Source organism: Vipera ursinii (genome assembly GCF_947247035.1).
Source record: "Vipera ursinii genome assembly, chromosome: 5".
Lineage (NCBI taxonomy): Eukaryota > Metazoa > Chordata > Lepidosauria > Squamata > Viperidae > Vipera > Vipera ursinii.
In genome coordinates, this window is record NC_139518.1 from 5717305 (window position 1) to 5838950 (window position 121646).

Sequence of the window (121646 nt, forward strand, 5' to 3'; positions counted from 1 at the left end):
TGGCAATAATCTAATTCTAACTCTTAAAATAAAGCACAAGTTTAACATATAAAATAGCTGCTTCTTCATCTCTTGTCAAGCAAGAACATTTGATGTTAGCAGCGTTAACATAGGAGATATAAGAAACATACCAAAGACCCAAAAAGGACTTAAATGCCTATACACTAATGCTCAAGGTTTAGGGAACAAATAGGGTGAACTTGAAGTATTAGTATATGAAAGCAGATATAATATAGTTGTCATTACTGAAATTTGGTGGGATGAAACTCATGAATGGAAGGATACAAACTATTCAAAAGAAATAGACCTAACAAAAGAGGAGGTAGAGTTGCATTATATATAAAAGAACACTACATCTCTACAGAAATCCACAAAACCAAGGATGAAAACCTCCTAGAATCCATATGGGTCAATATAAAAGGAAAAAAGAATGACATTGTTAAAGGAGTATACTACAGGCCACCCAGCCAAGGCCATCTGAAATAAAAGAAGATAAGAACTTCTCTAATGGAAGAGAAACTGTTTCTTCAAATTAATTAGAGAATGTGATTCATGACAAAAACAGAAAGGTGGAGAATTGTGTTTAATATATTGTGCAAAGGGGAAGGGATTCAGATTCCAGCTTCCCTCGAGCAAGCATTTGCATTGGGCTAATAAAGGACTTTTAAGGTAAATAAAAGGGACGCGGTGGCTCAGTGGGTTAGAACACTGAGCTTGTCGATCAGAAGGTTGGCAGTTTGGCGGGTCGAATCCCAAGTGCTGCGTAACAGAGTGAGTGCCTGTTACTCGTCCCAGCTTCTGCCAACCTAGCAGTTCAAAAGCACATAAAAATGCAAGTAGAAAAATAAGGACCACTACAGTGGGAAGGTAACAGCGTTCCGTGCGCCTTTGGCGTCTAGTCATGCTGGCCACATGACCACGGAGACGTCCTCGGACAAGCGCTGGCTCTTCGGCTTTGAAACGCAGATGAGCACCGGCCCCTAGAGTCGGAAACGACTAGCACGCATGTGCGGGGGAACCTTTACCTTTACCTAAGGTAAATAATGCCTCAGAGTCACTTGAAAAGCTCATACATTGGAAACTTGACACTTAGATGAGAAACAAAACATCTTCAAGGAAAAACAAAGACCAGTTGTCTTATCTCCTACCATCAGTGCTTTTTTGGTAAAAGAAAAAGGTGCCGGAACTCACACATGTCATACAACCCGCCTTGCCTATCCTACAAGGTTCCATCCAAAAAAGGTGCCGAAACTCCGTTCTGAGCGTTCTATGAGAAAAAAAGCCCTGCCTACCGTGATATTAGAAATAACAAAAAAATATTGTGTATTTAGTTACAGTAAAACTATCTATGAATCATAGAATCATTTGGCTGGAAGGGCCCTTGGAAGTTTTCTATTCCAACTGCCTGCTCATGGCAGTAACTTTATATATCCCTTTATATGGTTGTCCAGGCTGTTCTTGAAAATCGCCAATGATGGAGCACCCATAACCCAGGAGGCAAGTTTAATTAATTGCTCTCACTGTCAGAATTTTTTTCCTGACTTCTAGATTAAATCTCTGTTTGACAAGGTTCCTCTTCTTGTCCTGGCCTCTGCTGTCTTAGAGAATAAATCAACTATCTCTTCTTTGTGACAACCCCCCGAGTATTAGAAAATGGTTACCATGTCTTCCCCCCAATCCTTCTGTTTCTTTGATAAACTACATATACATATCATCACACAATTTAGCCTACAGTCCCTTTATCATCTTTGTTGCTCTTCTCTGCACAGTTATAACATCTTTATTGTATTGTGATGGCCAAAACTGGATGCAGTGGTCAGTATTCTAAATGTGTCACTAGCACAGAGTAATACAGTACTATCACTTTTGTCTTGATGCTATCTTTCTATTGATGGAGGACTGGATTGGCTCTTTTGGCAGCTGCAGTGCACTGTTGGCCTTCATCAAATTTCAGAAAAAAACCTAGTAGGAGCTCCTCCATAACAGACAAAGAAAACAATAAATGAAGCAATGTAGTCATTCCATACATTGCAGGAATATCAGAACAGCTCAGGAGGATCTTCAACCAACACAACATACATGTACACTTCAAACCTAAGAATGCACTAAGGCAGAAGCTTGTCCACCCCAAGGTTAAGACACTCAGACACAAACTGAGCAATGTGGTATATGCAGTACAAAGCAGTGAGTCACGTGCAGATCTGTACATTGGGAAAACAAAACAACTTCATAAACATATGGCACAACATAGGAGAACAAACCCATCAGGACAAGAGTCAGCAGTCAATCTGCATTTATAAGACAAAGGCCACTCTTTTGCAGAAAAGTCCACATTTTGGACAGAGAGGACCGCTGGTTTGAAAGAGGGGTCAAAGAGGCCATCTATGCCAAACTGAACAGCCCTCTCTCAACAGGGAGGGGAGATATCTGACATCATCTATCTCCAGTCTACAACCCAGTCCTTTCAACCATTCCAAGAAGGCTCCACACCCATTTGCACTACTCAGGTGATCCTGGAGACACAGATAAGCCTCCAGGTAGCCTTAACAACTTTCTAAAAGAATGCAAATGCACAGCTGTTTGCAGAAATATAAATCTTTCCATTCCCCACCATCCAGTCAGAGCTGAAGAAGCTTATTGGGTGAAAAGTGAAACATCTTCAAAGAAAAACAATAAAGTCCAATTGCCTCATAAAAAAGCATCTCTGGGATAACTCTGTGAATTGAAGTGAAAAGAGGGTTAAGAATACATCCTTCCATTCTCTATAATAAGATTTCTTAAAGTGCTTTTTAAACTCCTACCAGGGCAACCAAAAATGGGGGTAGGGGAACTGACCCTACAAGAAGTATTTTGGAAGCAATATAGACAATGGAAGCAAAGACTAAATCAATGACAAATTATCAAAGGAACTTCATGTAAAGATCCACCATACTGCATGGGATGTTAAGCAAATAAATAACAAAGTACATTTTTACAGCTTAGAATGGATTCTAAAGGCATTCAGTGTGTGAGTGATTTAGGCAATATTTGAATTATTGGAGTTATGAATTACAGTTGAAAATGCATCTTTGAGCTGGCTCTGAATTAGCTGCAGAGGTCAAAATTAAAATGCTTCATTTTTTGGTTCAATTGATAGTCTTGGGGGGGGGGAGAGAGAAAGGATTGAATTAGAAATAGACATGGTATATAGAATAAATTCCCACAAAGCTAAAATCCAGAAAGTCTGAGGGATGGACGCTCATTTTGTGAGTATGAGAAGAAGAGAATAAATTTTAGAGTTCCAGTTTAACACCAAACTGAAGATTGACCCTGTTAGTATAATTATTTTGAAAGAAATTCCAGTCAGAATTTTGAGGAAAAGAAAAACCTAAGTCTTTCTTACAGATATTTTGAAGAAGAGAAAGATTCAATTTTACTGGGATAAATCCAAAGGAATAATTTTATCAATCTTTTAACAAGGATTCAGACTGAACTCTATAGGAAAAGCTAAAGACTTTTTGGCCAAATATAAATTAATTGTAGAACTTGTGAGAGCTTTGAACTTTTACTAGCTGTTTATGTGTTTAGACTTCAGGAGCCATCCTAAGACTACACGGCTACATCATTTGGTACAGCACAGCACTCCTTTGGACTGCTCCTCTAACTTTCCTTTGAAATCTTTTGATTCATTTACAATCTGTTCTTGGGAGGGGGTTGAGAAAATCATAGGATTTGTGCAGAAAATTAGGTGAGAGTCAGATGAGTGTGATTGTCGCTCTCCCCTGAGTGAAAGCTGGGGGAGAAAAGTGACTCCCTGCTTCATCTGTGAAAGTGATTCGGCAGGGTGCACTTTGTGAGTTGAGCAAATGTAGAGTGAGTATGTTGGGAAATAAGGGGGAGGGTTGGATATTACCTCTTTGTTTTAGTTCATGGCTCAGGTTTCACTTGGTTCCTAGGGTCACTTCACAATTATCCCTTCATAGGCTGCATTAACAGAGGAATAAAATTAAGATCACGTGAAGTGTTAACACCACTTTACAATGCCTTGGTAAGGCCACAATTGGAATACTGCATCCAGGTTTGGTCACCACGATGTAAAAAAGATGTTGAAACTCTAGAACAGGGGTGTCAAACTCAATTTCATTGAGGGCCACATTAGCATTGTGGTTGCCCTCGGGGGGGGGCGGGGGGTATGGCCAGGGTGGGCATGGCCTACTGGGTGGGCGCAGCTGGAGTGCATATGGCCTACTGGGTGGGCATGGCCAGCTCTACATCATTGGCATCAAGGGTGCCTATGGGGGCCTGGGCAGGAGTGGGACAGATCTGGGGGTCTCTGGCAGAAGGAGGGTCTCTGGGCCAGGGCCAAGGCAGCAGAGACTATTCCCTCACTGTTTCCAGGATGGCTTCTGGGGCCACATGAAACCACTTCGCGGGCCGGATCTGGCCCCTGGGCCTTGTGTTTGACATGTCTGCTCTAGAAAGAGTACAGAGAAGAGCAACAAAGATGATCAGGGGACTGGAGGCTAAAACATATAAAGATTGGCTGCATGTCTAGTTTAATGAAGAAAGGACTAGGGGTGACATGATAGCTATCTTCCAATATTTGAGGGGTTGCCACAAAGAAGAGGGAGTCAAGCTATTCTCCAAAGCACCTGAAGGCAGAACAAGAAGCAATGGATGGAAACTAATCAAAGTGAGAAGCAACCTAGAACTAAAGAGAAATTTCCTGACAGTGAGAACAATTAATCAGTGGAACAACCTGCCTCCAGAAGTTGAGAATGTGCCATAGCGCACGGCCCCTGGATAGTGGAGCTCCGCTCCACATGGCCAGTTTTGACCTGCCAGGGAGACCCTAAATGCATCTGAAGTTGCCCCGAAGAGGTGACCGTGAAGAAGAGGTGCCCTCCAAGAAATGACAGTGGTCATTTTGTTTGATCTGGGTGAAGCCCTCTGACCTAACAGGAGAAAGGCTAGCTATACATCAGCATCTAGCCCAAGCTAACTTTCCTGGGGATTTTTATTTATTAATTTTGTTTTATTTGAAAACATTTTGCTTCTCATTCAAGAAGCTTCTTCAGTTCTAACTGACTGGTGGGGAATGGAAGGATTTATATTCTTTGCAGCCATCCAAACATTAGCACTCTGAGGGTTGCTTTTTAGGTAATCAAGAGAGTCCAATTGCTTTTTGGAAAAAAAAGCATCTTTGGGACATAACAAGCTTAGTTAGCATATTTTTCACCCACATCCTCCTAGTCCTTGGTTGACCTTGTTAGGTATGTTGTGTGAACCCAATAATAGGTTAAAGAAGTAAATAGAAGCAAAATGCAATATTAAGCGAATAGGTATATAGGAAACATTTATGATATTGAAGAGCTGTAACCAATGTTAATGGTGCTTAAGCTTAATAGTGTAAAGGAATAGCACACAATTTGTAAGGGTGTGGATGTGCCATCACTTTTACAACAGGGGCTTCATTGAATTCTTTCACTCCTTCAGGCAACCGGAAACTGAAGGCCCTCAACAGGCTGGTCAGAAAGATGAAGATCTCAATTCTTGCCAGCAGCTCTCCCACACATGCACGTTGACCTGTAGATGAGAGAAAGCATGTATAAAGGAAGTCATAATCAGTTCTCTAGAGTATTTCCCATCAGCAAGGAAATCTGAAAGGATTTGTAACAGATGAAATAGATTTTCATGTTAACCCTGGTATCTTCTAGCAGATTCAATTCCTAGAGCTTTTTTCTCCTTTTACTTTATGGGAGAGATGCCTTTGATTCAGGTTGTACTAGATGGAACACCATTTCAAAGGCAAAGTTATACATGCATAAAAACACTGATCTGGCTTTTTTTTCCAGAGATGGGCCCATAATATGGAAGTCACTTTCTCACCTCTCTTCCCACCAACTTATTCCACAGTAATATAGGTGGAGTAAAGGGAGGGGGTATGGGCATAGTCTATGGGAATTCCCTTTCACTAACACCTATTCTTGTTATTCTTTGCTTGCTACGTCTGCCTGTCTGGACAAAAGTTGGGCTAACAGTCTGCAAAACAGCCCTTCTTCTTGTCCTCCTCAGAGTAATTGCTACTGTGGCCTTGGGCTGCATTTGATTTTTTTTTCCTCAGGGATTTAAATATTCATGCTGCTCAGATTGTCAGTTCAGGAGTGGCGCAGGATGTCAGCTTTGCCATGACTGCCATTGGGTTTGTCCAAACTACAGCTGAGTCTCAGATGCTGACTTTGATATTTTATTTCTCTCCAAATAAGAACCATAGCTCATATTGCGTATCTTAAAAGGTATAGGATCTCCTGCTTGAGCAGAAGTTTGGACTAGAAGACCTCCAGGTTTCCTTCCAGCTGTATTCTGATTGAAATGACCCAGAATGTCAGCTTTGCTGTGATTGCCGTGGATCTTCCCAACTACTATTGGATCCCAGGTGAGAAAATAAATTGCCAGAAAACTGATGCTGGGGAGAGAGAATTCTCCTGCCTCCATCAGTTACTTTCAGTTCATTGACCATGCATCTCTCTGATCCATTGGTTGGAGTTGGGCTTTGGGGGCACAGTAGTTCCAGTCTTTCCTATTGGATTATGCCTGGAATGGAATGGAGTGGAGTGGAGTGGAGTGGATTGGAGTGGAGTGGAGTGGAGTGGAGTAGAGTAGAGTAGAGTAGAGTAGAGTAGAGTAGAGTAGAGTAGAGTAGAGTAGACTAGACTAGACTAGACTAGACTAGACTAGACTAGACTAGACTAGATTAGACTAGATTAGACTAGACTAGACTAGACTAGACTAGACTAGACTAGACTAATGCTGGAAGGGACCTTGGAGGTCTTCCAGCCCAGCCCCATGCTTCAGCAGGAGAACGCATACCATCTCAGGCAGGTGATTGTCTAGTCTCTTCTTAAAAATTTCCAGTGATGGAGCATCCACGATTTCTTAGGATAAGCTGTTCCACTGATTGATTGTCCTCACTGTCAGGAATTTTCTCCTTAATTCCAGGTTGCTTCTCTCTTTGATCAGTTTTCAACCGTTATTTCTCATCCTTCTCTCTGGTGCTTTGATGAACAACCTGGTCCCCTTTGCCTTGTGGCAGCCCCTCAGATACTGGAACACTGCTAAGCTGTTTCCCCTGTTTCTTCATTTCTTTAGATTAGCCAAACCCAAGTCCTGCAGCCGTTCTTCATATGTTTTAGCCTCCAGGCCTTTGATCATCTTAATTGCTCTTCTCTGAATTTTTTCCAAACTCTCAACATCTTTTTTATGATATGGTGACCAACATTGGCTGCAGTATTCCAGGTGTGGTCTTGCTAGGAGTTTGTAAAGTGGTACTAGAACTCTGCGTGATCTTGATTCTATGCCTCTGTTTATACAACCCAGGATTGTATTAGCTTTTTTGGTTGCTACTGCACACTGCTGGCTCATAGTCAAGTGATCGTCCACTAGGACTCCAAGGTCCCTCTCACAGTTACTGTTTTTAAGCCAGGTCTCACCCAATCTGTATGTGTGCCTTTGGTTTTTTTTTCTGCCTATGTGTAAGACTTTGCTTTTCTCCACATTGAAAATCATTTTGTTGGATAGGGCCCATTGTTCGAGTTTGTCAAGATGTTTTTGGATCCTGAGTTTGTCTTCTGTGGTGTTGGCTACTCCTGACAGTTTGGTGTCATCTGCAAAGTTCCCCTTCAATTCCCTTGTCTAAGTCATTTATGAAGATATTGAAGAGAACTGGGCCTAAGATGGAACCTTGTGGTACCCCACTGCTAACTTCTCTCCATGTGGATGTAGTGCCATTGAGGACTACTCATCAAGTATGGTTTGTCAGCCAGCTACAGATCCATCTGGTGGTGATGTTGTCTATTCCTCTTTTTTCCAGCTGATTCCACAGGATTATGTACAAAAGGTGATTTTCAGGGATTACTGCTTTGATCATTGATGCTGGTTGAGCAGATCATGGAAGTGGAGCAACATCAGTATGGCAGAACTCCCATGTTTAATATTTCCGACCACAAAAGATAGGGAGAGAAACTCAGTTTCATTTCTAGCTCTCCTTGTTTAAAACCTGTAGTGTATGCTGTTAAGCACACACAGGAAATACCAGCACAGCAGGGGGCTGGACAGCTCCAGGCTATAACCGCTTCGGCGGGAAAGCCTGAATAGAGCGAGTCATTGACAGCCCCAGGCATGGTCAGCTCTGGCGGGAAGCCAGGGATTAAATCCATTGGCCACCTGCACTGGCGGGAAGCCCAGGTTCAAATCTATTGGTCACCATTCACCTGGGCAGGTATAAGAGACGCCAGGTAAACCCCTTTGCCCCAGCTTCATTCTCAATCCAAAGCTCAAGTGTCCGTCTCTCTGTGCAACCACGCGACTTTGCAAAACCCCTTCAGATGCCTTTTAGCTGCCTGGGGAATTTCTGTGGAGTTTTTTAGTCATCCAGGTTATGGTTATCTGAAAGGTGCTTTTTCAAAAATCAACTGGACTTTGTTTTTTTATTTTTTTAAAGATGTTTTGCTTCCATCCAAGAAGATTCTTCAGTTCTGACTAAATGATGGAAGATGGAAGGATTTGCTGCAAGGAATATAATAACTCTGTGGTCCAGATCTATCAGCAAGAAGCTACAGTTAAGCGAGTATTCTTTGGATTTAGCTAATATTTCTCCCCAAACACTAGAGATAACTGTACAATCTTGACCATATATTGCAAACCTTGAATAGTAAAATTACAGTCTAACTATTTCTTCATTGTTCAAAGTTTACTGTCTAAGGAAAGTTCAGACTCTCTTAGTTTTGAAACTAGAAGGAATAAGGATCCCTTGGTTTACTGGTTCAGACCCTGATGACCTCAGAACAACTCAGGGATGGGAAGGGTGAGAATCTATAAGTTATAAGCTGTTTGGTCTCATGGACGTACCTATTCCGAAGGGCAGAAACTCTTCCCGTTCAATGAACTTCCCATCCTTATCTAAAAAGTGATTTGGGTTGAATTTTTCAGGTGTCTCCCATTGTTCTGGATCAAGAAGAACAGAGCGCAGATCTGGCAAAATCATGGTCCCCTGAGAACAAAGAGGTGATTGAACAGAGCACTTTCATTATTAAAACAGGTTTTAAAAAAGTACAAACCATATTGATGAAGCATTTGGTTTTAGCTTGCTCTTATGAACCCATATTTGTTCATTTCCAAAACAGTTTTAGAGACCAGTAGCTGCTCTACTGTTTAGCATCCTTTCTTCCATCCATTCCATTAAAACAAAGAGCTGGGTGTATATTTATCACTTCAGATTGCCCCAAGAAATGGACAAAGGAACATGCCCAGATATGACTACAATTCTGAACTTAAGTTCAGCTCTTAATCACTTCCCACCTTCCTAGAATAAATAGGAAAAAATATGTTACTAGCTTCAATATCAGAAAGGTGTTTGGATTAAAAATCATAATCCATCCTTCAAAAAAGATTGCTTTTCTTGGTTATTCAATTTTGCATGATTACATTGGCAGTTTCTGAACAGAGAGCTTCTGTTGTATTCTGCTTTACCCTCCATGCTGGACCATTGCAATATAGTCTGAACATGTTTCTCACCTTTGGAATGTGGTAACCCTTCATCTTCACATCCTTTGTACTTTGCCTGGGAGCCCCAGCTAGAAAGACATATTTTACACGCTGCATTTCATGAATCACTGCATTGGTGTAGGGCAGCATCTTCCGATCCTGATAGGAAATTGACCGTGAGAAGCCAAACACATCTTCAATTTCTTTCTGGACTTTCTCTAGAAAAAAAATGATGGAAATAGAAGCTTTATTTTAATCATTCATCCCTGTTGCCCCCAATGTTCTTCAGAGGCTCCGGCCTTCTCCTTTAAGTTATTGCCAGCTTCTGGGCTCCAATTCCAGATTTGCAGCCCCATTTGGACCTTCAATGTCAGTTGCCCTCTGGCCTCTGATCTCTGATCTGGGCCATGTATTCACTGCGAAGGCCCCTGTTGACTCTCTCGGCCAGTTCTTCCTTTCAGTTCCTGCCAACCTATCATCCATCTGGGCTGCAGCTCCAACTCTCAAATTGGCTCTTCACTACGCCTCCACCAGCCTTTCACCCTCAGCACACACTCTCCACCTTGGCCTCCAGGCCTGCAACCCTTTCAGACTGACACTGGGTTAGACTCAGACTCAGCTCTCCACCCCCTACTAGTCCCTCATTATGCTGCCCCCCACACAGATACACATGCTTAGGATGGAAAGTTCATGGACACATTGTTCCAGCAACACCCATTACTTTGCATGGGATTAAATAGGAAATGTCAGTAGAGTCTGTCCCAATGAGGAGATGGCCTCATCGTGAATAACCTGGTCGACCAGTGTTCCACCTGTCTACTCTCCACCATTTGCATCCTTAGATTTGGAGGAGGTATGGACTCCATCTCCTCATCCTGACTGACTGCCAGCATTTGCTCGTGTTCCGCACCTAAATCCTCCAGGCTCACCTGGGGCAACTGCGGCTCCCTTGGCTCTTTCTCAGCCTGCCACCCATCTGATAGTGCTGGCAGTGGATGCCCTGTCAGTCTAGGGCCCTCCACTCCCTGATCCACTTCTCTCTGCACCACATCCCCCTTTTCCCCAAAGTGTCAGGACCCGACTCCTCCTCCTGCCCCTCCTCCTCTGAACTCATGTCTGGAGAGGGGTCTGAAGGAGGGTGTATTACTCTCATCCTGGTTGTGTCCCTCTATGCTACAGCCAATGGTCCTAGAATGGCTCTGCCACTTCCACCCCAAATCTGCTTCCAGGGTCTGCACAGATTGGCAAGGTGAGCATACAAGCTTTGGCTGCTTCCTGACTTTGGACCCATCCCCTGTCTTTGCCATGCCATCCTAGTTCAGTCCCTTTAGCCTCCAATCTCCAGTCAAGTAGAAGGCCAGGAAGTAGCAGAGCAGGAAGAAGGTAGAGTTTAGGAGAAGATTGATGGGTTCATTTGATGCTCTGAGTGACATAAAAACTGCCCACTATTCTCCCATCTCTTCTCTTCAGGGCAGGAAGCCTGCGCGGTGTATCTGCTCATCCCGCCATTTTGATTTGTATTGTATTGTATTTACATTGATACTGAAGTTTGGTCTTCTATATGTAATTTACACCAAAAACCAGTAACAAATATGAAAACCATGGTAGACTTCTGCATTGAAAGAGTTAAATGTTTCACATGTGTACTGATTTCCAGTTTTCATTTCCTCAAGGAACATTTTACTGAAGATTCAAAGAAGGCTCCCGGTATGTGTACATTCTTTGCTTTCCTTGAATCCTGCTAACTTCATACTCCTGCTTATAGAATCAAGAGTCTACAAAGGAAAATGATTGTGAAGAATAGATTTCAAATAAATTGTGTGTATTTTAAAACCTGAGAGTGACTCTTGATCCGCTAGCCAGGTCTGTCTCACCTTGGATGTCGGGATGATTGGTCAAGAGGAGCAGTGCCCACTTCAGGGTAATCAAACTTGTCTCTGTTCCAGCACCGAAAAAATCAAAGATACACTGAGCCAAGTTCTCTTCATTGTAGGTAGAGTTGGGGTCATTCCTACTCTGATGTTTAAAATGGAAAATAAATATTATGATGAATTCTACCCACCTTCTCGGTAGTTATTTTTGCTTCTTTATCTCAAGTCTAGAGAATAAATACATCCCTAGGGGTTATAGTGGAAAACCAATGAAGGAGAGTAATAATTAAAGTGGTAGATTCATACTGAGTAAGACACTATCTTACAGTAGCCAAGACCAAAGAAAGGCTCAGCTTTTCAAGAACTTTAATGCATTTTGTTTTAATTTATAATTGATTTGCCTCAGTAAATGTTTGCATATGGAGCTGTGATTAATCGGTACTTACTAGAGTGAATCACAAAAATTCAGAAGCAGCACTACTAGAATTACTGTAGGCATTCTTGCATTTAAAGTTATTTATTTATTTATTTATTTATTTATTTAGATTTATATACCGCCCTTTCCCGAAGGACTCAGGGTGGTTTACAGGGTATTTAAAAGAAAACCAAAAAGATTAAATGAAACCCTGAGAAAAATAAAACCCAGTTAAAATTAAAAATTAAAAAAATTCTCAGCCTGGGCCAGAGAGCTCGAAGAGCCAGGTTTTCAGGTCCCGGCGGAATGAACAGAGGTCGGGGGCAGTCCTAAGCTCCGCAGGCAGCTGGTTCCAGAGGGCAGGCGCACCCACTGAGAAGGCCCTATGCCTGGGTGTTACCCGCTGGCAATCATTAACCGGCGGCACCCTGAGAAGACCCTCCCTGTGGGAGCGCACTGGACGAAGGGAGCTTGGTGCTGGCAGCAGGTGTTCCCTCAAATATCCTGGACCCAAGCCATTTAGGGCTTTATAGGTCATCACCAGCACCTTGAATCTCACCCGGAGGGCAACCGGGAGCCAATGCAGCTCGCGGAGTAGAGGTGTTACATGGGAGTATCGGGAGACCCCCATCATGACTCGCGCGGCCACATTCTGCACCAGCTGAAGCCTCCAGGTGGTCCTCAAGGGCAGCCCCATGTAGAGAGTGTTGCAGTAGTCTAAATGGGAGGTCACGAGTGCATGAGTGACTGTGCGTAGGGCATCTCGGTCCAGGTAGGGTCGCAACTGGCGCACCAGGCGAACCTGGGCAAAAGCCCCCCTGGTCATGGCTCCTATATGATCTTCAAAATTGAGCCGCGAATCCAGGAGGACGCCCAAGTTGCGAGCCCTATCAATGGGGGGGTAACACCTCACCCCCCATCGTTAGAGATGGAATAGTCTGGTTGACCCGAGATGCCCAAAGTGATGTATATGACTGCTCTAACTACCAGATTTTGTGGCTATTATGCCACACCATGACAGTTTAAGCAATTTTTAGAATACGGGTAATCCTAGGCTTATAATCATTCTTTTGGTGATCATTCAAGGTTTCAATGGCACTGAAAAAAGTGCCTTATAATAGGTTTTCATACCATTGAAGTATTTGTATGGTGTCAAACTTGATTCGAGTCTTGGTTAATCTAAAGAGCCTGGAGATTCTTTTGTTGAATGTGCCAAATGAGACAGCTGACCCATGGTCACATGATCAAAATACAGGTGCTTGGCAGCTGGCATGTTCTAATTGCACTGTCCTGGGGTCCTGTGATCATCATTTGCTACAGAAACATTTCTAACTTCGCCCACAAAGAATGTTCCACGTCTAACTAGAGTCTAATATTGCAGAGTTGCATTATAGCTCTTATTCAGAAGCAAACAGAATTTAGCATGGGCTAAATTCAGAGTGGGAGCTGATTTTTTTTTAAAAAAAAACTCTCCAAAGAAGACAGTTCCAGTAGCTCCCCTTGTTTAATTATAGCAAGGAATGTTAGAATTCCTTGCTCATGTGTTGAACTACATAGAACTCATTTTAGAAGAGCAACTAAAATGATCAAAGGCCCGGAAACTAAAACATATGAAGAACAGCTGCAGGACTTGGGTTAGTCTAGTTAAGTCTAAAGAAAAGAAGAAATAGGGAAGACATGATAGCAATATTCCAATATTTGAGTGGCTGCCACAAAGAAGAGAGAGTCAAACTATTCTCCAAAGCATCAGAGGGAAGGACAAGAAACAATGGTTGGAAACTGATCAAAGAGAGAAGCAACCTGGAATTAAGGAGAAACTTGCTGATAGTGAGGACAATCAACCAGTGGAACAGCTTCCCTCCAGAAATTGTAGGCGCTCCATCACTGGAGATTTTAAGGAAGAGACTAGACCGTCACTTGTCTGAAATAGTATAGGTTCTCCTGCTTGAGCAGGGGGCTGGACTAGAAGACCTCCAAGGTGTCTTCCAGAGTCTAGTCTAGTCTAAATGTCAGTCACTGAGCTAGAAAAAGCATTTGAACAGGTACCACCTGACCTATTTCTTTCCCATCCACAAATGGTCCAAACCCTCATCATTTTACTCAGTATGGATACTGTAACCAGGGACCTTCCAACATAACATACATGGAAGCTATTATATGCTAATGATACCATAATAGAAAGTCAAACATGAAGAACCCTCAGAGCAGTAATAAAAAGGTGGTAATCTGCTTTAATGTTATAGCAATGAGGGGCAGCATTAAGAAGACTGTATATCTTGAATGTGGTGACAAAACCAATGGTACACTCGTGACTGATGATGTCAGATTGTAAATAAGGGGACCCAGTGGAAATTAATTTCAAATCAATAAAAGATGCCTCTAAAATAATCAAATTTATGAAAATATTAGAGAGGAGGACCTTTTTTCCTTGTTTCAAACTGTTCCACTTTTTTACTGATGGTCAAAGGCTGTAAAGGTATCTGCCCTTTACCGAACATTTCAGGGAAAGTATTCTTTTAAGTATGAATTAATCAAGAGTCCCTGTTAATTCTTTTTCTTCTTAATGGAATTACTTTAGAAAAAGGGGAAAGAAGTGATGGGCAATCATGTGACGATGACAAATGATAATAAATCTAACTTATCCATGAAGAAACTCCCTGGTCTAAAAAGAGTTTAAGACTCCAGTGGTACAATATAGCTCTTATTTAAAAGCAACCTCATTTAACATGAGCAAAATTCAGAACAGGAGCTAAATGAAAAAGAAATAACTCCACTACCTGTAGTGCCTCGTCTTTACTTCTAGTGAGAAATGTAATAATTCCTTGCCCATGTGTTGAACTACAATAAACCCATACCTTCTCCATCTGAAGTAGATAGTGATCAATGAAATCTTGTGGTTCATGCAGAGAACTGGATTCCTTGTGTTTCTCTATTTCCTGCTTTGCAAAGGAAGTGATCACCTCCATAGAAGCCAACGCATCCTTGTGAGGGCCCGGTACATACTTCATTAATTGTGGGAACACAATGTACATCTAATAGAAATGGAAAAGTAAAAGTTTATTTATTCCCCACTACAACAAAAGAGTAAGGGATGCGGTGGCTCAGTGGGTTAGGACGCTGAACTTGTCGATCGGAAGGTCGGCAGTTTGACGGGTCGAATCCCGAGTGCCGCATAACAGAGTGAGCGCCTGTTACTCGTCCCAGCTTCTGCCCACCTAGCAGTTCGAAAGCACGTAAAAAATGCAAGTAGAAAAATAGGGACCACTACGGTGGGAAGGTAACAGCGTTCCGTGCGCCTTTGGCGTCTAGTCATACCGGCCACATGACCACGGAGACGTCCTCGGACAAGCGCTGGCTCTTCGGCTATGAAACGGAGATGAGCACCGGCCCCTAGAGTCGGAAACGACTAGCACGCAAGTGCGGGGGAACCTTTACCTTTACCTTACAACAAAAGAAGCCTCTTAGCAGCTCACCTAATAGACAGCACTGAATAACCAAAGAAAAACATTGCAAGGACATTGAAGCATGGCAAACAATGCATTGGTGTCAAACCTCAAAAGTCCTCCGGAAAAGCTGTTTCCAAATTCTTGTAGAAAAGAATGATAGAGACAGATCATCCTAGTTGCTCATCTCTGCACTCTTTCCAGAGTTTCAAGAGCTTTTTTTTTTAATCATGGTCACCAAGACTGGATGCAATATTGCAAGTATGCTCTTACCAAGGCATTATTAAGCCATACTAACCCTTCACATGATCTTGATTCTATCCCTCTGTTAATGCAGCCTAGGACTGTGTTGGCTTTTTTGGTGGCTGCAGTAAAAGGTCTAGAAGTCATGATTGACTCAAGGACAGACACACCTACTGGGGATAATACTACAATAGATAATTTCCAAGGCTTCCTCCGTGGATTCCATTCATGGTTATATGAAAATACTGATAGAAACATAGGTTTGGGGGAGCTTTAATATAAAACATGACTCACCGCTTGAAAAAAGCCACCAGTGAATTTCATAACAGTTTCAAGTGCTTGAATTAACTTCTGGAAGTTTTCATCTTCAGGAGCAAACTGATGTCCAAAACTCAAAGCACATATGACATTAGAAACTGCATTTATTACTGGAAACGAAGGATCAAATGGCTGTTCTGCAAATGAAGGAATTTTATCATGAATTTTTAAGGAACAGAGTTTGTAAGGGGATGAAGGGACAGAATTGGGACCTGTGCCAATTGTTTCAAAAGGTAAAAAATAATCAAATCAAATACATCTGTTCTTGTTTGAATTACGCAGAGTGGGGAAAAAAAATCTGGAGACTGAGACTTGTGTCATTACCCCAAATTACATACCTTTTGTTTGTCTAAAGACCTCTACCAACATCTGAGCAACTTCTTCTATTCTATGCTCAACGCTTTTCTTCCCCAGGCCCAGCTTCCGCAGAGAAGTGAATCCAATGTGTCGCTGCTGTTTCCAGGTGTGACCATTGGAAATAACAATTCCTGTGGGCATCAGCAGACAAGGACATTCATGTTAAAAAAAACAGTTAGGTCTGGTTCTTGTGGAATATGTCTCTGGATTTCAGGTAGGAATACCAAACCTTTGTGATGTGTCGCCATTTTGTAATAATCCAGCTATGTTATCTTTTATTTAAAAAATACTCATTCATTTTGGAAGTCACATAGACACTGGGAGACACATGTGATATGGTGACCACAGATGTAATGTTTGTCAGCCTCTATCTTTTTTTTATTGAAAAGTTTTACAGTACATTTTATCTTTAACAGTCCCCCCTCCCCCCATCCCTACCTAGCCCTCCCTGTCCCTCCCCCCCATTTCCCCCTCCCCCCCGACTTCCCAGAGCTAAGTACAAGGTATAAAAACAAAGAACAATCATAAACATCCATATGCTAACAACAATAAACTATTAAATCTATCGCTCTCTAGCTCATATAAGATAACTACAAGCAATATTAATATTACATATAAAAAGAAAAAGAAAAGAAAAAAGAAAGGAAGACTTATTCAAATGCTAAATGAAACTTTTTAGTCCCATATTTGTTCTGGATATAATCAATCCATTTTTTCCACTCCATAATATAACGTTCTTGCGAGTGAACTTTCAAGTAAGCCGAAATCTTTGCCATTTCAGCCAGGTCAGAAACCTTTAGAGTCCATTCTTCTATAGTCGGCAGTTCCTCCTTCTTCCAATATTGGCCTATTAAGAGTCTTGCTGCTGTAATTAAATTCAACATCAACTTAGTGTCCACAACAGTGGCATCTGTAATTATACCCAACAAAAACAATTGCGGACAAAACTTTATCCTTTGCTTAAAAATCTTCTGCATATTCCACCAAATTTTTATCCAAAAAGCCTTAACCTTTTTGCAAGTCCACCATATATGAAAATATGTTGCATCTTCGCCACCACACCTCCAACATTTTGGCTGGTAGTTCGGATACATACTTGCAAGCTTTTTAGGATCTAAATGCCATCTATAAAACATTTTATAAAAGTTCTCTCTTAAGTTTTGAGCTTGTGTGAATTTTACGTTCCTCACCCAGATCTTTTCCCACGTGTCCATTGTAATAACTTCTTGGATATTCTGGGCCCATTTTATCATACAATCTTTAACAAGTTCTGTTTCTGAGTCAATTTCTATCAATGCAAGATATATCCGTTTGATATGTGCTGGACCCTGGTTTCTAATTTGCTTTATCAAATTTTCATCAGTCATTGCAAAACCAATTTTCTGATCTTCTTTCCACCTGGCCTGTAACTGAGTATATTGAAACCAAGTTTGAACAATCTTCTCATCTCGCAAGAGATTGTACGGCTTTAAACACCAGACATTTCTTTCCAAGCTTAAAATCTCCTTATACGTAGTCACATCATGTTTGAAGCCAACATTTATGTTTTCTATTGCGTGTTTTGGAATTGCCCACAACGGCATCTTGTAGTCTAACTTATGTCTATACTTCTTCCAAACTCTCAACAATGCCTGTCTTAAAATATGCACTTTAAACACATTATCTACCTTCTTATCATACAACAAATATGCATGCCAGCCAAATAACAAGTCATGGCCCTCAAGATTTAATAATCTCTCTTGTGTCAAATTAATCCAATCACTTATTCCTGATAACGCAGCAGCTTCATAATATAATTTAAGATTAGGCATTTTAAGACCACCCCTTTCACGAGTATCCTGCATAATCTTAAGTTTAACTCGTGGCCTTTTCCCTGCCCAAACAAATTTATTGATACCCTGTTGCCATTCTTCCAAATTAGAATCTTTTTTAAGGACCGGTATCATTTGAAATAAAAATAAAAATTTAGGCAGGACATTCATTTTCACTGCTGCAATTCTTCCCAGCAAAGACAATTGCAATTTTTCCCAACTCTCCAATTCTTTTTGAATTTTCCCCCATAACTTTTCATAGTTATTTTTATATAACTTTGTATTAGAGGGTGACAAAAACACCCCCAAATATTTGACCCTTTTAACAATCTCAAATCCAGTTAATCCTTCTAAAAGGGCCTTTTGCGATACTGTCATATTTTTGGCCAAAATTTTAGTTTTTTGTGCATTAACTTTAAATCCAGAAACCTTCCCATATTGCATTATTATCTCCATCAGGTCCACAACAGAGTTTTCTGGCTGGGTCACCGTAACAACCAGATCATCTGCGAACGCTCTCAGTCTATAATCCTGATCTCTAATTTGTATACCCTTAATTTTTTCCGAATTCCGTATTTTTACCAATAATATCTCCAATGTTAAAACAAATAATAAAGGTGATAACGGACACCCTTGTCTTGTGCCCTTCTCAATATTACATACTTCAGTCAAACTATTGTTGACTATTATTCGGGCAGTTTGTTTTTGATATAATGCCCTAATTGGTTGCAAAAATTTATCCCCAAAATTCATTTTATCTAAAACTTTCATGAAAAATTGCCAATTCAATTGATCAAAAGCTTTTTCAGCATATAGAAAAATTAGCGCCGCAGGGATCTGGTTGTTCCTTTCCAATTGTCAGCCTCTATCTTATATGATGGGCATCAAAAGCTTCTAAGATGATGTAAACATTAACGTACGAGAACGTTCCTCCGCTGGCTGAGGAATTCTGGGAGTTGAAGTCCACAAGTCATAAAAGGGCCAAGTGTGAAGACCCCTGATCTACAACTTCCTCCTACAAGATTGAAACTAACCAGCAAAATAGCTGAATGGCTTTTTTGTTCTCCAAGTTTAATCAAGTTACCAATAAAGAAGAATATTTGTAGCTCAGGGTTGAAATGAGAGGTCCTTGTGCTCTCTGAGCTTGAGTATTTTCTTGCAGGCTTTTCATTACCCAAACTAGGTAACATCATCAGTGCTGATGATCAAGTTACTATTGTGTTTGTCTGCCAAGGATTAAGTACAATGTTTTAAATTATTTTATGTAAGCCATCAATAAATGAACAATTATAAGTGAAACTTACTTAAAACTTACAATATTGTGAGCCAGCAAATGATAGTATTATTTAAGCATACGTGATAACAAATGACAAATAGTTTATTAAAAAAAGTTTCAAATTAAGGAGTTAGAGAATAATATATTTCAAAGATAAGTGCAAGACGTTAGGGTACAAAATAACTGAATAAATGAAATAATAGGTTTAATACATATAAACAAATTAAGAAAATGTCTAAACAAGTATATGACATTGTTGAGTCTTTGTGAAATTAAGAAATGTCCAGAATCCTTATATTGGAAAAAAAAAAACTCAGAACAATCTTTGGAGCATTAGACCATGTATGGCTGATCTTCAGGATGAAATATTTGAATGCAGGGTATCAGAGAAAAAATTGCAAATGTTGAGATCGATCAATAAGAATAGAGCTGGAAGGGACCTTAGACATCTTCTGGTCTCCAACCCCCTGCTCAAGCAGGAGACCCTATACCAGACATGTCAAACACAAGGCCCGGGGGCCAGATCCGGCCTGCGAAGTGGTTTCATGTGGTTCGCAAAGCCATCCTGGAAACAGTGAGGGAATGGCCCCCGCTGCCTTGGCCCTGGCCCAGAGACCCTCCTTCTGCCAGAGACCCTCAGATCTGTCCCACTCCTGCCCAGGCCCCCATAGGCACCCTTGATGCAAACAATGTAGAGCTGGCCACACCCACCCAGTAGGCCATACACACTCTAGCCACGCCCACCCTGTAGGCCACTCCCACCCTGGCCATACCCACCCGGCCCCCTGAGGGCAACCGCAATGCTGATGTGGCCCTCAAAGAAATTGAGTTTGACCCCCCTGCCCTATACCATTTCAGACAGTCTTAAAAAATTCCAGCAATGAAGTACCTACAAGTTCTGAAGGCAAGCTATTCCATTGGTTAATTGTTCTCATTCTTAGAAAGTTTCTCTTTAATTCAAGGTATATTCCAGTCTTTGATTACTTTCTATCCATTGTTTCTTGTCCTGCCTTCAGGCGCTTTGGAAAATAAGTTGACCCCCCTCTTCTTTGTGGTAGCTTCTCAACTACTAGAATATTCCTATCATGTCACCCCCTAGCCCTTCTTTTCTCTAGATTGGCCATACCCAATTCCTGCAACCATTCTTCCTATATTTTTGTCTCCAGACCTTTAATCGTGTTAGTTCCTCTTTGCACTTTTTCCAAAATCTCAACATCTTTCTTATAATGTGGTGACCAAAACTGGATGTATATTCCAGTTGTGGTCTTACTTTACAAAGCAGTACTAATACCGTACTTTATGCAATTTTGATTCTATGTCTTTGTTTATACAACCAGCTTTTTGGGCTGCTGCCACTCACTGCTGGCATGTTTAAGTCTACTACTGTAGGACTCCAAGGTCCCTCTCACAGTTATTGTTTTAGAGCCAGGTTTCACCTAATGTGTACTTATACCTTTGGTTTTTCCTGCCTAGATGTAAAACCTTGCTTTTCTCCACATTAACAGAGCAATGGAGGTGATTGATTGAGTAATAATAGATCCCACCTCCCCCTCATTCTGCCCCCACCCTTCTCATGTGTCTTTGGTTTTAAAGTTTGTTTTTAACTTTTCACCTTTTAGTTTAAATGTAACTGTAAGCCATCCAGAGTTACCCTATGGTAAGATGGACGGCCAATAAATTTTATATGGATAGGGCCCATTGTTCAAGTCTGTCAAAATCTTTCTGGATCCTGGGCTTGTCTCCTGGGGTGTTGGCTACTCCTGTCAGCTTAGTGTCATCTGCAAATTTGATGAGTTCCCCTTCTATTCCCTCATCTAAGTCATTTATGAAGATATTGAAGAGTACTGGGCCTAAGATGGAACGTTGTGGTACCCCATTGCTTACTTCCCTCTGTGTGGATGTAGTGCCATTGAGGACTATTTATTGAATATGGCTTGCCAGCCAGATACAGATCCATCTGGTGGTGATGTTGTCTATTATTTCACCTTTTTCTAGCTTACCAAGGAGTAGGTTGTGGTCTACCTTATCAAATGCCTTGCTGAAGTCTAATTATACTATGTCCATAGCATTTTGCTGGTCTGCTAATTTAGTTACTTTGCCAAAGAATGAAATAAGATTGATTTGGCATTGCTAGCTTCATTGCCACATGGCAGAATGATTATTTGTTGGGTCTCATTAATGACTCAAGGAAATCACCGGTAGTATTTATGAACTCTGGAAGCAAGGTAGAAAAACTCAGCATATATTAAGTTTGTTAATGCCCACTTGAGAGAAAATATTAGAAAAGTTCATGAACTGGAAGAGATAAATCAGGAAGATATAGAATTGCAGTTTTATCAAGATATTAGTAAGTTACATTATGAAAAAATGACCACTTTCTAATCTGTAAGGAACCAATTGCTTAAATGTAGAATTCACTATAGTTTTGGTTTCTTCAGTCAGAATACTTAGAAGAAATTTCAACAAATGCAGATTGTCTCCCTGCATTTAAAAAGACATGAATCTTCCTAGAACAGACTATAGCTGCAGGTTTGTAAAAGGAACAACCCAACTACCATGAATACAAATAAAAATAGACTGAGGGATTACCGGGTTGTACAAAGAAAAAAAAACAATATGAGAAAGACTAATTATACAATTGTTTATTTAGTTACAGAAAATCAAGCTATAAATCATAGAATCATAACTGGAAGAGACCATGGAGCTCTTCAAGTCCAACTCCTGGCTTATAATGTACCACCCCAGGCAAATGGTTCTACAGTCTATTCTTGAAAATCTCCAGTAATGGAGCACCCACAATCCCAGGAAGCAAGCTATTCTATTAATTAATTGCTCTCACTGTCAGAATGTTTGTCCTTATTTCTAGGTTGTATCTCTTTGACGAGTTTCACCCAACTTCTGGCCCTGCCCTCGCATGCCCTAGAGCAGACATGTCAAACACAAGGCCCAGGGGCCGGATCCGGCCCACGAAGTGGTTTCATGTGGCCTGCGAAGCCATCCTGGAAACAGTGAGGGAACGGCCCCCACTGCCTTGGCCCTGGCCCAGAGACCCTCCTTCTGTCAGAGACCCTCAGATCTGTCCCATTCCTGCCCAGGCCCCCATAGGCACCCTTGATGTGAATGATGTAGAGCTGGCCACGCCCACCCAGTAGGCCATATGCACTCTAGCCACGCCCACCCAGTAGGCCATGCCCACCCAGGCCATACCCACCCGGCCCCCTAAGGGCAACCGCAATGCTGATGCGGCCCTCAATGAAATTGAGTTTGACACCCCTGACCTAGAGAATAAGTTAATCCCCTCTTCTTTGTGACAGATGCTCAAGAATTAGAAGACAGCTATCATGCCCCCCCAATCTTTCTCTTCAAATAGGGTAGACATACCTATATTGTACAATTTAGCCTCCATGCCCTTTATCATCTTTATTGCCTCTCTCTGCACACTTTCCAGGATCTCAATATCTTTGTTGTATTGTGGTGACTATAATTGGATGTAGTTATCCAAGTGTGGTCTCCCCAGCATGATGTAAAGTGATACTGTCAGTTCTGATTGCCTTCGTGCTATCCTTGTGTTGATGTAACCTAGAACTACACTGGCTTTTTTTGACAGCTGCAGCAAATGGTGGTCCATTAGAACACCTAGATCCCTCTCACAAGTACTACTGTTGAGCCATGTACCATCTTTTCTATACTATAAATGCATTTGATCTTTCCTGGCTAGGTGCAGGACCTTTGAACTGCATTTTACTGGATAAGGCCCAATGCCCAAGTCTGTCAAGATCCTTCTGGATCTTGAGCCTCATCTTCTAATGTATTGGCTACTTCCCCCAACATGGTGTCTTCTTCAAATTCGATGAGTTTACCTGCTATCCCATCTATAAATTGGAATAAAAGTAAAGTTAGAAATACAATAGTGGCAAATATCTGTAGCTCAGGTGTAGGATGAGGGTGAAGGTTTTCTGAATATTTCCTTATCAGGCTAGGTAACATCTTCTGTGGAGTTTAGGGCATGTCAATGTACAATGACATCCCATAAACTCTGCTGAAGATGTTACCTAGCCCGGTAGCAAAATATTTGGAAACCAGCCCACAAGCTTGGAGAAAGAACCTTCACCCTCAGAGTTAGGAATGCAGTCTTCCATTCTCTTTAATAAGACAAAAAATAGCAGTATAAGAATTCTAGCAAATAAACTAATTTTCACTTTAGAAACCCACCCACCCCCCCCCAATATACAATACTGCAATGATAATGTGGAGGATGGAAGGATTTAACAACTAGATGACTGCAAGGAACATAAATCCTTCCATCCTTCACCATTCAGTCAGAACTGAAGAAGCTTCTTGGATGCAAAGCAAAACGTCTTCAAGGAAACCCAAAGTCCAGTTGCCTTTTGAAAAAGCATCTTTGGGATAATCAAATTTATAATCCAATTTGTCATGAAAAAAAATTACATTGGATGTATTCATGAAAAAAACTATTCCATGGGGGAGAAGAGCTTAAAATGCAGAAGGATAGTACACAGACACACAGACACACACGAGAGAGAGAAAGAGAGAGAGAAAGAAAGAGAGAAAGAAAGAGAGAGAGAGATTTCAACCTTTTATGTTGAAAACAAAAATATAATGTTGATTACAAAAATTCAAACTTATTACTTGCCAGATTTTAAAAATATTTGAGGGAACACCTGCTGCCGGCATCAAGCTCCCTTCATCCTGTGCGCTCCCACAGGGAGGGCCTTCTCAGGGTGCCGCTGGCAAAAGATTGCCGGCGGGTAACACCCAGGGGGAGGGCCTTCTCTGTGGGTGCACCTGCCCTTTGGAACCAGCTGCCTGTAGAGCTCAGTACTGCCCCTGACCTTCGTTCATTCCACCGGGACCTGAAGACCTGGCTCTTTGAGCTTTCCGGCCAGGACTGAGAATTTTAATTGTAATTTTATTTTAATTGGGTTTTAATTGGAGCTTAACAAGGGTTTTATTTTATTCAAGGACTAAATTTAATTATTTTAATTGTTCTTAACTTTTTTAATTTGTATTGTTATTTTAAAAAACCTTGTGAACTGCCCTGAGTCCTACGGGAGAAGGGCGGTATATAAGTCCAATAAACATAAACATGAACATAAATTACTGCACTAATAAAAGACCCCAAAAACCAAAGTACTGCTAACTTGTAATTAAGATGATCAATTCATACAGTTGCACAAATGTTGCTTTCTGTCCAATTTCTTTGGAACGGCCATGCACTAATTTGCTTGCGAGTTACGATCTATCAAGGACCAACTTCTGTTGGCTTAATTTTTTTCCCCTTTTTAATTGTTTTTTTCTCTTTTTCATTTGTTATTTATACTGGTATTTTATGTGGATATTTAAATTGTTACCTTGAGTTTTAGGTAAGATCATTAAAGCTGCTGATTTTATTCCAATTTTAGAAATGTTATTAGCTTAGAATAGATCCCAATTATATCTAATTCTTGTATATGGAAAATACCGAGAGCTTATGATTATTTATGTGGGTAGTCAGTATGAAATTAGGGCTTTTAGGTAGGTTGGTCACGTACAGAAAATTGGTTAAAATCAAATGTGCAAAATTTGAAGAAAGTGGCAAAATTTCTCAAAAAGAAAGGACTAAAGAGATAAAGGAAGACCGAGACAGTTTTAGTTGAATGGGGATCTTGTTGTTGTTAGCTGCGAAGTCGTGTCCGACTCATCGCGACCCTATGGACAACATTCCTCCAGGCCTTCCTGTCTTCTACCATCTTCTGGAGTCCATTTAAGCTCACGCCTACTGCTTCAGTGACTCCATCCAGCCACCTCATTCTCTGTCGTCCCCTTCTTCTATTGCCCTCGATCTTTCCCAGCATTAGGCTCTTCTCCAGTGAGTCCTTCCTTCTCATTAGGTGGCCAAAGTATTTGAGTTTTAGCTTCAGGATCTGGCCTTCTAAAGAGCACTCAGGATTGATCTCCTCTAGGACTGACCGGTTTGATCGCCTTGCAGTCCAAGGGACTCGCAGGAGTCTTCTCCAGCACCATAGTTCAAAGGCCTCAATTCTTTGGTGCTCAGCCTTTCTTATGGTCCAACTTTCACTGCCATACATTGCAACTGGGAAGACCATAGCCTTGACTATACACACTTTTGTTGACAGGGTGATGTCTCTGCTTTTTAGTGTGCTGTCTAGATTTGCCATGGCTTTCCTTCCCAGGAGCAAGCGTCTTTTAATTTCTTGGCTACAGTCCCCATCTGCAGTGATCTTGGAGCCCAGGAAAACAAAATCTGTCACTACCTCCATTTCTTCCCCATCTATTTGCCAGGAATTGAGAGGGCCAGATGCCATGATGTTGGTTTTCTTAATGTTAAGTTTCAACCCAAGTTTTGCACTCTCCTTCTTCACCCGCAACAAGAGGCTCTTTAGTTCTTCTTCACTTTCTGCCATTAGAGTGGTATCATCTGCGTATCTTAGGTTGTTGATATTTCTTCCAGCAATCTTAATTCCAACTTTTGATTCATCTAGCCCTGCCTTTCTCATGATGTGCTCTGCATATAAGTTAAATAGGCAGGGCGACAGTATACAGCCTTGCCGGACTCCTTTCCCAATTTTGAACCAATCAGTGGTTCCGTGTCCAGTTCTCACTGTTGCTTCTTGACCCGCATATAGGTTTCTCAAGAGACAAATAAGATGGTCTGGTACGCCCATTTCTTTGAGAACTTGCCACAGTTTGTTATGATCCACACATTCAAAGGCTTTAGCATAGTCAATGAAGCAGAAGTAGATGTTTTTCTGGAACTCTCTAGCTTTCTCCATGATCCAGCGTATGTTAGCAATTTGATCTCTAGTTCATCTGCCTCTTCGAAATCCTGCCTGTACTTCTGGTAGTTCTCAGTCCACATACTGCTGGAGTCTAGCTTGTAGAATTTTAAGCATGACTTTACTAGCATGAGAAATGAGTGCAATGGTGCGATAGTTTGAACATTCTTTGGCACTGCCTTTCTTTGGAATTGGAATGTAAACTGATCTTTTCCAATCCTGTGGCCACTGTTGAGTTTTCCAAATTTGCTGGCAAATTGAGTGTAGCACTTTTACTGCACTGTCTTTTAAGATTTTGAATAGCTCAGCTGGAAGGCCCACTTCACTTCACATTCTAGGATGTCTGGCTCGAGGTCAGTGACCACCTCATTGTGATTATCTGGGATGTTAAGCTCATTCTTGTATAGTTCTTCTGTGTAATTTTGCCACCTCTTCTTAATCTCTTCTGCCTCTGTTAGGTCCCTGCCATTTTGGTCCTTTATCATGCCCATTTTTGCATGGAATGTTCCCTTCATCTCTCCAATTTTCTTGAAATGATCTCTGGTCCTCCCTATTCTATTGTTTTCTTCTATTTCTTTGCACTGTTCATTTAAGAAGGCATTCTTATCTATTCTAGCTATTCTCTGGAATTCTGCATTCAATTGGGCATATCTATGTTTTTCTCCCTTGCCTTTCGCTTTCCTCCTTTCCTCAGCTATTTGCAAAGCTTCCTCAGACAGCCATTTTGCTTTCTTGCATTTCTTTTTCTTTGGGATGGTTTTGGTTGCTACCTCTTGTACAATGTCGCGAACCTCTGTCCATAGTTCTTCAGGCACTCTGTCTATCAGATCTGATTCCTTAAATCTATTTGTCACCTCTACTGTATATTCAACAGGGATATGATTTAATTCATACCTGAGTGGCCTAGTGCTTTTCCCTACTTTCTTCAGTTTAAGCCTAAACTTTGCAAGGAGAAGCTCATGGTCTGAGCCACAGTCAGCTCCTGGTCTTGTTTTTACCGACTGTATAGAGCTTCTCCATCTTTGGCTGCAGAGCATATAGTCAATCTGATTTCTGTGTTGACCGTCTGGTGATGTCCATGTGTAGAGCCGTCTCTTGGGTTGTTGGAAAAGAGTGTTTGCTATGACCATCGTATTCTCTTGACAAAATTCTATCAGCCTGTGCCCTGCTTCATTTTGTACTCCAAGGGCAAACTTGCCTGTTATTCCAGTTATCTTTTGGCTTCCTACTTTAGCATTCCAATCCCCCATGATGATAAGGACATCATTTTTTGGTGTTACTTCTATAAGGTGCTGTAGGGCTTCATAGAACCGGCCAATTTCATCCTCTTCAGCACTGGTGGTTGGGGCATAGACTTGGACTACTGTGATATTGAATGGTTTCCCTTGGATTCGAACTGAGATCATTCTGTCATTTTGAGGATTGTATCCCAGTATTGATTTTCCTACTCTTTTATTGACTATGAAAGCTACTCCATTTCTTCTGAGGGATTCTTGCCCGCAGTAGTATACCTGATGGTCATCTGAATTAAATTCACCCATTCCTGTCCATTTTAGTTCGCTGATACCTAAGATGTCGATGTTCAGTCTTGTCATCTCTTGTTTGACCACGTCCAGCTTTCCTTGATTCATGGATCTTACATTCCAGGTTCCTATGGAGAAAAAATATTTACAGCATCGGACTTTCCTTTCACCACCAGACACATCCACAGCTGAGCATCCTTTCGGCTTTGGCCCAGTCGCTTCATTCTTTCTGGCACTACTAGTACTAGCCCTCTGCTCTTCCCCAGTAGCATATTGGACACCTTCCGACCTGAGGGGCTCATCTTCCAGCGTCATATTGTTTTGCCTTTTGGTACTGTCCATAGGGTTTTCATGGCAAAGATACTGGAGTGGGTTGCCATTTCCTTCTCCAGTGGATCACGTTTTGTCAGAATTCTCAGCTATGACCTGTCCGTCTTGGGTGGCCCTGCACGGCATAGCTCATAGCTTCATTGAATTACGCAAGCCCCTTCGCCACGACAAGGCAGTAATCCATGAAGGGGGGGATCTTGAGAGCCTCATGAAACAGAGTTGGCTGTTTAGTGAAAAAGAAGTGATGTCTAAGAATGTATGAATGTAATGAATCAGATAGAATGCAACTGTGATGTATAATAATTTGGTATAAAGTAGATTATAGCAATATTTTTTTTGCTTATCTCATGCCATTAAGTTATTTTGTTAACTATCCCTTACATTCCCCACCCCCCACCCCCACGCAATGCATAGTATCAACCCAAATTGTAATAGTGTGGTACTTATTTAGTAATAAGTGCAATTTCTTACTACTGGCACTTACCCCTTCCTTTCCGTACAGCAGTCAAGAATGCATTCTGTGGTCGATAAGAGAATTCCTCTGGGAAGCTGTTCATTACTTCTTTCACAGTTTTGAATCCAGACAACACTACTAGAAGTTGATGTCCAATCCATATGGTGTATATATTTCCATATCGTTTTGCAGGCTGCCAAGTGAATCAAAATTGAGAAACGATACAATCAAATAAAATAGATTATTTATAATTAATATTTATTTATTTATTTTTGGGACTTATATGCCGCCCTATCTCCCAAAGGACTCAGGGTGGCTTACAACAATAAAAAACAACAATACAAAAATTAAAAACGAATTAAATAACAGCCCCAAAATAAATTAACTACAGTTAAAAATTAAAACATATTTAAAAACCCATCATCAATCCAGGTCAGCCTGATGGAAGAGAAAAGTTTTGAGGTCGCGGCGAAAGGACCGGAGGTCCGGGGCCATCCGAAGCTCAAGGGGAAGTTGGTTCCAAAGGGCTGGTGCTCCCACAGAGAAGGCCCTCCTCCTGGGGGTCGCCAGCCAACCTTGTCTGGCCGACGGCACCCTGAGGAGGCCCTCTCTGTGTGAGCGCACTGGGCAATGGGAAGTCGTCCCCGGTAGCAGACGGTCCTGCAAGTATCCCGGGCTTAAGCCATGTAGGGCTTTAAAGGTAAGTACCAGCACCTTAATATGCTACTTACACTCTTTCCTAAACCCTTAACTCTAAGATCTTTCACCATATGAAATTATCTGTTCTTTAGAAACTTATTTTTTCTCTAAGATTCCTGCCAAGAACTTTTGTTCTTGTGCTTCATCTATGAAATAGTCTAACAGAATCATTAAAGAAAGGATGCCCAAGAAGGGACAAAATAAAATATGAATGACAAAAAAAATAGAATATTTTTAAAATTATGTTAAATAATTAAATTTAATTGTTGAATTGTCCTGTGGTGAATTGTCCCATAGAAAATTAGCCATGGTAAGTTGGCCATGATGAGTTTGCCATGGAAGTTGGCTGAGACGAATTGTCCCATTCCCCTTCTCACTGCCCAATCCTCCTGTGACTGACAGATATGTGACCCGCGGCTTGTCTATGAGTCACATCTTTAGAACACTACAGTTTGGATGGTTTTCAGAGACTTTCTCAACCTATTTACCTTCTGCTTTTTTCAGCCATCAACTCCTCAAATTTCCAACTTCAGTTACATTGAGAGAAACTTCTAGAGATTATGAATTGCCCTGTAGTAGAGAAGAGCAACTAAAATGATCAAATACCTGGAGATTAAAACGTATGAAGAACAGCTGCAGGACTTGGGTTTGGCTAGTCTAAAGTAAACAAGAAACAGGGGCAACATGATGGCAGTATTCCAGTATTTGAGGGGCTGCCACAAAGAAGAGGGGGTCAAATTATTCTCCAAAGCACCACAGGACAAGACAAGAAACAATGGTTGGAAACTGACCAAAGAGAGAAGCAACCTGGAATTAAGGAGAAACTTCCTAACAGTGAGGACTATTAACCAGTGGAACAGCTTGCCACCAGAAATCGTCAGCGCTCCAACATTGGAGGTTTTTAAGAAGAGACTGGACAGCCATTTGTCTGAAATGGTATAGGTTCTCCTGCTTGAGCAGGGGGCTGGACTAGAAGACCTCCAAGGTCCCTTCCAGGTTCTATTCTATTCTATTCTATTCTATTCTATTCTATTCTATTCTATTCTATTCTATTCTATTCTATTCTATTCTATTCTATTCTATTCTATTCTATTCTGTTCTGTTCTGTTCTATTGATCTGACTGGTTACAGCCTGAACTAAGATTGGCCACAGGAGAAATACAATCTTCTTACAAACAATTGAATAAGTTACTAAAACAATTGATCAACTTCATTTTTTCAGTTCTATTTTTATTTTATTCAAAAGAACAATTAAAGTACAAAACTAAAAAAAAAATACAGAGCAAAAATTTTAAAAAGTGCATTAAAAAAGAAAATAAAACTAACACACATGCACATATTATCTGTCCTAGCTGAATACTGATTAATTCATTACTATAACATTAGTTTCTCACCCATTGCAAAACAGGTTCCCAAGATTTTTAAACTACTAAAGCTATTTAAAAATTATTTATTTATTTATTTATTTATTTATTTATTTATTTATTTATTTATTTAATTTATATACCGCCCTTCTCCCGAAGGACTCAGGGCGGTTAACAGGGCAATACATAAAAACAAGTTACAAAAATTAAAAATTATTAAAAAGTAATTAAACAGTGCCCATAATAAATTAATACAGATTGAAAATTAAAATCCATTTATAAAAAAAAAATATTGGCTTGCCTTCTTCATACTTTATTAATGACAAAACAGTTAACAAGAAGAACAACAATAATAAACAGGGCAAGATTAAAGTTTCAAAACCCTCTGTTAGCAAACTGTTATTGTAATCAACTCATAAACAATTTACCATGGCATCTTATCTATCCCAAATCATCCCAAGAGCTAACAGTGATTCATCCTAGATTAAATATCCACGTTTGTTTCTTAATACCATCTCTTATCAATTGTTGTCTGATTAAATATAATAAATTCAATCTCCAAAGTTAGTTTATCTTCCCAAAGAGGTCCAGATGAAATTGTTTTCCAGTTAAGGATGATAAACCCAATCCCCAATCTCCTTCAATCCTCCTAGGGAAAACATTTTTTTTTACTTCTCCATTCATTTAGGTTTCTCCTGTTGTAAAGAATTCAGACTTGAACTTCATGGAGGTGTGTGCAATCGACTCAGTTATTTCTAAATCTTTAGAGTCCATATTTCTGTCCAACGAATCTGCTGCTTTCAAATGACATTCCTTGTGTGTATCTCATTTATCCACAGCTATATGCATCTGAATATTTTCCACAGCCATTATCATTTTATCAAAGTTTTTAAAAAGGCTTTCAACTAGGGATTCCATGTTACCAATTTTTTTTTTTTAGATATCAGCCAGATTTGCTTGTCTGTAATCTGATAAATTGCTGTAACTTAGCAATGGTAGACAAGAAAACACAGGAAACCAAAAAATGCTGAAGCAAAGTGAGGAAACAGATAATTTATTTATTTATCTTTATTTTAATTCCATTTATATCCCGCCCTTCTCCGAAGACTCAGGGCGGCTTTACAAACTTAGCAGTAGCCTTCATTCTATGTATATGCCTGCTTATTAGGGCTTTCACACACACCCCAAGCGGCATTATTACAAAGTCAGCTTAATTGCCCCCAACAATCTGGGTCCTCATTTTACCTACCTGGGAAGGATGGAAGGCTGAGTCAACCTTGAGCCTGGTGGGACTCGAACCTGCACTAATTGCAGGCAGCTGGTGTTACTTAAGGAGGCATTAGCCCACTGCTCCACCAAATGAAATGAAACAGGGAAAATATTTTCTGGATATTTTGATCCAAAATTAAAAGGAAAATTAAAAAAAAAACAAGCTCCAAATATTTTGCAAATTAATAAAATGCAAAATTCCTGTGGTAAAAGTCCAATGTGCTTGTAATTCAAATGTAAGCACTTTCCCTATCCATGAACACACTGTGCTTTCTTACCAGAAAGCAAACCTTATTCAAAACAACCACATAAATCAAATGGAAAAAAGAAAAAAAAGAACAAATACAGTCCAGCAGGAGGTTAAAATAAATCAATATTCAACCAACTTCTGAAGATAAAAGGCAAAGTGAAACAAAAGATTCAAAAAGTGAAATTAAAACCCAGGCATGCTTAAGAAAACTAAACTAATGATAGGATGATGTTCCAATATCTCGGGGGTTGCCCCAAAGAAGAGGGAGTCAAGCTATTCTCCAAAGCACCTGAAGGCAGGACAAGAAGCAATGGATGGAAACTAACCAAAGAGAGAAGCAACCTAGAACTAAGGAGAAACTTCCTGACAGTTAGAACCATTAACCAGTGGAACAACCTGCCTCCAGAAGCTGTGAATGCTCCAACACTGGAGGTTTTTAAGAAGAGACTGGACAGCCATTTGTCTGAAATGGTATAAGGTTTCCTGCCTGAGCAGGGGGTTGGACTAGATGACCTCCAAGGTCCCTTCCAACTTTATGATGATGATGATGATGATGATGATGAATGACCAGTGACCTTTCTAACCACACCCACAGGAAATTGGAATCTTCAAGAGTTCCCTTCCCAGGTGGGTCCATGGCTGCCCAAAAGCTGTCTTGGGTCATTCCTAAGTGCTCTCATTGAAATCCAGGGAGCAGCACTGCCAAGACCAAGCTTTGGCAGCAAAATCAGCAGATCGTCAGCAGGAAAAAGAAAAATTAATGCCATTCAGCAGCTTTATCCATAATTTTGATATAAAGAAAACAATTGAGCATTATCTTCTGTATTACTGGTTAGAATCAAATACCTTAAGGAAGTAATCTTCATGAAGCGAAATCCCGTTTGCCAAGGCAGTCCCAATGAGAGGAAGAGCCAAAGGACCAGGAGGCAAATGTCTTTGGGACCAGAGTTGTTTCAGGAAGCGGAGAATCAGCAGAGCAAGCAACAAAACACACAAAAATGTCACTATCACCATCGTTGCCCTACTGGGGTTTTTTTCTTTGATGCTCACTGGTGGATCTAAAGGAGGTTGTATGCTTTTGGCTGATGTTTTTTTCCTTCCTGTTTTATATGCTCCATTGATGGAAAACAAATAGCAACATATATTTTTAATGCTCTCACATTAGTGGTAGAACTTTGTCAAGAAGATATTATCACATTAATTCAGGTTAATGAGGCTACCTCTTACCATGTGCCACACAAATAACAGGAAGAGATTTTTTTTAAAAAAAAATCAAGGGCTGCGTAAATCCATTTTATCCCAAACATTGCAGTATGCCAGAATTATTTTAAAATCATACTGTATCACATGTCCATGAAATTTATCTGAATACAAAGGAGAATCTTGTTGGACCACAGAAGTATTATCTACTCCAGGACTATATCTCTTACATACCCTTGCAAGCCCAGCATCAGGACATTATCATGAAAGACCTCACTCAACTTTGCTTACAAACAAGGGAATGTCTTCATGAAGGCTTCACATTGTTGAGAACGATCTCTGGTGCTGTGCAGCATTTTGCAACTAAAACAAGTATAACCACTATACTAATAAAGAAGGGCTGTTGTAATAGATTCTGCAGCAGCTGTTATTGTTTGAAAGATGTCCTACATCCAAGCAGCAAATTATAGGTAGAGAGCTACAGGTGTTTAGAAATTCCTACCTTCAAATGATGACACCAATCAGCTACCTAACTCTTGACCACATCGTAAAGTGATTCATACTAAAGTTTTAGTAGCAACAATTGCCCAACTCTGAAGTATCATTAAACCTAATAGAGGTCATATGGCTTGAGTAGGACTTAGTTATCATTTGTGATATTGTGTTTTGCTTTATGGTCCAATATTGTTATTATTCCTTTTTATTCCTTACAACTAAATTATTGATTGCCATGATGTATTATCCCGTGTATCTCATTCTGAAGACAGCCTGAAAGGTGAATCTTTTGAAGATCTTTTTTGAAGCTCACATCTATCCTTGTTCCTGAGCTCCAGATGCTATCTTTTTCTCCTTGGGTACAGAGCAGAACTCTTAAGAATGACTCAAGTTTCACTTGGTTCCTAGGGTCATAGAACCTTTAATTGGGTAATTGGGTGCTGGACCCATGTCACAAGGATAAGTGTCCCAGTTCTGTCCTTGAATTACCTTCTTGGTTGTTATTAATTTGTTTTTTCACTAAAAGTATAAATTGTCCCATTTACCAAAGTGACTCTAGGTAATATGCAATATATGACGTTCTTTCCCTAACTGCTTTTGCCCCTACCCCAGTCCTTGCCATGGATTTTTTTTTAAAAAAAAACATCCCTTGCCCTCCTATTTGCAGTAAGTGAAAGAGTAAGAAGTATGTGAATTAATGGAGTATCTTATTAAGAAAATACCAGCACTGATTTGACAGAGCATCAAAAGATGAATTAGTTTCCAATCAGCAGAGTACAGCTATCAGGAAGAAAAAGATCAGATAAAAGGAAACAACAGCTATAAGAGAGAGCATTCCCAATAAGGGTCTAGGACAGGGGTAGGCAACCTCGGTTCTTTTATGACTCATGGACTTCAACTCCCAGAATTCCTGAGTCAGCTGACTCAGGAATTCTGGGAGTTGAAGTCCATGAGTCATAAAAGAGCCGAGGTTGCCTACCCCTGGTCTAGGACAACTCACCACCAGAACAACTCGCCATGGCCAAGTCGCCGTGGAACAACTCGCCAGAGGACAAGAATTATACTAATGTAAAAGAAATTGTGGAATATTATCCTTAAAGAAACGATGTAAAAGCAGGGGTAAAATGAAATGTGAATGACAAAAATTAAAATAATTATTTAACTATTTTAAATAATTAAATTAAATTGTTGAATTTTCTGCGGAGAATTGTCCCACGGTGAGATGGCCACAGGGAGTTGTCCCATTCCACCTCAGTCACTATGTGATGAGAAAAGGGAGAGGAAAATTTGGAATACCTGAATCCTTCAAACTAGGTTGCCCTACACATATCTTTTAATAGAGTTACCATGGGTCATTGGAGTACCAAAAAGAAAGATTGTGTTATCCTTAAGTCCACGTCTCTGCTGTCAACATTTTCTAAGAGGCTGAAAGGGAGCAGAGCGGCTACCCACTAAAATGGAAAGTAAAAAAGGTGTGTGTCAAAAACACGTCCTCAATGAAAGCAAACACGAATCTTCAACAGGAACATGTGACAAAACAGAGGTTGCTCCAATGCACATAAAGTGAGAACAAAGTCAGCGTTGGTAGCACATCGCTCCCAATGCTTACATATTCGCCAGGTACAGGGCTCTGCCCTCAGTCCATAGACCAACATATGCCCACATTTCCATATAATCCCTCCCCCCCTACAGCTTTGTTTGCTGCTGTCTCCAGACGCTAACCCCATGCGCGTTCATCAGCCTGTCTGCCCCCTATCCAGCAGCCCACCCCCAACCAGGTAAGTAGACCATGTAACCCCACCCTTATTCTTAAACGTCCATCCCCACCATGCCCAGCTGCACAAGAAACGCCGCAACCCAAACTGCCCTCTGTAAACCTGAAGAAGTCTGTTCCTGGGCTCTTCTGGTTGGCAGCCATCCCGGCAGGGAGCTACAAATGCTCCGCTGCCCCCCCGAGGTCCCCATGCATAACTGGTCAGCAGCGGAGCCACTGGGATGCTCCAGTCACCACGTAGCCCTCTCTAATGCCTCCTGAATCAGCTGTTCGGTGGCAGCCCCCTAAAACACCTCAGTTGAGGACCCGGTCGACAATGATAATGAAATTGAGGACCTGGTTGACAAGAACATGGAGCAAACCCTGAAACGGTCACCCAGAGCTCATAGGCCACCAGCTTACCTAAAGGTTTTTGTAAGGTTTTGAGGGAGGGGTCACGACATGTTCAAATAACAGGATTCACACACATTGGATATTCTCATTATTGTTTATTTTGTTTCGTGATTTGTTTCAGTATGGGGGAAGGGGTGTTATGTATATAGGGGATGTTTCCACAGACATGAGCCACCGACACCACCAGGTGGCAGGGTACCCTGTCCAGATTGGCAGGGTGATCTTTGGAGGGATATCCGGATAAGGGGATTGGTCCCAAGTATACCTGGCTAGGTATATAAGTGGGGTTGATAGCCCTTTGTTCTGTGCTAACTGCAATAAAGATCTATTATGCTGAACCCTGTTGTCCGGATCATCCATGCAGACCAGAACCCACTACACAATACCCAGGAAGGCTGGCGGCGTCTGTGGGGAAGGGAAAAGGATGCAGCTGCCTGGCGGTAGGCCCCACGGGGAGATTATCAGAAGCAGGGGTGCTGACTGGAACTGGGGGAGAGGGGCCGGTATGAGAGACCGCCTCCCCCACTGAATGTCGGGCCCACAGGGCTCGACAGTGTGCTGATATTTAAGTGCTCTACAATACTGATTATACTGCTTAAAAAAAATCTTTTCTGGGTAGAGAAATATTCCCAGTAGATGTGTTTCATGATAATAAAATAGGGTCACTTTTTCATCCTTCTAAATCAGCTGAAGATCTCCCTCTAGGCTCTGGGATTGATAAGCTGTCTACCACAGACAGCCTTGAGAGTTTGGCCTTGACTAAAGTCATGTGGTGAAAAAAAGGTTTCTCATAAATTTCTAGAAACATCTCATTCATTCATTTGGAGCCCTACCAAATAGTGAGCTAGATGAAATTAATGTATTTGCAATGGACACTGTTAACAACTCATACAGCAGCAGAACCTCTGACTGAATTAGTGGCAACATCCTCCCCAAAAGGGTTGCAAGAAAGATAGCAATCTATAAACACCTCTGATATACTTTGACTTAACTGAAGATTTTTAACAGAAGAGCAACCAGAAGGAAGACAATCTGGCAATTTTAAAAGGTGAAGAAAGACTTATCTGGCACCACCCAATCCGCAACTGTATTTCCCCTGGTACTATGGTTTTATCAAAGGGACTGCAGGGTGAATGGACAAACACACCTTGAAGAAAATTCACAAAAAATTGGATTAACTCATTGCCATGAACAGTCTAATAACACCTCTAGCTCAGCAAACTCAATAAAATATTGCAGTTCTTCAGACCTCTTCTAGCATTGAGCCTAACACCAGTGCATTGGAGTGCCAGGTGAAAACTCATAAGGAAATTAGAGGAAACATTGCAACAAAAGGAAGACAATATGGTACAGAATTTCATAGATCAGGTAAGCTGCTTTGGCAAGTAGAATAAAGGAAAATCGAAGTCACCAATCGATTTGAATATATCAGGTTCCCTTGATATCATATCTGTTGATGATTGACAGAATGGGATATATTACAACCCACCCCTGAAAAGCTCCTTTTAGACAAGAGTAAAGGTAAACTAGCAAGTGCATAGAGTTTCACCTTTTGATTTTCTATTTGGTCACAGGAATACTGAAGGAATGTTGGTTCCCTTAGAATATCCCTAAAGCTGTCTCCATGTGGGAGGAATATTACAGTATTTCCAATTATTCACTGCCCCAAGCTGTAGTGGATCAGAAGATCCAAAAAAAAAAGTTCTACAGGAGGCCTGTGGTTCTATGCAACCTTAACTAAATGGGAGACTAGAGGACTCATTCAAATTCTGAAGTCCAGCAAATCTACGGGGGGAGGGGACTTTATACTCCTATATTATTGAAATGTCACTTTGGTGGGCTCCCATATTTGCAGGTTTATTTATCTGTCAAATTCCATCTGGTTTAAATCTCTCTATTGTGGTCCCCATTTACCAAAAGGGTGATAAGAGTGTTGTGGTCCCCATTTACCAAAAGGGTGATAAGAGTGTTTCTTCAAATTATAGACTGATTAGTCTCATTGACAACGTATCAAAATTGTAGGCCAAATGTCTTCGACACAAGATTGAGGATAGGGTAACTGAAAGGGCTTGCTACCCAAAGAACAAACTAGTTTTAGGTGTGGTCCCTTCCCCACTGATAACTATTTCATTTTATGTTATCTATTAGAAATATATACCATTAAGGGTAGACAGATGTTTACAACTTTAATAGACCTCAGTGCAACATTTGATTCAATAAACTGAAACTTTCTTTGCAAGAAACCTATGGGCCTGAGCGTGGATTCTAGACTCCTCTCTTTATTGAAGACATTATACACAAATTCATGCCTAAGGTACACACAGGAATGCATAGTACCCTAACAGGGAAAATTAATACCAATAAAGGAGTCAGTCAACGATGTATACTGACTCCCATTTTCTCTAATCTGGAGACAGGTAATCCTTGACTTACAACCATTCATTTAGTGACCATTCAAAGTTACGGTGACACTGAAAAAGAGACTTAATGACTGTTTTCACATTTACAACCATTACAGCAACCTCTTGATCATGTGATCTAAATTGGGACACTTGGCAACTGGCATCTATTTATGGATCATGTGATCATCTTTTGCAACCTTCTGACAAGCAATGTCAACAGGGAAGCCAGATTACTTAACAACTGTGTAACTAATTTAACAACTGCAGTGATTCACTCAGCAACGCTGACAAGAAAGATCATAAAATGGGGCAAAACGTACTTAACAACTATCTTGCTTAGCTCTGGACTACCTGTAGTAATGATATCCCAAGGTCCCTCCATTTAAGCAATATGTGTATCCCCAGGGTTAAACATGTACATGTTCTGCTCTGCGCAGATGAGGTACTATTAATGTCATGTATCCAGGTAGGGATGATTAAATTGCAGCACAGGTTTAGGTCATATTGTGCACTCAATGACCTGAAGATTAATACGTTCAAACCTAAAGTAATTGTTTTGAAGAAGATGTGGATTATGTATAATTGGAGCTTAGATAAGGAATGTACACATCAAGTTAAGTCCTACCCTCACAGAGGACTGGGTTTCACAAAAAATAGCAAAACAGTCCCAATGATCATTAATCACGCAGAGCTGTGGGAACATATAAATGGCGCTTTACTAGAGATGATGCAGTCTATTTTTCTGAAGCATATCATGGGGGTGGATAATTCTACACCACTTCCAGCAATAAGTATACACCCACAAACACAAATCTCTAGCAATTAAAGTATTCACCTAGAAAACATGCAAAACATACTGTGGCCGAAGATCCTATTTATGGACCAGATAGATTACCTGAGCATGCTACCTTGCCATTGGGTTAACCATTTTTCAAATCTCTCCACAATGTGGATTCTCCATCCAAATCCCAGTTCAATCTGATCTAAAGGGCAAAGAGGCTGTCAAAGAGTCACTGATGTGGCTACCCAGCATGATATTGTAGCACATAAATATGTTATACCAGCAATAATTTGAAGGAGAAGGTCATATCCTCTGAAGAACATTGGTGGCAACAGGCTTGAATGAATAAAATAAAGTTTCTATGGTTAAACAGAACAGTTCCATAAGGGAAACATGCAAAAAAAATTCAAACAATACTGATAAAGCATTTGGTTTTAGCTTGCCTTTATGGACCCATATTTGTTCATTTCCAGAGCAGTTTCAGAGAGCAATAGCTACTCAACTGTAGAATAGAATAGAATAGAACAGAATAGAATAGAACAGAACAGAACAGAACAGAACAGAACAGAACAGAATAGAATAGAATAGAATAGAATAGAATAGAATAGAATAGAATAGAATAGAATAGAATAGAATAGAATAGAATAGAATAGAAGCTTGGAGGTATTCTTGTTCAGCCCCCCTGCTCAAGCAGGAGAATGTAGAACCATCTCAGACAAGTGACTGCCGATGATTTCTGAAGGCAAGCAGTTCCACTGGTTAATTGTCCTCACTGTTAGGAAGTTTCTCCTTAATTCCAGGTTGCTTCTCTCTTTGATCAGTTTCCATCTATTGTTTGTTATCTTGTCCTCCGGTGCTTTGGAAAATAGTTTGACCCCCTCTTCTTTGTGGCAGCCCCTCAAATACTGGACTACTGCCATCATGTCTGTACTCACCAAATCTGTACTTATACCTTTTTTCAGCTTTCACCTTATACCTTTCTTTAGCTTCCTTTCTTCCATCCCTTCCATTAAAACAGGAAACTGGGTGCATGTTTATGACATCAGATTGCCCCAGGAAATCAACAAAGAAACATGCGCGGACTACAATTCTGAACTTAACTACAGCCCTTAATCACTTATCATCTTCCTAGAATAAATAGAAAACATTTATGGTTCCAGCGTTAAAAGAAGTGTTTAGATTTAAACCTATAATGAAGCTATAATCAAGTCAAGCTATTCTCCAAAGCACCTGAAAGCAGGACAAGAAGCAACGGATGGAAACTAGTCAAGGAGAGAAGCAACCTAGAACTAAGGAGAAACTTCCTGACAATTAGAACAACTAACCAGTGGAACAACCTGCCTCCAGAAGTGGTGAATGCTCCAACACTGGAAGTTTTTAAGAAGAGACTGGCCAGCCATTTGTCTGAAATGGTATAGGGTTTCCTGCCTGACAGGGTCTTGGATTAGATGACCTCCAAGGCCCTTCCAACTTCTTCTTCTTCTTCTTCTTCTTCTTCTTCTTCTTCTTCTTCTTCTTCTTCTTCTTCTTCTTCTTCTTCTTCTTCTTCTTCTTCTTCTTCTTCTTCTTATTATTATTATTATTATTATTATTATTTATTTATTTATTTATTTATTTATTTAATTCCATTTATATCCCGCCCTTCTCCGAAGACTCAGGGCGGCTTACAAGCTTATTATTATTATTATTATTATTATTATTATTATTATTATTATTATTATTATTATTATTATTATTATTATTATTATTATCCCCCACAAAAGTTTATTATTCTTGGTTATTCAGCTTTGCATGACTACATTGTAAGATCCTGAATAGAGGAAAATGGAGCAAAATTCACTTAATAACTGTTTTACTCAGCAACAGAAATTTTGGATTCAACTGTATTTGTAAGACGATTACTTGTGCTAGATTCTTGTGAGACAACATTAACCTTGCACCAAATCAGTGTAACTTTGTGAAGAATTGTGGGATAACTGACACAATACTGGCTATTTGCCTAATGATAGAGAAGCATCTTGAGAAGTAAACCACCACAAATATGTGAGTTACTGAACTAGAAAAAGCATTTGAACAGGTACCACATGACCTATTTCTTTCCCATCCACAAATGATCCAACTCTCAGCATTGCTCTTTGTACTCAGTATGGACATTGTAACCAGGATCCTTCAATTACAACACCCACAGGTGGTATTATATGTTGATGATACCTTTGTAGATAGTAAAACATGAAGCACCTTTGAACCATTAATACCATGGTGGAAAACCTGCCTTAGTGGTTTAGGAATGATTGCCTGTATTAAGAAGATTGTATATCTTGAATGTGGTAACCAGACCAATGCTACACTCAAGACTGATGATGTATCTTACTCAGTATGAATCTATTACTTTAATTATTATTCTCCTGCATTGATATTCCTATATGATCCCCAGGGATGTATTTATTCTCTAGACCTGAGACAGAGAAACAAAAATAACTACAGAGAAGGTGGATAGAATTCATCGTAATTTTTATTTTCCATTTTAAACATCAGAGCAGGAATGACTCTAACTCTAGCTACAATGAAGAGAACCTGGCCCAGTGTGTTTTTGACTTTTTTTCTGTTGGAACATACACAGCCTTGGCTATTCTGATGTGGGCACTGCTCCTCTTGGCCAATCTTCCCAACATCCAAGGTGAGATAGACTTGGCAAGTAGCATAAGGAATCAAGCTTCTCATATTAAAAAACATCAATCTCTATGCATCAGAGAAGGTCTGAGTGACTCAGAAATTCAGCACCACCAAGACAAAACCAAGAAATTATCATGACACTCACTAACACTGAGACCGACAAATGCTTCATCTGGTGTTTTTTTCTTAGCTAACATGTGATCTGAAGATCTCGGATATTCATGTCACTCGTGGTGAGATCATTTTCCATATGCCAGGAAGCTTGCTGCTAGGACCCAGCTCTCTCTTAAGATTGCATCATCTAACTGGTTTCCCAGAGGCACTGGGGAAAATGTCCCACAAGTCTAGCAGGCCCTTCTATTGGGACTCTACTCAGTCTTCGGAATACGTGGATAACAAAGGGACCAGGCAGGATTAAGCTCAAGGGTCCTCTTTCTTTGCATTGATTCAGAGGAAGATTTTTGAATAATCAAAGAATTCGGGGGACAGGAAATGCCAGAAAAAGACAAGTGGAGCATTATTGGCAAAAAAAGGTCTCCTTTTGGGAAGCTTGTATGGAAAGGGATTAGACTGTGACCAGAGAGGGCTCTAGATGATCCAGTCTACGTTCAGGCCTAAGTATGGAATGAAAAATGCATTGGTTGCTCTTGTGGATGTTCTGCCCTGAGATGTGGATGGGTGGCACACCCTTTCTTCTTCTGTTAATACTCTCAGCACCATTTCAACCCTTCAAGCAGGGTATCATTTTGGACTATCTGTAAAGTTTGCTCTGGCGGGAGAAAATGAAGTCCATAGGAGAAATTAAAAATAAAAATGGGTACTAAGACTCAGTGGAAAGTAATATGTTTTATTGGCATTCAGAATAAACAAAGGTTAATAACAAGCTTAACGTCTATGGAGAATCTCAATTATCCAGATCATGGTTATCCCAGAGGTGCTTTATTCCAAAAGGCAGCTGGACTTTGTGGAGTTTTTTTTATTTGAAAACATTTCACTTCTCATTCAAGAAGCTTCCTCAGTTCTAATTGACTCGGGGAGGAGAATGGAAGGATTTATATTCTTTGCAGCCATCCAAACATTAGCACTCTGAGGGTTGCTTTTTAGCTAATCAAGAAAGTCCGGTTGCTTTTTGGAAAAAAAAACACCTTTGGGACATAACAAGCTTAGTTAGCACATTTTTCACCCATATCCTCCTAGTCTTTGGTTGACCTTGTTAGGTATGTTGTATGAACCCAGCAATAGGTTGCAGAAGTTTCAGTACTGAGTAAATAGAAGCAAATACAATATTAAGTGAATAGGAAATGTTTATCATACTGAATAACTATTCTATAATAATTGTATTCTTTTTATGATGTTTAAGTTTAATCCTTTGTGGGAATAGCACACAGTTTGTAAGGGTGTGGTTGCAATGCCACTTTTATAATAGGGGCTTCATTGAGTTCTTTCACTCCTTCAGGCAACCGGAAGCTGAAGGCCCTCAACAGGTTGGTCAGAATGATGAAGATCTCAGTTCTTGCCAACAGCTCTCCCACACATACACGCTGACCTGTAGATGAGACAAAGCATGCATCAATTCTTTTTTTATATAAATATTTTATTAATTTTCTGGTTTTACAATCAAATATTGTATAAGCAATGTGTTGCCTGGGTCCATTAATAATTCAGCGATATTCGTTAACTTCTTTAGTCTAGATCCAATATTACCCCATCAAACGTTTCCTCTCTTCTTCCAGTAATACCTATTTTCCCATGCTGGGCAAATACAATTCTTGTTGTTATCAGCTAAATATAAACATCTTTGTTACATTTATCAATAGTGTCAGTTTTAAGAATTTTTTCTAACCAGTACACATCTTAATTGCATTTGCACTTAACATCCATATATTAAATTAATGTCCTACTTTTGCTTTTTAAATTTTTTTTAATTTCCCATCACTATTCCCACATGTCTCTATTATTTATCATTTCAGAGTAAGTTATATTTAGGTGGCCAAAAGTTTCCCTTATTCAAACCTCATGGTGTTTTCCTGTTTCCCTTCTCATACCAAAATCTAATATTCTAAAAACAAATCTTATCTTTCTAGTTATAGTAATACTTCTATTTCTAACAATTATCTATTCTCCATCATTAATAATGTAGTATCCCATCTAGTGGATCAGAAGCTCCATTTTCTTCAGTCTTACTCTAGCTTTTTTCTTTTGCCAGCTAACTTTCCAAGTCAGTGCCTTTGAATCATCAAGTAATTGTTCCTCTGTTTTTGTGTGTATTGTTTGGAATAAGAAAGATCATTTGGTTACAATATTTTTGGAAGAACAAAGCCATTGATATTCATTTAACAGCCTCTCTCCTTCTCCACAGTTGTCCTAACAGCTCTATCTTCCATTCAATCAATTCTTCTTCCTTTTCCTTGAATTTATGAAGAATCCTTGATTTGTAAGATGCCTTTTCCATTTGCAATATTATCACTCCATCTTCTAATTCTTCAGTTGTCTGGATCTGTCGGTCAATTCCTTCCTTTAAGTCCTCCATCTTGGGATCTGGTTGCTCTAGTTTTCCTTCTATTTTCTGTGTTGTTAATTCCTCCTTTGTAGTCATGTTCTGAGTTTGTAGATTTAGATTAGAAAATTGTTCTTTTATCTCCTTTGTGTTATTTCTAGTTTCATCACAAGCCAAAACAATAATCTCTTGTATTGATTTCAACATGGAGAGGATTTCTTTCTGATCTTCATCCATTAAGTTGAAGACTTTGTGGACAGGTGTTAGAGATGGCTTTTTACCATTTAAAGCTGAGTATGGGACATCCATGTCACTTTTTGTAGGTGACTTTTATAGTAGTAATTGTTCAATTAAAGATTTGTAATCCAAAGTATTCCATCATTCAGGTAATGATGTATGTTTCTCCTGTAGGGTAATAATTCCACAACACAGCTCTGAAAGTCAGTAAATATTTATATTCATGGTTCAGGCAGGCCTGTTTCAAAATAGTTCATCATCTCTGCCACACCGATAAGCAACCCAGAATTTTTTCCCCTTTCTTTGCAGCTGAAACCATCAAAGATAAAAACTTTCAAGGCCTGGAAGAGTCTTATCTAAATCTGACTTCCAGCCAAGTTTCCTTTGAGCATAACAAATTGTAGTGCCATAGTTTGCCACTAGATGTCACCAGCGCCATTTTCCAGCTTTTTAAATCCAATCTTATATTACAAGTTTTTCAAATCTCTCTCTTTTTTAAGAAGTCTCAAAAAGGAGAGAAGCAACCTAGAACTAAGGAGAAACTTCCTAACAGTGAGCACAATTAACCAATGGAACAGCTTGCCTTTAGAAATTTTGGGTCCCTCACCACTGGAGGATTTTCAGAAAAAACTGGACAGCCACCTATCCAAAAGGAAGGTACAGGATCTCCTGCTTAAACAGGGTCTTGGAGAAGAAGACCTCCAAGGTCCCTTCCAGCTCTATTCTCAATATTGTTATTGAGGTACTAGATAAGTCTGGATTGAATGCACCAAGAACAACTTATGCCTCGTCCTTTGTGCAGTCTTGGCTGATTTGTAAAATGTGGAGATGGCCCAAGCAGTTACAACATCACTTATAAGTAGCTCTTTTTACTAGCAGAGTTAAATCACATTTTGGTTTATGATTATAAATCATTCTCAAATCTTACAGGCAATTAAGAAAGCAATGTCTCACAAGTCCAGATGCATTTGGATGAAATTGTCCATTTCAACTGATGATTTATTTGCTTATGCTACTAAATCTGTTTTGGTTATCTTGAGAGAGAGAAAAAAAAACTTGCCAGGAAATTGATGTGGGGAGAGAGAATTCTCCTGCCTCAGTTACTTTCAGTTCGTTGACCATGCATCTCTCTGGGCCATTGGTTGGAATTGGGCTTTGGGGGCACAGTAGCTCCTGTCCTTCCTGTTGAGATGCCCTACGTACGGTCACCCATGCACTCGTCTGGACTACTGCAATGCTCTTTACATGGGGCCACCCTTGAAAACCACTCGGAGGCTCCAAATGGTACAGAATGCAGCTGCGAGAGTTGTGTTGGGAGTCTCCCGATACTCCCATGTTACACCTCTACTCCGTGAGCTGCATTGGCTCCCAGTTATCCTCCGGGTAAGATTCAAGGTACTGGTAATGGTGTTCAAGGCCCTACATGGCATGGGGCCGGAGTACCTTAGGAATCACCTGCTGTCAGCGTCAACGTCCCTCCGTCCAGTGCGCTCCCACAGAGAGGGCCTCCTCAGGGTGCCGCCGTTCGGAGAATGCCGTCTGGTGGCTCCCAGGGGGAGGACGTTCTCTGTGGGCGTGCCTGACCTATGGAACCGTTTACCGGTTGAGCTCCGGATGGCTCCCGACCTTCGCTCCTTCCGACACGACCTAAAAACACATCTGTTTAAGCAATCCAGTCTGGTCTGATGGGTTCTTTTGTAATTATTATCTTAAGGTAACTATCTTCTACATTTGGGCTAAATTAGGGTTTAATTTATTTTCAATATCTATATTTGTACATTCTATTATTTATGTCACTGTTCACCGCCCTGAGTCCTTAGGGAGAAGGGCGGTATACAAATCAAATAAATAAATAAATTCCACAGGATTATGTACAGAACGTGATTTTCAGGGATTGCTATGTGCTTTGATCATTGATGCTGTGTGAGCAGAGCATGGAAGTGGAGCAACATCAGTATGGCATGACTCTCGTGTTTAATACTTCCTACCACCCAAGATAGGGAAATAGAAACTCTGTTTGATTTCTATTTCTTTGAAGATGTTTTACTTCTCATCCAAGAAAATTATTCAGTTCTGACTCAATGGTGGAAGATGGAAGGATTTACTGCAGGGAATATAACAATTCTGTGGTCCAGATCCATCAGCAAGAAGCTACAGTTAAGTGAGTGTTCTTTAGAATTAGCTAACGTTTCTCCCAAACACTAGAGATAACTGTACAATCTTGTTACAAAGCTCCAATAGTAAAATTACAGTCTAACTATTCCTTCATAGTTCGAAGTTTATCGTCTTAGGGAAGTTCAGACTCTCTTAGTTTTGACTAGAAGGAATAAGGATTCCTTGGCTTCCTGTTCAGACCCTGATGACCTCAGAACAACTCAGGGATGGGAGTTGTGAGAATCCCTAAGTTATAAGCTGCTTTGGGCTCATGAACATACCTATTCCGAATGGCAGAAACTCTTCTCGTTCAATGAACTTCCCATCCTTATCTAAAAAGTGATTTGGATTGAATTCTTCAGGTGTCTCCCATTGTTCTGGATCAATAAGAACAGAGTGTAGGTCTGGAAAAATCATGGTCCCCTGAAATCAAAGAGATGATTAAACAGAACAGTTTCATAACTGAAATGGGTTAAAAAAGTTCAAACAATATTGATGAAGCATTTGGTTTCATCTTTATGAATCTGTATTTGTTCATTTCTGAAGCAGATTCAGAGAGCAGTATCCGCTCAACAGTTCAGCTTCCTTTCTTCCATCCATTCCATTAAAACAGAGAGCTGAGTGCACATTTATCATATCAGATTGCCCCAAGAAATGGGCAAAGAAACATATCCAGCTATGACTACAATTCTGAACTTAAGTCCAGCTCTTAATCACTTACCACCTTCCTAGAATAAATAGAAAACCTTTATGGTTCTAGCTTCAATATGTGAGAGATGCTTGGATTTAAACCCATAATCCATCCATGAAGCCACCACAAAAGTTTGCTATTCTTGGTCATTCGACTTTGCATGATTACATTGACAGTTCCTGAACAGAAATCTTCTGTCATATTCTGCTTTTCCCTCCATGTTGGACTACCGCAATACAGCCTGAACATGTTTCTCACCTTTGGAATGTGGTAACCCCTCAGCTTCACATCCTTCGTACTTTGCCTGGGAACCCCAAATAGCAAGATATATTTTATACGCTGTATTTCATGAATCACAGCATTGGTGTAGGGTAGCTTCTTCCGATCCTGATAGAGAATTGACCGTGAGAAGCCAAACACATCTGTAATCTCTTTCTGGACTTTTTCTAGAAAATAGTGATGGAAATAAAAGCTTTATTTTATTCATTCAAGCCTGTTGCCCCCAATGTTCTTCAGAGGATCTAGCCTTCTCCTTTAAGTTATTGCCAGCTTCTGGGCTCCATTGTCTATTGGAATTCCAAATTTGCAGCCCCAGTTGAACCTCCGATGCCATTTGCCAGCTCATTGCCCTTTATGCCACTACTTACACCAGACCACCTTACAGGGGCCCCAAATCCATCTCTGATCTCTGGGCATTGCACTGGCCTCTGATTTCTGATCTGGGCCTTGCATTTCATTGCTAAGGCCCCTGTTGAATTTCTGAGCCAGTTCTTGCTTCCAGTCTCCACCAGCTTGTCATTCCTCTGGGCTGCAGCTCCCATTCCAAGCTGGCTCTTCACTACGCCTCCACCAGACTTCTACCATGTCTTCCAGGACTGCAACCCCTTCAGACTGGCATTGGGTTGGACTCGGGCTCAGCTCTTCATCTCATACCAGTTCAAAGTTCAAAGGTTATTATTCAAAAACCCCAACAGTTTCAGTGGTAAACCAAACAATGTGCGGACCCAGTTACCAAGCTCGGCATGAGACGAATTCTTGACAAGATTCAGATCAAGAAATGCCAAACAAAGTCTAAAGCCAGTCCTAAATGTCCTAAAGGTTGCAAGTCAAGTTGCAAAGAACAGAAACATGAGACAAGAAATTGGACACATTGTTCCCACAACACCCATTACTTAAGGGTGGGATTAAAAAGGAAATGCTGGTATGGTCCATCACAACGTGTATATTGCCTCATTGTGAATAACTTGTGTTGCACCTGTCTCCTCTCCGCCATGTGCATCCTTAGATAGGGAGGAAGTACAGACTCCGTTTCCACATCCTCACTGACTGCCCGCATTCCCTGCCTGGATCCTCCAGCCTCACCTGCCCCAACTGTAGCTACCTTGGCTCTGTCTCAGCCTGCTACCCATCTGATAGTCCTGGCCATGGCTGCTCTGTCAGACTGGGCCCTCCACTCCCCAATCCACCTGTCTCTGCACCTCTGTTGTCTCTTTCCCCAAACTGTCAGGACCTGGATTATCCTCCTCCTCCCCTTCTCTCAATTTACATCTGGAAAGGAGTCTGAAGGAGGGTCCATTAAGTTTATTTAATTTTATTATACTCATCCTAGTTGTGTCCCTCTATGCTACAGACAATGGTCCTAGAATGGGTCTGCCACCTCCATCCCACAACTGTTTCCAGGGGTCTGCACTGGTTGGCAAGGTGAAAATACAAGCTTTGGCTTCCTCCTGACTCATCCCCTGTCTTTGCCATGTCATCATAGTTTAGTCTGTTTACCTTCAGTCAGGTAGAAGGCCAGGAAGTAGCAGAGCAGGAATAAGGTAGAGTATAGGAGAAGATTGAGGGTTCATTTGGTTCTCTGAGTAGCAAAGAAACCCCGCCCCCCACACACACACGCGCACACAAACACTCAATTCTCCAATCTCTTCTCTTCAGGGAAGGGAGCCTGGCTCTGTACATCTGCTCTTCCCACCATTTTTATTTTTTTCTGTTAATTATCATACTGAAATTGGATTTTTATAAGTAATTTGGGCCCCAAACCAGTAACAAATCTGAAAACCATAGTAAATTTCTGCATTCAAAGTGTTCAATGTTTCAGATTTGTACAGACTTCCAGTTTTTAGTTCCTCACAGAACATTTTATTGAGGATTCAAAGAAGGCGCTCTGTTTATTTATTTAGCATATGGCAGGCTCTCAGTATGTACATTCTTTGCTCTCCTTTAATCCCGCTAACTTCATACTCCTCCTTATAGAATCAAGAATCTACAAACGAAAATTATTGTGGAGAATAGATTTCAAATAACTTCTGTGTAATTTAAAACCTGAGACTGATTCTTGTTCTACTACCCAAGTCTGTCTCACCTTGGATGTCGGGATGATTGGTCAAGAGGAGCAGTGCCCACTTCAGAGTATCCAAGCTTGTCTCTGTTCCGGCAATAAAAAAATCAAAAATACACTTCGCCAGGTTCTCTTCATTGTAGGTAGAGTTGGAGTCATTCCTACTCTGATGTTTAAAATGGAAAATAAATATTATGATGAATTCTACCCACCTTCTCTGTAGTTATTTTTGCTTCAGTATCTCAAGTCTAGAGAATAAACACGTACTAATTGCACTGTCCTGGGGTCATATGATCACCACTCGTAACCTTCCCAGCTGGCCTCTGATAAGCAAAGTCAATGGGGGAAGCCAGATTTACTTAATGATCACATGATTCATTTAACAATTGAAGTGATTTGCTTAACATCTGTGGCAAGAAAGGTCATAAAATGGGGCAAAATTCACTTTATTACTGCTTTGCTTAGGAAGAGAAATTTTGGGCTCAATTGTGGTTGCAAGATTCTTGTGAGATAAATTTAATCTTGCAACAATCAATGCAATTTTGGGAAGAATTGTGGGACAACTAACAGAATGCAGGCCATCTACCTATTGATGGAGAAGTAATTTGAGAAACAAACCACCACAAATATGTCAGTCACAGAGTTAGAAAAAGCATTTGAGCAAGTATCACATGACCTATTTCTTTCCCATCCACAAATGGTCCAAACTCTCATCACTCACTCCTCTTTGTACTCAGTATGGACACTGTAACCAGAAACTTTCAAATATGACACTCATGGATGCTATTATATGCTAATGATACCATGATAGAAAGTCAAATGTGAATAACCTTCAGACCATTAATAAAAATGTGGAAATCTGCTTTAATAGGACCAGTATTGAGAAGACTTGAATGTGGCACTCAAGACTGATGATATCAGATTGTAAATAAAGGGACCCAGTGCAAAATAACTTCAAATCAATAAAAGATGCTTCTAAAAATAATCAAATATATGAAAATATTAGAGAAGAGGACCTATTTTCCTTGTTTCAAACTGTTTTACTTTTTTACTGATGGTCAAAGGCTGTAAAGGTATCTGTCCTTTACCGAACATTTCAGGGAAAGTATTCTTTAAAGTATGAATGTAAGAGTGCCTGTTAATTCTTTTTCTTTTTCTTCTTAATGGAATTACTTTAGAAAAAGGGGAAAGAAGTGATGGGCAAACATGTGATGATGACATGTCCCTTGTCTAATAAGAGTTTAAGATTGCAGAGGTACAATATAGCTCTTATTTAGAAGCAACCTCAGAATAGGAGCTAGATGAAAAAGAAACAACTCCACTACCTATAGTGCCTTGTCTTTACTTATAGTGAGAAATGTAATAATTCCTTTCCCAGGAATTGAACTACAATAAACCTGATGTCAACACTGGTAACATCAGATGTTCTTGCTTTGACAAAAGATGAAGAAGCAGCTATTTCATATTTCTACTTGTGTATCACTTTTAGAGTTAAAGTTGGATGAAGAAGGGAGGATGCACGGGGAATTAGTTAGACATAATAACAGTAGCAGAGTAGTTTCAAGGTTGAATGTAATAAGGTGGGATAAGAAAGAACTGGGGGGTTAAGCTAAGGAGGGAGAACTTACCCTTCAAACTAATTGGAGAATCCTAACCCTAACCCTGAGGGACGCGGTGGCTCAGTGGGTTAGGATGCTGAGCTTGTCGATCAGAAGGTCGGCAGTTTGGCAGTTTGAATCTCGAGTGCTGTGTAACAGAGTGAGCGCCTTTTACTCGTCCCAGCTTCTGCCAACCTAGCAGTTCGAAAGCACGTAAAAATGCAAGTAGAAAAATAGGGACCACTACAGTGGGAAGGTAACAGCGTTCCGTGTGCCTTTGGTGTCTAGTCATGCCGGCCACATGACCACGGAGACGTCCTCGGACAAGCGCTGGCTCTTCGGCTTTGAAACGGAGATGAGCACCGGCCCCTAGAGTCGGAAACGACTAGCATGCACGTGCAGGGGAACCTTTACCTTTACCTTAACCCTAACCTTAATGACAGCAACAAAAGGAGGGAATTGTGTTTCAATATTATTGTGCTTAGGGGAGGGGAATCCAGATTCCAGCTTCTCCCAAGCATTGCCAATGTTATATTGCTCTCTAATAAAAGACTTTTAAGGTAAACAATGCCTCAGAGTTCTTCTGTCGGAAACTTGACACCCATACCTTCTCCATCTGAAGTAGATAGTGATCAGTGAAATCTTGTGGTTCATGCAGAGAGCTGGATTCCTTGTGTTTCTGTATTTCCTGCTTTGCAAAGGAAATGATCACCTCTATAGAAGCCAATGCATCCTTGTGAGGGCCCGGCACATACTTCATTAATTGTGGGAACACAATATACATCTAATAGAAGTGGAAAAAGAAACGTTTGTTCATTTATTTCCCACTACAACAAAAGAAGGTTCTCAGCAGCTCACAATAATAGACAGCACTTTATAACCAAAGAAAAACATTGCAAGCACATTGAAACATGGCAAACTATACATGGTGTCGGGCCTCAAAAGTCCTCCAGAAAAGCTGTTTCCAATTTCTCCTAGAAAAGAATAATGATAGAGGCAGATTGATTATTGTAAACCTATTATAACATTCTCTCATTGTCTCCAGGAGCCTTTTAAATATGGTTACCCATGACTAACTAAGCTGTGATTAGACCAGCTGGATTCACAAGTCAACCATGACATCACCCCTACTCCTTCTTTTTACTAGACTAGACTAGACTTTTTAATAGACTAGACTAGACTCAATTCCTGCAATCATTCTTCATATGTTTTAGCCTACCTCCCCCATCATCTTAGTTGCTCATCTTTGCACTGTATCCAGAGTCCCAAGATCTTTCTTTTACCATGGTCACCAAAAATGGATACGTATAATATACCCAAGCCATTATTAAGTGATACTAACCCTTCACTTGATCTCGATTCTACCCCTCTGTTAATGCAGCTTAACACTGTGTTGGCTTCTTTGCAGTAAAAGAAGTTCTAGAAGTGATGAGTGACTCAAGACAGACACACCTACTGGAGATGATAATACAGTAGATGATTTCCAAGGCTTTCTCCATGGATTCCATTCATGATTACATGAAATTACAGATAGAAACATAGGCTTGGGGGAGCTTTAATATAAAACATGACTCACTGCGTAGAAAAAGCCACCAGTGAATTTCACAAGAGCTTCAAGGGCTTGAATTAGCTTCTGGAAGTTTTCATCTTCAGGAGCAAACTGATGTCCAAAACTCAAAGCACATATGACATTAGAAACTGCATTTATTACCGGTAATGAAGGGTCAAATGGCTGTCCTGCAAATGAAGGAATTTTATATTGAATTTTTAACAGAGCTTGTAAGGGATAAAGAGAAAGAACTGGGACCTCTGCCAATTATTTCAAAAGGTAAAAAAAATCAAATCAAATACATCTGTTCTTGTTTGAATTACACAGAGTGGAAAAGTTTTCTGCAGACAGAGACTTGAGCCATTACCCCAAATTACATACCTTTTGTTTGTCTAAAGACCTCTACCAACGTCTGAGCTGTGTCTTCTATCTGATGCTCAATGCTCTTCTTCCCCAGGCCCAGCTTCCGCAGAGAAGTGATGCCAATGTGCCGCTGCTGTTTCCAGGTGTGACCATTGGAAATAATAATTCCTGTGGGCATCAGCAGACAATGATAAATGATTTCTGATGACATTTATGTTAAAAAAACCCCAGTTAGGTCTACTTCATACGAAATATATATCTGGATTTCAGGTGGGAAAACCAAATTATTCTGACATAGTGCCATTTTGTAAGATTCTTACATATCTTATATGGTGGACATCAAAAGCTTCTAAGCTGATGTAAACATTCACGTATGAGAACGTATGTTATAGGCATGAGAGACAGGATCTTCTCAGGCGTGGCAGAATCCATCTACATCTTCCTCCTACAAGATTGAAACTAACCAGCAAAAGAGGCAAATGGGGTTTTTTTTAATTCACCAAGCTTAATCATGTTAAATGATAAATGATTCCTGATGACATTTAAGTTAAAAAACAAACAAACAGGTCTAGGTCATAAGAAATATCTCTCTGGATTTCAGATGGAAATACCAAATCCTTCTGAAATATTGCCATTTTGTAAGATTCCAGCTATGTTATCTTTTATTACAAATATATTTATTCATTTTGGGAGTCACATGGTCACTGGGAGACACACGTGGTATAGTGACCACAGATGTAATGGTTGTCAGCCTCTATCTCATCTGATGGACATCAAAAGGTTCTAAGATGATGCAAACATTCACGTACGAGAATCTATGTCAGACATGTCAAACACAAGGCCCGGGGGGCGGATCCGGCCCACAAAGTGGTTTCATGCAGCCCGCAAAGCCATCCTGGAAACAGTGAGGGAACGGCCCCCACTGCCTTGGCCCTGGCCCAGAGACCCTCCTTCTGCCAGAGACCCTCAGATCTGTCCCACTCCTGCCCAGGCCCCCAGAGGCACCCTTGATGCGAACGATGTAGAGCTGGCCATGCCCACCCAGGAGGCCACAGGTCTGCAACCTGCGCCTCCGGAGCCGCATGAGGCTCTTTCAGCCGTCTCCTGCGGCTCCCGGTCCTCTGCCATGTGCAGTCCCCCCAAAAAAAAGTGGGACTAAAAAAGTTCAACCAATCAATTCAAATATGCAGGGTAGGTGCATATCTCACCTTGGCTCCACTCTTCAGTCAAACCCTGTTCTGCGCATGTGCGCATGTACGTGCATGTGCACATATTTTTTGCGGCTCCCAGGTTTTCCTTTAGTGAGGGAACCGGTTCCGAGTGGCTCTTTCACTGTTTCAGGTTGCTGACCGCTGCAGTAGGCCATTCGCAGTCTGGCCACGCCTACCCAGTAGGCCATGCCCACCCTGGCCATATCCACCCGGCCCCCTGAGGGCAACTGCAATGCTGATGCGGCCCTCAATGAAATTGAGTTTGACACCCCTGATCTATGTCATAGGCACAAGAGACAGGATCTTCTCGTGGGTGGCAGAATCCATCTACATCTTCTTCCTGCAAGATTGAAACTCAGCAAAAGAGAGGCAAATGTTTTTTTTTAATTCATCAAGCTTAATCATGTTACTTACCAATAAAAAAAAAATATAGCTCAGGGTTGAAATGAGAGATCCTTGGTGCTCTCTGAGCTTGAGTGTTTTCTTGCAGGCTAGGCAACATCATCAGTGCTGATGATCAAGTTACTATTATGTTTTTCTGCCAATGATTAAGTACAACATAGAAAATGCAGAAAAAAATTCAATTCATCAACAAATGCAAATTGTCTCCCTGAACTTAAGAAGACATGAATTTTTTCCTAAAACAGGCTAGAGCTGCAGGTTGGTAAAAGGAACAACCCAGCTACCATGAATGCAAATAAAAATAGCTTGAGAGATTACAGGGTGGTAAACAGAAAAGAAAAAACCAATATGAGAAATACTAATTATACAATTGTGGTTTTAGTTACGGAAAAACAAGCTATGACTCTGTCAGGAATTGGGCAGAGGTCTCCTTGAGCTAACAAGAAGTTGCACAGACAAAAAAGGGTACTGAGAGCAGCAAAGTTGCCCTCCGGGTGAGATTCAAGGTGCTGGTGATGACCTATAAAGCCCTAAATGGCATGGGTCCGGACTACCTACGGGAGCACCTGCTGCCGGCGTCAACTTCCCTTCGTCCTGTGCGCTCCCACAGAGAGGGCCTCCTCAGGGTGCTGTCGGTCAGGAATTGCCGGCTGGCGGCCCCCAGGGGGAGGGCATTCTCTGTGGGCGCGCCAGCCCTTTGGAACCAACTGCTTGTTCAGCTCCAGATGGCTCCCGACCTTCGCTCTTTCTGCCGTGACCTGAAGACTTGGTTGTTTGAACAGGCCGGCCTGGACTAAGGGTTTGTGTTTATTTTAATTATTTATTGTTAGGGCTAATTAACTTTAATTCTCTTTTAACTTTTGTATGTTACATTTTATTGCCCTGTACACCGCCCTGAGTCCTTTGGGAGAAGGGCGGTATAGAAATTTAATAAAATAAATAAATAAATAAAGTTCACACAGTAACCACACAGATACACTGAGGTGTGAAAAACAAAATACTTTACTTTGTGGTGTAATACAAAGCACAGTCAAAAATAAACAGTCCAGGTCATACACGTGTAAAGAACAGATAAACAATAGTAACAGTCCAAGGAGTATTCCAAATACAAAGTCTTCTTACCGGTCCAAAGGTCAAAACACAGCTGTTCAGGTTTAACACAGTAGCAAACCAACAATAGCAGTAACAGAGTAACTAACAGTGAAAAAACAGAGAGAGCAGAGAGAGAGAAACTACATCCCTAGCTCCCTCTTATGGCCATTGGGAGGCAAACACAACCTTGGCCAATCATCACATTTAAAGTGATATCATACATCATGGCTTATATATTTCCAACCCAACCAGGTAGGCTTAATCATATGCCTAACATTCTCCCCTTTGGGTAGGACAATATATTGCTTCTTACAATCTGAGGCCATAAGTTTCACAACTGGCTTTGTGCTTAACAGCACCCTGAGCTTTGGTGAAATAGTCTGCGATATTAATATCAGTTGTACAGTATTCCAACTGTATCAGTTTGTCATTAATACATTGTCTAACATTTAGGTAACATAAATTGGTATGTTTAGACCTTGTCCTGATGGCAGCATTGGTTGCCATCTTAATCGCAGCCTGGTTATCCTCATACACAAGAAATGGACTATTAACAGTTAGTCCCATGTCCAGTAATATCTGTTTATAAACCAGTAATTCAGGACATAAAAATGATAAACAAGAAAACTTGGCTTCCATCGTAGACAGGCTAATGTGCTTCTTTTTTTATTTAAAAGTTTTACAATACATTTTATTTTAAACAAAACAAAACAAAACCCCTCCCAACCCCCTCCCCTCTTCCCAACCCTCCCCAACACCTCCCTCCCTCCCCCTCCCCCCCAGCCCTCTCCCACACCTCCCTCCCTTCCCCCTCCCCCCTCCCCGACTTCCCAGAGTTAAATACAGGGTATAAAAATGCAAACAATCATAATCTACCTTATGCAAACAACCATAAACTATTAAATCTATCGCGCTTTAACTCTTAGAAAATAACTGCAAGCAGTATAAATATCACATCAATAATTATTCATATGTCTGTTGCAAGTAGTCTTTCAAGTACGCTGAGATCTTTGCCCTTTCCGCCAGGTTGGAAACTTTTACAGTCCATTCTTCTATAGTCGGCAGTTCTTCCTTCTTCCCATATTGCCCTACTAAAAGTCTTACTGCCGTAATTAAATTCAACAACAGCTTAATATCCACAACAGTAATATCAATAATAATGCCCAATAAAAACAATTACAGACAAAACGATCTCTAATTTACTTTACCAAATTTACATCAATCGTTAAAAAACCAATTTTCTGATCTTCTTACCACCTGGCCTGTAGTTTTCCATACTAGCACCAGGTTTATACAATCTTTCCTCCTCTGAAAATATTATACAACTTCAAATGCCATACATTCCTTTCCAAACTTAAAATTTCCTTATATGTAATCACATCATAATTATATTTTCTATTGCATGTTTCATTATTGCCCATATAAGTATCTTACAAATTAACTTATGTCTATACTATTTGCAAACTCGCAACAGAGCATGTCTTAAAATATATACCTTAAACACATTATCCACCTTCTTATCACACAATAAATATACATATCAACCAGATAACAAAGCATGACCTTCAAAATTTCAACAAAACATTCATTTTCACTACTACAATTCTACCCAGTTAACTTTTCATAATTATTTTTGAATTAAAGCAACATAAAGTATTACAAAACATAATTATTTTTATATAACTTTATATTTAAGGGTGACAAATATATCCCCAAATATTTAACCCTTTTAACAACTTCAAATCCCGTTAGCTCTTATAGAACAACCTCTTATTATGCTATCATATTCTTAAACAACATTTTAATTTTTTGTATGTTAACCTTAAATCCAGAAACTTTCCCTTATTGCATTATTATCTCCTTCAGTTCTACAACTAAATCTTCAGGCTCGTCTCATTCATCTAAAAGCAGCGCGCGTCATCCTCTGGTTTCTAACCTCCTCCGATGATACTGAAATTTGATCCACTCCTGTAACTTTCTCATCTGTCTGCATTGTTCCTGCAGCACCTTGTAAATTCTCTCTGCGTCGTTGAGACTCTCCCTCACCATTCTTCTTTGTAGATTCCAAAAGTGGTATGGGGGCTGCTTTTAAAACATTACTATAAAAATCACATGCCTGCAACACTGTAGTAAGACAATGTCTCATTCCTTTATACATCACCACCATACCCACTGGTATCTCCCATCTAAACTTAATATCACGTCGTCTTAATTCTTGCGCCAAAAAAGCAAATTCCTTCCTTCTCCTTAAGATTCTTGGAGGGATCTCTTTTAAAATCAAAACTTCTTGCTCAGCAATTACAAATTTAGTATTGTAAGAGGCTTGAATAACCTCATTTCTAATCGCTCTCTTTGTAAAGTAAGCCACCACATCTCTGGGTAATTTCCTTTGTCTTGCAATCCACAAATTAACATGAAAAATTTTGTCTATATCTTCCATAATTTCATCTGCTGGTCACCGCAGCACCCCTTCCAGAGCCTCAGAAACTATTTTCTTCAAATTTTCTTTAGGATCCTCTTTTAAGCCTCTAATTCTCACAGCAAACTCCATCTCATGATACTGTACCAAGGTCAAATCACTATCAATTTTCTCCACCACATTTTCAGTTTCTGTCATTTTTACATCTAATCTGATATTATTTTGGCTGAGATCTTCCACTCTTTCATCCAAACGCTCAATACATATAGCCATGCCTTGAAATGCAAATAAGATGTCTGCCCTTATTTCTGTTAGCTTCTCATCCAACTTTTCATCCATAATCTCAGCTAGTTTTTCTGTTAACTTCTCATCCAGCTTTTCATCCATAATCTCAGCTAATTGTTGCGATTGCTTTTCCATAATATCTTGCATCACATTCTGCAAATCTTTAACTGTAAGAGTTGGTACAGGTGCAGGTGCAGGTGCAGGGGGCAATAAAGCTTGTAACGAAACCTGCTGCACCGGAAAAAACCCCGCGCTTCTAAGAGCTTTAGAGTATTTGGCAGCCATTTTCACCCACTATTGCCTGCTACGCACTTTCACTTTCAAACTCCGCAAAATCCATTGAGTTAAAGATCATAAATTCCCTTTCACCTAAATCTCCTGTATCGCTCTGCCTGCATCCCGGTTCTTGAAGGTTCTCTCTTGCTGGCAGGGATGGTTGCAGATGCCCTGCTCTGCTCCAAAAAGCCCGGAGCAGAGGCGCCCCGCAGTCTGGAGCATACCCAGGCTTCAGGGGGGCTCAATCCTTCAGCCGCCAAAACTATTAGCTCTGGCGGCCACGGAGAGCTCTACCCCTACCTGGGCGCTCACCCCCTCCTCTTCTCCCGAGGAGGGGGCTTCCAAGCCGCCGAAACAGCTGATCGGCACTGTTTTCGGCGGCTCTACAGAGCCACGGTGCTGGCAGCCTAAGAATGGCTGCCTCCGGCGACGCCTTGCCACCCGGAAGAGGCTAATGTGCTTCTGTCTAATGGATTTCCACCCTATGATAGAATCACCTAGCATTATAATGAAACCTGAGGTTGATTTTCGAGTGCTTGCATCAGAAGCAAAACTTGCATCTGCATAAGATGTGAGAACCAAATCACAATTGGGTTCCAGATACGAGTAGTGTATGGTCTGTTTTAAGTATCTCAATACTCGTTTTACCGCTTGCCAGTGTCTACCAGTCGGTGCAACATTGTATCTTGCTAATTGGTTTACACTATACAAAATGTCTGGTCTTGACCAGTTGCTCAGATATGGTAGACTACCAATTAATGATTGATACACTTTTTTGTCAAAGACAGGACTTTCAAATCAGTGTTTTTAAAGTCCTGAGACATTGGAGTTTTTGCTGGCTTACAGAGCTCCATGTTGTATCTCTTCAATAATTGACTTATCTTGCTAGCCTGTGAAATCTTATAACCTTTATCGGACTTCACAATATCCAGACCCAAATAGTTATTGATCTCTCCTAGGTTCCTGATTCTGAATTTCTTTTGTAAGCTAGCAACAATGTTCAGTGCTTCTTGCTCAGTCTTCGTAATTATTGCTATGTCATAAGTAAAAAGCAATAATAAAGACATTACACCGTCTCTTTCCTTCCAAAACAAACATGGATCAGCGATACTGGCTACAAAGCCGATCACAACCAATTCATTAACAATACACTTATTCCACTCAAAACCAGATTGTTTTAAGCCTTAAAGACTTTTCTTTAATCTCCAACAATCAGTTTTCTGATCCTTGTTTACTCCTGGTGGTTTTGTTAGGTAGATAGTGTGCTGTAAGGGAGCAGGCAAAACAAGCTATGAATCATAGAATCACAGCTGGAAGAGACCATGGAACTCTTCTAGTATAGGCAAATAGTTTTACAGTTTGTTCTTGAAAATCTCCAGTAATGGAGCACTCACAATCCCAGGAGGCAAGCTATTCTATTAATTATTTGCTGTCATTGTCAGAATATGTATCCTTATTTCTAGGTTGTATCTGTTGGATGAGTCTCACCCATTACTTCTGGTCCTGCCCTCTGGTGACCTAGAGAATAAATTAATCCCCTCTTCTTTGTGACAGCCACTCAAGTACTGGAAGTCAGCTATCATGCCCACCAATCTTTCTCCTCAAACAGGCTAGACATACCTATTGTTGTACAATTTTAACCTCCAGACCCTTTATCATCTTTGTTGCTCTTCTCTGCACACTTTCCAGGATCTCAACGTCTTTTTTTTTTGTACTGTGGTTTCTAAAACTGGATGCAGTGATCCAAGTGTGGTCTCTCCAACATGATGTAAAGTGATAGTCAGTTCCCATTGTCTTGATGCCATCCTTCTATTGATGTAGCCTACAGCTGCACATTCGGAAACCAACCCACAAGCTCGAAGAACGAACCTTCACCCTCAGTATTAGAAATACATTCTTCTACTTTCTTTAAAAAGACACAGGATAACAGATTAAGAATTCTAGGAAGTGAACTAATTTTCATTTTAGAAATACCCCCCTTCCCTCCAACTACACAATACCACAGTGATAATTTCAGGATAGAAGGATTTAGCAACCAGATAACAGAAAGGAATAAAAATATAAATTCTCCCATCCTCTACCATTCAGTCAGAACTGAAGAAGCTTCTTGGATGAAAATGAAATGTCAGCAAGGAAACTCAAAGGTGAAAAAGCACCTTTGGGATAATCAAATTTATAATTCAATTTGTCATGAAAATTTTTATGTTGGATGTATTCATAAAAACTTGCACTGACATGCTCGCTTCCTGCTCGAGTAAGGTGCATCAAGAACTTCTGTTGGCTTATTTTTTTTAATTGTTTTCTTCTCTTTTTTCTTTGTCATATATATATATATTGGTATTTTATGTGGATATTTAAATTGTAATCTTGATTTCAGGTAAGATCCTTAAACCTGCTGATTTTATTCCAATTTTAGAAATTTTATTAGCTTAGAATAGATCCCAATTAAATCTAATTCTTGTACATGGAAAGTACCGAAAGCTTATAATTATATATATATATATATATATATATATATATATATATATATATATATATATATATATATATATATATATATATATATATATATATATATATATATATATATGGTGGCTTGGTCACATACGGAGAATTGGTTAAAATCAAATTGGCAAAATTTGAAGAAAGTGGCAAAATTTAAAGATGACTCCGAGAGAAAGGACTAAAGAGATAAAGGAAGACTGAGACAGTTTTAGTTGAAGGGGGATGTTCAGAGCCTCATAAAACAGAGTTGGCTGTTTAGTAAAAAAGAAGTAATGTCTAAGAATGTATGAATGTAACGAACCAGATAGAACGCAACGACGATCAGGGCTTTTTTTCCTCATAGAACGCTCAGAACGGAGTTCCGGCACCTTTTTTGGATGGAACCTTGTAGGGTAGGCAAGGTGGGTTGTATGACATGTGTGAGTTCCGGCACTTTTACAAAAAAAGCACTGACGACGATAAATAATAATTTGGTATAAAGTGGATTATAGCAATATTTCTTTTGCTTATCTCATGCCATTAAGTCATTTTTTTAACCATCTCTTACTTCCCCCCTCCCATGCTATGCATAGTATCAACCCAAATTGTAATAGTGTGGTACTTATTTAGTTATAAGTGCAATTTCTTACTACTTGCACTTACCCCTTCCTTTCCCAAAAGCACTCAAGAATGCATTCTGTGGTCGATCAGAGAATTCTTCTGGGAAGCTGTTCATTCCTTCTTTCACAGCTTTGAATCCAGACAGCACTACTACAAGGTGATGTCCAAGCCACAAGGAGTATATATTTCCATATCGTTTTGCAGGCTGCCAAGTGAATCAAAGTTGAGAAATGTTACAATCAAATAAAACAGAGTATTTATAGTTAATGAGCCATTTACACTCTTTCCTAAATTCTTAATTCTAAGATCTTTCACCATATGAAATTATCTACTCCTTAGAAACTTATTTTGTCTAAGATTCCTGCCAAGAACTTTTATTCTTGAGCTTTATTTTCCTGGGATGGTCCTTTCTCTATGTTTCTACCTGAAATCGACCATCTCCTAATTGCTTGCTCATTCCCCCTTGTATCAGATGAGAGATGGTCTTCTTACTGTAGATAATGGAAGTAAATGTTAGTCTAGAACTCAGATCCAGAAAACATTTGAAATTATTATGGAATTGCAGAATTAGAAAGGGCTATTTTTAGGCTGTAAATGTCCACCTATTGTCCACCTCAAGAATACAGAATAAAGCATCTTAAACAAAATGAAGGGGAACCCACCCTCTCTCTCTAGAATTGGTTCCATTATCAAACATTTCTTCGTAAGACTGAACTAGAATCTGCCTTCTAAAACTTCAGTCCCATTATTTCACCTTGTGCTCTGTAAGTCTTACCTGAGTATTTTGGCATGATGAGGAAAATAACTAATCAAATGTCCTCACTAGCACTTGAAGAAATGTATTCCTTATTGTACAGGACTGTTTTACTAGATTTGTCTATAATTTTGATATAAAGATAGCAATTGAGCATTATCTTGTGTATTACTGGTTAGAATCAAGTACCTTAAGGAAGTAATCTTTACGAAGCAAAATCCCGCTTGCCAAGGCAGTCCCAATGAGAGGAAGAACCAAAGGACCAGGAGGCAAATGTCTTTGGGACCAGAGTTGTTTCAGGAAGAGGAGAATCAGCAGAGCAAGCAACAAAACACACAAAAATGTCACTATCGCCATCGTTCTGCTGGGTTTTTTTCTTTGATGCTCACTGGTGGATCTGAAGAAGGTTGTATGCTTTTGTCTCATGTTTTTCTTCTTCCTATTTTATATGCTCCATTGATGGGAAACAAATAGCAACATGTCTTTTGATGCTCAGTGTCATTAGTGATGAAACTTTGTCAAGAAGATATTATCACATTAATTCAGGTTAATGAGGTTACCTCTGACCATGTGCCACACAAATAACAGAGGAAGAGATTTTTTTATAAAAAAAATCAAGGGCTGTGTAATCCATTTTATCCCAAACATTGCAGTATGACAGAATTATTTTAAAATCATAGTGTATCACATGTCCATGAAATTTATCTGAATACAAAGGAGAATCTTGTTGGACTACAGAAGTATTATCTACTCCAGGATTATATCTCATACATACCCTTGCAAGCCCAACATCAGGACATTATCTCACTCAACTTTGCTTACAAATAAGGGAAGGTCTTCATGAAGACTTCATACTCTTGAGAACCATCTCTGGTGCCGAACAGCCTTTTGCAACTAAAACAAGTGTAACCACTATGCTAATAAGGAGGGCTGTTGTAATAGATTCTGCAGCTGGTATTTAGAAATACCTATGTAAAAATGATCTCACCAATCAGCTGCCTAACCCATGACCACATCTGAAAATAATTCATGCTAAAGTTTTAGCAGTGACAATTGTCCAAGTCTGAAGTATCAAAAATCAAAGATAATTTTAAAAGGTTCTTTCAACATGTAAATTACAAGAAAAAAATCAAGGAAACAGTTGGTCCACTAAAGAGAGAAGACGGCAAGAAAGTAACAGGCAGCAGAGAGAAAGCAGAGCTATTTAACTCATTATTTGCATCGGTCTTCATGTAAAAAGAAATTATAGCCAAACCACCAAATATATAAAAGAAACAAGCAGACTAGAAATAAAAGTTAAAATAAACAAAAGAGAACACCTGTATGATCTTCATGAACATAAATCACTATGACCTGATGGACTACACCCCAGGATCCTGAAGGGACTCATCTCAGAACCATTCTACCATATCTTTAAAAATCCTGGAGCACTGGGAAACTACCAGAGGATTGGAAAAGAGATGATGTGGTTCCCATCTTCAGAAAGGTGAAAAAAAATCAGACCTAGGAAACTATAGAACAATCAGCCTAACATCAATATTTATTTTTATTTTTATTTTTTATTTTAATTCCATTTATATCCCGCCCTTCTCCGAAGACTCAGGGCGGCTTACAAGCTTAGCAGTAGCCTTCATTCTATGTATATGCCTGCTTGTTAGGGCTTTCACACACACCCCCAAGCGGCATTATTACAAAGTCAGCTTCAGTATCTGGGAAGATACTGAAAAAGATAATCAAAAAACATCTGCGAACATCTAGAAACAAACAAAGTTACAAGTAGAAGCCAACATGGGTTTGTTAAAACCATATCATGCCAAACCAATCTTATTTCATTCTTTGATCAGGTGTTTAAATTTTTGGACCAGTGGAATGTTGTGATGTGGTATACTTGGATGAAGTAGATGAAGTAGACCACAACATAATTTGTGGAAAGCTTAAAAAAAAGTGGGATAGACCATTAGATGGATTTTTAACTGGCTGACAAATTGCACTCAAAGAATATTCCTTAATGGTACTACATCTACAGAGAGGGAAGTAAGCAGTGTGGTACCACAAGGCTCCATCTTAGGCCCAGTACTTTTCAATATCTTCATAAATGACTTAGATGAGAGAATAGAAGTGGAACTTATCAAATTTGCAAATGAGGCTAAGTTGGCAGGAATAGCCAATGCTCTAGATCAGACATGTCAAACTCGCAACGTCACGTGATGTCGCACGACGTATCAGAGCTTTTTCCCCATTGCCGGCAATGGGGTGGGCGCAGTTTCATCACAATGCATCCGGCCCACAGGCCGGCAGTTTGACACGCCTGCTCTAGATGATAGGATCAAGATCCAGAAGGATCTTGACAGACTTGAACACTGGGCCCTATCTAACAAAATGAAATTCAATGTAGAGAAAAGTAAAGTCTTACACTTAGGCAAGAAAAACCAAAAATAACCATGTAGATTGGGTGAAACCAGGCTTAATAGCAGTAACTGTGAGATGGGTCATGGAGCCTTACTGGACAATCAGTTAAATATGAGTCAACAGTGTGCCGAGGCAGCCAAAAAAGCCAATGCAATCCTAAGTTGCATTCACAGAGAGATTCAATAAAGATCACGTGAGGTACTAATACCACTTTATAAAGCCTTAATAAGACAGTATATAGAATACTGCAACCAGTTTTGGTCTCCACACTATAAAAAAAGATGTTGAGACTCTAGAAAAAGTTCAAAGAGCAACAGAGGTGATTAGAGGACTGGAGGCTAAAACATATGAAGAACAGTTACAGGAACTGGGCATGGCTTGTCTAGTGAAGAGAAGGACCAGGGTAGACATGACAGCATGGTTCTGATATTTGAGGGTCTGTCACAGAGGGGAGGGGATCGACCTATTTTCCAAAGCACTTGAAGGCCAGAGAAGGAATAACGAATGGAAACTGATCAAGGTGAGATTCAATCTGGAAATAAAGTCTCTAGTCTCTTCTTAAAAACCTCCAGCGGTGGAGTGCCAATGATTTCTGAAGGCAAACTGTTCCACTGGTTAATTGTCCTCACTGTTAGGAAATTTATCCTTAATTCCAGGTTGCTTTTCTCTTTGATCACTTTCCAACCATTGTTTGTTGTCTTGTCCTCTGGTGCTTTGGAGAATAGTTTGATCCCCTCTTCTTTGTGGCAGCAATGCGTGACTTTCTTTCCCTAACTGCTTTAGCCCCTATGCCAGTCCTTGCCATGGATTTTTTTAAAAAGTCCCTTCCGCTCCTATTTAGAGTAAGTGAAGCATGATCAGAGGTACGTGGGTTAATGGGCCAATATCTTCTGAAGAAAATTACAGCACTGATTTGACAGAACATCAAAGGATGGGTTGCTATTAGTTTCTGATCAAGGCGAGATTCAATTTGTAAATAAGGAGAATGACAATGACAATGAGAACAATCAATTGAACAGACTGTCTTCTGCTGTTGGTGCTAGAGGCTTTCAAGAAAAGACTGGACTGCCACCTGTCAGAAATGGTGTAGGGACTCCTGCTTGGGCAGGGGGGTTGCACTAGATGACCTACAAATTCCCTTCTAACTCTGTTATTCTATTCTATTCTATTCTATTCTATTCTATTCTATTCTATTCTATTCTATTTTATTCTATTCTACTCTACTCTACTCTACTCTACTCTACTCTACTCTACTCTACTCTACTCTACTCTACTCTACTCTATTCTATTCTATTCTATTCTATTCTATTCTATTCTATTCTATTCTATTCTATTCTATTCTATTCATTTGAGTTATTAAACCTACTCAAGGATGGCTTGAGTAGGACCTAGCCATCCTTTGTGATATTGTGTTTTGTCTTATGGTCCAATATTTTTATTATTCTTTTTACTCCTTACAACTAAATTATTGGTTGCCATGATGTACATCATGTATCTCATTCTGAGCACAGCCTGAAAGGTGAACTTTTGGAGAAATTTTTTTTTTTTGAAGCTCACATCTGCCCTTGTTTTTAAGCTCCAGATGTTTTCTTTTTCTCCTTGGGTACAAAGCAGAATTCTAAGACTGATTGAGGTTTCACTTGGTTCCTACAGTCATTCCACAATTATCCCTTCATAAGACCTTTAATTGGGCAATTGGTAATTGTGTGCTAGACCCATGTCACAAGGATAAAAATCCCCAGTTATTTTCCTTAATTACCTTCTTGGTTGTTATTAATTTGCTTGTTCACTAAAAGTATAAATTGTCCCATTTACCAAAGTGATACTTGGTGATATGCAATACGTGACTTTCTTTCCCTAACTACTTTTGCCCCTATGCCAGTTCTTGCCATGGATTAAAAAACAAAAAAGTCCCTTACGCTCCTATTTAGAGTAAGTGAAACATGATCAGAGGTATGTGGATTAATGGGCCAATATCTTCTGAAGAAAATTCCAGCACTGATTTGAAAGAGCATCAAAAGGTGGGTTGCTATTAGTTTCCTATCAGCAGAGAGTAGTGACCAGGAAGAAAATCTAAAGCATCAGCTAAAAGCAAACAACAGGAATGGTTACAGCAATAAGAGAGAGGATTCCCAACTTACCATGGCCAACTTGCCACAGGATAACTTGCATGGTCAACTTGCTGTGGGACAACTCACCACAGGACAGTACATTATTTATTGTTGTTGTTAGTTGCGAAGTTGTGTCCGATCCATCATGACCCTATGGACAACGTTCCTCCAGGCCTTCCTGTCCTCTACCATCTTCTGGAGTCCATTTAAGCTCACGCCTACTGCTTCAGTGACTCCATCCAGCCACCTCATTCTCTGTTATCCCGTTCTTCTCTTGCCCTCAATCTTTCCCAGCATTAGGCTCTTCTCCAGTGAGTCCTTCCTTCTCATTAGGTGGCCAAAGTATTTGAGTTTTAGCTTCAGGATCTGGCCTTCTAAAGAGCAGTCAGGGTTGATCTCCTCTAGGACTGACCGGTTTGATCGCCTTGCAGTCCAAGGGACTCGCAGGAGTCTTCTCCAGCACCATAGTTCAAAGGCTTCAATTCTTTGGCGCTCAGACTTTCTTATGGTCCAACTTTCACTGCCATACATTGCAACTGGGAAGACCATAGCCTTGACTATATGCACTTTTGTTGACAGGGTGATGTCTCTGCTTTTTAGTGTGCTGTCTAGATTTGCCATGGCTTTCCTCCCAAGGAGCAAGCGTCTTTTAATTTCTTGGCTACAGTCCCCATCTGCAGTGATCTTGGAGCCCAGGAAAATAAAATCTGTCACTACCTCCATTTCTTCCCCATCTATTTGCCAGGAATTGAGAGGGCCGGATGCCATGATCTTGGTTTTCTTAATGTTAAGTTTCAAACCAACTTTTGCACTTTCCTTCTTCACTCGCAACAAGAGGCTCTTTAGTTCCTCTTCACTTTCTGCCATTAGAGTGGTAGCATCTGCATATCTTAGGTTGTTGATGTTTCTTCCAGCAATCTTAATTCTAACTTTTGATTCATCTAGCCTTGCCTTTCTCATGATGTGCTCTGCATATAAGTTAAATAGGCAAGGCGACAGTATACAGCCTTGCCGGACTCCTTTCCCAATTTTGAACCAATTAGTGGTTCCCTGTCCAGTTCTCACTGTTGCTTCTTGACCTGCATATAGGTTTCTCAAGAGACAAATAAGATGGTCTGGTACACCCATCTCTTTAAGGACTTGCCACAGTTTGTTATGATCCACACAATCAAAGGCTTTAGCATAGTCAATGAAGCAGAAGTAGATGTTTTTCTGGAACTCTCTAGCTTTCTCCATGATCCAGCGTATGTTAGCATTTTGATCTCTAGTTCCTCTGCCTCTTCGAAATCCTGCCTGTACTTCTGGTAGTTCTCGATCCACATACTGCTGGATCAGGAGTATGTGGATATTATTTATAGTAATATAAAATAAAGGGTGAAATATTATTATTAAAGAAAAGATGTAAGAGGAGGGACAAAATGAAACGTGAATGACATAAATTAATATTATTATTTCATTATTGTAAGTGATTAAATTGAACTGTTGAATTGTCCTGCAGACAGTTGTCTTGTGGTGAGCCTGGCCACGGCAAGTTGTCCCATTCTGCCCTAATCACTATATGATGGAGAAAAGTGGAACAACCTGCCTCCAGAAGCTGTGAATGCTCCAACACTGGAAGTTTTTAAGAAGAGACTGGACAGCCATTTGTCTGAAATGGTATAGGGTTTCCTGCCTTAGCAGGGGGTTGGAGTAGATGACCTCCAGGGTCCCTTCCAACATTATTATTATTATTATTATTATTATTATTATTATTATTATTATTATTATTATTATTATTATTATTATTATTATTATTATTTATTGTTGTTGTTGTTGTTATTCATTGCACAGTCAGCCAGATGTTCAGACTGGATTTGGCATTTTTGTCTACCTGAAACTATATCATTTCGGACAAATGGCTGTCCACTCTCTTCTTAAGTCTTCTTAAAGACTTCCAGTGTTGGAGCATTCACAGTCAGGAAGTTTTTCCTTAGTTCTAGGTTGCTTCTCTCTTTGGTTAGTTTCCACCCATTGCTTCCTGTCTTTAGAGTATATCATTAATACAGGTAGTCCACAGCTAAGCAAGAAAGTTGTTAAGTAGGTTTTGCCCCACTTTATGATCTTTCTTGCCACTATTGTTAAGTGAATCACTGCAGTTGTTAAATTACACAGTTGTTAAGTAAATCTGGCTTTCCTATTGACTTTGCTTATCAGAAGATTTGCAAAAGCTGATCACATGATCCATAAATAGATGACAGTTGCCAAGTGTCCAGATTTTTATAACATGACCATGAGATTGCTTGTAAGTGTGCAAGTGTGAAAACAGTCATTAAGTGTCTTTTTCAGTGTCATTCTAACTTCAAATGATCACTAAATGAATGGTTGTAATTTAAAGATTACCTGTGATGACTCAGGGCATGGCACAGAGGCTATTATGTAGTGGGTCCGACGCAAGGAAGAGATGCCAGCCAGAGTGTGAGTTCAGCTCTTTATTGGAGGGGATGGCCCACTGGGGAATGGGGGTTACCTGGCCTCCTTAAATACCTAGCCAGGTAAGCAGACAGCCAATGGGGTTGGCCCTAGGTTTCCCGCCGAAACTGGGTTTCCCGCCAAAAACCATTCAGGCCAACGCCCCCTGGTGGCTGTTGCTATGCAGGTGCCTGCATACATAACAGAGGCAAAACAATCAAACTGCCCTTTATTTTCCCCAAATGCTCCCACGTTTCTGGCAAGCTGCAGAACAAAGTAACACACACACACCTTCAGCAGCCTCTGGCTGCAAGTAGTTTCATAAGTTTTTAACTCTTCAGGCAGGGAAAGTGTGTGTATGGAACAAGCCATCCTCCTTCAGCTTTCGACTCACAGACAGTTAGATTTATTGTTGTTGGCTGCGAAGTCGTGTCCGACCCATCGCGACCCTATGGACAACGTTCCTGTCCTCTACAATCTTCTGGAGTCCATTTAAGCTCATGCCTACTGCTTCAGTGACTCCAACAGTTAGATTAGAAGAGTAATTTACTCAAGGTCACTTAGATAACAAGGAAAGAAACATACATCCAAAATATAATGAGGCTGTGGAAATACAAGCTTGCCTGAGCAGTTTCAGAAGAGAAGCCAAAATCCAATCTGAGGTCTTTGAACACCAAATCAAGTTTATCAGCCAGTCCAATGGTCAGAGTTTATTATTATTTATTATTATTATTTATTAAATTTTTATACCGCCCTTCTCCCGAAGGACTCAGGGCGGTGTACAGGGCAATAAATAGCAGAATATAAATACAAAAGTTTAAAAAAGTTAAAAGAATTAAATAATCATGCCCAATATAATACAATGATTAAAACTATGTTAAAATTAGATCCAACCCTAAACTATGTTAAAATTAGATCCAACCCTAAATCCAAGCAGAATTCACAACACAGAACAAGAAATCAGAGAGTTGTTTCCAAGATGAGCAAGGGCACACAAAACTCCAAGTATTCAGCATTTGTTCCCGACAAATGCCTCTCTCCACAGTGTCTCCTCAAGTCTCAGTCTCCAGGTGTGCCTTGTGGAGAGGGGCAGAAGACGGAGCTCGCCTTCCAGCATCCACAGCAGCCATGACGGCAAACTGGAAGTCCTATTTCTATGGCCGGTCTTTTGTCCACCGGTTTGGAGGGCTGCCCCAGATCGAGCAGAAGGGCTACTGCCCTCCTGCAGTCAAGCAACGATACCCTTATTGCTTGTCGCCCCTACGGGGCAACTCTCGACCCTTTCCTGGGTCCCCCAGCAGAGCGAAACCAAACGCGGAAGGCGAAGCTCACCTTCCAGCAGCCACAGCGGCCGTGATGGCAAACTGGAAGTCCTAAAACGGAGCATTTTAGTGGTGGGTTGTTATGTATCCCATTCTGTCAATCATCAGCTGAAGTGAGATCTAGGGAACGTGACATTTTTAAGTGTACACACCGATTGGTGATTTTGCTTTTCCTTGAAGACTATTTGCCAAAGCAGCATCCCTGGTCGATGCAATTCTCTACCATACTGTCTTCCCTTAGAGGAAACATTGCAACAAATTTCCTTGTGAAATTACCAAACTTTTGTGAATTTTCTTCTGGAGTGGGGTTTAGTTACCCAGCAGTCCCTTTGGTAAAACCATGGCATCAGGGGAAATGCAGTTGTTGTTTTTAATGTTGCAAGATCAACGTTTCTTCATCTTTTAAAATTGCCAGATTGTCTTCCTTCTGGTTGCTCTTCTGTTGAAAATCCTCATTTAAGTCAAAGTGTATCAGAGATTTTTGTAAATTGCTATCATTGTTCATGCAGCCCTTTGGGGGGGGGGTGAGATGTTGCCACTAATTCAGTCAGAGGTTGTATGAGTTGTTAACAATTTCCATTGTAAATACATTAATTTCATCTAGCTCACTATTTGGTGGGGCTTCAAATGAATGAATGAGCTGCTTTTAGAAATGTATTGGAAACCTTTTTGTCACCACATGACTTGAGTCAAGGCCAAACTCTCAAGGCTCTTTGTGGTAAACAACTTATCAATCTCAGAGCCTAGAGGGAGATCTTCAGCTTATTTAGAAGGATGAAAAAGTGACCATATTTAATTATCCTGAAACACATCTAGTGGGAATATTTCTGTACCCAGAAATGATTTTATTTTAAGCAGCAAAGTAGGTATTGTAGAGCATTTAAACGTCAGCACAACTCTCCTACTTCCCCTTTTAGAGGGTAGCCATTTTGTTCCCTTTGGGCCTATTAGAAGAAGCTGACAGCAGAGATGTGGAGCTAAGGATAACACCATCTCTCTTTTTGGTATTCCAATGAGCCATGTTAACACTATTAAGAGATTTATGTAGGGCAACCTAGTTTGAAGGATTCAGATATTCCAAATTTTCCTCTTTCTTTTCTCATCACATAGTGATTCCTGTCCCAGTTTTCTTTTATCTGATGCTTCAGCTTTTCTTCCTGATGGCTGTACTCTGCTGATTGCACATTAATACCAGCCCATCTTTTGATGGTCTGTCAAATTAGTGTTGGTATTTTATTAACAAGACGTTAGCCCATTAATTCACATACCTCTGATCATTTTTCATTTACTGTAAATAGGAGGGAAATTTTTAAATGAATGGCAAGGTCTGGGGTAGGGGCAAAAGCAGTTAGGGTAAGAAAGAAACATATCGCATATCACCTAGAGTCACTTTGGTGAATTAGCAATAGCATTATCACTGAGACCTATGTACCACTTCACAATACTCTATAGCCCTGTCTAAGCAGTACACCGAGTCAGGATATTGGCCCCAATAATCTGGGTTCTCATTTTATCAACCTCAGAAGGATGGACGGCTGTGTCAACCTTGAGCCACTCAGGATTGAACTGCTGGCAGTGGGCAGACTCAGCCTACAATACTGTAGTACTCAATACATTGTAACACCATGGCTCTGAATGAGATAATTTCTACATTGAGTAAATAAGTAAATTAACAACAAGCAAGGAGGTGATTCAAGGAGAGAACTGGGGGATCCCTATCCTTATGGCCTGGCACCCAATTACCATAAAGATGGTCCTATGAAAGGATAATTATGGAATAACTCTAGGAACCAAGTGAAACATGAGTCATTCTGAGTTCTGCTGTGTTCCCAAAGAGAAAAAGAAAACACCTGGAGCTGAGGAACAAGGACAGATGTGAGCTTCAAAAAAACTTCCAAAGATTCAGACTGTGCTCAGAATGAGATACATCATGGCAATCAGTAATATAGTTATAATGAATAAAAAGAGCAATAACAATATTGGACCATAAAGCAAAACAAAATATCACAAAGGATGGCTAGGTCCTACTCAAGACATGCGGTCTCTATTGGGTTTAATGGTAGTTCAGAGATAGGTAAATTGTCCCTGATAAAACTTTAGCATGTATCATATCCGATGTGCTGATGGGTTAGGCAGCTGATTGATGACATCGGTTTCACATACGTATTTATAAACACTTGTAGCTTTCTACCTATAATTAGATGCTTGGATTAAGGGCATCTTTCAATCAATAAAAGATGTTGCAGAATCTATTACAACAGCCTTCCTTATCAGCACAATAATTACACTTAGCTTAGTTGCAAAAGGCTGCACAGCACCAGAAATGGTCCTGAACTTTATGAAGCCTTCACGAAGATATTCCCTTATTTCTAAGCAAAATTGAGGTATTTTTATGATAATGTCCTAAAGCTGGAAATGCAAGGATATATACGAGATATAATCCTGGAGTAGATATTATCTCTTTGGCCCATGAGGTATACTATGATTTTAAAATTATTCTGGCATACTATAATGTTTGCAACAAAATGGATTACACCACCCTTCACTTTAAAAAAAATAATCTCTACCTCTGTAATATTTGTGGGACATGGTCAGAGGCAACCTCATTAACCTGAGTTAGTGTGATAATATCTTCTTGACAAAGTTCCATCACAAATGAGGCAGAGCATCAGCATCATGTTGCTATTTGTTTCCCATCAATGGAGTATATAAAACAGGGGGGGAAAGCATCAGACAAAAGGATACAACCATCTTCAGATCCACAAGTGAGGATCAAAGAAAAAAGAGGCTGTAAAAATGATAACTGTAGGGACAATTTTGTTTCTTTTGCTGCTTGCTCTGCTGATTCACAACTTCCTGAGACAACTTTGGACCCGAAGACATTTGCCTCCCGGTTCTTTGGCTCTACCCCTCATTGGGAACTTGTGGGATTATGGATTTTGGCTTCGCGAAGATTATTTTCGGAAGGTATTTCATTCTAAACAATTAACCAAAAATATATAAAATCATTCTCAATTATTTTCTCTGTAGCATAACTGTAGAAAAATGTATTAACCTAGTAAATATTCTTGTGTGATGAGGAATATAATTAATTAAATGATAGTGATGACACTTGATTATTTTCCTCTTCATGTCAGACTATCCAAGCCAAGACCTGCTCATCACCGTTTCACAGAGCAGGATGTGAAATCAATGGGGCTGAGATTTTAGGCAGCAGATTCTACTTCAGTCTTACCAAGAAATGTTTGATAATGGAACCAGTTCTTCAGAGAAGGATGGTTTCTCCTTCATTCTGCCTAAATGAAGCTAGACATTTTATAATGATTTCAAAAGCTCTATGGATCTTTGTTCTAGACTAAAATCTATTTCCACTATCTGCATGAGTCATGATATTACAAGGAAGTATTTCCTCTTAAAGTTGACTATTGAATGGTAGGATTTTTTCATTTTCCTGCCGACTATCTGCTGATTTTGCTTCCAAAGCTGGTTCTCTAGCAGTGCTGCTCCCTGGATTTGAATGAGAGCACTTAGGAATGAGCCAAGAGAGCTCATGAAGGGGAGTTGTGAAGATTCCAGGTCCCCATTGAATGATCAGAAAGTTACCAATCATCCATCGTCCTCTCAGCAGTTCGTTTTCTTAAGCATCCCTGGGTTTTACCTTCACTTTTTGAATCTTTTGTTTTACTCTGTCTTTTATCTTTAAAAGTAGACTGGCTGGCAGAATGCTGATTTGTTTTAACCCCTTGTTGGACTTTAAAAATTCTTTTTTTTTTCATTTTCCTTTTGATTTATTTGATTGTTAAGAATAAAGTTTGCTTTTCTGTAATGAAATATAGCATGTTCTTGGATAGTGAAAATACTTTCATTTGATTTACACCTATATTGGACTCTCACCACAGAGTTTTTGCATTTTATTCATTTTGCAAAATATTTGGAGTTTATTTTCTTCTTTTTCTTTTAACTTTCCATCAAAATATCCAGAAAATACTGTATTTTCCCTGCTTCATTATCTACTTCTTACTTTGCTTCAGGATTTGGTGTTACCTGTTTTTTTCCATGTATCATTGCTAAATTACACAAAGCAACAATTTATCAGATTAGAGACCAGCAAATATATCTGATATCTGACAAAAATTTTGATAACATGCAATCCTTAGTTTTGAAAGCCTTTTTAAAAAGTTTGATGAAATGTTAATGGGTTTGGAAAATATTCAGATGCATGTAGCTGTGGATAAATTAAATTCAGAAAAAGAATGTGGTTTTAAAGCAGCAGATTCATTTCTAAGAAATATGGACTGTACAGATTGAGAACTGAATTGAGTTGATTGCATACACCTCCATGAAGTTCAAGTCTGAATTCTTTTACAACAGCAGAAACCTAACTGAGTGGAGAAGTGATAAATTCATTTTCCCTAGGATGATTGAAGGCAATTTGGGGAATGGATTTATCACACTTAACTAGAAAACAATTTCATCAGGACCTTTTTGGGTAAATAGACCAACTTTGGAGATAAAATTGATTATATTTAACCAGACAAATATTGAAAAGATCTAGTATTGAGAAATAAATATTGATATTTAATCTAGGATGAATTACTGTTAAGTCTTGGGATGATTTGGGATAGATAAGATGCCATGGTCCCCTTCATGGTTTACTGCCTTGTTGTGGCAAAGGGGCTTGCGTAATTCAATGAAGCTATGAGCTATGCCGTGCATGGCCACCCAAGACGGAAAGGTCATAGCAGAGAGTTCTGACAAAACGTGATCCACTGGAGAAGGAAATGGCAAACCACTCCAGTATCTTTGCCATGAAAACCCTATGGACAGTACCAAAAGGCAAAACGATATGACGCTGGAAGATGAGCCCCTCAGGTCGGAAGGCATCCAATATGCTACTAGGGAAGAGCAGAGGGCTAGTACTAGTAGCACCAGAAAGAATGAAGCGACTGGGCCAAAGCCGAAAGGACGCTCAGCTGTGGATATGTCTGGTGGTGAAAGGAAAGTCCAATGCTGTAAAGATTTTTTCTCCATAGGAACCTGGAATGTAAGATCCATGAATCAAGGAAACCTGGACGTGGTCAAACAAGAGATGACAAGACTAAACATCGACATCTTAGGTATCAGCGAACTAAAATGGACAGGAATGGGTGAATTTAATTCAGATGACCATCAGGTATACTACTGTGGGCAAGAATCCCTCAGAAGAAATGGAGTAGCCTTCATACTCAATAAAAAAGTAGGAAAAGCAATACTGGGATACAATCCTCAAAATGACAGAATGATCTCAGTTTGAATCCAAGGCAAACCATTCAATATCACAGTAGTCCAAGTCTATGCCCCAACCACCGGTGCTGAAGAGGATGAAATTGACCGGTTCTATGAAGCCCTATACAAGGGACGCGGTGGCTCAGTGGGTTAGGACGCTGAGCTTGTCGATCAGAAGGTCGGCAGTTTGGCGGGTCGAATCCCAAGTGCCGCGTAACAGAGTGAGCGCCTGTTACTCGTCCCAGCTTCTGCCCACCGAGCAGTTCGAAAGCATGTAAAAATGCAAGTAGAAAAATAGGGACCACTACGGTGGGAAGGTAACAGCGTTCCGTGCGCCTTTGGCGTCTAGTCATGCCGGCCACATGACCACAGAGACGTCCTCGGACAAACGCTGGCTCTTCGGCTTTGAAACAGAGATGAGCACCGGCCCCTAGAGTCGGAAACGACTAGCACGCATGTGCGGGGGAACCTTTACCTTTACTTTACCTATGAAGCCCTATAGCACCTTATAGAACTAACACCAAAAAATGATGTCCTTATCATCATGGGGGATTGGAATGCTAAAGTAGAAAGCCAAAAGATAACCGGAATAACAGGCAAGTTTGGCCTTGGAGTACAAAATGAAGCAGGGCACAGGCTGATGGAATTTTATCAAGAGAATACGATGGTCATAGCAAACACTCTTTTCCAACAACCCAAGAGACGGCTCTACACATGGACATCACCAGACGGTCAACACAGAAATAAGATTGACTATATACTCTGCAGCCAAAGATGGAGAAGCTCTATACAGTCAGTAAAAACAAGACCAGGAGCTGACTGTGGCTCAGACCATGAGCTTCTTGTTGCAAAGTTTAGGCTTAAATTAAAGAAAGTAGGGAAAAGCGCTAGGCCAATCAGGTATGAATTAAATCATATCCCTGTTCAATATACAGTAGAGGTGACAAATACATTTAAGGAATTAGATGTGATAGACAGAGTGCCTGAAGAACTATGGACAGAGGTTCGCAACATTGTACAACAGGTAGCAACCAAAACCATCCCAAAGAAAAGGAAATGCAAGAAAGCAAAATGGCTGTCTGAAGAAGCTTTGCAAATAGCTGAGGAAAGGAAGGAAGCGAAAGGCAAGGGAGAAAAAGAAAGATATGCCCAATTAAATGCAGAATTCCAAAGAATAGCTAGAAGAGATAAGAATGCCTTCTTAAATGAACAATGCAAAGAAATAGAAGAAAACAATAGAATAGGGAGGACCAGAGATCTTTTCAAGAAAATTGGAGAGATGAAGGGAATGTTTCATGCAAAAATGGGCATGATAAAGGACCAAACTGGCAGGGACCTAACAGAGGCAGAAGAGATTAAGAGGAGGTGGCAAAATTACACAGAAGAACTATACAAGAATGAGCTTAACGTCCCTGATAATCACAATGAAGTGGTCATGAACCTCGAGCCAGACATCCTAGAATGTGAAGTGAAGTGGGCCTTAGAAAAGCTGAGCAACAACAAAGCTAGTGGAGGTGACAGTATTCCTGCTGAGCTATTCAAAATCTTAAAAGACGATGCAGTAAAAGTGCTACACTCAATTTGCCAGCAAATTTGGAAAACTCAACAGTGGCCACAGGATTGGAAAAGATCAGTTTACATTCCAATTCCAAAGAAAGGCAGTGCCAAAGAATGTTCAAACTATCGCACCATTGCACTCATTTCTCATGCTAGTAAAGTTATGCTTAAAATCCTACAAGCTAGACTCCAGCAGTATGTGGATCGAGAACTACCAGAAGTACAGGCAGGATTTCAAAGAAGCAGAGGAACTAGAGATCAAATTGCTAACATACGCTGGATCATGGAGAAAGCTAGAGAGTTCCAGAAAAACATCTACTTCTGCTTCATTCACTATGCTAAAGCCTTTGATTGTGTGGATCATAACAAACTGTGGCAAGTTCTTAAGGAGATGGGCGTACCAGACCATCTTATTTGTCTTTAGAGAAACCAATATGCGGGCCAAGAAGCAACAGTGAGAACTGGACATGGAACCACTGATTGTTTCAAAATTGGGAAAGGAGTCCGGCAAGGCTGTATACTGCTGCCTTGTCTATTTAACTTATATGCAGAGCACATCATGAGAAAGGCAGGGCTAGATGAATCAAAAGTTGGAATTAAGATTGCCGGAAGAAACATCAACAACCTAAGATATGCAGATGCTACCACTCTAATGGCAGAAAGTGAAGAGGAACTAAAGAGCCTCTTGTTGCGAGTGAAGAAGGAGAGTGCAAAAGTTGGGTTGAAACTTAACATTAAGAAAACCAAGATCATGGCATCTGGCCCTCTCAATTCCTGGCAAATAGATGGGGGGAAAATGGAGGTAGTGACAGATTTTATTTTCCTGGGCTCCAAGATCACTGCAGATGGGGACTGTAGCCAAGAAATTAAAAGACGCTTGCTCCTTGGGAGGAAAGCCATGGCAAATCTAGACAGCACACTAAAAAGCAGAGACATCACCCTGTCATCAAAAGTGCGTATAGTCAAGGTCTTCCCAGTTGCAATGTATGGCAGTGAAAGTTGGACCATAAGAAAGGCTGAGCGCCAAAGAATTGAAGCCTTTGAACTATGGTGCTGGAGAAGACTCCTGCGAGTCCCTTGGACTGCAAGGCGATCAAACCAGTCAGTCCTAGAGGAGATCAACCCTGACTGCTCTTTAGAAGGCCAGATCCTGAAGCTAAAACTCAAATACTTTGGCCACCTAATGAGAAGGAAGGACTCACTGGAGAAGAGCCTAATGCTGGGAAAGATTGAGGGCAATAGAAAAAGGGGATGACAGAGAATGAGGTGGCTGGATGGAGTCACTGAAGCAGTAGACGTGAGCTTAAATGGACTCCAGAAGATGGTAGAGGACAGGAAGGCCTGGAGGAACATTGTCCATAGGGTCGCGATGGGTCGGACACGAGTTCTCAACTGACAACAACAACAAAGATCCCATGGTAGATTTTCTATGAGTTGATTAAAATAACAATTTCTTAACAGAGGATTTTGGAACTTTAATTTTGCTATTATTATTATTATCATCATCATCATCATTATTATTATTATTATTATTATTATTATTATTATTATTATTATTATTATTATCTACTTTCTCAATATAATATATAGATGACTGGTTAACAATTTTTAGAAATTTAAAAATTGGGGGGTAGTTTCTCAAGTGGTGGAAAACTAATATTGTAGCAATGAATTAATCTATACAACTGGGGGGGTAATATGTGTACGTGTGTTAGTTTTTCTTTTTAAATGCACTTTTAAAAATGTTTGTTTTCTATTTTTTCTTTGTTTTTTAAATATTTTTGGAGTTTTGTATTTTAACTTTTTCTGTGAATAAAATAAAAATAGAACAAAAAGAAAGAAAGAAAGACAGCCAATCAATTATTTTAACAACTTACCTAATAATTCATATGGATAGTACTACTCTTGTAGCCAATTTTAATTCATGTTTAGTTCAGCAGCCCAAGTCTCTAGAATGTTCTCTCAATATAGCTGGAGTTGGAAAGTTGAGGAGTGGATGGCTGAAAAAAGCAGAAGGCAGAGAGGCTAAGAAAGCCGCTGAAGACCATCCAAATGGTGGTGTTCAAAGGATGTGACTCATAGACAAACTGTGGCTCACATATCTGTCAATCACAGGAGGATTGGGAAGTGAGAAGGCCATCTCTCATCCAAGGCAAGGGGGAATGCAGGAAATAGATGTTTCAAGCAGAAACAAAGAGAAAGGCACAGCCCAGGAAAATAAAGGAAATACAAGCACAGAAGTTTTTGGCAGAAATCTGGGGGTGGAGGGAATAAATTTTCAAAGAGCAGATAATCGCATATGGTGAAAAATCTTAGAAGTGAGGATTTAGGAAAGACTGTAAGTGGCATATTAACTATAAATAATCAATGCTCAATAGACACGTAGATACATAATCAATAGATCACATAGAGATTAACAACATTTATTAATCTCAGCCCAGAAGAGAAAGAGACTGGAGCACTTCTCCACCAGTAATTAGCACTCAGATCAGCATAGATTAACTCCAAGGTCACCTTCAGACCAACAATCAAGTAAGCAATACCCCAATCAAGAAACTGCCACAGAGCCATTAGTAAACAGCCCCACCGAAGAATCCCTAAGACCGCCCCCACCCACCCAGATATGAAAGACATCAGGACATAAAGTGACAGCAAACAGCACTCCTTACTTGCACGGATGGTGTTACCTAATTAGCATAATTAAACGAAAGAAATGAAAACACGCAAGCTCAGAAAGCAGCAAGGACCGCTTAGGAATAATCTGTTTTATTTGATTATAACATTTCTCAACTTTGATTCACTTGGCAGCCTGTAAAACGATATGGAAATATATACTCCATGTGGATTGGACATCGCCTTGTAGTAGTGCTGTCTGGATTCAAAACTGTGAAAGAAGTAATGGACAGCTTCCCAGAGGAATTTTCTGATAGACCAGAGGATGATTTCATGACCGCTTTGGGGAAAAAAAGGGGTAAGTGCAAATAGTAAGGAATTGTATCTAAATAACCACTGTTACCATTTGTAATAATAATAATAATAATAATAATAATAATAATAATAATAATAATAATAATAATAATAATAATAATAATAATAATAATAATAGAGTTGGAAGGGACTTTGTAGGTCATCTAGTCCAACCCCCTGCTCAGGCAGGAAACCCTATACCATTTCAGACAAATGGCTGTCTAGTCTCTTCTTAAAAACTTCCAGTGTTGGAGCATTCGCAGCTTCTGGAGGCAGGTTGTTCCACTGGTTAATTGTTCTCACCGTCAGGAAATTTCTCCTTAGTTCTGGGTTGCTTCTCTCCTTAATTAGTTTCCATCCGTTGCTTCTTGTCCTGCCTTCAGGTGCTTTGGAGAATAGCTTGACTCCCTCTTCTTTGGGGCAGCCCCTGAGATACTGGAACACTGCTATTATGTCACCCCTCGTCCTTCTCTTCATTGTACCTCAGAGTAGGACGGTAGTTATCTGACTTAGATTTTTGCATATTGTTTTGTGGTTTACTGAGTTGGATGAGTGCAGGATACTTTGTCACTTTAATATATTATGCAAACTGCATAACTTGGGAGGGAAGGTAAGTAAAGGATAAAGAAAATGATTTAAAGTCAGGAGATAAGGAACAAAAATATTGCTCTAATCCAATTGACGTCAAATTATTACATGTCTCAACTGCTTTTTATCTTGTCCATTACATTCATATATTGACTTAAAGGCATTACTTCTTTTTCACTAAACGTCTACCTCTTTTTTCAGGCTCTCATCATCCCCATTCAACGAAAACCTCCCCAATCTTCCCTTACCTCTTCAGCCCTTTCCTTTGTTTCATATCTTGCCTCTTCCTTCAAATTTTGCCTCTTCCTTCAGATTTGATTTTCACCAATTCTCTCTATATGGCCAACCCACCCAAGGGCACCAATTTCATACTGACTACCCACATACATAACCATGAGCTTTCTATGTCTTGTGTATTAGGTTTTGGGAAACAGCTATTCACATGTTTGAACTCTAACAGTTCTGGCAGGAGTTTTAGTGGCGGGATTGTTAGGTTCAATCTGATTGGCTGTACGAAAGTATATACAGTAAGCTTGCTTGTATGCCCTAACCCCTTAGTACAGATAATGACTGCTAATAAAACATTAGTTTGTTTGTACTCATCTGCCTGGCATCTTCTCTACGCGTCAGAACCCAATACTTAACAGTGGCAACAAAGGTGGGATCCTGCTTCGCCTGAGAGCTGAAGTCACGAGGGGACAGCTTCACGTGCTGGAGGAAAGAGGCATCTTTCCCCCCCCTCTATTGGCTGGCTAATTCAGCACACTAGCGGCCTCATGCTCAGAACAATCCATCTGAGTTGGCGAAGCAGGATCCAGTTGAGAAGGAAGGAAGATGCCGAAAGTCGGCCAGCCTCGCGAATTCAACATCCACCACCCCGAACAGTGGCCATCGCACCTTGGACAAATAGAAAATTACTTGCGGGCAAATCAGATCACAGAGGATGGCTTGAAAGAGGCGACACTACTCTGCATAAGTGGGCCTGCAACATTCAACGTGGCCGAAAGCTTATTCGCCCCAACACCCATTGAAACCGTCTCATTCGCTGATCTTAAACAAAAGCTGAACACTCACTTCAAGTCCAGAATGTCGGAGATGGCCTGGCAGTTCCGATTTGATCAACGAGTGCAACGCCCTGGGGAAACTGCATCAGAATTCATCACGGCCCTATGCCAGGCCGCTAGACTCTATAGGTTTTCCAACTTAGATGAGCGTCTGCAAGACCAGCTCATGTGTGGCCTGAGAGACAAGGCGTTGGAACAAAGACTGTTCGCTAGGCCCAACCTAACCCTCCAGAACGCGCAAGACGAAATCATGGCTGACGAAGCAGCCGGCGGTGCCGTCCAGGTGGTTCAGACGTCCAAACACAGTAAGCCGGAAGAAACAATACCACATGAGGCCATTTCTTACAATGAAAACGCAGTTGAAGAGGAAACAGAAGTGGACAAGTTTCAGAAAAAGACAGAGCCGCGAGAATGAGGACGTGAGCACAGAGGGAGCAAGTAGAAGGCCGTTTTCTTCTCGAGGTGTGGGGGTTGCAGTGGCAACCATGCAAGAATGAACTGCAAGTTCCAGTCGGCCATGTGTCGGGCCTGCGGTCGATCGGGGCACATTGCGACAGTTTGCCGAAGTCGTTTCCGAGACAGCCAACACAAACTACAACTACAAATATTCAAGAAAAGGATAAAGTTTTCTCCGCAATTGTTTTTATTGGGTATTATCACAGATACCACCGTTGTAGATATTAAATTGATGTTGAATTTAATTACAGCAGCGAGACTTTTAGCAGCGCAATATTAAGAACCCTATCAAAGGCTGAAAGGAATTATGCTCAGATAGACAAGGAAGCTTTGGCTATTGTTGCTGGGGTCAAAAAATTCCACGATTACCTGTATGGTAGGAATTTCACTGTGTTTACTGACCATAAGCCTCTCTTAGGTTTATTCACAACTGACAAGCAAACCCCTCATATAGTCTCACCAAGGATGCTTAGATGGTCCATATTCTTATCTGCCTATAGCTTTAAAATAATTCACAAACCTGGGAAAGAAATGGGCCATGCTGATGGCCTAAGTAGGCTTCCCTTACAATCTATTGATCCAGATCCAGCCCCTGCTGCCCAAATACTGTCCATTCAAGATTTACCAGAATTTCCCCTTCACGCAGGGGACATAGCAGCTGAAACTGCTTCAGACAAGATTCTGAGCAAAGTTCTATCATGGGTTTTCACAGGGTGGCAAGACAAAAGTCTGGGTCCTGAATTCCAAGCTTATTTTTTAAGAAGGCATGAGTTATCAGCCCACAAAGGGTGTTTACTATGGGGAAACAGGGTTATCATTCCATCTGTCTTAAGCGATAGGGTACTACACTCTCTACATGAGGGACACCCTGGTATAGTGCGAATGAAAGTGTTAGCCAGGAGCTACTTGTGGTAGCCTGGATTAGACAAGGCTGTTGAAGAGCAGGTACATGGGTGTTATATTTGTCAAAGGTCTAGACCCAAGATGCCTCAGGCACCTGTTCACAGATGGGAGCCAACACACACACCCTGGTCCAGGGTCCACATCAATTACGCTGGCCCATTTCAGGGGCAGCTCTTTCTAATTATTGTTGATAGTCATTCAAAATGGCTGGAAGTTGTTCCAGTCTCTAGCATGACCTCAGCCAAAACAATCCAGGTACTCAGGAAACTTTTTGCCACTCATGGGCTTCCTGATGTCATAGTTTCTGATAATGGTAGTCAATTTACCACTGCTGAATTTCAGGCCTTCCTGAGAGCAAACATGATTAGACACGCCACATCTGTGTCCTTCCACCTGTCGTCCAATTGTCAAGCAGAACGGATGGTAAGAACAACCAAAGACTCACTAAAGCACATCATCACAGGTGACTGGCCTCACAGGCTCGCAGACTTTTTACTTTGCCAGCACTCCACACCTTGTACTTCCACGGGGAAAAGCCCTGCGGAGTTGCGCTGGGGCAAACGCCTCATTACCAAACTGGACAGACTGCAACCTGACAGAGTGGCATCCGATGCTGCTCATCCCAAGCCCCCAAGGGGACTACAACCAGGTGACATGGTCTGGGCCAGGAACTATGGACCAGGACACTTGTGGGTTCCGGGGAAGTTGGTTGACAAAACGGGGCCTGTATCTTACACAGTAGGGGTGGAGGGAGGGCATCTAGTGAGATGGCACATAGATCAATTAAGGAAACGATTTCCAGAACAGTCACTAAGCGTAGGTGACAATCCCTCCCATAGCTCTCAAGCTGACACACAAGTTAGCTCCTATTCACCCTACCAGCAATTTCAGCATTCAGTTGAGTTCCAGTCTGAGGAGGATCCAGTGGAGACAGAGGTGCAACAAGAACCCCTGCAACGAGTGGATCAACCCATCATCACGGACCACTGTGCTGATCCTGTTTCAGGATCTGACTCTGGGGTGGGCCTACCAGACACGGCCAGCCAGAGAAATTCTTCGGAGTATCCAACTGAGAGGGACACTGGTTCACAGGGCATGCCAAATGAGTTGGTACACTACAAGGTGAGGGAACCACAGAGACGTTCCTCATGCCCTCATAGGCCACCTGCCTATCTCAAAGATTATGTGGTCAATTAGAGAAAGAAGTATGTAAAGAATTCTAGTTGGAAAGACATGCCTCTTATTTTTTTGGATTTTGTTAATTTATCTGTATATTTCATTTTGTAATGGAACTTACAAGAGAAGTCTACTCATAGACTCATACTGGGTCATTGTGTACCACTTGTCAGTACAGAGATACTGGCAGAGCAGCAGAATGGTCTGTTTGTGATCTTACGGGCAGCAACCATAAGTACACGTCCAAGAAGCTCGCATTGACAAACTTCTACCTTGAGTGGGGTCAATCACTCAGAATTAATGTTGGTGGTTGGGAGTGAGTTTTATAATCTTGAGAAAGGATTATAGAAGAATATACATATAATCTTGAATGGGGTCAATCATTCACTGTATAAAAGTTAAGTGTAAGATGCCAAGTTGCGGTGTTCTAAGTATACTGTCTGATCCTTGATAGGGGAAAGGGGTGTTGTGTATTAGGTTTTGGGAAACAGCTATTCACATGTTTGAACTCTAACAGTTCTGGCGGGAGTTTTAGTGGTGGAATTGTTAGGTTCAATCTGATTGGCTGTATGGAAGTATATAAGTTTGCTTGTATGCCCTAACCCCTTAGTACAGATAATGACTGCTAATAAAACATTAGTTTGTTTGTACTCATCTGTCTGGCATCTTCTCTATGCATCGGAACCCAATACTTAACACTATGTATAAGAAATAGGTTTAGTTGAGGATCTGTTCTAAGCTAATAAAATTTCCAAAATTGGAATTAAATCAGCAGCTTTAATTATCGTACCTGAAATCAAGATAACAATTTAAACACTTACATACATTGAATCGGAGCTCCTAAACCTCAGATAGAATGAGAAAGTGGCAACACCGTCCATCATCCATGATCACCCAGACCCATCAACTATTTTTGTTTTCTGATAAATGCAAGGAGGAAACCTGGCCTGGGAAAAGCATTCTAAGCTCTAAGCATATACTCCATGTACATAGAAACATTCCCAGGTGGGAGGGAAAGTGGTTGGAAAGAGAGAGTTTTAGGAGGAGAGGACTACATGTACTTCTTGATTTACAACCATTTGAAGTTTCAATCGACTAAAAACAATGAGTTTGCTTAAGAACCATCTCAAAAGAGATCATAAAATTGGGCATGAGTCACTTAACAACCACGTTGCTTAACAATGGAAATTCTGGTCCTAATTGTGATCATAAGTTGAGGCTATCTGTAATGAAACATGATAGAAGAATGGTCAGGAGAAAACCACCGAAGGCAGACATCAAACTCTAGATCTATTCAGATGGACAAAAGTCCAGGATTGCAATACTCTGCTTTTTAAGGATAATTAGCCCCCCTGTTTAACTCTGGGAGGTGGGAGGGGAAGAAGGTGGTTAGAACTAAACACACATGAAATATATAGAAATCTCCCCTAACTTCTAGACCTGTTTTATTTTTTAACATGAATGTTCTCAGGAATCACTTATCATTCTCTGCTGATGCCCTCAGGTATTATTTTCTCCAATGGCCACATCTGGAGACAGCAGCGACAAATTGGCATCACTTCTCTGCGGAAGCTGGGCCTGGGAAAGAAGAGCATTGAGCATCACATAGAAGACACAGCTCAGACGTTGGTGGAAACATTTAAAAAAATGAAAGGTATGCAATTTGGGGTAATCGCTCAAGTGTCTGCAGAATTTTTTTCCATTTGTGTATTTCAAATAAGAACAGACATATTTGATAAAAAAATTAATTTTTTGAAACAATTTCAGTTCCCAATAATGTTGTTCATTGCATAGAAGTCCTGTTCTTTAATAATTGATTATGAAATATCTTCATTTGCAGGACAGCCATTTGACCCTTCAATTCCAATAATAAATACAGTTTCTAATGTCATATGTGCTTTGAGTTTTGGACATCAGTTTGCTCCTGAAGATGAAAGCTTCCAGAAGCTAATTCAAGCAATTGAATTTATTGTGAAATTCAGTGGTACCTTTTTTCATGCGGTGAGTAATGTTTTCTGTTCAAGAGACAAAACTATTTCCATGAATATTTTCATGTAATCACGAATGGAATTCATGGAGGAAGCCTTGGAAATTGTCTATTGTACTATTATCCCCAGTAGCCAAGACAAGTCTTTGCAGTTTCCTTGTCAAGATTTTGGAAGTGGTTTGCCATTTCCCACTTTCTAGGGCTGAGAGAGAGGGACTGGTCCAGTGTCACCTGAATGCCTTAGTACTTTAGTTGGGACAAATACTTCATTATGATTTAAGCCCATCACTTCCATGCAGAAATTCTTTTGCTGCAGCCACCAGAAAAGCCAATGCCGTCCTAGGCTGCATTAACAGAGGGATAGAATAAAGATCACATGAAGGCTTAGTACTGATTTATAAGGCCTTGATAAGACCACACGTGGAATATTACATTCAGTTTTGGTTGCCATGATATAAAAAAGATCTTTAGACTCTGGAAAAAGTGCAAAGAAGAGCAAGAAAGGTGATTAGGGGGCAGGAGACTAAAACGTATGAAGAACAACTGCAGGAATTGGGTATATCTAATCTAGTGAAAAGAAGGACTAGTGGTGCCATGGTAGCAGTACAATATCTAAAGGGTTGCCGCAAAGAAGAGGGGGTCAACCTATTCTCCAAAGCCCCTTAAGACAAGACACGAAGCAATGGATGGAAACTAATCAAGGAGTGAACCAAGCTAGAACGAAGGAGAAATTTCCTGACAGGGAAAACAATTAACCAGTGGAATGGCTTGCCTCCAGATGTTGTGGGTGCTCCACCACTGGAGATTTTAAAGGAGAGATTGGCCAGCCATTGTCTGGCGTGAACTTGCGTGAACTGGGGGTTAGACTAGAAGACCTCCAAGGTCCCTATTATTCCATTATGAAAAGCTAACAGACCAAAAATTCAACCCATGTAGTTAATTCATTGTTTAGCCTGCCATGTGTTGGAAGAAAAGTCTTCATTACAGTCCAGTCCAAGCCGGGAATAAACAAAATGGAGACTGCTTTAGAAAGAAGGTTGTAGTTTATTGAAGAGGAGAGCCAGGCAGAAAGATGGCTCTGGGAAAGATGACCACATGTAGCTGGGAGTGGTGGGTTTTTATACTTTTTGGGGCTTTTGAGGTCATTCCCTGTTCCTGTTTGAGGCTTTGTAATTCCTGTGTCATATACTTTGACCTGAGTCTCAGTGTGTCCTTTTGGTATTCTGATGGTGGGTTGATCCTATTATGTCACCAAAGGTCATGTCTTTTAGAGTTTGGGTTGGATATGTAGATTTTAGGGTTCTTTGTCTTCTTAATCTCATCAGCTTCTAAAATACTGGTTCCAACCTTCCTGAATGGATTATTACCTCTGCATTTCTAAAAGCTGGTTTCTGCTGAGTTTCTGCTTGGGGCTATTAAGATAAACTGGGCTTGCTTTTCTGCCTTTAAGATCCTTTGGGGACATATATTTTGCCTATTTAATATTCCCCAAAATATTAATTTCTCTGGCTTATTCCTACACATGTGAATCCAGTTGGTCTAATTTATTAAATCAATTAGCCATAGGTTACCATAATTACAAAGGCTCCTGGAGAGAATGAGAAAATAAGAGAATTTTATATTAGCTTTAAAATAATCTATCTACTTCTAACAGGATTCTTTTCTGGAAGAATTTGGAAACAGCTTTTCTGGAGGACTTTTGGGACCTGACACCATGTAAAGTTTTCCATGTTTCAATGTGCTTCCAATGTTTTTCTTTGGTTTTTAAGTGCTGTCTATTACTGCAAACTGCTGAGAGTCTTCTTTAGTTGCAGTAGGAAATGAATAAATAAACAACCTTTCCTTTTCCATTTCTATTAGATGCTTATTATGTTCCCACGAATAATGACCTATCTCCCGGGCCCTCACAAGGATCTCTTGGCTTCAGTAGAGGTGATCAATTCCTTTGCAAAGCAGGAAGTAGAGAAACACAAGGAATCAAGGTGTCTGCATGAGCCACAAGATTTCATTGATCACTATCTTCTTCAGATGGAGAAGGTATGGGTTTATTGTAGTTCAATACATGGGCAAGGAATTATTACATTCCTGGCTATAAGTAAAGAAGAAAAGATACTGGTATTGTTTTCCTTGGAGTTATTTCTTTTTCATTCAAGTCCCATTTTGAATTTTGCCCGTTCTAACTTCTGATTGCTTCTAAATAAGGACTATATTGTACCTCTGCAATATTAGACTCTTGTTGTTATATATATATGTATATAGGAGATGTTCACAGAGATGGCCACTGACACCACCAGGTGGCAGGGTGCCCTGTCAGGATTGGCAGGGCAGTCTTTGGCAGGAAATCCGAACAATGGGATTGGTTCCAAGTATACCTGGCTAGGTATATAAGAGGGGCAGTTGCCCCTTTTTTGCCAAGTCTGTGCTACATCAATAAAGAATGTTATGCTGAACCCTGTTGTCCTGCGTCGTCCATCTTGGCCATGTGGTCCAGAGCCCATGATCTAACAGTGGCAACAAAGGTGGGATGCTGTTTCAATCAGAGCTGAAGTCACTCTGAAGTGGGAAAGGCAGGAAAAAATTTCTGAGACCTTCCTAATGAAGCAGCATTCTAGGACCAGTGCAACATGGCTAAATTTGGAGCAACCAGTGAATTTCGTTTCAACATCGACGAGCCAGAGAGTTGGGGAGTGCATCTGGGAGAAGTCGAAGGGTTCCTGATGATCAACAAGATCACAGAAGATAAAATGAAAGCAGCGGCGGTTTTGTGCCTAAGCAGTCAGGATGTGTATGATGTGGCCGTGGGTCTGTGCTCACTGACGCCCCTTGAAAACGTTTCTTATGCTGATTTAAAAAAGAAGTTGGAGGAGAATTTCATGCCAGGGAGAGCTCCAATCTATTGGCGGCATAAATTCATCCAGCGCAGCCAGCATCTGGGTGAGCCAACCTCACAATTCGTCTCAGCGCTGAGACAGGCTGCTCGCCAGTGTAAATTTCCTGATCTTGAAGACAGGATCAGGGATTGAGTGGTGTTTGGACTGAGAGACCAGCAATGCCGACAAAGGATCCTCGCAAACCACCAATGAATCTGTGGGAGGTTTTAGACAAGGTGATGGCTTACGAAGCAGCCAATGACTCTGGCAAACACACACACTGCAATAACAGCAGCTCAGGAGCGACCATACGTCATGAGTGTGCTTCAAGCAGCGGAAGCAGCAACCTGGACAAAGAGACAGAGGTAGATGCGGTACAGCATAGACTCAGAAAGCATCCACCATGGCAGGACAACCACGGGGGCCAGTGGAGACAATCATCAGCCAACAAGAGCACAGTGTGCAGCTGCAGTTGCAAGGAACTGAGGGGAGCCAACTCATCCAACCATAAATGTGCCAGCCGTGGGGGAAACCATTTGCGAGCGACCTGCCAGTTCAGATCCATAAAGTGTCATTCCTGCAGCAAGACAGGGCACATTGCAGCTGTCTGCTGGAATCAGAGCAGAGACAGCCTGAATGAATTACAAGCTATGGCATCGGAGCTTGAAGGTACTGTTCTCCCTCGGCACAAACCCCGGCACAATCCCTCAGTCCCTGGAAAGAGCAGACGGACCGTGTCTCACATGGAAGTCCATCAGCTGCTCAAACCAAAAATAACAATACAGGTCCATCTGCAAGGGGTACCTTGCACAATGGAGCTGGACTCCAGCTCTGCAGTCTCAGTAATCTCCTCTGAGACATTTAAAAGAATTTGCGATCGGAGTAAGCAGAGGGTTCCTTTAAAGCTCACCAGTTTACAGCTGTCAGATTTTCAGCACACCCCTATTAAAATCAGGGGAAAGGCCACCGTGTCTGTGGGGTTTAAGGACTTTCAGGATCCCTTAGATATTTTGCTGACCAATGGGCGGAGAACTAGTTTAGTAGGGCTGGATTGGTTTGATGCCCTGGGCATTTGGTTGGGGGGAGTGAATAGCATCAGCACAAACGTCTTGAATCCGTTTGTAATTAATTTACAGACATATTCGATGACAGGCTGGGGGAGTACACAGGCCCTCCCATTAAATTTAAACTAAACCCGAACATTCCACCGGTTCGTATCAAGCCCCGAAGAGTCCCATTCGTGCTCAAACATAAGATTGAGAGTGAACTGGAGAAACTGGTGGAACAGGGAGTGTTAGAACCGGTGGACGGGGGAGACTGGGAAACTCCAATTGTGACTCCGTTAAAGGCAAATGGAGAAATTAGAATATGTGCTGGTTATAAGGCTACGGTAAATTGAGCCTTAAATCCGCACACTTACCCGGTTCCGTCAGTCTGGCAAGTTCTCGCCGCTGTCCAAGGTGGTGCGCTCTTTGCAAAACTTGATTTGGCGCAAGCATATCAGCAGCTGTTAGTGAATAAGGAAGCAGCTGACACTCAAACAATAGTGACACATAGAGGAGCTTTCCGAGTTAACTTGTTACAGTTTGGTATCTCAGTAGCTCCTGGGATTTTTCAGGAAGTGATGGAGAGGACTCTGAAGGGCATTCCTGGTGTATGTCCCTATTTTGACGATGTCCTCATCATTGGGGAATCTGAGGAGATCTTGGCTGACAGGCTGCAAGCTGTTTTAAGCAGATTTCACTCTGCTGGGCTTAAACTTAAAAAAAGTAAGTGCAGCATTGGTGTGGCATCCACTGAGTTCTTAGGGTTCAGGATTGATGCCAAGGGTATTCACCCCCACTGACTCTAAGGTGAAAGCAATTAAGTTGGCTCCAACCCCAACAAATAAGGCTGAATTGCAAGCTTTTCTGGGGTTACTTAACTTCTATCATACGTTTTTACCCCACAAAGCAGCAATTGCAGAACCTTTACACAGGCTGTTAGATAAGAAAACTCCATGGATCTGGACCAAGGACCACGAACAGAGTTTTACAAATCTTAAACACCTGTTAAATAGTGACTCAACCACCACACATTTTATAGAAAATAAGCCTATCTGCATCGCGTGTGATGCATCCCCTTATGGGGTGGGCACTGTATTAAGTCATATAGAGGAAAATGGGGAGCAAAGGCCTATTGCATACTACTCCTGAACTCTGTCAAAAGCAGAAAGGAATTATGCACAAATTGACAAGGAAGCACTGGCAATTGTGTCAGGTGTAAAAAAATTCCATGATTACCTGTATGGCAGGGAGTCCACCATTTTTACAGATCACAAACCATTGTTGGGGTTGTTCATAACTGACAAACAAACACCACAAATTCTTTCCCCAAGAATGCTTAGGTGGTCCATTTTTCTATCCGCCTCTGCTTGCAAACTAGTCCATAAACCGGGAAAGGACATGGGCCATGCAGATGCATTAAGCAGATTGCCAATGATGAGCAATGACCCTGATCCAGCACCAGCAGAGCAGATCCTACTCATCCAAGATCTTCCAGATTGTCCTCTACAGGTGAAGGATATTGCTGCTGGCACCACAGCAGACAAGGTACTGAGCAGGGTCAGCTCATGGGTAGCATCTGGGTGGCAGGACAAGAGCCCGGGGTCAGAATTCCAGGCATATTTTATGAGGAGGCACGAGTTGTCTTCTCATAAAAGATGTTTGCTGTGGGGTAGTGGAGTTATTATTCCAGAGAAATTTAGGGAAAGGGTCTTACAATCATTACACGAGGGGCATCCTGGCATAGTAAGGACAAAGGCACTAGCTAGGAGCTACTTATGGTGGCCTGGTCTTGACAAAGCCATAGAGGAGCAGGCAGCGGGGTGCTACACATGTCAGAGATCAAGGCCAGAACAGCCACAAGCTCCCATTCACAAATGGGAAGCGACTCACACCCCATGGTCTAGGTTACACATTGATTACACTGGGCCTTTTCAGGGACAATCGTTCCTGGTAGTGGTTTATTTATTTATTTATTTATTTAGATTTATATACCGCCCTTTCCCGAAGGACTCAGGGCGGTTTACAGGATATTTAAAAGAAAATCAATACAAAAGTTAAAACAAATTAAAAAATATTAAATGAAACCCTGAGAGAAAATAAAAACCCAGTTAAAATTAAAATTAAAAATTCTCAGCCTGGGCCAGAGAGCTCGAAGAGCCAGGTCTTCAGGTCCCGGCGCAATGAATGGAGGTCGGGGGCAGTCCTAAGCTCTGCGGGAAGCTGGTTCCAAAGGGCAAGCATGCCCACTGAGAAGGCCCTACCCCTGGGTGTCACCCGCCGGCAATCTTTAACCGCCGGCACCCTGAGAAGACCCTCCCTGTGGGATCGCACTGAACAAAGGGAGCTTGATGCTGGCAGCAGGTGTTCCCTCAAATATCCTGGACCCTCGCCATTTAGGGCTTTATAGGTCATCACCAGCACCTTGACAGTCACTCTAAATGGCTAGAAGTAGTCCCAGTCGCTAGCATGACCACTGCAAAGACAATTCAAGTGCTTCGGGGACTATTTGCCACTCATGGGTTGCCTGATGTCTTGGTCTCTGATAATGGCCCACAATTCACTTCTGCTGATTTCCAGGCATTTACCAGAGCCAACTCAATTAGACACGTCACGTCAGAGCCTTTTCACCTGTTGACTAAGGGTTTGACAGAACAAATGGTGAGGACAACCAAGGACGTATTGAGGCGCATCATCAGTGGAGATTGGCATCATTGGTTAGCTCAGTTTCTTTTGACGCAACATACCACTCCATGTACTGCTACGGGCAAGAGCCCTGCTGAGTTGCGTTAGGGACGGCGACTCATTACTAAGTTGGATAGACTACACCCAGACAGAGTGGCAGCTCAAGAGGAGCAACCAGACACCACCAGAGAATTGCACATTGGTGAAAAGGTTTGGGCCCGGAACTATGGTCTAGGGCCTATCTGGATTCAGGGGGTGGTAGTGGGCAAAACTGGGCCTGTATTTTACATTGTAGAGGTGGAGGAGGGTCGCGAGATGAGAAGATACATTGACCAGTTGAGGAAGAGACAACCTGAAAAGCCACAAAATGTGTTTCCAGAGCAACATCTGGCTGGTAATCAGGACCCTGATGGCATCCCAAGGGATGACTACATTGCAGACCCAGATGCCCTTGCTGATCCGGGTGACCAGAATGTGGGGCAATCAGTGAAACGGTCAGCAAGGATCCATAGGCCACCGGCGTATCTTAAGGACTATGTAAGGTCTTGAGGCTAGGGTATTATAAAAAAAAATCAAGCTCCACACTGCAGGGTTTTATTCCATTAGTTGTTTATTGTTTCCATTACTATTGGGTTTTTTGTATGGGGGAAGGGGTGTTATGTATATATGTATATAGGAGATGTTCACAGAGATGGCCACTGACACCACCAGGTGGCAGGGTGCCCTGTCAGGATTGGCAGGGCAGTCTTTGGTGGGAAATCTGGACAATGGGATTGGTTCCAAGTATACCTGGCTAGGTATATAAGAGGGGCAGTTGCCCCTTTGTTTGCCAAGTCTGTGCTATATAAATAAAGAATGTTATGCTGAACCCTGCTGTCCTGCGTCATCCATCTTGGCCATGAGGTCCAGAGCCCATGATCTAACACTTGTTATACATGGGAGGTTCCTTGGGGAAGTTAGAAATGTTTCTGTTTGTTATCCTGTAATGTTTGCCTACCACTCCTTTCCCCTTTTTATAAAGAAGTTCCATTAAGAAGAAAAAGAGTTAACAAGGTAAGGTCTTTTGATTGAGTTATACTTAAACGAATACTTATACAGAAATGGTTGGAAAAGCTCAGATATTTTCACAGATTTGATCACAAGTAAAAATGTAGAAGAGTTGAAACAAGGAATAAAGGTCCTCCTCTCCACTGTTTTCAGAAAAAAGATTGATTTTTGTAGAACAACTTTTATCAATTTGAAGTTAAGTTGCCCTTGATCACTTTATTTACAATTTGATAGCATCAGTCTTGAGTGTACTAATGGTTCAAGGGTGGTTCAATTCTTCAGTTCATCTTTCACTGTCTATCATGCTATTGTCAGTACATAGTAGCATCCATGGGTGTTATAATTATAGGTTTCTGGTTACAGTGTCCACACTAATTATAAAGAGCGATGGTGAGCGATTGGCCCATTTGTGGTTGGGAAAGGAATAAGTCATGTGGTACTTGCTCAAACACTTCTCTATCTCAGTGATTGTCATATCTCTGGTGTTTTGTTTCATAAGATGCTTCTCAATCAATAGGCAGGTGGACTGGATTGTCTCATTTGTCCCATATTTCTTCATGACATTACACTGGTTTGGTGAAAGGTTATTGAGGTCTCACAAGAATCCAGTACAGGTACTTTCTGATGTACAACCAGGCCCCAAATTTCTATTGCTAAGCAAGGCAGTAAATTCTACCCCCTTTTATAACCTTCCTTGCTACATTTGTTAAGTGAATCATGGGATCGTTAAGTGAATCTGGCTTCTCCATTGACTTTGCTTGTCAGAAGCCAGCTAGGAAGGTTACGAATGGTGATCACATGACCCCGGGACAGTGCAACTGTCATTAATACATGCCCATTTCCAGGCCCTTGAATTTTGTTCACGTAAGTTCTTTTTGCAAATAAAGCAAAATAGTAGATTCCAGTGAGAATAGGAACTTTTTGGGTCCCAAATTCCAAACAGAAGACAGATATCCAATTGTGGTAAGTTAATCTTTTCAAAGCTTTGTTTCCCCTGAGTAAGCAGGAGCCGTCATTTTAGAGGGTGTGGTAATGGACTTCCCTTCCCTCTCTCCTCAGAAGGGGATAGATTTTCAAAATGCTTTTAACAGGAAAGGTACTTGGGGTAGAGAGAAGGTAAAATCTCACCCAATTTTCCCACGTTGCTTTCAAGGTGCTTGGTAGTAAGTTTGGCCTCGGATGTCAGCAGCTTGATGATGGGCCATAAATGGCCGATCTTTTCCCCATCAGATCAAACAGCTGCCCTGGATCAAACAGGAGGTCTGTCAACCTTCCGGAGTCACTCAGGTGCCTCTTCATCCTCATTGCCACTACAAGGAGACTTCAAAACCTCTTCAGGGTCCACCGGCAGGAGAAAACTTGCCGGTGGAAGGAGCGATCTCCCCAAAAGTCCACCAGCACCACGATCGCAAACCGGAAGCCTGTATATGTTTACTCTCATGACTTGCTACATAGAGGAAAAAAAACTAAAGAAAACTTGCATAGAATACATTGTAATTTTAATTTTCCATTTTAAACATCAGAGCAGGAATGACCCAAACTCTACCTACAATGAAGACAACCTGGTTCAGTGTATTTTTGATTTTTTTGGTGCTGGGACAGAGACAACTTTCACTACTCTGATGTGGGCATTGCTCCTCTTGACTAATCATCCTGACATCCAAGGTGAGAAATCAGAGCTGTGGGAACAAGGGCCAGTCTCAGGTTCTATAATATACAGAAATTATTTTAAATTCTAAGCCAGGGGTGTCAAACTGCCAGCCGGTGGGCCGGATGAGTCGCAACGAAACTGTGCCCACTCCATTGCCGGCAATGGAGAATAAGCTCTGATAACTCATGCGACATCACGTGACGTCGTGAGTTTGACATGTCTGTTCTAAGCTATTGAATGAGGTACTGAATCTATTCTTCATAACAATAGGCTTGTATTTTCATCCTGCCAACCAGGGAAGACCCCTCACCACAGATTTGGGTGGAGGGCTGGGGAATCAATCTAGGGCCATTGCCTGCAGCACTGAGGGACACAACTAGGACAACAGACTGTTCATTATCATAAATTGTTGGAAGTACTAAGATGTTAAAAGTATTAACTAGTATCATCATGATGCCTGGGGAATGTTCTTTTAGGGATTCCTTTCATGTCCCCTAAATAAGCCCACCAAAGTGGTACCTATTTATCTATTCATGTTTGCAAGCTTTCACACTGCTAGATCACCAGGAGCTGCAACAAATGTCAGGAGCTCACCCAATAACAAAGGAGCCCTCAGGTCTCAAATGAGGTCTTGCAGATTGTCAGCTGAAAATTCTAACCATGTGAGCCACCATGCTCCAATGAAACTGGTGGGAAGTAGAGAGGTGGCCTTGAGTCTGACCCAGTGCCAGTCTGAAAGGGTTGAAGGGCTGGAAGCCATGCCAAAGAATTTGTGCTGAGGGTGGAAGGCTGGTGGAGGTATAGGGAAGAGCCAGCTTGGAGCTGGAGCTGGAGACAGCCCCAAAGGATGTCACACTGGAATGGAAAGGAAGCAAGAACTGGCCCAGAGAATCAACAGGGGCCTTTGCAGTGAAGTATGTGACCCAGATCAGAGATGGAAAGGAGGAGTACAAATCCCAGAGATCAGAGATGGATTTGGAGCCTTCTGGTGTTCAACACCAAGTTATGGAAGCAAACTTTGGAATTCCAACACATGTAGAGCCCAGAAGCTGGATTCCCATTGGCACTAAGAGCTACAGTGAAAATGCCACACATTGGGTGAGTCTGTACGACTGGCAGAATGGCAGGTCTGCCAGCACAGCAGGAGGTCAGGTTTAGGGGTCGAAGAGCATCTCGTAGGGTTTAGGAAAAGCAATTCAAATAGTGATTGGTAGGAATATAAATAGGTGCTGGGGGCAAGCCCCAGAAGCAGCTTAAGTGTTCATGGCCATCATGCCAGCTTTCTCAGTTAGCCATGGCCCAACCCAGGAAAGTGGACACCCTTGAAGATATGATCTTATTGTCAAAACAGTGACAATGAGATCTGCTCTGGGAGTTATCATTATTCCCTCTGTCATGGTCAGACTACACAGTGGTATCCTTGAGACTTTCCAGCACTGCCTCCTCTGCAGGGAGGCTGGAACTATTCACATATTCCCTTCTTGATGACTGATGGACCATTCAGATTCCAGAAGGAACTGTGGGATTGTCCTGGGGGATCTGCTGCATGGCCCTTTCAAAGCTCTGGCCACAGCCTGGAATCAGAAAACAGCTGGAGCCATGGACAGGATTGTACCCTTGTGCCCTCTCTTGGCCCATCACTTCTGACAGTCCAGTGGGTTATGGAGGAGTTGAGGATGTTGAAAATGGCCAAGAGACAAATGCCACTGGAGGAATACAAAAATGCTTATGACTGGAAATGGATCAGAGTTGCCATTAAGTCCTTACCTCATGGTGCTAAGAGTGACAAAATGCCACATCACTGCAGAGGGGATGTTCACAGCACCATTTAAGGAGGCCTTGATTTGACTCTTCCTTAAGTCACCTTCACTGAACAACACCTATCTTGACAATTTCTGTCCAGTTTGCCATCTCCCCTTTTTAGTGAAGGGAAAGTAGTGGTAAAAATGGCTGCACTGTTGGTCCAGAGGGTCTTGGATGAAATGGATATCTGGACCCCTTTCAGCCATGTTGAGGCCTGCTTATGGGACAGAGACAGCATTAATCATACTTGTGGATGATCTCTTGAGGGAGGGGGAGGGGGATAACATGTTCATCATTGCTCCTCTTTTCTTGCAATGCCTGGACACATTGGGTGTCTGCATGGGGGAAAACAGGCTTCAGCTTCACCCTGGTAGAATGTAGTATAATAGAATTGGAAGGAATGTTCCTCAAGCAGAAGACCTATACTATTCCAGGCAAGTGGCTGTCCAATCTCTTCTCAAAAGCCTCCAGTGATGGAGCACCTACAACTTCAAAAGTCAAGTTGTTCCAATCGCTGATTACTCTTATCGTTAGGAAATTTCTTCATAGTTCTAGGTTGCTTCTATCCTTGGTTAATATCCAATCATTGTTTCTTGTCTTGCCTTTTGGTCCTTTGAAAAATAGTTTGACCCCACTCATCTTTAAAGACACCCCTCAAATATTGGAACAATGCTGTCATGTCACCCCTACACCTTCTTTTGGTAAGATGGATTCACTGTGGGTTGAAAGAGACTCAAGGATTTAGGGGTTTATCATCTTTAGTTATGAGTGGACTGCATGTTGCCAGATAGATCCTGTGTGCAATTTGTGGTTCTTCCAGACTCATGACTCCAACTGAAAGAGCAGGTGGCATCAAGGCTAGGACACCCATTGTGTAATTTCATGTTATTTGCCAATTGTATGCTTTCATGAATTGTGAGGATCCATGCAGGGTCTCTCATGCCATTGTAATCTCTCAGTTGGATTCCTGCAATGTGCTCTACTTGGGCTACCCTTGAAGAGTATTTGTAAGCTATAGTTGGTAGCAAATCCAGTGGTGCAGCTACTTCCAGAGATCTCTTGGGTGGCACATATAACACCACTGTTACATGAGCTGCGCTGGTTGCTAGTTTGGTTCTGGGTCCAGTTCAAGGTGAATTTAAAGCCTTTTATGGAGTGGGTGTAGGGCAGGACTCTGCAACATATCTTGGTTAGTGGCCCAGTTGGAAAGGGAGGGGCAGATACCTTTATGCCTGCATGCACACACATGCAAATTTGGCTGTGCACGCATGTGCACAAATGGGGCCACAAGCATTAGCACTCCGCAAATGGGGTGGTGACGCCGGCGCAAGGCTCATGGTGAGGATCACACTGGCAAGATGTTCACAGCAATGCCAGTGCTGGTGCAAAAGGGGTGAGCATGCACTCACACTCTTCTCCTCCTGAAGGTGAGGTCTACCCATACCCTGCGGGTGTTCAGGAAGAGTCTTAAAACCTGGCTCTGCCAATTGCCCAGGGGACCTGATAGAGGAGCGCTACTTTGGGAGTGACTGGCAGGGTAGAGAGAAGATCCCCACTCCTCTTGTTTTTTAGTTTATTTAATCCTCCTTATTTTAATTGTTCTTTATTATCTTTTTTGTTTTGTTTTTTTATTATATTGTAAGCTTCCCCTTCCGAGTCATTGTAACCGTGAGATGGGTAGCATATACATTTAATGACTTTAAAAAATAATAAAAATAAATAAACAAATGAGTGCTGTGCAAAAATTTGATCCACATTATTTTCAAGAGAATTATAGAACTTTCTTTAAACAAAATCAGATTTTCAAACTGCTTTGGGATTGAATATTTAAGAAAGTAAAAGTGTAGTTTTGTCTTTCTTAGAAGAATATCTATGTGTGCACAATTATTGGGCAACTATTAGTGAGCAGAATTATCAGGTGACTAAATGAAATGAGATGATTTTGAGTGCATCTTCAACCTGAAAAAGTCCAACTAGCTCATCTTTAATAATACCAGCTCATACCAGTACCCCACCTCCACCTTTCTGGCGTCTGAATCAAAGTGGAGCTCTGTGCGCATTACTGATCCAGCCATGGGGCCATCCATCTGCTCCATCAAGAGTCATTCACATCTCATCAGTCCATAAAACCTTTGAAAAAACTGTCTTCAGAGATTTCTTGGCCCAATCTTGCCATTTTATCTTACGTGTCTTGTTCAGTGGTGGTCGGTTTCAGCCTTCCTTACCTTGGCCACATCTCTGAGCATGGAGCACCTTGTACTTCAAGGTACCCCAGGTAGGTTGCAAATCTGGAATATGTCAGCATTGGAGGATAGTGGGTTCCTGGGTAGCTTCACGTTTGATTCTTCTCATATCTTTGGCAGTTAACGTGTGTCTCTTTTTCTCAACAAATTTCTTACGACCCTGTTGAGCATTTCCAACAAAACATTTGATGGTTCTGTGGCAATTTCAAGAGTGCTGCATCCCTCCAAAAGACCTTTTACAATATTTGACTTTTTAAGAGTCAATTGAATGTCTTTTCTGCCTGAGGAAAACAAGCTGCCTAATAATTATGTAGACCTTGATAAAGGGTGTTGATCTCCTTAGCCAAACCCTCCCTCGTTACACAAATACACATCACCTGATATCCACTAAGCATTCAGATTTATAAACCTTGGAGGTGGAAAATATACACATAAAAATGATGATACGGTCAAAATACTCACTTGCCTAATAATTATGCACACAGTTTAGACTGAAAAAGATTCCACGGAATATTTAAACTGAATCAACAGCTTGCATGAATATTCTGAACCTGTTTGGACTGGATATGATCAGAGCCCAGGAAATGCATTTTCAATCTGCTCTCCTTCATAATATTTTTTTAAAGGATGGGATTACATTTAATACCCTAAAGGCTATTCTATGTCCTAAAGTTCGGTTAAGGATTAGAATTTGGAAACGAGTAAATGAAACATAATAATGAAAATAAAACTTCTATTTCTATTGTTTTTTCTAGAGAAAGCCCAGAAGGAGATTGAAGAAGCCTTTAGTTCTTCGGCCTCAATTTCCTATCAGGATCAGAAGAAGCTGCCCTACACCAATGCCGTGATTCATGAAATGCAGCGTTTCAAAAATGTCTTGCTACTTGGGGTCCCCAGGCAAAGTACAAAGGATGTTATGATGAAGGGTTACCACATTCCAAAGGTGAGAAATACTAAGAAGAGCCACTGCTCTCAGAAACTGCTTTGGAAATGAATAAATATGGGACTATCAAGACAAGCTAAAACCAAACATTTCATCAATATTGTTTGAATATTTTTGCAGGGGACCATGATTTTGCCAGATCTGCGCTCTGTTCTTCTTGACCCTGAACAATGGGAGACACCTGAAGAATTCAACCCAAATCACTTTTTAGATAAGGATGGGAAGTTCATTAAACGAGAAGAGTTTCTGCCCTTCGGAATAGGTACGTCCATGAGCCCAAAGCAGTTTATCACTTATAGATTCCGACCACCCCTATCACTCTGTTATTCTGAGTAGAAAATCCATGAATCTCTATTCCTTCTACTTTCAAAACCATGAGAGTCGGAAATTCCTCTTAGGCTACAAAGTTTAAACTACAATGAAACACTAATTATATTTAGATAGTAATCAGTAGAGCTTTGCACAATTATCTCTGTTATTTGGGAGAGAATTATTAGCTAAATCCAAAGAAAGCAAACCTACTTTTAGCTTTCTAATGATGGATCTGCATCGCAGAGTTTTCATCCTAGATGCATTAAGCTCCGTCTTTTTAATGGCTGCAGAGCTCCCCCTACAACGGTGTTTTCATCCTGTCTGGTACTGCTTGTACACCAATGAATCTCTCTCTATTGCTGGTGCTGATAACAAAGGGCATAAAAGGCAAAGCTTCAGTTATGATAGAGACAAAAAAATATTGTTGTCCCCCAAAACTCAGGTCCTCTTACCTAAACATACAGCCCCAATGAACCACACCAGCCAGGTGGAAAGGAAAAAAACCCTTTTATATGTAAATAAAAGATCTATCAAGAAGCAAATTCCAAATGGGCACACCTCTGCTTGGTGTGGACCCCCTTTTATGCAATTTTGAAAAGCATACATTGCCATGATGCCAATCATGGAAATACATATCATGATAAAATAATCACTAAAAGCAGCATACATCTTGCTTCCATCTTCAGGGTCATAGTAAGACAGTTTTAATTAATCAATATGTCATCCACCTTATAATAAAATGAGTTTGGGTTGCATAGTTCAGCTAAAGCTTGAACTGCCCACAGCCAGCTGTTCGAGACTGACCGGCTCAAGATTGACTCAGCCTTCCATCCTTCTGAGGTCAGTAAAATGAGAACCCTGATTGTTGGGGGCAATATGCTGACAATGTAATTGCTCAGAAGAATGTGGTAAAGCCCTGTGGAGTGGTATATAACTATAACCGCTATTATAATTGCTATTGCTAAAGGTTACATGTTAAAGGTTACAAGGTAGTCTAAGACTTTATCAGTATCACCAATAGTGTTCCTCCTTACTATAAACCTTCCTATGCAATTTGGTACCAAGGTCCTGCCCATCACATTTATGGTCAGGGATTCCTGAGCAAGAAAAAGATGTTGTTTTTGTTGTCGCTGTTAGCTGTGAAGTCGTATCGGACCCATTGCGACCACATGGACAACGTTCCTCCAGGCCTTCCTGTCCTTTACCATCTTCTGGAGTTCACTTAAGCTCATGCCTACTGCTTCAGTGACTCCATCCAGCCACGTTATTCTCCATTGTCCCCTTCTTCTCTTGCCCTTAATCTTTCCCAGCATTAGGCTCCTCCCCAGTGAGTCGTTTCTTCTCAATAGGTGGCCAAAGTATTTGAGTTTCAAATTCAGGATCTGGCGTTCTAAAGAGTAGTCAGGGTTGATCTCCCCTAGGACTGACCGGTTTGAACTCCTTGCAGTCCAAGGGACTCGCAGGAGTCTTCTCCAGCACCATAGTTCAAAGGCCTCAATTCTTTGGTGCTCAGCCATTCTTATGGTCCAACTTTCACAGCCATACATTACAACTGGGAAAACCATAGCCTTGACTATACGCACTTTTGTTGACAGGGTGATATCTCTGCTTTTTAGTGTGCTGTCTAGATTTCCCATGGCTTTCCTCCCCAGGAGCAAGCGTCTTTTAATTTCTTGACTACAGTCCCCATAGGAGGTGATCTTGGAGCCAAGGAAAATAAAATCTGTCACTACCTCCATTTCTTCCCCATCTATTTGCCAGGAATTGAGAGGGCCAGATGCCATGATCTTGGTTTTCTTAATGTTAAGTTTCAACCCAACTTTTGCACTCTCCTTCTTCACCCGCAACATGAGGCTCTTTAGTTCCTCTTCACTTTCTGCCATTTGAGTGGTATCATCTGCATATCTTAGGTTGTTGATATTTCTTCCGGCAATCTTAATTCCAACTTTTGATTCATCTAGCTTCTCCGTCTTTGGTTGTAGAGCACATAGTTAATCTGATTTCTGTCTTGACTGTCTGGTGATGTCCATGTGTAGAGCCGTCTCTTGGGTTGTTGGAAAAGAGTGTTTGCTATGACCATCGTATTCTGTTGACAAAATTCTGACAGCCTGTGCCCTGCTTCATTTTGTACTCCAAGGCCAAACTTGTCTATTATTCCAGTTACCTTTTGGCTTCCTACTTTAGCATTCCAATCCTCCATGATAATAAGGACATCATTTTTTGGTGTTAGTTCTATAAGGTGCTGTAGGCCTTCATAGAACCAGTCAATTTTAGCCTCTTCAGCACTGGTGGTTGGGGCATAGACTTGGACTATTGCGATATTGAATGGTTTGCCTTGGATTCGAACTGAGATCATTCTGTCATTTTGGGGATTGTATCCCAGTATTGCTTTTCCTACTCTTTTATTGACTATGAAGGCTACATCATTTCTTCTGTGGGATTCTTGCCCACAGTAGTATACCTGATGGTCATCTGAATTAAATTTACCCATTCCTGTCTATTTTAGTTTGCTGATACCTAAGATGTCGATGTTCAGTCTTGTCATCTCTTGTTTGGAAGAAATAGATGGTCTGCTCAAATTGGCATTATTTCTGTTTAGCAATACCAAGCACTTACCACTTAGACTTATATACCACTTCATAGTGCTTTTATAACCCTCTCTAAGTGGTTTACAGAATCAGCATATTGCCCCAAACAATCTGGGTCCTTGTTTTACCGACCTCGGAAGAATGGAAGGATGAGTTAATCTTGAGCCAGTCATTATCTACGGGAGCACCTACTGCCAGCGTCAACACCCCTCCGTCCTGTGCGCTCCCACAGAGAAGGCCTCCTCAGGGTGCCACCGGTCAGAGAATGCCGACTGGTGGCCCCCAGTGGGAGAGCATTCTCGGTGGGTGCACCAACCCTTTGGAACTGCTTGCCTGCCGAAATCCGGATGGCCCCCGACCTTCGCACCTTCCGGCGTGACTTAAAAACCTACCTATTCCAGCAAGCCGGCCTGGCCTGATAGATTTTTGGGGGTTTCATTTGTTTTACTATTGCTTTACTGTATACTTACCTTGCTCTGTACACCGCCCCGAGTCCTTCGCGAGAAGGGCGGTATATAAAAACAAACAAACAAACAAACAAACAAATAAATAAATAAATAAATAAATAAATAAATAAATAAATAAATAAATAATCAAACTCCTGGCAGTGACCTGAGTTAGCTTCAGTACTGCATTCTAACCACTGACCCACCAGGGCTCATAAACCTCTTTAACAAAGCAGTTTGACCAATGGCTAACCACATCAATAGACTCAAAGCATTATCCCCCAAAGCTGTTCCTGTGTACTAAATAATGTGCTAACTAAAAAGCAATACTAGAAGATAGGAAGATTCAATCTTCTTTCATATTCCCTTGCTGATGGGATAAATTCTAGAGAATTGATTATTATCCCCTTCATGCATGCTCTTATATCTACAGGTGAACGCATCTGTTTGGGAGAGCAGCTGGCAAGAATTGAGATCTTCACCTTTGTGACCAGCCTGTTGAGGGCCTTCAGCTTCCGGTTGCCTGAAGGAGTGAAAGAACTCAATGAAGCCCCTATTGTAAATGTGGCAATGCATCCACACCCTTACAAACTGTGTGCTATTCCCACAAAGGCTTAAAACTAAATAGCATAAAAGGCATTAAATTATTACAGAGTAACTATTCAGTATGATAAATGTTTCCTATGTACCTATTGACTTAATATTGTGTTTTGCTTCTATTTACTCAATACTGAAACTTCTTCAACCTATTGCTGGGTTCACACAACATACCTAACAAGGTCAACCAATGACTAGGTTTGAAAAATGTGCTAACTATGCTTATCATGCTTTATCTTTCTTTCCTTTTAGGTGCCAATAAAACATATTACTTTCCATTTATCTTTCATATCTTTTTCATTTTTACTAAATTTCGGCTATGGACCATGTTCCCTACTCTGTGCAAACCTCATAGATAGACCAAAAGGTTGAAGGGTTGAAATGATGCTAAGAGAACTAACAGGCAAAGAAAGAGCGTAGCTCCCATCCACAACCCAGGGCAGAGCATCCACTAGAGCAACCAATCCATTTTTCATTACACACTTAGAGCTGAACCTAGACTGGATCTAATTCTGTGCTTCATCTGAAGCCCTCTACAGCCTAATCACTTTCTCTATAACCTTCCCCAAATATTTTTGCCATTACAGGTACTTCTCAACTTACAACAGTTCACTGAATGACCTTTCAACGTTACAACTGCCCTGAGAAATGAACTATGACCACTTTTTAAAGTTACAACCTTTGCAGCATCCCCATGATCCTGTGATCAAAATTCAGAAGCTTGGCAAATGGTTCATGTTTATGACCACTGCTGTGTCCCAAAATCATGTGATCACTGTTTGCAATCTTCTGATGGGCAAAATCAATGGGGAAACTAAATTCGCTTTCATCCGGGTCACTAACTTATCAATTGCAGTGATTTATTTAACAAGCAAGGCAAGAAAAGTTGTAAAATGGGTCAAAACCAAGGAGCCTTGGTGGAGCAGTGGGCTAATACCTCCTTAAGTAACACCAGCTGCCTGCAATTACTGCAGGTTCGAGTCCCACCAGGCTCAAGGTTGACTCAGCCTTCTATCCTTCCGAGGCAGGTAAAATGAGGACCCAGATTGTTGGGGGCAATAAGCTGACTTTGTAACAATGATGCTTGGGGGGCCCCGAAAGCCCTAATAAGCAGGCATATACATAGAATGAAGGCTATTGCTAAGCACATTGATTTGTGCTTAGATTGTAAGCCATCCTGAGTCTTCGGAGAAGGGCGGGATAGAAATGGTATTAAAAAAAACTCACTTAACAAATGTCTCACTTAACAACAAAAACTTTGCGATCACTTGTGACCATAAGTTGAGGATTATTTGTATTGCACCAGTTCTGCCAGTTTCTGACAATTCCTCTCCCAGAATTCTTATTCAAAATCTTCCTCTGAATCAATGCAAAGAAAGAGGCCCCTTGGGCTTAATCCTGCCTGGTCCCTTTGCTATCCCTGTATTATGGAGACTGAGTAAATTCCCAACAGAAGGGCCTGCTAGGCTTGTGGGACATTTCCTCAAGTGCCTCCTGGAAACCAGTTGGATCTGAATGACACAATCGAAACACAGAGCTGAGTCCTAGCAGCGAGCTTCCTGGTATATGGAGAGTGATCTCACCACAAGTGAGATCTTCAGATCACACGTTAGCTAAGAAACAAACTAGAGCAAGAGTGTATTGCTCTCAATGTGAGTATTGCAATAACTTCTTGCTTTTGTCTTGGTGACCCTGAATTTCTGAGCCACTCAGACCCTGCACTAATGGCCTAGACTAGAGATTGACATTTTAGAATATAATAAGCCTGGATGAGTTTACCAACGTCAGGGCAATGAGCTCAAAGGCCTGGACAGTGAGGAAGGCAGTATGTCAGCAGTACTCACAGCTTATATTTGATTCCTTATGCAGGGCCCCCTAGAAAGCTACCTATGGAACGAAGCATCTTGATACTATCAAGTTCTCCCAGAGGATCATTTTCACTTTTCTTCCTCTTCCTTGGAGTCGGGGCTGGTATAAGAGCTGAAATCCTGTCTGGAGAATCTCAGACAGTGGTATACCTCGTGTCCATGAACGTTCCAAATTATTTTGGAACAATTTAGAATTTATATTCATAAGGTTCAACAGTCAACTACACATTATTTCTACTTTGCCTGGGAGCCCCAGCTAGAAAGACATATTTTACAACTGCCTTTCATGAATCACAAGCATTGGTGTAGGGGAACTTTCCCTCATCCTGATAGGAAATTGCCCCTGAGAAGCCAAACATGTCTTCAATCAATTTCTACATTTTCTCTAGAAAAAATGATGGAAATAGAAGCTTCATTTTATTCATTCAAGCCTGTTGCCCCTGTTAGAGATTAAACTTGGTTTGGGTGACAATATTATATAATGGAGTAAAAGCACCTTTAAGGAGTTAAACGGCCTAAGGGTGTGGCTGTAATTATTCCACATAAAAGAGAGTTAGATGTTACACATAGTTGCTCTTGCTCTTGTATATGTGTTTGATGTTAGTGTTTGGATACCTCTTGTTCTCTTGTTTGCTAACCTGATATTTATTCTCTCAAGAATCAACTGCTTGCTACAGTGTATATTGTTTTTGATATTGGTAAGCAGCTTTTGTATTTTGATACTATGTTTTTATGGACTGACTTTTATGTGCATGATACTGGATTGATATTTGGACTATTTCTTACTGTGTTTCTTTTTGTTGTCTGAGTAAAAATAAGTTATAAAACTCATGTTAGTGCATTACTGTTTGCCTAAAAGTCCCAGTACAACTTCCACTGTGTATTACTAATACTCTGTTAAACAAACCATTTTTTCAACAACATATCCTAACAATGGTTATGGGCCCAGATCCAGTGTGGTGCTGAGGACAGGCACAGTATTGTATTTATATTTCCTAACTAAGTTTACAAATTCAGACAATGGCACAAGGACTATTCAATCCATTCTGCATTACACGGCTTAATGGGTCAAACTACGTATCCTGGTCTACACAATGTAGTTTGCTATTACAAAATCAAGGTCTTTGGAAAATAGTCCATAATCCTCCTGATGTAACTGCCTGGGATCCAACTAATGAAGAAGATAACAAGAAGATTGTAGACTTCAATAAAGACAATGATAAGGCTTTATCTATCATTGGGCTAACATTAGGAGACCAACAGCTAGTCCATGTGCGTGGAGAAGAATCTGCTGCTAAATGTTGGGCTAAGTTGAAAAAGATTTTTGTTCGGGACAGTGTTGGTGCTCATATAAATCTTACCAGAAAGCTATTTAGAGCTAGACTGGAAAAGAATGGCGATATGTTAGCTCACCTTAACTTTATAAAAGCAACTTTGTTGGAACTGCAAGAAAAAGAACTTATTTTCTCAGAGCTTCACCAGGTTTACATCATTTTATCATCATTGGTTGAGAGCTACGATGCCTTTGTATCGTCCTTGGAGGTTTTGTCCAAAGAAGACCTAACTGTTTCTTCAATAACTGGAAGGTTGTTGGAAGAGTCAAGATGTCGTATGGAGAGAAAACAGTTGAGAGAGCCATTGCAACAAGAAATAAAGAAGACTGAATCTGCTTATATTTTAAGGAAATGCTTTAATTGTGGGTTAAAGGGACATATTGCTAAGTTTTGTCAGAATAGTAATTGTCAGAGAAAGGAAAGCCATAGAAAGAATAAAAAGCTGATTAATGTAGCTGTAGCTAATAGAACTACTAATAACCACAATTGGTGGGTGGTAGATAGTGGAGCTACACACTGTATTTCAAAAATAAAAAGGGATTTTGATAATATAAGGTCTAGTAAAAAATATATTTCTATGGCTAATGGCTGGAGAGTCAAGGTCTCTGGAGAGGGTAAGGTTTACTGTTCATTTTTAAAACAAAATTTGGAAATGCTATATGTTCCCAGATGTGATTATAATCTATTATCAGTTAAGGCATTATTGGAAGCAGGTTTTAAAGTTACTTTCCAAGGGGAGGAATGTCTTATTCAAAAGGATGAAGTGAATTTAATAGCTAAGATGAAAGACGGTTTGTTTGTAATTAGCAATGATCCTATAATAATGGCTACTACTTGTACAAATCAAAAACCACATGATGAATGTATTCATTTATTACATAGAAGATTGGGTCATGTGAATTTTAATACACTAAAAAGAACTGTAGCTTTGTCTAATGGGTTTAAGTTAAAGGCTTGTAAGAAATATCTACAGTGTAACGTATGTGGTAGAGAAAAGAGCAGGGCAGCACCAGCTAATAGGTTAGATGGATTTAAAACCACAACTCCATTAGAACTGGTATTTATGGATTTGATAGGTCCTATGAAACCCAGTTTAGGGGGTGCTTGCTACATATTAAATATTCTAGACCATTATAGCAGATATGGGTTCTGTTATCTCCTTACGTCAAAAACTGAAACTATACAAGCAATATCTAATTGGCTCAAGTTTGTACAAAGGAAAACTCAGTTAAATGTAAAAACCATAATAACAGACAATGGAACTGAGTTTGTTAATAAACAGTTCAATGAGCTGTTAGTTTCAGAGGGAATAGAGCATAGACGTACAGCTCCTTATAGACCTCAGCATAACGCATTTGTTGAACGGAGGGGCCAAACATTGCAAGCTATGATTAGATCTATGATTGAAGATTCTGGTTTACCTGATAGCTTATGGGGAGAAGCAGCAAAATGTGCTAATCATATTTTAAACAATGTGGTTAGTTCAGCTACAGGTAAAATTCCTTATACCTTATGGTATAAGAGAAAACCAAATCTTAGTTATATTCACACATTTGGGACACCTGCTTGGGTACATATTCCAAGTTCAATAAGAAATAAAGGAGAACATAGAGCTAAACAATTATTTTTTGTTGGCTATGAGTTAAACCATAAGTCTTATCGGTTCTGGGAGAAAGGTACTAAAAACATTTATTGTAGTTCTAGCGCTGTTTTTCAAGAACAGTCAGGTTGGGAAAGGGTAGAAGATATTGTATACAGTATATTCCTCAACAAGTTTTAACTAACTCTTCAAATGAAAGTGATAAAGAAGAGGAGGAACCTGCTAGAGAGATCAAACAAGAACCACTGATAGTGGAGACAGGGGAGGAAGAAGATAATAATGTAAATGTACCTATAAGTCCAATAATTCTCAGAAGGTCTAACAGGGAAAGACGACAGCCTGATCGTTTTGAGGCAGGTTTAATTTGTCAAATAGACATTGAACCTTCTAATGTTGAAGAAATAAAAATGTATCCTGAGAATGAAAGAAAGAATTGGAAAGTAGCTATGGATAAAGAAATAAAATCTTTGCAAGATCTTAATGTCTATCAAGAGGTTAAAATACCTAAAACAGAAAAGTTAATTGGATGTAAATGGGTTTTTAAACTGAAAGAAAGTGTTACAGGAGAGGTAATACATAAAGCAAGATTAGTTGCTCAAGGATTTGCACAGAATAATAGTGATTATGATGTAGTATTTTCCCCAACTTTAAGAGCTTCCACTCTTAGGGCTGCTTTAGTTTGGGCAGCAAATAAGAATTATAGTATAAAACATGTAGATATTGAAACTGCTTATTTGCATGCAACATTAAACCATGATATATATATGAAAGTTCCATCAGGAATAGAAAGTAAGGTAGGGTACTGTTGGAAACTGAATAAGAGTTTGTATGGTTTAAAACAGTCAGGTTATGAGTGGAATAGATGTTTAGTAAAAGAGTTAAATAGTTTGGGATTTAAAGCTAGTATTGCAGATCCTTGTTTATTTATAAAACAGCAAAATAGTGAATTATCATTGTTATTATTATTCACTGATGATATTGCTATTATAGCAAAAGATGAAACAGAAACTGAAAGAATAATTTCAGGGTTAAAAAGAAAATTTAGAGTAAAAGATCTAGGAGCTATTAGTCATTATCTAGGGCTGGATATTGTCAGGACTAGTAAAGGATTTAAACTGTCTCAAGCTAAGAAAATTAATGGTTTGCTGAAACGTTATAATATGGAAAACTGTAAACCAGTAAAAACACCTATGGTTCAAGGTTTTGAGAGTTCAGCAGATAACAGCAATGTCTTTGATAAAAAGATATATCAATCATTAATAGGCAGCTTGATGTATTTATGTAACTGGTCAAGACCTGACATAGCATTTACAGTTAATCATTTAGCTAGATATTGTGAGAATCCTACAACCAGATGTTGGCAAGGTGTGAAAAGAGTTTTAAGATATTTGAAGCACACCATACATTATTCTCTATATCTAGAGCCAACAAAGGAATTGGAACTAAAAGCATTTGCAGATGCTAGTTTTGCATCTGATACTGTAACCAGGAAATCCACTTCAGGATTGGTTGTATTATTGGGAAACGCTTTAGTAGGATGGAGGTCTAACAGACAGAAGCATATAAGCTTATCAACAACTGAATCTGAATTTTCTTGTTTATCTTTATTATGTACTGAGCTATTGGTATGGAAACAATTATTGTTTGATATGGGTTTACATTGTAATGAACCAATAAAAGTGTATGAAGACAATCAAGCAGCTATAAAATTAGCAACTAATGCTGCAGTGAAAACTAGATCAAAACATACGGATCTACGGTATCTAAATGTCAGACAATGTGTTAAAGATAATTTGATTAAACTGGAATATTGTGCAACTGAAGATAATATTGCTGACCAGTTTACTAAAGCTCAGGGTGCTATAAAGCATAAATCTGTTTGTGATATGTGTAATTTGAGATTGTAATAATATATGTATAATATGCCACCCAAAAAGGGGAGATTGTTAGAGATTAAACTTGGTTTGGGTGACAATATTATATAATGGAGTAAAAGCACCTTTAAGGAGTTAAACGGCCTAAGGGTGTGGCTGTAATTATTCCACATAAAAGAGAGTTAGATGTTACACATAGTTGCTCTTGCTCTTGTATATGTGTTTGATGTTAGTGTTTGGATACCTCTTGTTCTCTTGTTTGCTAACCTGATATTTATTCTCTCAAGAATCAACTGCTTGCTACAGTGTATATTGTTTTTGATATTGGTAAGCAGCTTTTGTATTTTGATACTATGTTTTTATGGACTGACTTTTTTTTTTTTTTTATTGAAAAGTTTTATAAAATACAATTTTCCTTTAAAAAAACCCCCCTTCCCCCTCCCTCCTCCCCTCCCTACCTCCCCCCTATCTCCCCCCCTCCCCCTCCCCCTCCTCCCTCCCCTACCTCCCCCCCTCCACTTCCCCTCCTCCCCCCTCCCCCCCCCCCCCGACTTCCCAGAGCAAAATACAAGGTATATATCTAAAAGGCAATCATAAACAATCATATACTAACAATTATAAACTCTAAAATCCATCACTCTCTAGCTTGTATATAGTAAACCAATCCTTAATAATACTAAATATATATAAAAAACTAAAATAAAAGAGAACTAGCATCATTCCCATCTATGTTCTTCCACAATTCACTATTACCTTAACATATTCTCATTTGGACATTAATAAATAGTTCTTACACAAATTAACCCACATTAACCCACAAAACTTTCTTCCTCTTCCTCTGTAGTAAGTTGTCCATTAATTCCAAATTAAAAAAAAAAAATCTATTACCATACATAGCATCCCAAAACTTTTTTTTTTTTTTTTTTAAAAAAACACAACTACCACTTAACTATAAATATTTTGTGGAAGTTCCATAGATTTCTACTGGTCTTATTTTTTTTTCTTTTTTGAGCGTTTTAAGGCAGCACGCGTCACCCTCTGTTCTCTAAGATCATCCAAAAGAGTTGCAGCTTGAACTCCTCCTGTACCCTTCTCGTCTATCTGTGCATCTTCATCCTCTTGATGTTCTCCTTCTCCAGATCCCTCTGCAGCTTCCAGAAGTGTTGATGGGGTTACTTTCAAAACATTATTATAAAAATCATGAGCTTGCTTCACATTACTCAAACAGTACCTTTTGCCATCATACATGAAGCTCAACCCAGCTGGGATCTCCCATCTGAACCTTATATCTCTTTGCTTGAGCTCTTGCACAAGAAATATAAAATCCTTCCTTCTCTTTAAAATCTTTGGAGGAATTTCTTTTAAAACCAAAACTTGTTGACCAGCAATCACAACTTTGGTATCGTAGGCAGCTTGTATAACTTCATCTCTAATTTCCCTTTTTACAAAATAAACCACCACATCTCTAGGCAACTTTCTCTGTTTAGCAATCCACGAATTCACACGAAACACTTTGTCCATACCTTGTTTTAATTCAGATGCTGGATGGTTCAATACTCCCTCAAAAGCCTCAGAAACCAGCTGCTTTAAATCTTCCTTAATATTCTCTTTTAGGCCTCTAATTCTCACAGCAAACTGCATCTGGTAAAATTGGGCCAAGCTCTGTTCACTGTCGATTTTGTCTTTTAAATCTTCAATTTCCAATACTTTTGCTTCTAATAAAGCATTCTTTTGAATCAAGTCTTGCACTTGATCATCCAGCACCTCCACACATTTAGCAACTTTTTGCACTGAGGACAAAATGTCTACCTTCATTTCTCTAAGTTTCTGTTCCATCCTTTCTTCCATTCTCTGCTCCAATTTCTCCAATTTCTCCTCCATCTGTAGAAATTTAACACCCATTGACTCCAAAATTAACTGGGTATGTTTTTCAAGATCCTTCGATGTCAATACATCAGGAGAATGCAACGCCTGCAGCAATGATTGTTGTTGCACCGGAGAATTTCCAGCACTCCGAAAAGTTCTAGGGGGAGGTTTAGCCGCCATCTTTTACTTACAATTGTGACGCACTTTCACTTTAAGTTTTAAGCAAAGTCCATCAAGCTTGAGAGTAAAATAAAATCTTCTTCATCTCTTCATCTTTCCCTCTTGTACTGCTCTGCCTGCTCTTTCCCTTTCATAGTCTCTCCTTCAAGCAGGGATGGTCGCAGACGCCTGGCTCTGCTCCATTAGCAGAGACGCTGGTCAGCTGGGAGCAGCCCAGGCTACGGGGGAGTTCAATCCTTCAGCCGCCCAAGCTCCAATCTCAGGCGGCCCCGGAGAACTCAACCCCCACCTGGGGGCTCACCCCCTCCTCTTCTCCCGAGGAGGGGGCTTCAGATTCGCCCGAACAGCTGATCGACGCTGTTTCGGGCGAAAAAAACACCAGCTGAGCCGCGGGCAGCCCGGGAAGGCTCCCTCCGTCGCCGCGGAGCCACCGGAAGTCCCTTTATGGACTGACTTTTATGTGCATGATACTGGATTGATATTTGGACTATTTCTTACTGTGTTTCTTTTTGTTGTCTGAGTAAAAATAAGTTATAAAACTCATGTTAGTGCATTACTGTTTGCCTAAAAGTCCCAGTACAACTTCCACTGTGTATTACTAATACTCTGTTAAACAAACCATTTTTTCAACAACATATCCTAACAGCCCCCAATGTTCTTCAGAGGATCTGGCCTTCTCCTTCAAGTTATTGCCAGCTTCTGAACTCCAACTCCAGATTTGCAGCCCCAGTTGGACCTCCAGTGCCAGTTGCCATTTCATTGACCTTTATGCTGCTACTTGCACCAGACCACCTTACAGAGGGCTCTAAATCCATCTCCAGTCTCTGAGCACTGCACTGCTCCCTCTGGCTTCTGATCCCTGATCTGGGCCATGGATTCACTTGCGAGGCCCCTGTTGGCTCTCTAGGCCAGTTCTTGCTTCCAGTCGCTGCCAGCTTGTCTTCCTTCTGGGCTGCAGCTCGGAGTCCAAGCTGGCTCTTCACTGTGCCTCCACCAGCCTTTCGCCCTCAGCACACACACTCCACCTTGGCCTCCAGGGATGAAACCCCTTAGAATGGCACTGAGGCTCAGCTCTCCACCTTCTACCAGGCCTCTATTGTGCTGCCCCACTCATGCACACACGCTCACAATGGAAAGTTCAAAGTTTTTTATTCAAAACCCTCAACAGTTTCAGCATTAAACCAAATGAGAAGCTGGCCAGGTTACCAAACTCAACACAAGATGAATTCTTGACAAGATTCAATGCAAGAAATACCAAACAAAGTCCAAAGCCAGTCCTAAATCAATACACAAAGCCAGAGATCAAGATGCAAAGAACAGGAACACAAGAAACTGGCCATGCTGTTCCAGAAACACCCATTACTTTGACAAGATTAAATGGGCAGCACCGGTACAGCTGCTTTTGATGGGCGAGATTACTTCCTTGCAAGTAACCTGGCCAACTAGCATTGCACCCGTTCCTCTCTCTCATGCTCAACCTTGGATCGGGAGGAGGTGTGGACTCCACCTCATCTTCACTGACTGCTGGCATTTGCTCAAGGATTCAAAGAATATTTATTTATTTAGCATATGGCAGGCTCTCTGTATGTACATTATTTGCTTGCCTTTAATTCTGCTAAGTTCACACTCCTCCTTGATTCCTATGTAGAATCAAGAATCTACACAGGCAAATTATTATGAAGGGTAGATTTCAAATATTTTTTGTGTTTTTAGAACCTGAGAGTGACCCTTGTTCCACTAGGCAAGTCTATCTCATCTTGGCTATTGGGATGATTGGTCAAGAGGTCCAAGCTTGTGTCTGTTCCAGCAGAAAAAAGTCAAAAACACACTGGGCCAGGTTCTCTTCATTGTAGCTAGAGTTAGAGTCACTCCTGCTCTGATGTTTAAAATGGAAAATAAAAATTATGACAAATTCTATCCACCTTCTCTGTAGTTATTTTTGCTTCTCTATCTCGTCTATAGAATAAATACATCCCTGGGGATTATATAGGAATACCAATGCAGGAGAGTAATAATTAAAGTTGTAAGGTAAAGGTAAAGGTTCCCCCACACATGCGTGCTAGTCGTTTCCGACTCTAGGGGCCGGTGCTCATCTCCGTTTCAAAGCCGAAGAGCTTTGAAGATTCTACAAGATGCCAGGGAAAGAGGAGGACTCAAGGCGCCGAATTTGAAATTGTACTATGATGCGGTTGCCTTGACCTGGATTAATGATTGGCTTAATTTAACAAGAGAATACTTTATCTTGAGGGATGGGATTTGGTATATGGATGGCATGCATATTTGCTTTACGATAAGAAGGTGGACAGGGCTTTTAAATCCCATATTCTTAGAAGTGCTTTATTGCGTGTCTGGAAAAAGTATTATTATAAGTTAAATTATAAAATACCGATTTGGGGAATTCCTGGACACGCGATAGAGGGCGTATCTATGGGAGTGAGTATGGATATGGTTTCTTATAAGGAATTACTTAGATTGTGAGGGAATGATTGGCAACTTAAACCATTAGAGGAGTTAAGACAAGAAAACATAAGTTACTCTTGGTTTCAATATACCCAATTGAAAGCTAGGTGGAGGTCAGATCAAAAGGTTGGCATCACAATTACAGATCAAAATTTAGTAAAGCAAATTAGAGATTTAAATTGTGCACATATAAAGAGGATATATAATGCTTTAATTGAATTGGATTCGGAAACGGAACTGGTTAAAGACTGCATGATAAAGTGGGCACAAAATATTCAGGAACCAATTTCGTTGGACACCTGGGAGATAATTTGGGTCAGAAATGTTAAATTTAAGAGAAATTTTTTATAAAATGTTTTATAGATGGCATCTGGATCCCAAGAAGTTGTCCAACATGTATCCTAATTTACAGTCTAAATGTTGGAGGTGTGGTAGTTTAGAAGCTACCTATTTTCACATGTGGTGGACTTGTAGAAATATAAAAGCTTTTTGGATTAAAATTTGGTGGAACATTCAAAAGATTTTTAAGAGAAAGATAAAGTTTTCTCCGCAATTGTTTCTATTGGGTATTGTTGTAGATTGTGATGTTAAAGAAACTAACTTGATGTTGAATATGATAACAGCAGCACGGTTACTGGTGGGACAATATTGGAAGAAGGATAGTTTGCCCACTATAGAAGAATGGGTGTTTAAAGTTTCGAATCTTGCAGAAATGTCTAAGATTTCTGCTTATTTGAAAGATCATTCACAGGAAAGATATATTTCAGTTTGGAGGAGATGGATAAATTATATTCAGAACAAATATGGCACTAAAAAGTTCCATTTAGCTTATGAGTAGATTTTAGTGGGATATTGTTATTGGCACGTTGTTTGTAGTTATATTAAAGGGGAGTTAAAGCACATTATGAATTTGGTTAATTGTATATTATGCATAATTTTTATTTAGAATATGATTATTGCAACTATAATCCTGTATTTAGCTCTGGGAAGTGGGGGAGGGAAGTGGGCAGGTTTGGGGTGGGAGGGATTTGGGGATATATTGTAAAATTTTGTTTTTATAAAACTCTTTAATAAAAAAATAAAAAAAGCCAAAGAGCCAGCGCTTGTCCGAGGACGTCTCCGTGGTCATGTGGCCGGCATGACTAGCACGGAACGCTGTTACCTTCCCACCGTAGTGGTCCCTATTTTTCTACTTGCATTTTTACGTGCTTTCAAACTGCTAGGTGGGCAGAAGCTGGGACGAGTAACAGGCGCTCACTCTGCTACGCGGCACTCGGGATTTGATCCACCAAACCGCCGACCTTCTTAAAGTAGCCAAGATCAAAGACAGGCTCATCTTTTAAAGAACTTTCCTGCATTTTGTTTAAATTTATAGTTGATTTACCTCAGTAAATTTTCGCAGGTGAAATGGTGAAGATTGATTAAGAAGCAACTGTAATTATTTGAAATTACTTTGCACTGGGTCACTTTATTTAAATTTGATATCAGTCTTAAGTGTACCACTGGTCTGGTCACCACATTCAAGATATACAGTCCTCATTCCTAAACCATTAAGGCAGGTTTTCCACCCTCGTATTAATGGTACAAAAGTGCTTCATGTTCTACTATCTACCAAGATACCATCAGCATGTAATACCATCTGTGGGTGTTGTAATTGAAGGATCCTGGTTACAGTGTCCATACTGAGAACAAAGAGCAATGCTGAGAATTGGATCATTTGTGGATGGGAAAGAAATAGGCCATGTGGTGCTTGTTCAAATGCTTTTCAAGCTCAGTGACTGACATATTTCTAGTGGTTTCCTTCTCAAGATGCTTCTCTATCACTAGACAAATGGCCCGTATTGTGTCAGTTGTCCCACAATTCTTCATGAATTTGCACTGGTTTGGTGCAAGGTTAATATTGTCTCACAAAATGCCGTCTCACAAAATCTAGCACAAGTAGTCTTCGACTTGCTACCACAGTTGAGCTGCTTTGCAAAGCAGTTATTAAGTGAATTTTGCCCCATTTTCCTGTATTCAGGAACTGCCAATGTAGTCATGCAAAATGGAATGACCAGTTTTTGTGGGGAATGGATTATGAGTTTAAATCAAAACATCTCTTTTAAAGCTAGAACCATGAATGGCATATGACACCAGTGAGACTAGCGAAAATGTTTAAAAATACTTCTAACAATTGTTGGAAATGCAAACAAGGGCCAGATACTTATTACCACATCTGGTGGACATGCCCTAAAGCAAAAAGGTTTGGGGCTAAAATACACCTATGGTTGGAGAACATGATGAAAAATAAAATAGACTTGAATGAATGAACCTTTATTATCAAAGTACACCATGTATACAATGAGATTGGCTGAGCCTCCCTTCATTCCCCCCCCTCCACAACTCACAGTGAAAAGAAACCCCACCATCTTGTTACACCATGTGAGCTAAGTGCACAACACACTGGCCTCGCAAGTCAATCATACATAAAGTTATTTCCCGTTCAAGAGCCTGACAGCCCATGGATGGAAGCTGTTCTTCAGCCTGTTGGTGCACCTGGCTATACTCCTGTATCTCCTACCCGATGGTAGGAGAGTAAAGAGATACCAACCAGGGTGTGAGTCATCCCTGAGAACTTTCCTCACTCTTCCAAGGCAGTGAGCCCTGGCAAGGTCATCCAATGGTATCAGGGAACAGCCCACAATGTTTTGTGCTGTGCTCACCAGAATTCAAACCAGAATTGTTTTTGTTAGGAATAATGGAACCAAATACAAGAAAGATTGTAGATATTTAATTCTACATGTATTAACAGCAGCAAGAATTGTATTTGCCCAATATTGGAAAAAAGAAAACTTACCAACTGAAGAAGTTCTAATTAAGAAAATTCTAGAGTGTGCAGAAATGGATAGATTGACTTTAGAGATTAAAGAGAAAGAAGACTCTGTGTACTTTAGAACATGGGATATTTTTTACCAATGGCTAGAAAAACGTGTCAGAGAGAAAGGAATGTGATATGTAATCTGGAATATATATTAGTAAGAAGAAGGCTACTGAGTGATTACCGTAATCAACATTGTTTATGATAATTAAATATATTTATCACTGTTAGTTAAATACATGTACCCAGACAATATGCCGTTTGCCAAATATTGAAAATGTTACTTGGGGAAACCCCAACCCCCAACCCCAACCCTAATTCCAACCCGAACCCAAACCTCAGTCCCAATCCTGACCCCATTTTATCCCTAACCCTATAAAAACTAATAAAAAATATATATATAAAAGAAATTTAGGGTCACCAAGACAAAACCAAGAAGTTATCATGATACTCTCTCACCCTGAGACCAACAAACACTTTGGTTTTTTTCTAACTTTTTAGCTAACTTGTGATCTGAAGATCTAAGACATTCACGTCCCTCATGGTGAGATAACTTTCCAGATACCAGGAAGCTCATTGCTACCACCCACCTCTCTATTTAGATCATATCATTCAGAACCAACTGGTTTCCAACAGGCACTTGGGGAAATGTCCCAGAAGCCTGGCAGGCCCTTCTCTGGGGAATCTACTCAGTCTCCAGAATACAGGGATAACAAAGGGACCAGGCAGATTACTCTGAAGAGATCCACTTTGTTTACAATTTGATTCAGAGTAAGAATCATCAAAGAATTCTGGGAGAGGAATTGCCAGAAAAGACAGCTGGAGCAATACCAGCAAAAAATATTTGGGAAGGTTGTAGACAACATGATAAGGCCCCAGAGAGCTTTAGATGAAGCACAGAATTAGATCCAGTCTAGCTTCAGCTCTAAGTGTGGGATGAAAAAATGCATTGGTTGCTCTCCTGGATGTTCTGCCCTGGGATGTGATGGGAGGCATGCTCCTTCCTTGTCTTCAACCCTTCAAGCATGGCATCATTTTGGTTTATCTATGAAGTTTGCCCTGAGTGGGGAACATGTTCCATAGGAGAAATTTAGTAAAAATGAAAAAGATACGAAAAACAAATGGAAAGTACCGTAATATGTTTTATTGGCACCCAAAAGGAAACAAAGATAAAGCATGATAAGCTTAGTTAGCACATTTTTCAAACATAGTCTTTGGTTGACCTTGTTAGGTATGTTGTGTGAACCCAGCAACAGCTTGAAGACCTTTCAGTATTGAGTATGTAGAAGGAAAACACAATATTAAGTGAATAGGTACATAGGAAACATTCATCATACTGATGACCTATTCTGTAATAATTTTATGCTTTTTATGGTGCTTAATTTTAAGTCTTTCTGGAAATAGCACACAGTTTGTAAGGGTGTGGAAGCATTGTCATTTTTACAATAGGTGCTTCATTCAGTTCTTTCACTCCTTCAGGCAACTGGAAGCTGAAGGCCCTCAACTGGTTGGTCACAAAGATGAAGATTTCAATTCTCGCCAGCTGCTTTCCCACACATGCGCGTTTACCTGTAGATGATAAAAGCATGCAAAAAGGAGATAATAATCAGTACTCCAGAATATATCCTATTAGCAAGGAAATGTGAAAGAAGATTTGTAACAGATGAAGCACATTTCCTTTTTGAATGTTCCTATCTTCTAGTATTGCTTATTACTGGATTGTCATTTAGTAGATAGGAACAGCTTTTCGGGATAATGCTTTGAATTTGTTGGTGTGGTTAGCCATTGGTCAAACTGCTTTCTTAAAGCAATTTATTAGCTGTGGTAGCACAGACTTCAGAACAACTCAGAGATGGGGGGTGACAGGAATCTATAAGTGATATACTGCTTTGGGCTCATGGACATACCTATTCCGAAGGGCAGAAATGCTTCTCGTTCAATGAACTTTCCATCCTTATCTAAAAAGTGATTTGGGTTGAATTCTTCAGGTGTCTCCCATTGTTCAGGGTCAAGAAGAACAGAACGCAGGCCTGGCAAAATCATGGTGCCCTGCAAACAAAGAGATGATTAAACAGAGCAGTTGTCTTTATAGATCCACATTTGTTGATTTCCAAAGCAGTTTCTGAGAGCAGTGGCTGTTCTTAGCATTTCTCACCTTTGGAATGTAGTAACTGTTCATCTTCATATCCTTTGTACTTTGCCTGGGAGCCCCAACAAACACGACACTTTTTAAACGCTGCATTTCATGAATCATGGCATTGGTGTAGGGCAGCTTATTCCGATCCTGATAGGAAATTGAGGCCGAGGAACGAAAGGCATCTTCAATCTCTTTCTGCACTTTCTCTAAAAAAAAATGATAGAAAAAGAAGGTTCATTTTCAATATTGTGTTTCCTTTATTTGTTTCCAAATTTTAATCCTTAACAGAACTTTAGGACATAGAATAGCCTTTAGGGCATTAAATGTAACCCCATCCTTTTTGAAAAAATATTATGAG

The 121646-nt window shown here is 40.5% G+C and overlaps 3 protein-coding genes across 3 annotated transcripts; 1 reads left to right on the forward strand and 2 right to left on the reverse strand.

Annotated features, from left to right (window-relative positions):
• Positions 1-4969: 4969 nt before the first annotated feature.
• Positions 4970-32956, reverse strand: LOC310641161 (cytochrome P450 2J5-like; the record flags this gene model as incomplete). Its single annotated transcript, XM_083363991.1, has 9 exons — positions 4970-5565; positions 8887-9028; positions 9553-9740; positions 11397-11538; positions 14664-14840; positions 15789-15949; positions 16151-16300; positions 28391-28553; positions 32789-32956. 9 exons carry the CDS (start codon positions 32954-32956, stop codon positions 5381-5383), a joined length of 1476 nt encoding a protein of 491 aa, XP_083220117.1. The 3' UTR covers positions 4970-5380.
• Positions 32957-43009: 10053 nt separating this feature from the next.
• LOC310641626 (cytochrome P450 2J5-like) lies at positions 43010-62988 on the reverse strand (the record flags this gene model as incomplete). The annotated part of the gene is made up of 9 exons (XM_083364862.1): positions 43010-43206; positions 46830-46971; positions 47498-47685; positions 49602-49743; positions 51783-51959; positions 52752-52912; positions 53106-53255; positions 61920-62082; positions 62821-62988. 9 exons carry the CDS (start codon positions 62986-62988, stop codon positions 43022-43024), a joined length of 1476 nt encoding a protein of 491 aa, XP_083220988.1. The 3' UTR covers positions 43010-43021.
• Positions 62989-73717: 10729 nt separating this feature from the next.
• On the forward strand, positions 73718-105133 carry LOC310641159 (cytochrome P450 2J2-like; the record flags this gene model as incomplete). Its single annotated transcript, XM_083363989.1, has 9 exons — positions 73718-73888; positions 80552-80714; positions 86402-86551; positions 86738-86898; positions 88745-88921; positions 96053-96194; positions 100982-101169; positions 101290-101431; positions 104949-105133. The coding sequence occupies 9 exons, from the start codon at positions 73718-73720 to the stop codon at positions 105131-105133; spliced, it is 1479 nt and encodes a 492-aa protein (XP_083220115.1).
• Positions 105134-121646: the final 16513 nt, after the last annotated feature.